The following is a 133041-nucleotide window of genomic DNA, read 5'->3' on the forward strand; positions in this document are numbered from 1 at the left end:
CTCCAGCTCGCACTGGAACGGTTCGCAGCCGAGTGTGAAGCAGCGGGAATGAGGATCAGCACCTCCAAATCTGAGGCCATGGTTCTCAGCCGGAAAAGGGTGGAGTGCCCACTCCGGGTCGGGGATGAGTTCCTGCCCCAAGTGGAGGAGTTCAAGTATCTCGGGGTCTTGTTCGCGAGTGATGGGAGAAGGGAGCCGGAGATCGACAGACGGATTGGGGCTGCAGCTGCAGTAATGCGGACGCTGCACCGGTCCGTCGTGGTGAAGAGGGAGCTGAGTGTAAAAGCGAAGCTCTCAATTTACCGGCCGATCTACGTCCCTACCCTCACCTATGGCCACGAGCTGTGGGTAGTGACCGAAAGAACGAGATCGCGGATACAAGCGGCAGAAATGAGCTTCCTCCGAAGGGTGGCTGGCCTCTCCCTTAGAGATAGGGTGAGAAGTTCGGCCATCCGGGAGGGGCTCAGAGTAGAGCAGCTGCTGCTCCACATCGAAAGGAGCCAGCTGAGGTGGTTCGGGCATCTGACAAGGATGCCCCCTGGGCGCCTCCTGGGTGAGGTGTTCCAGGCATGTCCCACCGGGAGGAGGCCCCGGGGCAGACCCAGGACACGCTGGAGAGATTATATCTCTCGGCTGGCCTGGGAACACCTTGGTATTCCCCCGGATAAGCTGGAGGAGGTGGCTGGGGAGAGGGAGGTCTGGGCCTCTTTGCTTAGGCTGCTGCCCCCGCGACCCGGCCCCGGACAAAGCGGATGAGGATGGATGGATGGATGGACGAGTGTATCATTTCTTCTGTGTTCAAGGAAGTCACACCATTAAAAATGGAATAAATTAAAACAACTGATTACAGTGTCACTATGACAAAAATCATTTTATTACTAAACATTTAACATCAGTTATTATGAGCAAATGCTTAGATGAAACTTAAATAAAGAATCTGCTGAAATAAAGTGTTTAAAAAATGTTCATACCGAACTTCTGATGTGCAAAAAAACAAACAAAGATGAAAACCTGCTAATTCATTTCCTTCATTTAATGCAGCTGCCACTCCTTTTGCTACCAACTTTTCACTTGATTTTTTTTTAAACCAGATCATAGAAGCTTTAAAATGAATGGGTGATGCAAAATCCTGCAAAAAACAACCCACCAGTGTGCAAAAGCTAAAAAACAAAACAAAAAATATTTTATGTCGTTCAGTGACTGAACACTTTTGAACTTGACTTAAATTTTCATCTTAGATGCATAAAAACATCTGGCTGGTAGTTTTCAGGAGGATTAGCCTCACAGAGTAGCTCTAACCTGCTAATTTAATTCACATGCTAGTTCATCCTTATTTTCACATACGAGAACCATTTTTCAGATTAATTTCATGCACAGTGATGCATGCAAACTGACTTATTATAGTAGGCCTGGTGGTCTATAATTACCCCAGATTACAGACATTAGTGACCATAAGCGGCACCTGAATAACAGTTTGGTTAGGGGAAAATGATCTGTGTGATGTCCCATGTAAGCATTAAAACTTAAAACAAATGCCACAATCCAGGCAAGGCCACAGACTATATAAACATACATAATGTGCATATTATCTTACTTAAAAAGAGTCCTTCATTTCACCGTAGCAAATTAAAAAAGAAACATAGAAAAAGAAAAGAGAAATAGCTTTCTTCGATCAAACAGATACAAAACTGAGTTGAGCTTATGAGAACTAAATGTTAACATGATTTCTACAGCACTTCATCAAAGACTAGAAAACATGAAAAAACATACAGACACGTTTTTACTACATCACCGTAGCTCTAAAAGCTGAATACTGAAACACTATAAATAATTTTAAATGACAAGATTTCATTAAGTTACATTAAAATATTGAAATCATTTACTACAAAACAAATGAATACTTGTTGCAGACACGTCCACATCAGGGTCAGTAGGTGTTGGTCTAAACAGAGCTTCACTCCATCCAATGCACTCAGCATGAGTAAAATTCAACCTCGATCTGTTTGGGAATCTGTGCTCATCATCTGAGAGCGAACATCTCATATTTAATCATCCTGACTCACTGTTCTTCCATTTGTTCTGCCGGGTTTGTGAAAGACAGCAGCCCCTGTTGCTCACGCAGCCGAACAGGCTGAGAGAAAAGTGTCATGTGTGCTAAACTGGTCACAGACAGAAGCCGCACAGCAAGTTAATTTTGGGTCATGACACAGGACTGCTTTGTAAGACCAGCTGATCCTGATATTTGTTATCTCCTGCGGTGAAAGCTGAAGAGTTCTTCGTGGCACCAATCCTTGGTGAGATTGCACTTTTTGTTACTCAGGTTATTCTCTGCATTCAGTCTTATGTATATCTGAACATTTCCTTCAAACTTTTTCAAGGAGCACAGGATCGCTTTTGTTCCAGTGCTGCTCCTGATGAATATTAAGCTTCGATGAGAACTTCTCCGGGTTATGTTTCAGTCGAAGTCTGGGAATCTCTGCTCTCGTCTGCTGCTACATAGTAACAATCTCATCTTGATAAGTAGATGCAAACAGCCACAGATGTGTCTTGAAGTGGTTGGTGCAGATAAACAGCTCCACTCTCGCTCTAAAATAAGTGTCCTTCGATCCTTTCATTCAGACCAAATACTTTTCACCTTCCACGGCGGCACCTGGGCAGAGCTCCAGGGCTGGTTGAAGAGCCAAAATTTCTCCCGTGGCTCCTCCAGCGCTGGCGCAGGACAAAGTCATAGTTGGCAGTGGGGCACATTGCATAAAACACGTTGGCTTTGTCAGGTATCTGGAGCTCTGTGGCAAGAAGAGAAGTAAAGTACCATTTAGTTTTCTCCATTTGCAAGACTAATGCAGAAACAAATTTCCAATAATGTCTGCCCTTCAAGTCTATTTAAGAAATTAAAAGCTATTAAAATATTACAAGAGCAGGAGTTAGAATATATATATGTCATCTTGTGCTGAGGCTGATTTGCATTTTAATTTATGGAAAGCTGCAGACTGATGGTGAAACATATCATTGCACAAGTGAAAATGTTTCCTGCTTTCAGAGATTAAATATTGGTATATCGTTTATCTAGTTAATGCAGTGCACAGTTTAAGGTCACATTTCATGATTTATTTACTTTTTAGAACATACTCTTGTGTTTTTGCAAACAGCTAAAAGCAGAGGAGACACACAGTTTGAAAGTCCTCACTGATAAAGGTTCATTCTGTTCTGAGCAGGTTACACCAGCACTCAAATGTTTAGACTGTTTGAATTGAAGTGTGAAGCAGAGATATTCACCTTTTCCATTTTTGAGCACCTGGTAGAGGCCGAAGTCACTGCAACTGAAGTCCTCCATGTTGTGCTTTTCAAGAGCTCTCTGAATCACCTGAGGTGTGTGCTCCTGACTGGTCAGCTGGAGAGGAAATAACAGAGTCAACACTTCACATCCGCATTGATGCATTTGAAATTTGAACGTTACGCTGAACTGTCACCTTAAAAGGAAGCTAAAAACACACCTAACTTTTTCCGTCAACACAAAGGGGGACAAGAAAGTTCATCATGTAATCCCGACACTACTCTTCTAATTTCTTATTTTAGAACAAAGTTTGCCAAAAACATTCTGGCTGACCTTTAAAGAGCAGATATACCAGATCACCAGACGTACCACTATGCTCTTATAGACGTTTCCATTGCTGACACACTCCACACTGACTCTGATGATACACGAGTCAGAAACCTGTTTGTTGTAAACAGGCAGCGCCCGAGGAGAGCAGCTGGATGATGATGAGGACGATGGGTCTGGGTTTAGCACCAAGGAGGGGGATGTGAGGTCTGGATGTGAGGAGCTGCAGGAGGATCTAGACAGGGATGGGGAGGAGGACCCGGAGGAGGTGCCTTCTGTGACGTTGTGAAGGGAGCCCGAGAACGACTGAGGGGAGAGAGACGAGGAAAGAATATGAATACAACATTTGTCCCCGGTAACCGTTATACTGTCTGACTATATACAGGAGTGTGGAGGTTTCATACCTTTAGTTTCAGTCTGAGGGGGGAGAGCTGAGGCACAGACAGGTCCTCCATGTCTGAACCGCTCGAGCCAGAAGACGACACACTGATCTGGTCAGCGTGGGTCTTCCTGACAGGAGTGTCGACAGATGTTCTCAACCTGCAAATGCAATTTGAGTTGAGCACTTCTGAGCACTTTAACACTTACAGCTTTCATTCAACTGACTCAAAAAGCTATAAACAGAATTTAAAGAGTGGCTATTATGATTTTCCTAATTTTGTGTCATATTTATAGTGTAGCAAAAGTAGATACTCATGTTAAACATGACCAACACTTCAAATCATGAGGCCAAAGTATATACAAGTGATCTCTGTGAGCCAAAATCTCAGACTGCAGACTGATCTACATGCTCAGATCTCTTGTTCTGCTCTTGGCTTCCATGAAGCCTCCTCCACCTGCTTTTTTAAAAAACCTTCTATTTAAGAGGAACAGCCAATCGGAAGAAAGCTGTTTTACAGAGAGAGGCATTAAAGCGACTGACTGGTCGTGTGTAAGATAAATAAGGATGACATTCTAAAGTTATGGAGTCAGAAATGAACACCCACCTTAACTAAATAATGTTCAATTAACTAAAATTGTAACCTCTAAAGCACCTAAAAATAAACCGACAGACTTTAAACTTACGCGGCGAGCTTCCTTGTGAGCAGATAACTGCTCCATGTGTTGGGAGAGCTGGGGCAGAGGTCAGCTGGAGGCTCCAGTCCACGAGACAGTTCATAGCTACAACAGACAAAAACAAATAAAATAAGGCATGATGGACTTCACCAAAACCTACTTCATAATGTATATGAAGGGGTTTTATGTGATTCTCACCTCTCCTGGTCTGTGAGCAGCGTGTGCGTCTGCAGCCAGGCGGCGATACGAGGGTTGACTGGAAAACGGTAGTGGGAACAAGAAGCTTGAAGCTGCCTAATCTGAGAAAGAATCTCAAATTCCTATAAAGGAAACAATAAAATACAGCAGAGGTTAAAATATAGAACAGAAAGAACAAGGCGGCATATAGAAATCTGTCAGTAATTTATGCAAGACACCACTAGGAGGCGACACCTACCCGTCTGCGTTTCTCAAAGTTTATGAGGCCACCCTGTGAACAAAAGAGGGAAAAATAAACAACCTGAGTTATATTGGATAATAGATCCACTGAAGTGCCATAAAGGCAAACAAATAAAGAACTCACGTCCACTGTGTCGTTCAACGCTGTGTCCAGCATGGTGAGGACTGTCAGGTAAGTGCCCAGGTATGGTACCACACCACTGCTGTAGTTCTAAGCACAAAAAAGCCAAATCCATTATTTAAGACTGAGAACATCCCCGCAAAATGAGCAGAAAAAAAAACTAGTGAGATTTTAAGACGGTGGTGAGCAGAGCAGAAGGAAACCAGGGAAAATGATATTTAATACGTAAGCAGGCACAGAAACAAAACAGCAGAGAGAAGAGCATCTCAGTATATAGACATCATGACTATGGGGGTATAAAACATTTTACACACAGCCACACCCAGACTGAGTAAACAAATGGACGTGGGAAATGCTACACACACCTCTTGGGTGTATGCATCTTTCCATACATGCAAACATTTGTGTGAGCTGTCAGTGCATTTAAAATTTCCATTAAATATATTTCTATTAAACAAGAAGTGGAACTTAGCAACATATCTAGAAACTGAGCAGGGAACTAAAATTGAGAACAAGTGATATTTAAGGAAGCTAAATTGATGATGGGGGGAAAAAATGACCTCTTTCTTTTAGTTTTACCAGCCTGCTTAGTTGACAGATTCACTTTTTTTTTTTAGGTGAAATCTAAAATTGAGGAACCAGAAATGATGATGAGTATCCTCTTACCATCTGCCTGGACTCCGAGCAGAGCCGGGGTGATTTATCAGCCGACATGCCACTGCTGTGTGGGTGAGTCCCATCCTACAGGAAAATGGAAATTCAGGTTTGTAATGTGAGATGAAAACAAAGTAGGCATGTTATATAATTCTTCCTGTCAGGGTTGAGGGCCTCCTAACAGGGTGCTGTGGGAGGGTACTTCTGAAGAACAAATGTGTTTAAAACTTGCAAACGAGTGTTAGACATGTGCACTCAACATATTAATAACCACTGAGTAGGACAAATGCCCAGGGAGTAACTTTTATTTGCAGTTTTATTAGTGTCAGCTAAGAACAATGGGCTTCTCTTTGTCACTGATAAAAGCAGTATCATTGAATACACACTCGTATCAGTTTCTTTCCACAGGGAAAGGCTCTCAGAACAAAAAGCAAAGTGGTAAGTGAACTGGACACACCTTTAGACTTGTGAATTAAATTCAGAAGAATATGTGACTCAACCATCAAAAAGGAGAAAGTAATTAATGAACAATAACAGGCCACTTGACAGGACTTCTCTATGAAGCTTCTCTATGAAATGATTAAGGACCTCCTTTGAAACATTTTAGTTTGAAAATGTGATCACGGAGCTGTGTGAGAATTCATGTGACTGTATTGGTATTCGTGGCTGGAATTTTAAGTAGCAGTACACTCTCTAGGCTAGTTTTTAAAAGGTGTTTCTCTGTCCATGTTTGTTTGTCAGGTTTTAATTTACCACAGTTTACATTTATCATCATCCAGCTGTAATTACAGACCCAAGAGGCACATATACAAGTAAAGCAGGTTTCATGAGAAGTCAAACAAGGCTCTTGTTGTACATTCCAGGAAGAATCCTGGTAATGTCTTCCTGCAGTGCATTCATTATTGTATTCCTTGATTCTCTGAGGACTGAGCTAAAGATACAGATACCCCGAAGGCAGTACAGTTCTGCCTATTTCAAGAACACTTGGTACTAATAACAGCTTTCTTCTCTCATCTTCGGTCCACGTTCTCCCACATGTGTATGTGTAGAAAATACATGTAGTTACCTCCACCAGGATCTCCCTGTTGGTCAGCACACAGTTCTCATCAGGAAAAGTCTCACAAAGGTGGTCAAAGGTGGCCATGCTTTCCCTGAAAACCCAAAATATTTATTACATAAAGATTGTTTCTTTTTCCTGCAGTAGTATATTCTTCTTTTGAGTGAAACAACCCTGTAATATAAATGAAATATTTGCTGACCTGCTGACAGCAGCCCATGTCTTTTTGAGGCGATACACAGCGTTGGATTGCAGGGCTGAAAGGATGGCCCTTAAAGAAGAGAAGTTCTTCAGCTCTCTGCACTCCTGCACAGATACAATAAGATTGTTAGTGTCTTTCTTGTGTCCTCATTTTGTTTTTGGATGGAAACTTTTTGTTAATCTCTAAATATTTTGTGATGCAAACCTGTGCAACAGCGATCCACCGCTCGATGACGCGTGCTCTGTGACAGGGGCTGGTGCGCAAGATGCAAGGTGAGCTCGGAGCAGAGGAGGGGTACAGGAAGTTAGAGGACAAAGAAGGTGACAAGCCAGGGGAGGAAGTGGAAGGGAGGTGCGGGGATGTGCAGAGGAGTGAGGTGATGACACTGTTGGTGACAGCGTTAAACTGGGAGATGGTGGCGCGGACCGTTGGTGCCAGGTTTCGGTTTTCTTTTTTGTCACGTTGGGACCAGACGCAGCCCAGGCAGTGGAAGGGCTCCACTTTGACAAACAGGTCCTGGGGGAAAAAATTGTCATAAGACAGGAAAAAATTAATGAGAAAAAAAAAAACCCTCCCACAATCACCCGAGAAACACAGAACTTCAATTTTTTATAAAAACGAAACCTACAGCATCCAGTCTGGTCAGCTGCTCAGCCACTTCCCTCACGGGCAAGTCCATAAAGTTGTATTTGTCTTCATTCTTAGTGGACATCTCGGCTTCATCTACCTGCTGCAGTGATTCACTGCTGTGCTCTGACGCAGGCTGGCCGCAATCTGTCAAATACGCCAAATCATAAATGACATTAAAACGTGCAGCTCAATGCACACGTGAAGGAAAACACTCGTGAACCCACGGCGGTATTTGTAAATAAGGAGAACTGTTTCAGATGCTGCAAAAATGACCTTGTAAAAATCAACAGACCAATGAGGTCATTGAAACAAGTATCTCACAGGTAGCTTCCTTCTTTTAGATAAATAGCCAAGATTAGATTATTAGAAGTAATTAGCTTAATCTGGACCTGTAAATTAAATGATTTATTGTTGATATAAGGTCTTGAACATCAGGTTATACTAAATTCTTCTGATAAAAACTGATTCACACATTATGTATCTGTTTTTTGTTTTTTTTACCTTGTTCCTGGAACCTCTTGAGCAGGCCCTCTGCATGATGAACCAAACATCTGAAGCAGAGCCGATGTTGCATGTGGACACACAAAGTCCGGAGAGCCTGGTACTGAGGGGGCTCATTGAAGTCTTCGCTGTATTCCTCTAACCAAAGCCGGATCACTGGGACCAAGGTACTAAAGGAGATTCATGGGAGATGACGATTACTGATTGATTGTTAATTTTACTCCACAAGGTTAGTTTACATGAGACTTGATGATATCTGAGGAACACATGCATAATTTACAACAGATTAACTAAAAAACAAACAAACTTGTAACTGTTTTTTGTACTCACCTGTTCGCGTTCACTGAGTTATCCAGGTTTGTGACCGAGTCATTTCTGTAATCGGCAAGGGAGACAGGATTATGTATTATCACCACAGAAAAGGACAACATAGTGAGCGAATGATGACAGAATAAACCCTGTAAACAAGGAAAGTCCCAGGGTTGCAGCTTAACAACTGTTCATCCTGTGGAAATGTCCTGCAACACTCTAACTCCCTGCAGACACACCGTGTCCTTGTTACAGAGTGTAAACAGATAAATGCCCCCCATGGTGTTTAATAATGATATGCGTGCAGTAAAACTGGAGAATGGTGCCACGTTGTCGCATGTGCAGGAAGTTTTATAACAGGATCCTGTGCCTTTATTGCATGAAAGCAGGGAACAAAACAGAACTTTAAGAACCTTAGTGGTCACAGCACAGGAGCAAGTCAAAGACTGTGTAAGCTGGGTAAATTAATTCAACCCAACTTATGCAGTTAAAATATAGTTCTTTAAGAAGTTTTACAACAGCAGCAAAAGGCCACATCCTGTACAAAATCCTGTAAGGCAAAAGACGGAAAACACAATTCAGAGTTTGTTCTGATGGTGATCGCTTCTAAGAAATTTCCCAGGAAATCTTTTGCCACCAGCACTGCAGTCATGAGGGCGACTGTTTGACAAATAATATATGAACTCCACACTAGTGGTCACAGATCCATACATGATGTAATTAGCAAAGTTGAGTTAGAAAGAAAAGAGACATCAAAGTTTCTTTGAGCTGTGTTTGTTTTATAACTTTAGAACATCCTATTCTCCTCCTAATAGAAATTAGGAGGAGAATAGAATAATTTCTATTATCATCCTAACACATTGGTGTATACACAACTCCGAAATATGTACTTTGCAAAAGATTCCTGAAGGTATTTCCTGAGGCAAAATCAATAAGTTAACTGTAAATAGTTGCTGGGTGTGGAGGGTGTAGCCATGATCGTTTCACAATGGAATAAAGCTCGAGACTGCTTTGTTTAGTTCATGACGATAATACCTGTCATAGAAACCTGCTGAGGCGATGTAAACAGGCTGTTAAACTGCTCTGTCCTTTGGAAATTGATTTGTGCACTGGGCATGTTGTAAACCTGGTTATTACGCATGCGCTCCACTTTCATTTGTAAGCAGTGATGACCTTTTTAAAAGCAGCACAAAGTGGAATAATAAATAAATGTCAATAAGTTAGAAGGCAATTATTAAAGCCTTCTTATCTGTGGCTTCTGATAAGGAGCGATGATTAGGGCTTAACTGATTTCGTCTTTCAAATGGTCCATTTCACAAAAAATTAAGGCCTTCATCTGACTCCAGCTGTGTACATTTATACATGTTAAATCAAGCAGCAAAATTATCTCATATACGGGCTTACACACCAGCTGACAGCACCCTCATGCTTTCTGTTAACACAAGTCTATAAAATCTCACCTCTGAAACAGCAGCTCAATGAGGGTGCTGGTGGAGGTGAAGGCCCTGTAGGTGGAGAGGAACACTTGGATGAAGTCGGACTCCCTTTTCTCAGGGTCCAGTAGATGGGTAACCAGACGCTCCAGGGTAGCTGCCTTCAGCCTGCGCACCTTCACCGTGTGGTACTGGACGAAGCTCATTGGAAGCTCTCCCATGGTCGAGGTCGGCACAGGCTCCCTGCGTAGCGTGATCCCAAACACTGCCCCGTCCTCCTCCTCTTCGCCCCACTCCTGAACCGGGTCCTACAGGAGAAAATTCAGGTAATGATCTGACAAATCTGGACCTAGCACATGAAATTTCTTCCTGTGTTCTGCTCTGGTCTTTGTGATTCTGCAGAGCCCCCAGAATTCATTCAGTGTATAAGAGAGAATAAAAAAATGTGATCTAAATTTGTTTAAAGCCTTGGAATACGCAGATGATTGTTTCAAAATTAACTTAACAAATTCCATGATTTTATTTAAAAAGATCGAACTCTGCTTCGTTAAACTCACTGATGACATACGCACATACACACACACCTAGTGACCAATGACAGAAAATTTTGTTTTACTGACGTATTTGTTTATGCCAAAAAACATGGGGATGATTCATTGCACCTGACACAGTTGACTACAATTTGATGAGGAATTTGAAAGTCTTAGTTAGATACAACCTCATATTTCCTCCTCCAAAACTTTAGAGAAATAGTCAGATGTAATAGGGAAAAAAAACGGGCCATTGGTTTATTTTTACGTGTGACACAAAATTATGACATTTTGTAATGGAAAGATTAACTTAAAACTTATTTTAACATCAGATCTGAGAAAACTCCAGATGTCTCTAGATTGGAATTTTGTAATTTAGTCATATTAATGACAAACAACAACATTATAACATCTTTGACAGTCAAACAACAATGATGATTTTTAAGAGCATAAAAATTTACCACTCTTACTTTAAAAGGAATTTAAACAGACCACTGATCAGCTGAATTATTAATTATATAAGCTATGGAAGACATGTGAGATCAGGCAGTGAAACTGCAGAGCAACTCTTAAAGCACAAATAATTATAAATGCAGAAAAGACAACAATACTTATTTGATCTAGCTTAAACTGATCCAGCAGCCCTTCAAACTAATAACTATAACTCCAAATAGATGGTGTTTTACAAAGCCACAGACATTAGACAGTAACTGGGTTCCAAACCCCACAGGCAAACAATCTCAAACTTGCCATGAGATCTGGGTGTCACCTCATCTTCTAATACTCACAGACCTGAAATGAGGCTCGCTGATCCTGCTGGTAAACAAGCGTTATTTTGTGCATGCATGACAATAGGAGCAGAGCACTCTTTAAAATACCTGACACCACATGACAGAAACCAGTGTGCAAAGCATTGTGACACCAGCGCATACTCAACAGTGAATGAAACTTTTGTATTTTCCCTGCACACCATAGAATCACGATTAAGTTCACATGAAGCTGACAACAAATGAAAACAACCAAGAATGAAAAAGCTGCAGTCAGATTCATGTGTTAACTTATAACTAATGCATGCCAGAAAGAAGATCGTTCATTTGACCTACCATGGATAAGTGCCATTTTCCCATCTTTATCCTGCTCTTGGGGTAAATAAGTCCTTCTGTGTGTAAACTCTCGTGGCAGTGGATTTTTAAGGATTCAATCACGGTCTTCGACACTTGGCTTGAGTCTGAAGTAAACCTGACACTTTCATCCTTCATAAATAATATAGCGAAAATGTCTCTTTAAAAAAATAATAAATAAATACAAAGATACGCGAGCACAACTTTCCAAACTGTCGCTTAACTAGAATGACGCCTGGTCGGGTAAAACGAATAGAAGTTATTTCGGTGGGCGGAGCTAATAAACAGGTGTGGGCCGGCTCAACACAAACAACCAATAAGATTAGCCAAATAAATAGCATCAGACGCTATCGTGCATATGTTAAGCCTGAGGTTGTGACTGGAAATTTGTTACTGATACTGGCAATACTGTAAAGGTTTCCAGCGCTGTTATCACAGCAGCATCAGCAGAGTAATATGATCACTGCTGTTTACGTGTGACATCAGGAAGTAAGGACCCCATCTATCCGTCTGTCTGGCTACTTTTTAAAAGCCGGATCCTCAAACTGAAAGCCACTCAAGTAAAATAAACCACGGAGAGTCACAAAGACATAATTACCCGAATGGTATTAAATTGTTCTATATTTATTTCTCCAACCATATAGAGTTTGCTGTCTGAGTTTCCAAGTCTCCAAAGCACACATGTCGGATAAAAATATTATTTTATTTATATTTTCATGAGAAATAAAGTGGAGTAAGAATGGTCTTAAAAACCAACTTGTTTTTGCATGAAACCTCTGTAACGATTTTATATTCTATCACTGATGTGAGTTTGACTCTTTAAAAGAGTTTAGACGAACCCAGCACAGCCATTACAGGTGAAGTCTGTGACTTCTAGTGTCAGAGATATCACATTTTGTCATGGGTTTGGCATGTTTGCTGGTCATAAATTTAGCCTCACCTCCCTCACTGAAGCCACCATGATGTTGTTATGGTCCAGCACCCTTCCTAGAATGGGAAGCTTGACTCCACAGTGCCATTTGAGTGTTAGTACCAGACACATAATGCAATGTGACGGCTTACAATATGTGTGGTAATAGTGAGTCATAGCTATATGTTTTTAAATAACTAATAAGTATAAGTAAGTATTTAGAAATGTTCAAATTTATATCACATAAAACTCATAAAACAATGATAATCGGCAACTACTGTGACATCTGCTGGCCATGGTATAAATAGTAAAAGATGGACTTGATGAAACCTTAATTTCCTTAACTATCATCTTTTTCAGTATGTCTTGACATATATTGGATTCTGATGCACGGTTACAAGAAATATTTTGAGATGGACGCACATGATCTATTACGACAGCCCCTAAAGGGAACAGCCTAATGAAAAGGAGGAAACTTTTTATCATCATTTAATGATGGATAAAAAATTGTGCTATGTGGGAAGTTAACAGTTTTGGGGGCATGTCAGAAGAAGTTTGTGAACCTCTGTCTCAAAGTCTGGGTGGCCTTAATTGTAGAGCAAATAAAACTGTAGAGGACCATCCAATCAGGGCGAGACTAAGAAACAGCATTTAACACTTCCTAATCATGTGAAAGAACTTCTCCTCATCCTATACTGTTTTACTGAAATACTACTACTACAATTTACTCTGGGGATTTTACTTTCTGTTGTTTATACATGAATATATCTGTGTGTACATGTAGATTTGTGTTTATGTCTGGCCAAAACCTCACACTCTATTTAATTGGGGACCTTTTAGATTTCAGTGTTTTGAAAAGCATTACAAAATGCCACAACATTTATTATTTTCTAGACGTGCATTAAGTGTTTTGCCAAGATCTTGTACTGATGATGCAGGAGTCAGACCACTGTCTAAAGTCTTCTCCAGCATGTCCCAAAGACACTATATTCAGGCAGGGTTGATTTAATATTAAAGACCTGACTAACCGAAGCAAACACATCATAATACTGCCCCCACAGGCTTGTACAGCAGATGCTATTCATAAGGGGGAAAACCTCATTCAGCTCAGTTCTTATCCTAATGGGCCAGTCACACTGGAACAGGATAAATGTGGAGTCATCTGACCGTTTGACCTTTCTGTTGCTCCAGAGTCCAGTCCCTAGCAAAGTGAAAGTCTTTCCTTGCCAAACAGCCTCACTGATAAGCGGTTTTCTTAAAGCTAAACAGCTGTTTACCCCCAATCCATTTAGTTTGCTATGAGCTCTACAGTTTATTTTATGGTCTGTTTGGTTTTCTGATTGATGCAGGCTTAAAATCGGACACTTCTGAAACAGACGATCATCTCTTCCACGACAACAGGAGGCAGCTTCTGAAATTGTGGTTTTAAAATATTTTTAAAAAATGTTTAAAAAGTTAGTCACTGCATCAGTCAGGGTTAACTAACCAGTTCCCACCCGAAGAATGTTAATCGCTGCAGTAATTATTTAATGGAAGCCTCCCACCAAATGAGGACTTCTTGTTGGCCACCTACGTATATGTAGGTGTGTATGCATATGTGTTCATATATAAGAATGTGTATATATTTTTATTTTCCTTTTCTTATTTTTTTGTTTTCTTGACAATAAAGGCATCCAATTCGAGATAAACAGGGATTGTTTTGAACTGTGAATCATATAGACTCCAGTAGATACAGAGCTGTAAATAGACATAAACGCTCCTTTTAAACAGGCCCAAGTGCTTTCCACTTGCTTCATCTTCTTTGAGGAAATATTATTTTTTTGTTTTTGGAAAATGTTAAGGGAAGATTGATCTTGCAAATGCAAAGCTAATTCTAGGCCAGTGTGAAAAAACTAGAAACAATGCAGTCACACCATAAAAGAATCCAGTCAGGACAGTTTTTCCCCAAGAGCTTAATGTCGTGTTAAAGGCGCGGTGACATACCACAAAGACAGGTCGTAGTTCTAAAAATATGTGTGCGATTTAAAAAGAAAAGGTACAAAACAGCGATAGGCATCTACGTATTAAAACCAAAGAAATTCTTTCATATGAATTTGGAGACAAACTGACAAATGAGCAAAACACAAGCTGAGCGGATGGAGCATCTTCAGTCAGGCTTCTGTCATTGATCATTAAGCCCAAAAGGAAGAATGAGCTTTTTGTTTGCCTAATGAGTTTCACTCTCATTCACTCTCACAAAGCCACCCTCTATTTCGAAAGAGGCTAAACAAAAATGTGGAGAAACAGAGGGGAGACCTCAATTACTTCTAATTAGACACAATAAATGGTGATGTGATGGCAGGCAGGCAACAAGTAAAACCCAGCCTACAAACAGTTAACGATGACTGCTTTGAAAAACACGCATGATCAAAAGGCTTTTTCTTTGGTCTGAAATGTGATATATTTTCTGGAGAGTCTAATGCACTGTAGTTCTTCCTTAGTTTTACTAAAAGGCTATTGTTAGTGATGACGTCATGACTGTAAAAACAACGGGACAATAGCTGAACTCACCCCACCCATGAACACACACACACACGCACACACACAGGACACAGGATTTTTAAGTAATCAGTTTAAAACTATTATATTTGACTTCTTTCTTAGATATCAGTAAGTTCTTGTTTTCCAGTTTTATCCCAGTCATCCATGATAGTTAGAAAGAATATTAGGTTTGGTTGTTGGCAACATTAACCTGAGATATAGGAACCTGTAACAGGCAACTTCTATTAATGTTTCACAATGATTCAAAGAAAAATGAACCTTTAATGAAAAATAATTAATTCCAGTTTGAAACTGATGGATCAGTCTTTGCATAAATAACTTCCTTTCTTCTCTAGAAATTGAATATATTTTGCTGGTTACACAAAACAAAGAATATGGAGAAACTTAAGTCTCCTGAGAGTGAACGGTGCTTTTCTAAAACATATTTTGCTAAATGGTGTGAACTATCTTAACAGTTAATCATTAATGAAAAGTCTTGCAGATCATTGTTTTTATCAGCTGTGGGTTATTACATAAACTGGCAGGGCTGGCAGGGCCTTGCCACTACACAGGACTCTTTAGCAATAATGGACTGTAAGTGCTTTTACAGCTCAGTGCAACTTTGTGATTGCAGAATCTAACAAATGTTATAGGTAATTCATTTATTTATGTTGTGTACTGGTTTTGTTTACTATTGCTTACAATCCAAATCTCAGTCAAATAAAAGTTGAATAAAGGCATATAAATCTCAAAATGTAATAATATTATAGATTATATTTCATGTAATGTTCTAGTGAGTCATATTATATAGAAATCATACCTTGTGTTTTCTATTCAAAAAATAAACGGCATTTTTGAACTGGGGTTACTGATGTTTTGGGTTAGTTTCACTGTTGACTTTCAGGAGGTTCACCTGAACTATTTAGATGAAATTGTAAAACACAGTTGTTGACAGTGCACCAAGAATAGCACCCCACTATTGCATAAAGCTGAGCGTGACACCAGCCTTTTCTCAACATTGCTACAAAACTCCAAACTCACCTCACACTGTCCATCGGTGTCCAAAAACTGGAAACTCCTTAGCCACACTCCAGGCTCCGTGTTCATGTGAACGCCCATGCACTGACTCTGCCTCAGCCAAAGCAGCCTCTTCATCCTGCCAACCCTGCTGCGGAGGCTGCGGGGTTCCCCGGCATCACTGCCTCCACACACAGGCAGGATGGTCCTCATGTTTTGGCTCTGTGCCGGTCACGCTACAGGCCCACGCACACCTCGTCAGACCTCTCCCACACCTGATGCCTCATCTGTGTCATGGAGGAGAGCGTGAAAACAACCACCACACATTTACAGTCATTTAAAGTTTATTCTAGAGCGGCTAACACTGTAGTACTGCTTGATACCTCTGATATCCAGCCATTTTAAAATCTATTAAACAGACCAGTGCTAAAAACTGGAATAACGGTAGCTGAATAAAATCATATTCAACAGAAAACAGCACTGCACTATGACATAAAACATTTTAATTTGATTAATTCACTTCTTAATGAAATACATCTATCTGTTCTTCTATAGCATAAAAAAACAGAAAGAACTATAAGAAAGCATTAAGATATGGGGCATTTATCTTGAATTAATTTAAGTTTAATAAAATAAAACTGACCCAATACTGAGTGTATACATGAAATGCGCCAGTGTTTGCTTTGTTAAAATGACACTGCTTACATTTTTGGAATCATACTGATTTTTTAAAAGCTGCCTATCTTCTATTAAAAAGGCTTTTAATGGGCACATAAGACAATAAACAAAAACATGAACACTGAGTGACATATTACTTTCATTTTGACCATTCAATATTTCTCTAATAAGGTACAAAATTAACATATTGAAACACCTGCAAGATGCAGAAAATGCGTTGGCCACAGAATCTCCAAGAAAAATCTTCATCAGTCTGATATTAAATACGATCACATCTACACAAAGCAAAGAAAACGACAGTCACTTACTGCTTCTCAGTAATCCTTGTTCAGAGCTGCACTTGTCCAACCAGAATACTCATTTAGAGCAGTGTGAAACTTGCAAGGAAGAGACTCTGGTATTTATCACCGAGGGCTGATTGTTCTTTGTGTTTGTGGGTGGATGATGCCCTGCGCATGTACGTACGTGTGTGTACGTGTGTGTATGTGTGAGTATGTGTGTGTGTGTTGGAATGGCCTCCTCCTTGTTTGGCTGTACTCTCTGTGATATGTAATTATGTCCCATTTTAATCGTTTCTCACAAAAATTCACTGCCTTCTTTTCCCCCCCCTCAGCCATGGATAGAAATAAGCACCTCTGCTGCAGAAATGTAAAAAAAACCCAAAAAACGTGCCCTTTTTTTGTTAAACAGTGCAAATTGCCATGAATTCATTTTGACTGATGAGAGTTTGGTGGTAAAATGCCAAGCCCTTAAATAATTCTTACCTAGGAATGTATTATTTCGCATTTGAAAGGCAAGGCAAGCATGCAGTCACACCTAAAGCCTCCACTAACAGCTGAGGCATGTTCAACAGAAAGCATTTTTGGCATAAGATGCTGAAGAATCGAGCCTACACTTGTGGCAGTGATTCAAATTCTGCAGCAGAAGGAGCATGCCTGTCTCCTCTCACGAACTGGTTGGTAAAGGCAAAAAGGCAGCGATAAAGCAGACATACATGTGTAGATTTCAGGAAGCTGAGGAGACAAGCCCCCGTCAGAAATTTAGATTCTTAATAAAATTAAGGAAGCAGAGGAATTATTGAGAAGAAATGGGCAGTGCAGGAATGGGCATCTCTTTTACTAGAAAATATGAATTCTGTGTTTATAATGCAGCGCTTTTTGGTAATAAACATCCTTAAACACACGCAATGTTGTGATGTCAGTCAGCAGCTGTATAGCCTTTCCGCTGCAACCATGCACAGACGACCAGAAGAGCTGATAGCCATGAAAGAGCCAGAAAGAAAAACAAGGAAGTCTAATATTAGGACATCTTTTCTCTAGAAAGTCTAAAAAACAAGTGAGCCACTTTGTCAAAGTACTGCTGCTACTTCCCTGGCTAAACCTTAAAAACAACAAAGCAGAGATATGCATGATTCCTAATAAATAAATACATAAAGTGCAATTAACATTGACATGAATAGATGCCAACTTTAAGAGGTTACCTTCTCAAATTGTCTAAAAGTAGCCTGGTGCAGTATTGTCTCCTTATGCTCTGACTTCCTCAAATGGAACCAAGCAAACATAAATGAGGACTGAAGAGCAAATTGTGCGTCTGCCTTGATGTATCAAAGCCAATTTACAGAAAGAAACCTGGAGCATAATTAAGCAAAACCAACTGCAGTCTTTGTTGAACTGTTACCTGGTGCCTGATTATATGGGTCATTGGCATTAATAAGAACATTCCTACCACATATTGATGCATAAAATAGATACATTTGTGCAGATTCACTTGAATGTGGCAAAGGAAGTGTCTGATGCTTAAAATATCACTATAGTAGAAATATTTTGTGTAATATTTTTTGACGGTGGGAGAAAGCACAGTTCCTAAAGACTTAATCAGGGTGGCATGAGTGCCCAGCATTCTCTAGTGGGCCCTGCGATCACTGTAGAGCCTGTGGCCAACAGAATAGCAGAATTGATGGGTTCAGACCTGTGCTTTTCACAGAGACCAGGGTCACCACACCAAGAGCACATGTAGTAGATGTGAAAGGGTCTGGAGAAGCTGTGGAGAATGTTATGCTGTCTGAACCATCGTTCAGCATGACCACTTTGGTGGTGCGTCAATGATGGTTTGGGGAGGCATAACCATAGATGGACACACAGACCTCGACAGGCAACAGGTTGAACTTCAGACTATCCGGAAACTCAGTGATGCCCTGGAGGAGAGGTCCAAAAAACCATCCATCATGTCATTAGGAGCATGCCCTGACATTGTCACAAAGGCTTACAGGCACATAAGAGCCTGAGTTGTTGCAATGAAATTTCGGTAAAAAGGACAAGCCTACTGCATCGTGTTTTCTCTTAGAATTTCAGGGTCTCTTTGAATTTAGCCATCTGTAAGTTGCTATTTTTAATTTCCACCAAATGACGTGGCATCATTTCATTTGAACATTACCCAGTCCATATCAGTACAGATATCCATTGTGATTTTTCCCCCACTGAGATCTGGTGTATTTCTCTGTTACTGCTTATCCTGGTGAACTAAACCAACGGCCTTCTCCGTGTTCCTTTAATGTTTTTGAGCAGTGAATATAGAATAAATCACTGTGGGAATGTATGGTTAAAATGTGATTAGTAGCTAAAGTGCTTTTTGTGTTCGGTAAGACCAGAGAAGTGCTATAGAAATTCCAGTACATAACAATAACTTTAGGTATAGGCTAATGTAATGTTTCAGATGAACTCAAAGTGCATAAGTCTGTGAAAAAACTCTCTAAATAAATGTTCTCAGGAGCTTTTATTAGTCCATCCATAACAACAAACAGAGGCTTAGTACTAATTGCATAATTGTGCTGGGATCAAATACGCATTCAGATAGTTAAGCTACGCTCGAAGTCAGATTTATTTTGTTTCCAGTATCACAAAATCCCCTTTATATTATCTTCCAAACATCATATAAGTTCTAACAGCTTCTATTCCCGCATAAAATATACTGAAATGTAGATAAACTTAGTTTTAGAGAGCAATGGATAAAAAAGACATGAACAAGCAGTCAAAAAACTTCAGCAAAACTTATAAAATGAACACAACCTGAGCCATGTTAGGCACAATGTTTTATCACAGTTGTCCTTATTCTAACCTTTTTTGGAGCACACACACATATATACACAAAAACCTAATAACTGTGCTCAGAGAGCTTTTGTTCACAGCACAGAGTTGTCTTTCTGGTTGCTTTTGGTACGTCATTCAATCACTGCTGCTGACCTAGCCCTGTGCGAGACACTGAGACATTCACTGTGGTTATTATCTGACATGTTGGTATGGAGATGTATTATTCAGTCTACTCAACCAGTGGTTAAGAAGAGAAGCAACAAACACTGTCTGAGATGCCAATCGTTGCAGAGATAGTTCAGGTGTACGCACTTTAGGGAGGGTTCATATTCACATCTGTAACTTATAGCAGGACAAAGCAAGTTTGATGTAATTCAAGCATGAATAAAGGCTGGATTCGTCACAAGTATTGGCTTTCAGAAGGCTACTATACTTTGGGTTTGTTAGATAAAACCGACAACATTCATTGTTTCTAACAACAGGAAAATAACAACATTAACAACTAAGGAGTTGCTAGTTACTGGGTTCTATTCCACACACTATACAGGGAGTTATGGTAAAAAGAATAAAAACTAAAAACAGTATTTTTTCATTGGCTTCCAGGAAGGCTCAGGGTGAAATGTGAGCTCAAAAAACAGAGGTGGGGTAGAGTGTGTTGGTGCAACAGTGACACCTGACTATTGCCAAAACAAACCCAGTTACACAATAAGTATAGACACGAAGCATCAATTTATGAAAATCATTTAATACTGTTATACTGTTAAAATACATGTTTTCATTTACAGTACACTAAATATCTTTATAGCACCGGCTAAGACACAAAATAACAATTACAGAGGTGAAACAATTGTGGTGGAAAGTCTTGGACACAATCATCCCATTTTATATTTCATGTTTTTGGGAGACATTGAGGATTGTGTTGTCGCTTTATAACTTGCCCTTCTTCTTCATCATCTTCATCTTGGTCTTTCTCTTGGAGTGGGAGTCAATGATTAGCTGAGACTGAAGCTTCAGCGCTTCACGCGTGATGACCTTAGCTTTGCCCTCGTCAGTCTCATTCTCTGCAACAGAAGCGGTGAAGTAAGTAGGGACAGTATGCAGTCATTACTGTTGGTGTGTAAAAGGATACCAACTTACTGTCATGGAGGGGGTCATGTGCTTGATCCACAGGTGGTTTGGCTCTGGTGATGTATGCTGACAGTTTTTCTTCACTTCTTATGTACAACTAATAAAGAAACATCAAGTCAGAAATTAAGATGTTTTTTTAAACACTAAAAATCTCAAATTCCATTAAAAATCTGTGAGTCATAAGCCCTGCCCACATTTAAAGCAATTCACTTACTGGCTTGTGCCTTCTTCAGGGTGTAGAGATACAAAGATAGCAACATAAGATTATAGTTTCATTCTCTACAGGTGTGCAACACTAAACACATGCATCCTTTTCTGTTTTTTATGTCACCAGGGGGAACAATGAGTACAACATTTCTGTAACCTTGCAAGTCACCTCCCAAAATTATTCAATTGATAAATAAAGGGACACTGCCCTGTAAGATCGCAGCTATCATAGGGTGAAAGACTGTTAAGGTTGTACCCTGATAAATAAAACATCAAAGTCCACATTCCTAACAGGTGGACATGTAAAAAAAAACTCTTTGAAAAAAAGTACATGTTTATAAAAACGAAGTTCAAAAATCTTTTTTTCATGCCTAAAGATGATCAAAAATACTTAAGAAAAAAATCCTGATTGAGGTTGTCATAATTCATACATGAAAGGGTTAAGTGTAGTGAGCATATCAGCATTCTCAGGTTTGGCCTGTGCTTTGATGCAGTGTTTCCTGCTGCAGAAAACAGATGTTATGTTGATGCAGATGATCTTAATTAATGTTAAGAATAATTCAGCTCAGCCTAACAGCACCAGATCTTACATCCTTCAGAAAAAACAAAACAAAAATAACCTTTTTTATATTTAAAAATATTAATACAATTTAACTAATATAATTTGATATTTTATACTTGTTTAAATCTGCAAAATAATATGGAAATAGTAATAACCTTGAAATAAGGTGTCGTAAACCGCCTCTTTTATCACTGTGACAGAAAATGGGATGGCTATCATTAGCTTTCAGCAAGATGCCTAATCTAGACAGATCATCTGCTTACATACATTTGTACTGTAGTCTGCTTGCATTAATGATGATTGCAGTAACAAGTGTTGCTGTTTCAATTTTTCAAAAGTTTTTTGTAATGAAATGATTTGATTTACTCAATGAATCATTGCAGCCCTTTTAAATACAGTGAATAAGTTAGTTAAAAGCTTATTGAAATTTAACCACCTTATCACATAATACCAGCTACTTGTTTTATATTATCCAATATGATTCTTAACATAGCCCATGTGTTAGCAGTGGTTACTAGGCTTATGTATGTCTACAACATTAACCCTCTCAGGACCAAATTAAGTTTTTTGTTGCTAATGCACAACCAAGTCCTGCAGTGGTACTTCTGAGTAAAAAAACCTCATAAAATATGTATGTGGGGTAATCAGGTTGTTAGGTCTTAACTGTTGCAAATCTGCAACGTCTGCCTGGAGAGGGTTAACTTGCAAAAGCTAAGATGAACAGACTGATCTTTGCCACACTTCAAATTCTCCTTTAGTAGAGGTACAAAGGAAAGCCAAGTAAAGTTCAACTGCACCAGCCAGGCAAATAAGGCTGGACTGATTTCCAAATTATCAGCTCAGAGTTGCGTCAGTTACAAAGATCGTACCATTTAAAAACGGACCTGTGACCCATATTATCAATGTCATGTTTGAATGTCAGGCAGACTGTTGCATGTTTCCTGTCCTCATATTCTCAAAGTGAGAAGGTGCTGTTGAGTGTTCAGGCAAGAACAAACACTTCAGGTGCCTCTAATGGTTACCTTTCCATCCTGATAAGTAAAGCAAAGAAAGCACAGCAGCTTTTACACAGCAGCTTTTACACAGCTTTATGTAAGCTGTGAAAAGCTCAAGCTCAGACAGTGTTTAAATTTCAAACTGTGACAGTCTAATTATTACAAGTTGTCTGACAATGTTCCCAAACGTTTTCCTGTTAATAGCTCTGATCAGGTGACTCTCAGCTCTTCAAAGGCACCTGTTCATAAGTGTTATACTATATACGTATAATGTTCTAACATTCTCTGTTAATAGAGACACCATGTGCAATGCAATCAATGTTGTGCCCATGCCTTTCCCACTCTGACTACTACATCTTTGCTAGAACTACCTCTGCAAATGTCAACCATGTTTTCTATATCCCATCCAGACTCAGGACCAATGTTCCCTCTAAGCTGCGCATGTGCGCAATTGCACACTGCTGGCACAGTCTCTGCACACAAAAAATCTGCCTTGTGCACAAAAAAAAAATCTAACCTGAATTGCATTGAATCATGCGATTTACATTTGTATATACCGAACTAAACAACGTGGTTGACAGGCTATGACAGCGTCCTTATGTGCCGACACCGGTGTTTTAGCTAGCAAAGTGGCGTGGCTGATAAGGAGTGAAGCCGTTAATGACAACGTGTACAACCACTGGAGATGTGAGCAGGACAGACGGAACAATTGACGGGAAAAGTGTGGACTTTATACCAGTTTTTAAATTGTGTTGATAGGCCACGTTATACCAGAGGGATTCAGTGCTGGCGTGACCACACGTCTGCTGTTGCTCACAGTGGTCCAAGGGACCGCTCAGGGAGTTTGTGTGTTCGCTCAGACACATGAAAAATTAGAGGAAACATTGCTCAGGACCTGTCTTTAAAATAGCCGTGTTGCTACAGAGGGCCTTTGTCTCACCTTGTTTTTTTCCAGCTCCTTCATTATACCAGCCACATCCTTCCCCTGAAGTTCTTTGTGCAGTGACAATAATTTCTTCTCACACTGGGCCATCAGCTCCAGAACAAAGTGATCAGAATCTGGATCCACTTCAGGAACTGTGTCCTCACTCTTGAAGAAGATGAGTGAACAAACATAAAAAGGAATTACACTTAAAAAGCTTTGTGTTTGAGGGCAGAAAAATATTTTAATATTAGGAATAAGTGATAAACTGGCTATTTCAATATTATGACTGGTTGAAATTGTTAGTACCAGTGAGATGTGTTGAAGTTTGTTGGCCAGGTGCTCAACTCCAGCTTGGGCAGTGTGAAGAGTCTTCAAGAGCCAATCCAGTTGCTCTTTGGCTGCATCACACTTCTGCTGCTGAGTCTGCAGTTGCTGCTCAGACTCCTGCAGGGCCTGCTGGTCACTAATGAAACAGAGAAAGAGCAGAGGCTATCAGACAATGTGATAGCTGTTGCATTAAAGTTTTAAATACATGGCTTACCAAATGTATTTTTATTTGCCTCAGTTGCCCTAAATTAACAGCATTTGTAATAACCAAAATCATATTTATGCTTGAGTTTTTGTTGTTATCCATGAATATTCAATTTCATGGACAACAATTCGAAAAAATTAGTAAAGCACATTATTATTTGTGATTAAGATGTCAAATTACTGTTATTTACTTGCATTTCTGGACATAAAAAACATTTTTATGCCCAGTGTGCCGGCTCAAACCTTTGTATAAGTTACACAGAATAAGTTATAAATTATATTTATCTGACTAAATATAATTTTTAGTTCTTGTAGTTCTGTAGTTCTTGACAGATTTCTAAAATATTTGTGTTTTCTTGTTTTTATCACAAGCGTAATAATAGATTTCAACCATTGTCAAGCAGATGTCTATACTTCACCTGGGGTGTTTAGCCTGTCTAAAATATTTCATCTCCTCAAACTGTTGGCTCAGAAGCTCCTTCTCTTCCTTCAGCTGCAGCAGGACTTTCTCATTCTCTTCCTTCAGTTTCAGCAGATGCTGGTGTGTCTCCTCCTGAGAGTTAAAGCACTCCAGTATCTCCTACACAAACACAAAATGGATGAAAAAAAGAATAACAGCAACTACACGGTGTGTACTAGAATCAGTGGGAACATTTATACCTGTGTGTCTGTGACACCTGTGGTCTCGCTGATGCGCCTGAAGGCCTCCTCAAAAGTAGAAATTTTTTTCAAATCTTCTTCTTCCATCCTGGTGATGATGTGCTGGGCCTCACCGCTTAGTTTTTCTGGCAGAGTTATCTGATCCTGCAGGTATTAATCATTCCAAATGTAAATGACTCTTCTTCCCTTATTATTATTTTACCAAAGAATAGGGAGGCCTTCACTGTGGATTAGGTTTAGGCTGCTCTGCTTTAGCTTTCTTTCCTTGTGAAAATCTCCAGTTATTCGCATCCATACATTTAATACCCCACTGATATAATTACGGCTATACATTTCTTGGTAAGTAAAATTCAATACATACATAATGTGTCACCTTATGTCTCTCACCCTTATATCGACTTTTTCAGCCTGGGCCTTGCATTCCTTAACCTTTTTCCTGTAACTTGCTATTATACACGCCCTCTCCTTACTGTCCTTGTAAAGCAGCTCCTCCCGCTTCTGCAACTCATCCTGCAAAGAACAAGAAGAATGGCTGAAAAACTTGTTTCAGTTCACTTAAACTAAATGGAGACAGTGAAACAAACAGATTGTTAGTATGACAGAATCGTATTATTACCTATAATATAGACCAGAAGGAGGTGTCTGAGATAAGTGTGGACAGACATGTTATCCTCAATCATTTCATTTTACCTTCACAAGATAAGATAAGGTAAGGCAAGGCTAGTGTATTAGTGTTTCCAAGTTATAACTCCTAATTTATAATTCCAGCACATCGTCTAACTTATGATAGCAATAGGGAGTGGATTCTAATTCTTACACTGTATCTTGAAACATTTATGCTTTTAACTCATCACACAGGATATATCTTATAGGTCACCTTAGTAGCTTCTTTGGAGAGCTGTTGGTCATTATTCATGATCTGCAGCCTATTCATCTCCTCTCGTTGCTTCAGGATTTCTGCTTCCAGACAGTCCAACTGGCCCTTGTAAGTGAGACTCTCCTCCTGAGGCGGTGAAGGTGGAAAAGTGAGTGAACATGAAATAAACAGAATCAGAAATAAGGTTGTCCATGTGAGAGAAATAAAGTATTTAGATTACCTGACTGTGATCAAGGAATTAAAACCAAATCAAGACAAAATGTGCACTAACACAAAATTTAATTTAAATAATATTTTAATCATATAATCCTTACGATTTTCAACAGTCAGGTCCTATTGATGCTGTTATTTATTGCTAACATTGTATTTAAATTAGGAACTTATCGATTGACATCCTGTAATTACCTTTCTATTTTGTAGTTTTTGATGGGTTATTTTTTTTCAGCAGGTTTAAAAATTCCTGACCTGGATTTAAAATCTCCACCTGTGTATGTAACAGTGTGTTTGTTTGCACTATAAACAGACAGATCACTTGCTCTATTTCTGTCAAAGGGGCTTTTGATGGTGTGGCAGCAGTTATATATACCGTACTTGCTCTTACAGTAGCAATTAAACCACACATTAAAAAAAATGGGAAAAAAACCTTAAATGTAAATAAATTTGACTGGTTTCCTTGGAAAACAGGAATCAAGAACTAGTATGTCAATTGAAGAATAAACAGGGACAAAAAGTACAGTATCAAACAGAGTCCCATATAACAGTCAACCAACCGCAGAGTACAGCGAAAATCTACTATTTTCTGCAAAACTGCCAAACAGCAATGAATAATAGACTCTGTACAAAACACTGCTCATGTTCGAGTGCTTCCACTTGCATGCAGGCATCTGCTAATGCATAATGGAGAGTTAACAGCTAGCGTGAATAGCAAAATAATCACTACAAATTTACTGATATTTCAAAAATATCTGAGACAAACCATTATAGGACAATTAACAAATTCTCTAACAAAAATCACATCAAATGAAGATAAGTTTAAGCGTAACAAAACATTTTCTCACATGCTGGACTTACATGTAAGTGATTTTTGAATTTCAGATAGTTAACCATGATGTTCTTAGCTTCCATGCATTTAAACTGGGTTTTCTCCAGATCATTCTCCAGAGTCCGCAGTTTCTAAACATAAACACAAATCATTGGTCATCGTCATCTATGATCTGTCATTTTGCTCAAGTCTGCAAATGAGCACAACAAACAACAAAAAGTAATCCCAAGAAAATTTGATTTTTTTGGGGGGTCAGAGAGGTAATTACCATGGCATCGTCCTTTTTTTTCCGAGTGCGAGCATCAGAGGATACTTTACTGCTGCTGCTCTCTGATTTCAGCCTCTGGTACTCCATCTTCAACTGATTGAGGCGACGCTGGTAGACCTCATTTGTGTGTTTTACAGCATTGATACACTTCCTCTTGAACAGCACTCCTTCATTTAGCATTTCATTTACCTCCTGAAAAACATGCAGGCGTTTGTGAGGAATGCAGTACAGTCAATAAAACATACAATAAAACTATATTTACTGACACTGTATACAGTAATGAAAAAGAAAGTTTTCACGGGGTTGTGAAAAACTATGTACACCGCTTTCTAGTGGAATTAAGTGGATGAGTAATTACACACTTGATTAACTGATCATCAACAAGTGTGATCACCTGTATATAAACACATTTTGCCAGTTTGCTGGTCCAGCAATCATCCTAGGAGTAGATGCAAATTAATTCTGAGGTCAGGCTGTGCATTGGTCAGAAAATAGCAAAAAGACATTAACCTAATTCTGCTAAAGGATTCAAGGCTTCTTTATTGTCATTCGCATCACATGTTTACATAAGGTGGAACGAAATTACGTGCACACGGTCCCGGAGCGAATGAAACAGAATAAGAAGAAACAATAAGAAGTAATAGGTAGTACAAATAAATGGAGTGCAACAACCTGAGTAATATAAATGCAAGTATTAAAGTAATACAAATAAAATAAATAGAGTACAACAACCTGAGTACCAGTATGGAGTATAGATATAGCAGCAAACGGGCATTATGTAAAGGTGTACTTAGTTTATAGAAATCAGTAGACTGCTGTGAAAACGTTCTTCTATTTAATATAAAATAGGAAATCCCATCTTATTACACTTTGTTTTTTCATGATGTGTATACTGACTTCCTCTCACCTTCACTGTGCTGTTGCAGAAGGCCTTCCCCTCCATATCTCTGTTTTTAAAGGCCACTTTGATTATATGTTCATCAGGCTAAGAGGAAAGACAAGACAATGACTGAGACACATTTGATCTGGATGACTCCTTGTGGGGAGTGCAAAGCATTTTTTAAAATCTCTTGTCTCTGTGTCTTTTATTTTGATGAGTTTTAGTTTATTAAAACACTGCACTTCAGGACACTTTTTTCTAATGTTTGACTTTTACCCAGTAGAAATGATTTTTTACAAGTGCAGATTAACCTGTATTTTGCTGCCAAAGCCGTGCCCAGGTGCAAGTCACTACTAGCTATACAGACTGACATAAATTAAAAGCAATAAAGCATAAAGAAAAGCAAATGAAGCAAAAAATAAACACTGAGAAACCACTTCTAATTAGTTGTGGTATGTGTGAGATTCCTAATTTTCCTAATGTCAGGTGTTGCTCAAAAGAGATGTACCAATCTATGGATCTAGGGTTAAAACTTTCCTTCTTGATAAAGTTTATAGTTAAGACCCTGGACCCTCCCTCAGTTACCCTGCAATAGGCTTAGAGTGTTTCTTCTTCACTTACCTCCCCTCACAATCAAGTGGCAGTGGCAGAACCACAATCCCTCCTTTAGCCTGGCTCTGCTGGAGGTTTCTTCCTGTTAAAAGGAGGTTTTTCCTTGCTATTGTCACCAAGCACTTGCTCGTAGGGAGTCGTTTGCTTGTTAGAGTTTTATCTGTATTATTTTAGGGTCGTTAGTTTGCAATATAAAGTGCCTTAAGGCAACTGTTTTCGTGATGTGGTGCAATATAAATAAAACTAAATTGAAATAAAATGTGCCCAACCTTGATCTGTAACCTTTATTATTTCAGTAAGTTGGATTTATCCAAATTTCAGACCACTTCCCCACAATTAAAAACATGTTTCATGTTTAGTTTGTTGTGATCTGATCGCCTTACTTACAGCCTTAGTTTCTGCCAGCTGTTTACGCAGATTCTCGTTCTCCTGCCTCAGCTGACGGATGAACTCTTTTTGCTTCCTGGTGGTGGCCTCAGTCCTCTCATAACGTAATGTTTTTTCGCCCTCTAGTGGACAAATATAATACTGCATGGAAATAGGCGATCCATAACTTTATACTTAATAGCTCGCTTATTTTATTCGACTTAATTATATGAATTATAAAGCATTAAGAATTCATGTATATTCATTCACGCTAAATATGGCAGTTAGCTGGCTGATTCCAGCTAACCCATGCCTACTAGCATGAAATTAAATCAAGGCACCCACTGCATTTCAAACAAACATACCAAGAAATTTGATTTTACGCTGAAGCTCCAGTTTCTGATCAGATATGCTGCCACTGACCGCCATTTTTGTGAGTTAGCACAGAGTGCGCAAAGGAGAAATTATCCCGTATTTCGTTTTAGCTTGAGCTAACCGCAAAATTCCGGTATGTTTTACGTGCACACGTTGCCTAGCAACATGTACATTTATAACGGGACTGAAAGTTAGGGATCTTTCGAGCATTCCTTTTTTTAAAAGCTGTATTTTCTGTCTCAAAAGCCCACAAGTCTAGTAGAATTATTACACTTTCACAATTATTCTAATTATAATAATGTACGTTGTATGGGCTGCTGTACCTCAGAATGAATGCTGAGATTTAACGGCTTGACGGCCGTCGTAGAGACGGTTCTCAACTTGTTCCCTGTAGAACCCTGTTATAGTGTAGTAGTTTTTACCAAGATAAAGATATTTACAAAAATAAAATTATTTTGTATGTGCTATTTCATTTTATGTAAATATTACTGTTATTTGCCAACATTATCAAGCAGCACCATATAGTAATGGACAGCTGGACTGAGTAAATCAGTCATAATGATAATCCAATGATAAAGAAAAGCTTAAAGAAACCAACAAAACACTAAAAACAAAAAAGGATGTCAAAACCAACATTTATTAGTTGAATACAAAAGAAAAGACAATGTAAACATTTTACAAAGTCAAAATTCACACAGTATGAACATGTTTCATTTTCAGTGGCATGTATGACACAAAAAAGAATAAAGACAAAGCTATTAAAATATTGAGTCTATATCCAGGTTAAACCACTTGGGTCATTTGTAATCTCTTAAGGCTTTGGTTATCATACTAAGATTTAATCACTTGCAGTTAAGGAATTTTGCTTTGGTGAGTTAATTTTTAAACAGTGCAATATGCTTAGTTAAACTAATAAAGCACAGCTTTATTCAATCTGCCTTAAACTGTACCCACTGAAACTTCCATATAGACATAAAATCCAAATATACAATGAAACAGAAAGCAATAGCTCTTAAGGCAACAGGGCTTATCATCTGTAACTCCAGCTCACATTTTCCTTCTGTAATAAATCTCAACCTGTGCATGCAGGTAAAGAGAGATAATTAAGAGTTTGTCACAAAATACAAAACAAAGAGTAATATTATAAAACCAATATAAATGAATCCGATTTGACAGTTAGATACAAATACACTGTTTATGTACAAATGAAATGGCACTGTAATTCCTCCTTTTGTTCTTTTAACTTGAGACACACACACACACACACACACAGAAAAATACACCCATGAATACAAACTGAGGCTTAGTCCATTGATTTGTAATCTTCATTAGACTTCTTGAGGAGTGTGAGCAGGTCCTGTGACATGAAATACGGCCTCTCCTGTGATCCATCATTGCGCTCCAGGTCCTCCACTGCAACATGGACAAGAGAGAGTTGAAGAACAATTTTCTCACACACACCAACACAGATCTGTAATCTATCTTTCTTTTATTTATGCATCGTCTATCTGCCGCCAGTTTTATCTTACAGCCCCCTAAGGTGTACTTAAGTAAATTGCTTTGAGTATTATCTAAATAGGTGGGGGGGGGGGGGGGGGGGGGATCCTTTAAATACTCCTAAAAAACCCTGAATGACATGACTAAAAGGAAAAAAGGGGAAAAGGCACATTTAGGTTACAATGTATCGTTTATTTTAATGACTTTTCTCATTCCTTTCTTCATGTACCTCATCATGTATCTCTTAGTTCAAACTGTTCACAAGTAACTTCCACACAAAATTCAATAGCATGTGATTAAGGGTCACAATGTATACACGATGCCACTTCTTTTAAGGGCTCACAAGCTATAAATGGGAAACAATTGTGAAGAAAATGCTCTTAATAACAAAGAGAGAGATATTCTGATTTAAGTATCTAAAGCCCAACTGTAGATTTATTCAAGTGATAATTATTTTAAGAAGGAAGAAGAAGAGAAATTTATACAGACTGATTTTGGCATGTAAAATTTGTTGTTGTGTGCTTTAAAGGTGCTTTAAATCATTGCCAGGGATTTATTTCACATGAAAACTCACCTGCTTCAAAACACCAACCAAACTTGAAATTCTGAACTACTACGATTAAAATACAATCACCTTTAATCAAGATTGACACGCAGTGATGACGGAATGTCATCAGAAAATTTAGTGGAAAAACGACTTAGATTTTTCACAAAGTGACAAGAAAAAGGTACAAAAGCATCCAGAGACTTAAGATGTTAGTTAGCATTCAGAAGGTCATGTCAGTACCATGCAGTGCTTAAAGAGAGAGAGATTTAAGGGGAGGGACAGAGCAAGGCAGGAGGCATCAGTAAACAAACTGGGGGGTTCGTAGAGTCCGAGAGGTCACGATGGCTTCATCATGGCGACACAATCACAGCACTTACGTCAGTCCAAAATACCAAGGCAAGTAGGTGGAAAGACAATATATGGAACCCCTCTCTGCAAGGATCTCCACTTGACTGAAGCCAAAAAATACATAACAGATGTACACTACTGTATATGTACAAGTTCCATAGGGGAAAAAATCCAATATTCATACAGTATATCAAATATGTCTGTTAACATTTTGGCGTCAGCTGGTATTATTGTAAACAGTGAAAGAGATTTGATTGAGATGTGTTTGTTCTGACTGTAAACACGGTACTTAAGTGTATCTGTAGTGCATTTGTTAACAGCATTAAGACAACAAATATTAGTGACAGTAATCAGGCACAGGTTCAGCACTCACGATGTTCAACAGATCTTCACGATATAAAAACCAACACTGTTCTAAAACCAACACAAAGAGCGTTTTGTTTTTTTTCAAGCTACAGAGATGCACTGGGCTTTTGACCTGCTTCAAACCTTCAACCCTCTCCAGGTGGACATCCCTCCTATACTCACATAGCAAAGCAATCTGAAACTTTAGCTTGTTGTATGGCATACATTTAACAGGTCCATATCACAAAGGTATAGTTGCACATCTTTCATTCTTTATGCTCTATGAGATTTTCTGAGCCTCAGGTGCTTTGCAACATCTACTCCTGTGGTCCAGATGAAGGTTTTTCTTCCTTAGTCTCCTCTTTTTTCTCATTCTTTTCACCAGTCTCCTCTTTCTCTGCCTCCACAGGTGCAGCGGACACCTCCTCCACCTTTTCCTCCGTTTTCAACTCCTGCTTTTCTGACATCTCTTTCACTTCTGGTTCTTCTTTCCTTTCAGTCTCATCTTCCAGACTGATCTTTTGTTCCTCCGTCTTCTCCTCTTTTGACTCGTCAGCATCTATCTTTGATTGCAAAGCCTGCTCCTCCTCATTTTCCCCCTTCAGCTTTGTCTGTTCTTTCAGCTGTATTTCTCCATCCTGCTGCTGAAGAGGTGTTTCCTCCTCCACTTTAACTTCGTCCACTTGTTTCGCAGCATCCGCCTGCTCAACACCATTGCGATCTTCCTCCACCGGCTTTGATTTGGAAAGGATATCATGCAGCTCAGGGGACATGAAGTAAGGCCTTTCAGAAGAGCCGTCATTTCTTTCCAAGTCCTCACCTTATAAGTGCATGGGTATATTGTGTTTTTGAATGGGTTAATGGAAAATTAAGGGAAAATGAAAAGGTGAAAGAAAGGAATGTGTAGGGTTTAAAGTAAAGTGAAATTAATAGGAAAAATGAGACAAAGAGAAGAAAGGTCAGAAAACTGTTAGGAAGAAGACGAAACCAGCAGCTCACATTTAGACAGCTGTTTGTAAAAAAGGAAGAGAGGAAATGTGGATATTTGGCAAAAATTACTCACAGAAGCAGAGGAAAAGTGTGTCCACACACATAGCATACACACTGAAGAAGCCATGGGCGATGAGGTAGGATCCCACTACCACTGTCTAACAGGAGAAAGTCACACATGTCATTAAATGGCCACAGACAAACTGAAGACTAACACCAAACCTTATTAATATAATTGTGCCTACCAGTATTGGGACCCAATAGTAGTTGAGAGATGGAGCAGCCTGCTCTACAGCTTTGATTCTTCCGGAGAAGAAGAAGAAAGAGAAAATCCCTATGCAGGAAAAAGGTGAATTAGTAGATCTACACTAGAAAGGCAGATTTTTCTCTCTGCAGTTGGATCTAAAAATAAAATTTAAAAAAACTCTCTTACCAACAATGCCAACAATAAGGAGCTTCCCAAGGAACAGCAGGAAGTCGGTCACTTTATCTAAAACAGCCACCCTGTGCAGAATATGAGAGAGTGTTGAATTAAAACACGCTAAGAATAGCAAATAGTGAATAAAATATGAATATGAATGAAATCTCACCGAATAATGTTTCTCATGAGAAGGAAAAAGGCATCTCGAGCTGCGGTGCAGAAGTTTTTTCCATAGATTGCAATCTAGAGGAAAAAAATTTTAAAAGACGATCGTGAAGCGCTTTAACGGTTGAGACGGTCTGTCAGGCCGCTGTGTCCAGTTACAGGAACTCACCATGATGTACGCATTTCTGTTCAGGAACTTGATACATTTCTCCAGACACCAGAAGCAGCACTTCAAGCAGCTTAGCAGAAACTTAGCAAATTTGTTTTGAGCACCTTAGAAGCAGGAACAGTTTATGATAACATAAGAATCAAGTACTTTACATGCAAAACTTGCAGTTTGCATGTATATTTAACAGTCTGTATCAACAACGTAAATGCATATAAACACAGAGTTTAATTATAAGACAATAAACAGAGACCAAAAGGCAAATGTAACATGTTATAGCTCACCTTTTAACTTGTGATCCAGATACTCCAGAAGGACCCTGATAACTTGGACTAAAGACAGGATGAGAGAGCCAAAAGCCAGAGAGCCTGTGTGGTATCTAATCAGCACAAGGAAACAGAGGCTAGTTGTGAGCATCAGTCATTCTATCTTAGGGTAACAAAAGTTTAAACATTTTGGAGAAAACTTCCTGTCAGCGTTGTAGATATCTTACCATGTAAGCCTTTCAAGCTGCGCTAAAACAATTCTACAAATAAAAAAACTGTTATTATTAAAAATGTATTTTCTAACCTTAGGGCCCTTCCAAGAGAGGAGAAGATGGGGTAGGCAGGGATATCCTCAGGCTTCTTGAAGGCCCAGTAATATGATGCAAATGCACCCGACAGAGTGACTTGGCCCAAGGCCGTCACAAAGTTTGCACACCAAAAGAAAAGGAAGACGTTGTAGAACTGAAAGAGGATGAGGTATTTATGGTAGAGAGTCTCACCACCATAAAAAGCAAACAGGCACTCTGCATCTGGACACACAAGTGATGCATTGGAGGAGTTGAATGTCTTTGAACAAGAGAAAGAGAGAGAAGGGGCATATTGTAAGACATCTTTCGTTCTGTGATCTATGCTGCTGTGCAGGTAAACAGGTGCTTGTTTACAACCAATAACTTTGCCACCTTGCCACCTACAATATCTTTAGCAGGCTAATTTAACAGAACAGTGACATTTAGAAGCATACCTTGGGGTTACAGGTCTCTCGTGAGAATGGGCAGACAGAGGTGTTGAAAACTTTGTACACCTGCTCATTAGAGGTGGATAAGAAGCTGTTCAGACATGTCAAGGAGAAGAATGCAAAGTACATCCTTGCTTAAAAGTCATGCTATACCTGCTACCGTGATGAAAGGAGACAATTAGGTTCGGATTATCTTTGATTATCATAGACAACTGAAAGGATACACTGCAGTAATGGCCCAGTAAGCGATCACCACAGCCAGAAGGGCAAAGGTCAGCAGTGGGTAGAACAGCGATGACATAACGTGGCCAACAGCTCTGACAAAGAAAATGGTATACATTTTTTTTTAAAAACGTCATGTCAAAATTCACACAAAATTTGTTAAATGTGTCCAACACATTTTTTTTAATACATTTGTTCTAAGAGTGCAATACTGTATAGCAGGAGAGGTAAAGCTGATTTACAATGATGTTTTATTGCTAAGGAAACAAATGCAATTAATCTTTTAGCACCAGCAATGATTACAGCATTAACATATTATTGCCTAACACTTGCTGGGACAGAAATAGTTCATGCACATCTTATGAATGCATGTGCAATAGTCCACTGAGCTACATTTGGTCTTCGGGTTTGTCATACAGGAAATATCTGATTCTTAAGAAGTGACGTACTCTGCTACTTTTACCCACTGGTGGTTAATTTTGTCTGTTTTATCTCAGCTGTTTAACACTAGACAGGCGTACTCTAACATAACAGCTGGCAATTAAATTAATAAAACTCCATCTGATTTCTAGTCATGCCAGGCTAGAGACGAGATGTGCAACATTAAAGCTGCATACCATAAGATCAAAACAGCGAGGGATAATTCTCATCTGATCTACTGCTAACTTTTTAAATATGTGAGCACATCTGGTTACTTTTTAATTTTAACCAGGAGAACAGACCAGGGAGATCCTGGTGTAAATCACATTTCACACTGACCTGCTGGCCTCTTTGATGAGGGCAATGGCAATCATTATTCTCTTCCTGAGGAAGATGAGTAGCAGGATGATAATGAACTCCACAATAGCCAGGATAATCACTGCGAACAGAACACAACAGATTAATGGGATTTGTCAACTCTTCATCCACAGACATGCTAAACAATGAAAGTGTGTCTGTGCTTACTGAAAGCCAGCCAGGTCTGCCTGATCTGCAGGTAGACAGAGAAGTCCGTTTGCAGGCCCAGGTCACGGATGGTGACATCAGCACCAGGCTCACCCTTCAAGCTGGCAAACTCCATGTAACAGTGGAAAATGCCTAAAAATGGACAAGTTAATTGGCTGACCTTTTTTTCAGTCAGAACAATCTTTAACTTTGTCAGAAGCTAAGGACTTACCATAACCAATGACTAGGATAACCAAAATAATCATGATCCAGACCATGATGCCAGCCAAGAATCGCAGCAGGACGATGAAAATCAAGCTGACGACCATGGCTATCACCAGACCGCTGGACACATATTATGGTTAATGACTTGGTGATGAAGGTGTTCTGTCTATATATTCTGGTTTTATATCCTAATTTATAAGTTATGTAGTTCTGTGATTGAACATTTAGTCTATTACTGTGATAGCAGAGAGTAGGGAGACTTACAGTAATATCCAATGCCAAGAATGAGTGTAGTCCTCAAAGATTCTCATGGCAACCTGACGAGCTTCCACAGCTATATTTGACTTCCTGTAACAAAATGAAATGAGTCTAAAAACATGACCAATTATATCCTTAAACATTTAACTGTCATATTAGAAATATTATGTTTATTAGAGAACGGATGCTTAAAAAGAACCCCATGTTGTATAGAGCCCTAAAAGTCACAAAAGATAAGAAAAGGTTACTCAAAAAGTCAGAAATGGTCATGTAAACAAACTGATCTTCTTCTTCTTCAGCTTTTTCTTTCAGCTGCTCCCTTTACAGGTCACCACAGTGGATCTGCCCCCTATCTCTTCTGTCACACTAACCCTCTTCATATCATCCTTCATTACCTCCATTAACCTTGTTTGAGGCCTCTTCCTCTTTTCCTTCAACCTAGCAGCTCTATATTTGTCATCCTTTGCCCAATGAATCCACTGTCTCCTCTGCACATGTCCACATGAACCAATCAATTACTGAAATATATCATAAGCTCTCTGCTATTTTAACACATTTTCAGAAACATTTTGTCTTTTCAGTTTACCACCATTCTGCAGCTGTCTGTAAAAACTTACTAAAACAATGAAGAGGACTGTTTTGCCTGCTACACACGGCTAAACACTAACTTCATTTAGTAGTGTTGCCCTGACATGATATGACTTCAGAGTGACTACCCATAGGTTAAAAAGGTTTAAGAGACACAAGGCTTCCTCCAAAGGTTGACTGACCTTCATCAGAGGCTACAAGGATGTTTTGGGGTTTTGTTCAGTTATTTCTTGTTATATTTCACAGGACTTTGCTTTATTTTGTTCAAGGGAATTCCTTGTGTTGCTTTTGTGCACGGACTCAGTAGTTTTGGACCTTTCTCCTAACTATTGTCTGTACTGTTTGCTATGCTGATGAATCACTACCCTATGATCTCATGCTAGGTCATTTATGATCTGAATTTTGGATTTTACACCACTTCCAGTGTTCCAGTGATGTTAGTGCTACAGTTTTAACCTTTGAATATTTAACATTTAACATTAGCTGTCCAATAACCTTTTGTTAGCTTTGGACATCTATACCGAGGAACTAATAGACTAAGATTAAGAAAACAAGCATAGCTGTCACCAGACAAAATAATTAAGTTATAAATTTATATGAAATTTATATGAAAACATATCTGACATAATATGCCACATACAATTTAGTATTGGAGCATGAAGCTATCCAGCTCTAGGAAGCTGTCAGCTGCAAGAAAACAACAGGAAGTATTACTCATCATCTTCTTGAATAACATACAGGGAGCAATGAAAACCTCTCTGCAGTGAGAGCAGGAAGGAAAACAGTAACACAAGGACCTTCTGAGGTAAACACAAATAGAGCAGAACTGAAGCACACAGAGGCTTCAGCCAGGGTCACTGCAGTGAGATGTAAAGGGAGACTGATAAGCTGATATGCCTCATGTCTAGCATGATAAGTGCCAAGGTCATTGAAAACAAGCAATCATTCACTAAACAGCAGTTGGACAGGGCTGAAAGAGTCTTACGCTTACAGCTTAAGGCTGATATTGAATTAATAAATTAATCATCAAACTAGCTAATCAAACATTAAATTTAATGAACAAAGAAGAACAAATATGAAGGAAAAGTTTCACTTGGTCAAACTCATTTCACACACTTTGTTGTTTATGTTTTATGGGTTTAAGACAACATAAAATAGCAACATGCTGCACATACATGTTGCTATACAATGAAAAACACTCACTTTGATGCCTCCAGCACATCACTGGCATTGACAGTGCCACTATTTCCGTCATCGAAAGTCGTCTCGTTGCCCACCACCACAACACCACCTTTTAATGTTGCCAAAGCAGGAAGGCACCGGCGTGTGACTGTGGAGGGAGGGGTTTTATTAGTTTCACTTTCCTGCAGAAACAAAAGTCCTTTAAAACAGTTTAACACAGAGAATCTCACTTACAGGCTTTACTGGGCATCAGCATAGCTGGGCACAAGCCATCTTTAAGGATCTCTGGCGGACTCTGATAGAAAACAGTCAATTTACTTCACATTTAGCAGAACCCCTTGAAATGTGTACAATATGAATAATCTAATTTTTCAATGCTTACCAGTCCAGTGAAGTCCACTCCTTCCTTGCAGTATTTTTTGTAGTATTCCTGGTCATCTTTATTTCCTACCTTGGCTTTTATCAATGTAAGATGCCTATTAGGACAGCTTTCCACGCATAACTGCACACATGTAACAACAAAGACATTAACATTTAACCGCGTAACTTCAACACTTTACAGTAGACTGAGAACAACTTAAAATAAAGTGAGTAATGCTTCTGACCTGTGTGGTGGGACACTGAAACTCCAGCAGCACAAGAGGGCTGGCACATTTCAGGATGTTGAAGTAGAACAGAAGTGGTTTCTTCCTGTTGTGTCACAGTGAAATGACAATGTTATTAGGTCTTCATAGACGATAAGGATGCAGTCATTGTAATATAACTCTATGGTTTCTGAAGTCTTGATTTGAAGTCCTATTTTATCCATTGTCTTTTAGGGAACTTTATTTCTTCTACAACTGTGATCACCATCTTTTGTGGTTTGGTTTTGTTTCCTGGTCACCTGTTGGATTTCGCTATCGATTAGTGTATCTACAAAAGAATACCTATTTTTTTCCTCTGTACCAGAGGAAAAACCTCATCACAATGTTGCTAAGAATAATGTTTTTTTTCTGGCCTTTTTCAACTTTTATTTGATAGACACAGTGAAGAGAGGACAGGAAAGCAGGGGCAGAGAGAGTGGGGAAGACATGCGGGTTGGACTCGAACCCGGGCTGCCCGCCCGCTCAACACTTGTCAGAAGATTCAATAAACTCTCCAGTTAGAATTAGAATAGAAAATTTGATTTGATTTCTTGTAATTATTTCATAGTTCAGGCTGAGTAACATGCAATTAAAGTACCAGTATTTCCTCCAAACAAATCCTTTGGTGTGTGTTAGTAAAACAGGCCATATCACTTGTAAAATAACTGCATTTGCTGACTGCTACAGTGGCCTGTGTTGATCAAAGTGGCCACACAAGTAACTCTGAACATTTCTTAAACTGTTGTGACCACCTGCATTCATCATAAATAAATGTAAGCACTAAATAAAGAGTATGAGATTAAAGCAATTATTTTTATTGTTGTTATTATAGTATTATCATACTTAAGATCCTCCAATTATAGAAGGTTTCCAAGAACACAAATGCTCTTTTACACTGTAACTTACTCCAGAGGTGTTCCAGCTTGTCCGCAGAACTGACCTCTGCTGTCTGTGGGATAAATGACTTTCCTGGGGTCCCCTTGAGACCAGGCTGCAAAGAGAACATCAGGAAGTAAAGAAATAAAATACCATCTTAAATTCCTCATGAGCACGCTCCTTTTATTTAATGCTTAAATAAAATAAACATCTTCTAATACATTTAGAAATTCAGATATATGAACATTTCTGAATTAAAGTCTGAGTTTAAAAAAGCTCCTGGTCTTAAATTAGACAACAGCCTCATGAAGGAGTTAAAAAGAAAGACTGAGAAAGTAGACCCACACAGTATTGTGACTTTAATGTGTAAACACCTTCCAGCTTTGACAGCATACACAGAGTGTGGGACAGACTGGCGTGATCCTCAGTGTAACTCATAACATAAAAATAAAACATGTTGCGTAACGCTTATCTATTTCAGCTAACTTTGGCTTCAGCTATATTTCCTTCCCACTGGGTGGTGTCTGAGACATTTCCTGGTTTTTCTAAGCTGCAATCTATTTATAAAGTCACTAATAAATTGCTAGATAAGTCCTGTGAGGTTGGGAATATGTGTTATAATTTAACAGTAAATGTACATTGTATGTTTTGCTTGAAAACCGATGGCCACTTATGTTGCTTTTCAAAGGTATTGGTTGTAGTGGGGGCTTGTGGTTGGGTGGAGGGAATGTAGCCGATGTGCAAGACTTCAAGTCGCAGATAATGCAAATAATTACTTTGTAAACAGATGTTGTAGTACGTACAGTAATCAGTGTGCATGATGCACAATAAACAGGCAGGTGTTTTGACCTAAATAACTTTGCCAATGGTTGAATTTTCACAAATGTTTCCAAAATGCAAGTAGCTGGGAGCTGTTATTGGTAGTGTTACCTCTGTGGTGCCTAATGATGAGAAAACCTTTGGAAAAATCACTCTCACTTGTTTATTCTGGCTTCGAGCTCATAAGTAGCTTTCTGTCTCATCAAACCTCACAATGGAGGAGAGCTGCACAGAGATGTTGAACAGGATGTTTTACTTCCTTCTTTGAGGCAGTAGAATTACAACCAGTCAGAAACTATTTTATTTATAACTTGGCTTATGTAGACTGGCTACTGTAAAAACAGGCATTTTCACACGACTTGGACTACATGTTAATAAAGTTCATCTCACTCCACCCAAGGTAGTGCCTCACTTCCCACTTCTGATTAATAATATTAGACACCACCCATGCACAAATTTTGTATGGTAAAAAAACATAACAACCTAAATATAAATAATGCTCAGAACACACTATAGTGATGAGAGATCAGTCTTACCAATGATACCCACAGCAAAGTACCCCAGCAAGGCTAAGATGAAGAGTATACAGCAGAGGATATCTGTGCAGCCCCTGAGGAAAGAAAAGAGGAAGGGAAAGCAGGTGCAACATGTTGCCATTAAAGTCTGCTATATACAGCCGACAGCAAAAGATCACCAGTAATCAAAGCAGACGTCTCACCTGTTGTGGATCGGCCCTTTGAAGTTTGGATCAAACTTTCTGGACTCCCCTGTGGACGAAAACAGAACAACAGGTTTAGTAATGCCTGTTATTAGAAATTAGACTTCAAACAATGGCTTTCAGTCTGTTGATACTTGACAAAGGCTGCGGTGAATTGATCCCAAAATTAAACCTGGGGAAATGAAACCCGAGGTTTCCTTAATTTGTTCTCATTTCAGAGATATTTTTTGATTAATGGTCGTCTTTTAAAATGTAAACCACAACCACAGCTGAGAGCGGCCAGAGACAGAGGTGATATTGCCATCCTGAAATATGACAAATTAATTGTTAAACCGAGGTCACAGAACGCCGGAATTAATATTTAGACTTCAGCAATGTTGCCATTTGTAGCTGTTGAGATCGATCGGTCTGCAAATGTTGGATCCTATACTTATTCCCGGATTCTCCGGTAAAGATTTTTCAGTGGCTCATGTCAATATTTGTAGCCTTAAATATAAGGTTCAGGAAATTCAGTCACTGTTGTCAACAAATACGATAAGTGTGCTGGCTATTTCCGAGACACATTTAGATGCTGCCTTTGAGAATAATAAATTTGAAATAAACGGTTATAAGTTGTATAGGAAGGACAGAAACAGATTTGGAGGGGGCGTAGCCCTATACATTAATGATAATATGGCAAGCAAACTACGTATGGACTTAATGTTTAACGACCTGGAAATTGTGTGGGTTCAGTTACACCCGCTCTATGGCAGGCCTGTATTAGCAGGTTGCTGCTATAGACCCCCAAGTAGTAATATGTTGTATGTAAAACGAATTTGTAAAATGCTGGAAAGAGTAACTGAGGAAAACAAAGACATGTTCTTATTAGGAGACTTTAATATAAATTGGTCAGCTCCTTCTTGTCCTTTAAGGAAAAAGATAAGTTCATCAGCGTCGGCCTGTTGCCTGTCTCAGATGATCACCATTCCCACCCGGGTCACGGTCAACGCAGGAGGTCATAGGTCATCATATATATACTGATCATATTGATCATATATATACAAATGTTCCTGAGCATTGCTCTAATATTGTTTCTATTCCAGTTGGTTATAGTGACCATAATCTTGTAGGTTTGACCAAGAAAATGAAACCACTGAAAACTGCACAAAAGATTATTTTTCATAGATCATACAAAAATTTTAATGCAGATAAGTATATTAATGACGTAAAAGAAATTCACTGGACTGACATCTGCCTCGAGAGTGACCCTGATATGGCATTATCTATGTTTATTGAAAACTTTTGCTACCTGGCTGACAAACATGCCCCCTTAAAAAGATTTACTGTTAAAAAGAACTACGCACCTTGGTTAGATAATGAACTTAAGGTTGCAATGTCAGAAAGGGATATAGCAAAAGCAAAAGCACATAAGTCTGTCAGTCCACAAGAGTGGGCAAGATATCGCGAGTTAAGAAATCAAGTAACTAAATTGAATAGGCGCAAGAAGAAAGAATATTATCAACTTAAGCTCAAGGAGGCCAATAAGGACAGCAAAAAGGTGTGGAAAGTTTTAAATAATATAATGGGTAGAGATCTTGCTCCGGTGATGTCTCACATCTACACGGGTGGTACATTTATAAGTAAAGCTAAGGACATAGCCAATTATTTTGTGAATTATTACAGCAATAAAATAACAAATTTAAAATCTAATATGAGCAGAGGTGATCCCACCTTATCACGTCGTCTTATACAGGATGTTATCATGAATAATAAGCAATGCCAATTTAAGTTTGAGGCAGTGAATGTAGAGATGGTAGAGCGCTTATTGATATCACTTCCTGACGATACATCCTCCGGCTCTGATAACATAGACAGTAAACTGCTCAAAGTTGCAGCCAAGTTTGTGTCCCTTCCTATATGTCACATATTTAATAGATCTTTGGCATGCAGCTTATTTCCATTGCAGTGGAAAGAATCGAAAATAATTCCCATTCCTAAAAACAAGAATGACGTTTTTAATGGTGTCAATAGCAGACCTATTAGTCTACTCCCCGTTCTAAGTAAAATTATGGAGAGGATTGTCTATGAACAAATTCAACATTACCTAACAGAAAATCAGTTACTCACTCAGTTTCAACATGCCTACAAACCTGGTTATTCCACCAGTTCAGCTCTCATTCACATGACAGATAACTGGTACAAATATCTAGATAATGGGAATTTGGCCGGGGTGGTATTTTTGGATTTTAGTGCTGCATTTGATTTGATAAATCATGATCTTTTGATAGATAAACTAAAATGTTATGGATTTTCACCAGCTGCTTTGTGCTGGATGGAAAGTTATTTGTCTGGAAGAAGGCAAAAGGTTTATTATAATGGTTATTTCTCGGAGGGCTGTTATATGAACTGTGGTCTACCCCAAGGCAGCTGCCTCGGTCCACTTCTCTACTCAGTCTTTACAAATGATTTGCCGTATGTCCTGGATAAATCTCATCTTGTAATGTATGCTGATGATTGCACCATGTTTTATTCAGCCAGTAGCCACTCTGAATTGACAAGCGTATTACAACTAGATTTGCTGAACGTGTTTGATTGGATAAGTAAAAACAACATGATTTTAAACGTGTCGAAATCCAAAGCCATGTTAACAGGAAGTAGAGTGCGCTTAGTCAACAGCCCACAACTAAATCTTTCAACTAACCACAATTTAGTAACTCCTCGAGTTAAAAGTAACTTTTTGAAAAACTGTTATATTTAGAGCATCTTTTCAGTGGAATAAGTTGCCTTATGCAATTAGAGAATTGGCTTCTATTCATAATTTTAAAAATCACCTAAAAGCCTATTTAGGCAGTTTTTAATTTATTTGTAAAAATTGTAGAGGGTAATGTCACTTGTAATGGAAATTGCGTATTTTGTTTGAGTGTTTTGTTTTTTGTTTTTTGTTTGTTTTTTTTTATATAATTTTTAATATTCACATGTTTACATTTTCAGAATTGTAAAACCTTATTGTGGATGTAAAAGCCAAATTATGTGGACAATTTGCATCCAACTCATTGTGTAACATTTTATTTGGTGGTATTTGATGGTTTGGGCCCCAGGAAGACTAGCAACCACTGTTGTGGAAGCTAATGGGGTTCCTTATAAATAAACAAATAAACATATGCTGAAAGAAGTGGAGCACAGTGGGGCAGTGGTTAACTCTGTTCCCTCACAGCAAAAAAAAAAAAAAAGATCCTGCTTTCAAAGCTGGCGGCCTGGGGCTTTTCTGTGTGGAGTTCATGTTCTCCCTGTGTTTGAACTGATTTTCTCGGGGTACCTTGGCTTTCTCCCACAGTCCAAATCACATGTTTGTGGTTCGGTTAACTGGTGATTCTAAAGTTGGTGTAGGTGTAAATGTGAGTGTGAATGGCTGTTTGTCTTTCTGTGTTATCTCTGCACTGGACTGGTGACCCGATGGATGAATGGACAACAGTCAGGTCGGCTCTGACACTGACCGGTCAGCTATCTGAGACAGACACATGTCGAAAGATCTGGGAGATACAGCTCAATATAAATTCACAGTATAACAGTGTACTTGTACAACATTACGTTTATGGGATACACTGTCTATATTAATCATACAATTTTAACAACTTTTAAGGGCATGGTTTTTTTTTTTATTTAAATTTTCTTGGAATTTATTTTGATAAGGGGCAGAACAACTACACCAAACATGTATTAAAAGTTAACAACACAGGTATACAATTACATTGTTGGGCTTTGCTTTTGGATTGTGAATAAAGTATATAAGATACATTTTTGTATTACAGAAAAATAATATATAATTTACAGCTATTTTGAGAGTCCATAATGATTTTTCATAAATATTTTATGGTCTTCACCAAGACTCCCGTCTTTCCATTTGCCTCCCATTCCCTGTGTTTCTTGTCCCCTGTGTACGTCTCTGTGTTTGTGAGTTTGCCTCGCCCATGTGGGTGAGGCACCTCAACAACTTGCACATTTGCATCCCATCATTCATCGGCCTCTTCAGCTACCCAGGAGTTTCACTCAGATTTCTATGCCATAATGTTTGGCAGCAGAAAATCTTTGGCCCGCTTAGATGTGTTTAGTTCTGTCAATGTGATTTTTAAATGGGACCTAATATAATTTCCCCTTTTTTTCTGTAAAATAGTACATACTGCATTACTACTACTTTATTAATAGGTAAGGGAGCTTGTTTCTTCGAAAGGAAAAACAAAGGGTATGCCTCAAGACTAAGATAAAAAATTATAAATAAACATTATTTGAAGCAATGAATCATGCAAAGCTACTCTAATAAAGTGCATAACATAGGCAGCTGGGAATATGTCAAGATTTATCCTCCTTTCTTGGCTTATTAGTTTAACAGCTCACATGCCTCCTTCTTCTGCAAAACTCCATCCTAACCTTCAACAGCCAGCCTGAGTCACAGGTCATTATTTTTCACATTTAACAATTGACCCCTTTTAGCCTTCATTGCTGTGTCTTGTCTTCATATTTCATTTTTGCTGAAAGCATAGAATTAAAAACTCCCGGTGAAGCAAAAATGTTGGACAGTGTTGTTTCTCAGTAATTTGTATCTGCTGCATCTAATGTTTAAAATAATACCAGATTGATTATATGGGTCTTGGACTGCTGACTGGAAAATAAGCAACCTGATTGCTCTGACAGCTTTGGCATCAAATATGCAAAAAATCAGGAAAGGGCCTTTTTTTTTAATTTTTTTAAATATAGCACTATCTATGACTGACATAGCATATGTCATAATTGTAATGAAAAAAGTTTCCTCTTTTATGTAACACGTCTGTCTAAGTGTTCAGTAAAGCTGCTCAACACTTTTTTGGGCTTATGGTAAAAACACTTTATGACAGGCCCGCCCTTTCAATAATGGAGTCATGTTGCACATCCTCCCTCTTTGTCTCTCACCACATTTCCTGTCTGTATCTGTGGTGTCTACTATGGAAATGCAAAAGAAGAAAGAAAAGAAAGAACCAAAAACAAAAGAGAGAAAAAGAGAAAGACGTAAGCTGCTTTACATATGCAGCTTTTGGTACATTTTTACACGAAAATAAATAAGTGAAATAAATAAATGAAATTTGGATAATAAGAAAAAATTAGGCATTCAAAATATAGCTGTCACTGCCTCTGTGTTTAAACCAAAGTGAAACTAGCTACGAAATAATAGTCACTACATTTACTACACATTTACAGGTAGGCTGCAGGCCAAAGTGTTGCAGAAAATGCTTTTATCTGGAATGTATATATGTGTACAAGGGAGTATTTCATTAGAGTGACTTCATGTAGTGACTTCTACAGAACAAAAGGATTCTTCTGCCTGACCGTCATGCCTAGCAACCCACAAAATGGCTCCCCGGTGACAGTGGGAGCCCCCTGTGGACATCGCCAGCCGCCATGGAAACACCTCATACTCAACAGGGGAGAGAAGCATAAACCAAACCCACGTTGGTTACAGTGAAACGAAGCCAAAAGTGCAAGCCAACGTTTTTGAGAATCAGTGAGAAAAGACTTCTCACTAATAAACACAAGCTACATCCTGTTAAAATATGAACTGATGTCAGACTCTGTGATGTGTCACACATGACCTATTACTGTCAGCGTCAACCTGGCCTACTACTTTCTCCTAAAATCTATAGTTGAGCAGTTTTTAACATTTTTTTAAAAACAGATACTTTTATTAAAGGATCTATAGCACAAACAATGGGCCGAGCACTAGAGCCAGCCCCAGCTGTTTCTTCTAACTGCATTACACTTACCGAGGAAACAATACACTCTCCCTTGCACATACGCACACATATAGAACATACGTGCTCTCCTCACACAATGGAGGAACGACCAAAAAGCGTCACGTTGTCTGAGACAAACTATGCTTATTAGCAGTGAAGCAGCACATTAGCCATCACAATTAGAGGACTGTGAGCCATTACTCAACTATCTCACAAGTCTATCAAAAAGACGTTCAGTCACAGTTATGTAAGAAATGCAGGCTTGCGAATTACCTTTTCCATCATATTTTGTCATTCCGGTGCTGTTTTGCTCTCAGTTTGTGTCACGGATGGTTTTACAGATACGTCTCAGTGTTCTGTGTTCTGTTGTTGTTTCTTTAAAGGTCCTTCCTGTATAACAGTGCTTGCGTGTCCTCTAGCTTCTTACTCTTCACTTCCTTATTTTAGATTTCAAAGCTCTGCCTTCACCTCCAATTCCCTCTTTTACTCTGTGGGTTTCCTCCTTGCAAAAGCTGCGTCAGCCCAATTGCAGCAAAGAAGTATCGATGGAAAAATTGAGACAGGATATCGAAATAAACAGAGACTTGTGGCACCTGATAACTGCCAAAGCTGCCAAAAACATGAACTAAAAACTAAAATGTGCCAGTTTTATACATCTTGCTGCAGAGAGTGTTTGCTTCAGTTGTGGGTGCTTGTTCTCACATCAAAACAGTCTTTAACCCCAACACATAATGGTTATTTCAGACTTCAGCTCAGTTCACTGAATCAACAAGATAAGCTGTGTTTTACAGAGTGTGCCTGCATGTGCTGCAGCTGCACTGCCACCTGTAAAAAAAAATTTCTCAACCCTGAGCTACTGTGTCGTTTGTTCTTAAAATTTTAGCCGACTTGCCCTCTTTCTGTTTCCTCGGCGTCCTGTTTTGTTTTATCAGCTTGTTACCTCATTCTGAGTGCACCCACCTCTCAGTGGTTTCAAACGGAACAATGAACAAAGCCATCATAACCACAGTCATCCAATGGCAAATGTTGATGCATTGCGCATGTCTGACATATACACAGCAATGAGCTGATAAGCACATCAGAGATAACGCCATCCCACTCTGGTGGCACATGACCACCTCTGCTGGCATGTGACAGATTACAGTGGAAAAACATTCTCAGTGCAACATTATGAAAACAGTTTCAGAATCACATAATGAAACAATGTTTCATCTCAGACCTCAAATACACACTCAGTGTTGGATTGTAACAGTGTGGGAACATTTTATGAACTGAAACGTGACAACATTCTTTAAACACTCTCAGAATGGTGCAGTTAGAACATAAAGTCTTAGCTAAACTATTAATTTCACAGGAAGTTTATCTGAAATTTAAAAAAACCCTAAAACATTCTCAGTACATTTGATTACATTTTTTTCTTCATAAATAGCTATATAATGGTAAAATACACTAATAAAATAAAATAATAAAATAAAATAATGGTAAAACTTAAAAAAAAAAAACAACAAAAAAAAAACAACCACTAGTTGAGTTCCTGGGGTTACAGGTTAATGAATCAACCTAACCACCGGTGGTGCAACGTGTGCAACGTGTGAACACTTGTGGTTGTTCCAAAGCAAAGAGGTTCTCAGTTCAAAGCCGATGGCCGGATGGAGTTTTAGTGCATTGAATTTACACATTCTGAGACTCGGGCACAGCTTCCCATGTGATCATGTGCTGGGTCACTTTAAACATGTTTGCTGTTTTGTTTTGTGTCTAACTTACTTTTAGTCTAGTCTTAACTTGAGACTTGAAATATCTCAGTCTTTTAAAAATGAGAGGAAACTTGACAAAAAGAGGATGAAAAGAAACAGACAAACAAAGTGGCAGGCTTAAAAAGCATCTACAGCAGATGCACACTATCTGAAGGTCATGTCTTTAAGAATTAGCCAAAAATCGAGTAAAGACCTGACACAAAACCCGAGAGATGTATCTGCCCCTGAGCTATTTTAAGTAATTACAAGAATGCAGGTATAAGAGAGTTCAGAGTGCGCTGAAGAATAAAGGCCATCATGTCAAATATTAACTTTCAAACCCATGAGAATAGTGCAAGTTCTGTTTTTGCCTTACATACTGTATCCCTATGAATGTTTGCAGATGTTTTGATAATTTGCTACACCCATTTCTCATTTTTCTAGCAAAATATAAACAAATGAAGGGTGACTTTAGCCTTGGGCACAATATTGTATCTTGGCCTCTTCTGCAAATAGACATGACCACAAAATTCAGCCTTGTTCTTATGAATCAAGCATTTTAACCTGTATTAGCACTGACGTACATCGATTTTTTTTTAAGAACAGTAGTAGTAGATTCGCTTTTTCTCTTCAAACAAAATGAGTAGGGGCCACTGGGGACATAATTTTGAATGATCTACACATACGTAGCACCTTTTGAACCTTTATTAGGATCTACAACCCACTTTACAGTGTGTTTCTCATTCATAAATTTACCAATGATAGCAGAGCCGCTAAGCCATAGCACCTGAATGGAACAGAGCTCAAACTACCAAACTGTTATAAAGCTATTGGTGTAAGAATATTTATTCTGGGCAAGAATACTGTAAAAGAAGAGTTGCAATAAATAAATAAATAACAGAGTGCTTAGATATTTCTTCTCCAGCATTTATTATTGTTGCTTTTTAGTTTTACCCCACACAGTCTGCCATCACTACTAAGTTTCCTCTGTCTCTCTTCTGAAGATAAACATTAAGAGATTCTCCCTTCAGCCTTTCATTTGTAGGGCCATCTGTGAATGTGAGACACAGCTCCATTAGAGCTGGAGGAACAGGCGGCTCTTTGCCTGTTTTGTCCATAAAACAATCTCTGATTGTGCTGAAAAGCATGCGAGCAGATTTGTTCTTCTTGTTGTTGTGTTCAGGCTGCCAAATATCGTGTAAGTCGTCTTGTTCGTTTATGTAATTGGCAAAATGTTCACTGATGTCAGTCTGCCACCTTAAACACATTTTTTAAAAGGTTAAAAATACATACATATATTTTTTTCACTTTGGTAACCGGATGTCCTCAGGTACTTCATTACACAGAACCTAGGCTGTGAAAATGTATAAGGCCCTTCAGATCTCAGGTTCAGGTCAGTAACGGGTTAAAAGTATCTGCCAATGATCCAGCCTTTAGTTGTATAGTACTGTGTGTGACTCTGCGTGTATTTGTTTGTGTGCGTGTATGTGTGCGTGTTTAAGGGAGAGATGATGTCATGACTGATGATGTGCTAATGGGCCCAAAGGGGTTATCAGATGAACCTTTCCCTGCCTACCTTAATGGGATAGTGGCTACTGTGGTTGTGCATGATTGTATGTACACTCACAGACTGCATACACAAGGAGACATTCTGAATATATCTCGTCACAAGAGTGCTTATCCCTGAATTTTTTATCTTTATATTCCAGGCACGCAGATTCATTGAACATCATTACAATACAGGACAGAAGCCACTCTGTGTAAAACTGTTCCTGTACTGTGCCAAGCAGCTGTAACTGCTTCAAATACTCCTCCTGAAGCCACTAATGAGGTCAGTGGAACAAGGAAACATACTAAAGTCTTTTTAAAGGAGATACATAAATCTGTCATCCACTGGCTTTGATCACTGTCTCTTGTTACTCCTCAGAGTCGCTACTTTTCACATCAAGAAAAAGCAGATTTTCTAAAACCAACTAAATCAATGATCATCAAAAATGACGAATATCGTCAGCGGCATCTCTGTCTGTGTACAGAGCTGTATGTGTGTGTGTGTGTGTTTGTGTTTATTTCCCAGCTTGATATTGACTGAAAATCACTTTCCTAAATCTGTTGAGTGGGTAGTACAGACAAGGCTGAACACAGGCGAGGCAGAGCGGGTTGTGGCCTGCCTGCAAGCACGCACACTTTCGTAGACATGGAGGAAATGTGGCAATAGTAGTAAGAAGCCAGTGACTGCTTACAGTTTAAACTGAAACTCCAAATAAAAACTCATGTTTAAGGAGCTGAAATGTGTATTGTACATTGGTGTCGTATAAACCTTTATCTTGAGTTTAAAGGGCTTATGGTCTTTGACCCTTGAGTCATGGGAGAGGGCAGTTGAGGAAAACAGATCACTGTATAGCAACAGGAAAACCACAAGGAAATGGCCCACTATGGGAGTTGACTGGAGAAGATGTGGATTTAACATTTCAATTTGCATTGTGAAATAAGGAATAGCTCAATAGTAAGGCAGTATTAGGGCAGTTTTCCCAATGCATGAGGATTGTGGTTTGGTTTTTAGCCTTCTAAGAACAACCTTTCATGTAATAATGTAGACATGGAGTATTAAAGAAAGAATAACAGTGGTTACAAAAACTTCATGACTCAACAGTCCATATGAATAACAACCCTGCCCAGACCACGCCAGGCTGCTGTGGGCTGCTAACTTGGTGGTGGTGGAAAAAATGCATGTGTGGCACATAATAATCTGCAATGAGTCATACGTTTGACTGACATAGAAGATTATTTTTCCACACTAAGTGTACGAAAATGTAATAAATAGACAAAAGCTGTGAACATCTGTGAAATGTATGTGTTTGCAAAAGGCTGTGTGCATCTGTGGATGAAGCAGCCATATGTCAATCTACAAAATACCAAATGGTTATGGAGCCCAAGAGACAGCATATGTGCTCTCCTTCTCCACTCTGCTCTGTTTCTGTGTGTTCCTGCAGTACAGAATCGCCTCCATATAAAGCCTAATAGGGAAAAACCCGGCAACCTAGTTCTGTTTATTACCCCTAATTAACCGAAAGAGCAATAATTAACTACCTTTAGTTTTTGTTCGATTTTTTTTTTTTAAGCTATATTTAGTTTGTTATACAGGCTGTAATTTAATGACAAATAAACGACTCGTTTAGAGTACGCATTCTACACCCGCTGTGCAATGCAAACTGAATAATTAAATGCAACTTAAAGGGCGTTTTCTCAGAGTTTAAAGATAAATCGGGAAAAAAAAATAGTCCGGTTGCTGAAGATGTGGATATCTCCAGATCTGCATGACACTCATGAGGTCCACACCCATCCATCCATTGCAGTCATTGTTTCCATTTCTTCCCCCGTTTAAAGAAAAAAGAAAGAAAGATCGAAGAGAAAGCCGTAAAACAAACTGTTCTTACCGTATTTGGGGTCCGGGTTTTTCTCCTCCATCTCCATTCTCACGCACTGCTGCTTGCTGCTGATCAGACCTAACCCAGGACAGTTTCCATGGAAATGTCGAGGCAAAAAAACATCAATAACAGTGACCGACTGCAACAGCCACACAGCAGACTAAAGACGGAGACCACCCCAAGCCAAATTGGAGCAAAGCGCATTCCAGTCTAACGGAAAGGAGAGCCAGCCAATGAGAGACCGGGGCCTGCTGACCGACAGCTGCTGCAGCCACTCAGGATTACCCTGACGAGGACAAAGGCTGTGCAATGGAATGTGTAGAATTTAAAGACCAAATGTGCTTTTAAAGAACATAACGCATTCAGAAAGATTATTGCATAATACGGTAATTATTTTAAGTTATTTATTTTGTCTAAACATCATTACGTCGTTTGCTGAGAATCGAAGAGAACTACTTCCCAAAGAAGACGCATACAAAGAGCAGGGTGATGATATATACATTTTTGTCAAATTTACCTCAAATTAATGAAACTTTCCGCCCCATAAAAATGAAATTTTGTTGGCAATCTTCTCTTCAAAAGAAAAAGTATCAACTGGGATTCTGCCACCGAGAGAAAATCCAAATTTGTCAATACAGTCCCCTCAGTCTCTGTGTTTACAAGTAAACGTGGCTTAAATGTGCAAATCTCTGAGGCTCTATGAAGAGAAAATTCTCTTTAACCTATGTATTTTGTATCATTGCTAGTAAGTGATTCTTCTTCCACCAGCACAGTCGTGTAGTCTGAGAAATGATGTTTTACTAAGAAATAAGTAAGATAATTATTACCATTTACTGACTCATAACATGGGAGACTCAAGCTTATAGAAAAGTGGAGTAGGAAACTCATGCATACCAAGAAGATACTATGACCTGGAGACATATTTTCATCAGAAGGGTAAAGGGAGAAGGGCATCACTGGCAAAACTGCTGGCCTGCTGTTTCTTTGCTCCACGCGGGAGGTATTGACATTACAGATATGCTGTGTTACACAAAACCAATTTTCACATTCTTGGAAAGATTAATTAATGATTGACAGACGAACAGTTTGGAAAGACTGTAATGCATCTTCACATTGCATAATAGGCTCCAGCCTTTGGTTCCAAAAGTGTCATGTAAAGGTTTGCCAGGAAAACAATAAATAATTAAAGCGTTTGGCACGTTATCAGGTTACTTATGAAAAGCGTGAGGATGTTTTTTATTGCTTTTTAGTACAATATGCCAAACAAATAAACTGTGACATACAACATTTTACAAAGCTCACTGGTATTTCTTTCTTTTTAAAATTTGTAAATATATAGGTTGAGATTTCATTCAATTGGCTTTTTTCTGTGAGCAGGAAAAACATCAAAAACATTTATATATGCACATTTACATTTTACAGATTCATTTCTTTGCCTTTCTTCTTTATATTACCCAAACTTAAAAGTTACAGTGTAACCTACATATGTGCTTCTTGTCACTTGTAAAACTTCAGTGCAGGGTCAACATTCTGCACATGGCTCATTTTACCGGCCAATGAGCTCGAAGGCTGGGCCAACACCTTCCACACCCCTAACTCATCCATCCATCCACACACGCCATTTTGAGTGCGTAAATATGTGCCAAATTCAGTCCGCAGACCTGCTGAAACTTCGCACACTTGTGTAAAAATAGCGCAGGAGCAGCCTCGAACACCTCCAATATTCAAACTTCCCGCACTTATCTTATACAAATCTGTTACAAGCGCAAAAGGCTCTTCAAAGTCCGTTGCGTGACGTTCACGAGTTGCACTACTTTTACTGTCATGCGCTGGCTCAGTGTTTTGCCTCATCTATCATGGCGGAAAAGTCTTCCCGTCTTACACTTTACGTAAACCTGTGACGTTTCTATTACTTAAGCAACTTTTCACAGCTCATATCGCCATCGAAAAGTCATCTTATAATCTGATCACCCACCTGAGAGGGGAAAAAAGGTAGGCTACTATAAAGTATTTTGTTTGGATATGTTGATCTTGATGTATTTGGCATGCTTTAAGGAGAAATGTGTGAAGCATTTTACACAGGTTATAAGGAAATGTCTGATTAAACATTTTTAACATATTTGTTTAACCCAAATAAAAACTACACACCAAAGTTTGCCCCTTATATAATAAGATGATATAACAATACCCAAACACAAAAGTAACTTTGCTACAACTTGCACTCAGGTATTATTGCGTAATAACGCCTCAAACACTGTGAGGTGTACACTCTAATATGCATTTACTTTTATTTTGTGCCCTTTAGTAAAATGGCTCTCAGAAGTGCCTTCACACGTCTACTCTCCAACAGCCGTATGTCCGTGGCTGTCACTGCATCCAGAGCTCAGGGCACAGCGGTTGCAGCACAAAAAGGTACGACTGATATTTTAGATACACAGGAAGGTAGTGTAAAGTTTGGAATCACAGTCTATGGGTGTCTTGAGGTAGGAAATGCAATTTTTAGTTGTGATAAAAAAGAAAGCACACATAAGAGCTGGAAAAACATGAATATGTTTTCTATATTTGTCTCAGATGATCAACAACACTTTAAATTTACATCTTTAGGTGCTGAAGAAGCCAAAAAGCCAGCAAAGCCAGGTAAAGATTTGAAGTGAATCTTATGTTCTATTATAGTGATGTGATCATAGTGAATGTGTGTGTGTTAATGTTCTGGCGCTCAGCCAAGGTGGCATTCAACTGGCGGGATGCACTCGACCTGGAGGGTCAGCTGACGGAGGAAGAGATCATGATCCGGGACTCGTTTCGGGACTACTGCCAGGAAAAACTCATGCCGCGCGTCCTTATGGCCAACAGACATGAACGTGAGTTAAGCAGGATTAATATGTGTGGTTCAGGCTGTGCACACTGTGAATAATTCAGAAAAAAAATCTGTTTCTGTCTTTAATCCGCCTTTACATTAAGGTGTGTAAAATGAATCTCATCTAAATATTTGTCATTTTCTTATTTTCTAACATGCGCCATGCTACAGATTTTCACCGTGAGATTGTCTCAGAGATGGGAGAGTTGGGAGTCCTAGGCCCGACTATTAAAGGTAAAACAAACAAAAAAACTAATGCTCCCCCCTCCCTCCTTTTTTCCTGCTTTTTGTTATATTTCACTGATTACACTTAGTAGTTTTTTTAAGTTGTTTTTTTTCCCTTTACACTGCAGGGTATGGTTGTGCAGGTACGAGTTATGTGGCATATGGTTTGATTGCCAGAGAGGTTGAGAGGGTGGACAGTGGATATCGGTCTGTAATGAGCGTCCAGTCTTCACTGGTCATGCACCCGATTAATGCGTACGGCACAGCAGCCCAGAAGGAGAAGTACCTGCCCCGGCTTGGTAAGTGCGACATTCTCTCCTCTTGTACTTGACATTTAAAATTTGCAAAGGGCTAAAATCCATCTGATTTCTGGTGTGTGTTTATTTGTTCTGCAGCTCGGGGAGAAATTGTAGGTTGCTTTGGTTTGACAGAACCAAATCATGGCAGTGATCCCAGCAGTATGGAGACTAAGGCCAAGTACAACCCATCGAGTGGTACCTTCACCATCAGCGGAGCTAAGACCTGGTAGATAGACACATATAGAACAAGATGTATTGGTTTGAAACTTGCATGGAGTAAAAATAAGACAATGGAGCAGAGACCTGTATAAGTTTATATAACTTGGAACTGTGTGGATCCCCATACTGCCCATATGGAAAAGAAATAGTAAAAACTTATATGTGATTACTCATGAAAGTGGCCACTTTCTCATTACTTTCATACATTGTTTTAGTAAGTATCCAAAACATACAAGTTTCATTATATAATTTTTCAAGGGATCTTATATCTGTTTTCACTCTTATATGCTTTTCATACAAGTTTCACACAAGACAGATACAAACTTTATAAGATTTATATATATCTTTTCCATATGGGTGAGGACACAATAGTTCTGCCATTTGATGACTAATCATATAGAAGTAAACATGTGTAATAATTTAGACATGCTGACAAAGCCTGTTGCTCTCTGTGAAACTAAATTACTTAAATATCTAAATAATCAAATACACTGATTTCCCCACATCTTTTCCTAGGATCACAAACTCTCCTGTGGCAGACATTGCAGTAGTCTGGGCGAAGTGTGAAGATGGGAGAGTGCGGGGTTTCATCTTGGAGCGTGGCATGAAGGGCTTTTCTACCCCCAAGATTGAGGGAAAATTTTCTCTTAGGGCGTCTGCCACTGGCATGATCCTGATGGATGAAGTAGAAGTTCCTGAGGAGAACCTGCTGCCCAATGTCTCTGGCCTCGGTGTAAGTTAATGTTTTATCTAATGAAGTTTGGCAAACTTAATTTTTACAGCTTGTATGAATATTAGTAGCTTAAATTTTTTGTTGTTTGTCTTTGTATACAGGGTCCTTTTGGTTGTCTGAACAATGCCCGGTATGGTATTGCCTGGGGAGCTCTGGGAGCAGCTGAATTCTGCTTTCACGCTGCTCGACAGTACACTCTGGACAGGTACACAACTGTGTTTGCAGACATTGCCCAAAAACGTGGCAAAACATAAAAATCCAGAGAAAAGAGATCCATGTTACCATTTCCCCCGCACATGGCTCATACCTTTGTATCCTCCAAACAGAATCCAATTTGGTGTGCCACTGGCCAGAAACCAGCTGATGCAGAAGAAAATGGCTGACATGCTAACAGAGATCACCATTGGGCTGCAGTCATGCCTGTACCTGGGAAGGCTTGTTGATGAGAAGAAGTGAGGGCTATCTTTCACGTGTCACTGCCTGCTTTATTGTTTGCTGTTCTACTGCCCCTCCCCTGCAAAAACCCCCCCCCCCAAAAAAACAACTAAAGAAGGGTTTCTTTTGTTTTTTCTTCCTCATCTTAATAGGGCGGCACCGGAGATGATCTCCATGCTGAAGAGAAATAGCTGTGGCAAGGCACTGGATATTGCTAGACAGGCCAGAGACATGCTAGGAGGAAACGGCATCTCGGATGAGTACCACATCATCCGTCATGTTATGAACTTGGAGGCTGTCAATACATATGAGGGTAGGGAAAATTAAAAGTAATGAAAAGGCTTTTAAACTCAGCAGCAGTTACATATGTCCACCACTAGATGTCAGCAATGTACAGATTATTGACGGAACGTTTTTGGTTTACTTATTAAACTGTATTTGAGATATTTTTTGTATTTGAAAACAACTTATGACCTTTTTTCCATTTCACTACTTTCTTTATAGGAACCCATGATATTCATGCCTTGATCCTGGGCAGAGCGATTACTGGACTTCAGTCTTTCACTGTGGAAAACTAAATGATGTCAACTATCTTCTTCAAACTGACTTGAAGTGATGAAATTTGAAACTAATTTACCTCATATTAAGAGCAATTCATGGTGGGATACATCACAAACACCTCATCATATTCACATTTATAGCATACTGGGGGAGGCAATATATTATTGCCTTGTTAAAGTGAATATTAAAGGTCAACCTAACATAGCTTACGGTCCAACTGAGATATGATATTTATGATGACAATGCATGTAAATAAATGGCTTGAAATAAACAGGAAGATGTTTTAATTGAAGACCCTAAATAACGCGTCTTGAATTCTCAAATGTTTTCATGTCACATTGGTTGATTTCAATCTAAAGAATCGCACACTGGGATCACTGTAAAGACAACAGTTTATAACAATACATAAATGGTAAATCACAAGTAATTTAGAATATTTTGCTTGTTTGTTGTCATTTTATTTACTAAATCAACTTATGTTAAAACAAAAGAGAGAGAAAACAGTATTCAACTTTTCTTATCTTGGACTGAAGCCATCAATGTTAAGTAGAACTATTGTCCTATAAGCAACCAAAAGAAAGAGGAAGCAAAACACTGAACATTACACTGAATATATTTACTAATACTGAATAACTTAATGAGTTCACAATACGATTAACTTCAGATAGAAATTATAATCTCATGGCATGTCTCCTTCACGGAGACATGCCAGGGCTCTGTTGGCTTCCAGCAGCTCATGACTGAACTTTGTGCAGCTGTCCAGCACCTCCTGCAGCTCCTGCAAATTCACCTGCATCCTGTCACTGTTCTCTTCAAAGACCCTGTACACGTGCTCCTTCATCTGCATGCACAAATCTGTCACCTGATAGATGGAAAGGATCAGAACAGATCAGAGATGGTCAGAAGCTTTGTAGACATGACAGCCGAGCATCTGCTACTAGCTCCAGCTAGATGCATAAAATTAATTTTGTACCTTTTCTACCAACGTCTCCTGAAAGCTGTCTATCATTTTCTGGTTACTGATGCGGCTTTGGTTAATCTTTTCCACCAATTCCTGTGCCTTTCTGCTGATATCATCTGTCCTTGAGCTACAACAAATGTAGATTAGATTAGAATCCAATTCCTTATTGAAGTTAAGATTCCTATTTAATTAACATTTTCCCCACTTCCTTTACCTAACGATCTGTCCTCTATCCCCCATCACAGATTGGTTCTTTTAGCACATAAGTGAAATCCTGTCTTCCTGATAATTTAAGGGCTGCACTCTCTTTCACTCACTCTTTTTCATCACATTGGGCAGGAATTATTTTAGTTTAGTAACTTAATGTAACCAATAAATTCACAACTAGTGTAAATTGGAAACTTTGCTTATTTGCCAGACATAGCAGTCCATGGTTCTTCCACCCATTTAATTCACAATTGGATTAAATATACAGTAACTTAAACCTTTAAGTACAGAAGCACTTATTATTTGAGGAAAGATACAAGTGATCTTAAAGTAACGTTCCCAACATTACACAGCTGGGTGAGTAAAGATGACTGATCTACCTGCTATGGTGCTCTTGAATCTCAGTCACGCTCACACTTGAAGATTCCCCCCTTGATGAATCACAGTCTGTGTCTTCTGTCTGCCTCATCAAACATAATGAAACAAAGAAATTATTCTACTTTAATCAGCTGTATAAGAAACATTAATCATGGAGATCTAATGCTGCAGATGCTCTGAATTTCAGGAAGAACTGAAATTATAGTTTAACCTGTATAATCATCAATCACCCAAAGTAAAATCTCAGATAATTAAGGCACTAGGCTACAGTACCTTCCTCCTTAGAGCTCAATTTGAGGGATGGACTACTACCGTTCAAAAGATATTCCAATGTTAAAGGAAAGAGCCGCCTGTAAAGTGCTAGTCTTAGGTGTTTATTAAGCAGTGGTGTGGTGATACTGGCCCCTCCTGGAATACACTGTATCCACAGAAACACTGGGGCACCTACACATTACACCTGCAGGAGCTGTTCATCCATGGAAACCCACACAAGAAGCTCCCAGTGAACAGTTTTTGTGCTGATATTAAAACCAGAGGAGGTTTGAACCTCTTACTGGGTCAAAACCATTACAAATTATGCCCTAAACCCTATTCTGCAACTTTACCTTGTAAATGGCTGATCCTAGATGCATCCACTTTGCAATAATAACACTTAACAGCTGATCACTGAATGTCTAGTAGGGAGGAAATTTTACAAACTGACTTGTTGCAACAGTAGCAAAGACCCATCCTTTCACAAATGAAGAAAGATTTCACGGCTAGGTGCTTGATATGACACACCTGTGGACCATTATTTATTTTCATATAGTGTTTTTAATCATAACTGCACATAATCTTTGTCACCTTATCTAAATATGCCAGTGTTGTTTTTATTCTTGTATTAAGAGAATACACATTACCATCCGTGAGACTTCACACCCTTTCTTGGGAGTGTACTGAAAATTTGATGGTAGGTCCTCAAAACCAAAATCCATTTGGGTCTTTTGACTCTGCAAAGCTAAATCTGAGCTGAACGGGGGAAAAACAATCACACCATTACAAAAAAGTTTAAAATACAGTCATTAGCAAAAGTATATAGCTAGTTAGGCTAGTCTGTAAAGCTAGCTTAGTTACAGGCATATTTGCGTCAAAAAGAACCCCTCTATATAACATACATATTACATTATTCAGTTGGTCATATACAGTAATAAACAAGGGCTATAACCTAGCTTTGGCCCAAAACTGCTACACAAATAATGCTTTACACTAGCTAACGGCTAACTACTACCTATTTAGGATTAAAGCTAGAGTCATAATCCGGCGGTTTTTCTACTAAAACCTATTCAGCCATACTTACTTGAACATTATTGTGTTAAAACCACAGAATGTATATATCATGTGTGTCTGCAATTAATGGTTAAACGGGGAGATGTTCCCAGATACCTCGAAAAGTTGGGAATAGTAAAGCAACAGTAAACCACACTCGACTCCAAACCCACCGACGTATGATTATAATTTTGTAGATATAAAAGCAAGGTTATCATAGTTAAACTAAATGAAACTACTGGTTAAGTTTTAGTTAACTGTAATAAATTAATAAAACAACAACCATCTGAATGATCCTAAAAACAAAAAATAGTCCAAGCGGCTTAATTTATGTATATACTTTATTTTTAGAATATCCTAATACAAGAAAAAGCAGCTTAGATACACATATTTATTGAAACTGAGACGTCTGGATACCTGAGAGTTAACCGACTTTAAAAATGGACGTATTTGTCATATTTCTTACATACCTTAATACCAGTAAATGTCTAAGCAGAAAACGCGATTCATCAGGTCAGGCAATATTTTTCTAGTCTTCTTTTGCCCAGATTTCAAGGTTTTATGTTTATGTGCATTCAGAGATGATGTGTTTTCACTTTTCTTCTGATATCAACAAGGTAGAGAAGAAGAGAGCCAGAGAACTGCCACTCACTGGATACTTACTTTTGGACCATCTATAAACTCTGTAGATGGGGAAATGTGAGGAAATTCAAATAGATCAGCAGTTTCTAACATTTTCAAACTTCTGCCTGGTGTTAGAGCCGTTTGATGTTTTTGGTGCTATTACAACTTGTCACCACAAGAGGGAGTAGTAACGCTACTTGCCACTGTCTCCACTCCCATTTAATCCAGGTTCAATGCTGCTCAGGTGTGATGTGTTAGGACAGAGGCAAACAGTTTTTTAACCATGTATCATGTAAATGAGCGTGTATCATCAAGTATGGTTATGTTAGATCCTTTTTGCATCATCTTAAAAAAATCAGAGCACCCAACTTCGGACGGGCAGATGACCTGCTCCACCTCCTGAGGCACAGCCATCCCACTGAACTTTAGCAGGTCACCTTGATCAGGTCCACATACCTAAGTGCACTGAGAATTCAATAGTCTGAACTGATGTTATGTATATTTCTCATGTATGTAAATTGACTTTTATTTGGCTTAGAAGAAAAAGTTTGAACTAAAATTCACGTTATTTCTATCAGCTTCCAGAAATGGTGGTCTTCTTGCAGTAAGTGAGTGAGTTAAGCTTTTTTCCTACAAGTGATATTTGGATGTGTTTTGCACTTTAACTGCAAAGCTTTTGCAGCTGCACTTGAAAACAACAGTTCTTTGCATATTACATTAGATTGACTGGTTGATGTTCCAATAATATGGCACCAACATGACCAAGACGAGCAACGCAGCTCATGAGCTCAAAAGAAGGCAAACATTAGGTAATGTTTAAGAAGACCCAGCTTTTTAAATTTAGACCTTTCCAGGTGATGACCCCATTAAGCTGGTTTAGATATTGCCAATAGTGTCTGAAGCTATCATGCAGACAACTTCCTGTTAAAAGGCTGTAGAAAGAAAACTCTTTTTTTATGTACTTTTTCACAAGACATAGGTTCATTTTTTTATATGTTGTATCTTTTTTTTTTTTTTTCAAAAGAAAGGATGCAAGCTAGTAGTAATAGTGAAACACCTTTAGGAAGCTGGTTTGTCTGAGCTTTTCACTGGGATGCTCTTCATATGTGTGGATTTATGGGAATGGGTTTAATAGTAAGTGAGTATTATAGCTGAGTAAGCACTTACAAGATAGTTGTGGATTAGGTGCTCTGTCATTCTGTGGGCTGGGATTGGGATGGGATGAGGAGTTGCTTGATCACTGCTGGGATTTGGAGCTTAATCCCTCCCTTCATCTCTCTCTGTCTCTCTCTCTTGCTCTGCTGCTGATCATAGTCTGGATTATTTCAGAACAGAGATTGCAGCACGCAGGAGGCAGCACAGAGGCTGATATCCTGATTTTTTTTTTTTTTTGCTTTACTGGAGGATGAACTGATGATAACAACATGCATCATAATGCAAATTAAAGAATAAGCTGGGTAGAAATATGAGCTGGAGGGATCCACATGTGTTAAATCTGCAAGCAGCAAACACATGGTCTTGGCAGGTGGGTAAATTTACTCCTTGACTGGATTTGAAATGATAACAGATGTAGATTTTGACACTTTTCCTGTAAACTGTTGGGAGTGACGTCTCAGCAAGAAGGTAAATTATACATGCAATGGAATAACTGCTTCTCTGTGCTGGACGTGGAGGCTGCTAATCTGGGAATATGGACAGTTTTAACTACACAGAAGAAGGATTGCCATCATTTCAGTATTTGGTTTACAATGAGGAGCCTCTCTATAAGGAGTACAAGCCTCCTCCCAGAGATCTCATCCAGCTGCCCAAATCGGTCCTCTACCTTCTGATGGCCGCCCTGGTCGTGGTTGCTGTAGCTTACGCTATTGTGGGTCATCTCATCAAAGACCTCATGCTGGATATAACAGGTAATCTATTCTATCAGAGGTAGCTGCTCACTCCAATGATCTGAGAATTTTTTTATATACAAGACCATATTTTATTTTATTTTTTAAAATTGGAATAAAGTGATGTGCTGTGGTGTTTGCTAATGTGATGTAGTAGTTGGAGTAGTTTGTATTAATAGTCCAAACCTTAAATCCTTTCACCTTGGAGATCCCTGTACTGGGACCAGGCTGTATCCTTTTTAAAACACACCCGCTATTTTTAAAGGACTGCTAAACACAAGTGAAGAGACTGCAAACTACTATCACTAGAACAGAAACATTATGATTATGGTCATTACCAAAGTTTCAGGTTTGGTGGAGTTGCAGCTGAGGTTTTCTGACATCATTGTCAATGTGCAATGCAACCATGAACATGCTCTTTACTAGTTCGCCGTTTTATTTATTAGTTTATTTCTTAAAGAACCCGAGGTTACTCGATTTGCCTTTTACTGCTGTGCAGACTGAATTTTGGGTGTTTCAGAAGTAAATTATAGGACAGTAAAGGTCAATAATTTTGATCTTATCCCTGCTTTTTTATCCATCTACAGACTGTTTGCTGGGACCAATTGAAGAGGAGCTAACGAAAGATGGAGAGGTGGAGGGAGTCAGCCCTCACCACATGCCACCTGCCCTCACTCACTCCCACCCAAATGCCTTCCACGTGTGGGATCAAGACGACATCATCATCCCTATGACGCCCGAGCATGAGAGCCCGCTGCCCAGCCCTTTGATGACTGTCTCCCACTACATACCGTCCTTTTTCCCCAACTCCATCAGTCTGGGCAGCCCTTCTCACAGTCGACCAATCCCAAAGGAGAGCGATGCATGAAGAACACAAAGGATCTGAGACAGGATCTCAACCTTCTTCTGCTGAGCTTCTTTAGCTCCTTTTTGTCATGTCTGAAACACCTTTCCAAACCTGCCCTAGAGTCACCCTATCTGTCTGGAAATACACAAGTTGTATGACTCACAAGGCCAGTTTGCATGCATGGATTTCCTTCTCTTGGAGCAGCTGATGTGTATTCGACCAAGACGGGAACAGACTACTGCACATTTCCTGCAGTCCTGAGCTCACGTAGAGCCTGTGATACTTTGTTTAACAGCCCTCACTTGTTGTGGATTTGTGCCAAGTTAGCGTCATGATTATACCTTTTTCTCCTGCCAGTTGTCATGTCATCCTAAACTGTCACTAAAGTCTGTAGCTAAGATATAAAGAACTTAATTTTGATCATTTAACCACATTTATAATTGTGAACAAAGGCAAAGGTTCAAACTTCAGTTAATATCATGTATTAAAGCTTTTATTAACAACTGTTAATAATATCACAAAGTTTATTCACAAAATTTAAATACCTAAAGAGAAATAATAATGAAAGCAGTGCACCTTGAAGGTGTTTGTGCTGAATTCATGTGGTGAATATTGGTGCTTAGTCTATTTGCTAACACAGACTTATTCCTATACTAAATATATTCTGAGCCTTAGGAGGATAGGCTGAACTCGCTAATTAATAGGGTGAAGTTGATTCGATTAGTGTGACCTCTTTAAGGTGACTGTGTGATGCTTTCTAAAGATGTGAAGGTTACTTCAAAAAATGGAAAATACAAAAACAGAACAAGAATCTCCACTTTGATATTGAGGTTAAGAAAAGCAACATCAACAAATAAAACAAGTTTTTATTTCTAAGAATTTATAATTGATTGTTATTTAAATTCTAAAAAAAATGTGTATATGTAATGAACATCTGTAGAAGGGATACTTTTTTTTTTGGCTTGTTGGGATTAAAAAAACATGGTTATACAACACCAAATGACAGATTTCAGGGGCCATTTTAAGCAGCATATTGGCCGGCAAAATCCGTGGAGATTAAAAGCACATGGAGGCTGTGACAACACACACACATATTTGCACGCTGTCAGCACTTTCACTCATAAAAACAGACCATGTTAATACGACGTTTGCCAGCAAAGGTGGAGTAATCTCCTTTTTAGGTACAGGCCTGGAGCTTAAAAGGAGAAAAATGACCAGAGTAACATATTTCAGGGGGAACGCTCATTGAGTTCACATTGCTCATTCCATCTGTGAAACCCGGAGGTCAGCATTCAGTGAGGGGTGGAGATTACGGAGAGAAGATTAGATGAGCGGCTTAGCCTTTAATACAGTGTCCCTTTATTACTTTTGAGCTGTGGAATTAGATAATCGGACAGCATCGGGCCATTCTCAGTGTATGAACTTCCAAATCTTGTGTGAGACGAATGACTGAAGATCTTCAATGGCTTCCGGGGAAGAGAGGGGTCAAGAGCAGAAGCAGGAAGTAAAGAGCCAGAGATTAATGGGGAGAGGAAATGATCGGATTTAAGTGACCCAGGATTGAGCTCTCTGAAAGGGTTTTGTGTGACAGAGGCACAGAGGGTTAAAATTTCTATGACTGCATTTTTAAACACTGCCTCTGATGTTTGCTTTTGCTTGAAAGGAAAACAAATGCACAAATGTGGAGCTGAGCATTGCAGATGTGCAGGTGCACAAACGCTTCTCAAGACAACTCAAACAGCTAATTGATGACACAACTTTTTTATTTCACTAAATACATAGATTAAAAAAAACTTTTTAAAACCTTTTTTTCCTTTTGTTTTAAATCAAATCAATGTTTTCCTTTTTCTTGTTATTAATCCCACATTTTGTGCTCTCTTCTATTTCAGTGGTGTCAGTGGCAACAAACCTAACTAACTAACTGAGCTAACTTTGTAGCAGCAGAGGGCGGATCAAGGACTTCATCTGTATGTTATTTTAATAGTTTTCTTAAAATTAGTTTTAAGAAGTCTAAGATGTATATTGGTCTCCTAAAGAAGATATTTGTGACTTAATCTGCTAAATTTTTGCCTTTTTAGTGCTTTTTTCCATTCATGCCAGTTCTGAAAATATGTATGATAGCCACTTAAAACCTGAATTTTAACTGCTGCTGATGTACTGCTAGAACATACAGGCATCCACTAGATGTGAAAGATCAGTAGACTGACTCACTTACAGGAACTTTAGAAACTGCCTAATCTTTAGTGTCTGACCTGACATGTACCTCAGTCAGGTTTTCTTTTGGTCTACAGTGGATTTAAATAAGTCAGGGTTAAGTGATCCTTGGCAGTCCTCTATCTTCAGGTGATGGCTTACCCGCAACTGACTTCTCATCAGCATTGACTCACTTGGTGATTCTTGCTCTCACTCTGACGATGCATGACACTAGTGGACTTTAACTCATCCCAATTGGATCAGGATAACACTCACCGGCCCTGTAATAGCCTCGGTGTAGTTAAGGCAAGGCCAAGCTTAAGGTAAAAATGTTTGTGGCATTACATTATGTAGAATAAATTATAGTTCTTGCCTGTTGTTGTTTCTGAAAGCGATGGGTGAACATATTTTGACAATGGAGAATAAAAATCAACGATTCTCATAATTTTATTTTATATGAAACAGGTTTTAGTTTATGAATTTTTTTTAATATATATCAGCAGACGAAGGTAGAAAGAATAAAAACCAGCCTGTTGTCAGTCTCTGCGTCCTTCCCAGGTTAACTTTGACTGGCTGGCTGAATTTATTCAGATCACAGTCACTGCAAATCTGCTGTCGTCGAGCCTGATCCTCTGCTGGCAGGCCAGGTGGTTCTCTCTCACAGACAAAAGAGCTCTCCCTGTGAAAGTCTTGCCCTCTCCTGTCCTTCAGCAATAGCCAGCCTCATCAGTATTAAATCTCCTGATGTGATGAAGTGCTGTTTCTGGCACACATGTAACACAAGAATAGATCAACTCTAAATTCGTCACAATATGTCTTTTATTTGCAAAAAAAAAGTGCCTTTCTTTTGATGCATACCTCACCAATGCATTGATATTAACAGTCAGTTATATCAGAACTGGTAATAAAACGTGTACATTTCTTAAGTCTTTGGATTGAATAAGACTTGACAGGTTTCAGAAATCAGTGTAAGCCCCCAAATCATTCAATGCTTTCTCTAATTTCTCATTTGTTTTGAAAGACATAAATTCAGATGCACTTGCAGAGTAAGAAATTCAAGCACCACAGCCACATTTTCAAAAGTTCAGGACCGATGACAAAGGCACTATTTATTTTACAGTAGCATAAAGTCACATTTAAAACCAGATGATTCTTTTAAAAATGCTTTGAAATTAATGCCAAAGATTTTTAAAAAAATAAGAGATCAAGACTCATTACTTGATTTCACACTTACGCTGCAGATTACACCGTATATAACTGTTCCTGCTCATCAGTCTATTCAAGATCTCTTTGCGAGAGAACTGTGCGATAGAGAGAAGTGCCTTTCGCCTGGTAGAAAGTCACGGTCATCTTGTTCTTTGTCACTTCTGCATGGATGAATCCTCCCAGTGTTGAAGCCTTGCCGGTGAAAAACTTAAGAGAATCTTTGGGAACATGGTGCCAGTGACGGGTGTCAGGATCCAGGAAGTTTCCAGCACCGCTCACCACATAGCCTATGTTAGACTCTTCGAGGTACTGTGGGAAAAAGAAGAGGAAAATTCATTGTAGCTCTAAGAGTAGCTATGCAGATTTATATCAAATGTTAAACATACTCTTCCCGAACCAACCTGCAGGTTGTGGTCATGGCCGCAGAGGTAAGCAGTGGCCTTGTATTTGATGAGCAGTGGACGGAGGCTTTGCACCAGACACTTTGTGGGGCCGTGCTCGGACACAGACCAAACAGGGTAGTGGCCTGCCACCAACAGGAAGTCTGCCTTGGACAGAGCCAGTCTCTCTTGCAGCCAAGCCAGCTGGCGATTGGCATCCAATTCATTCAGGGGTCCACTTGGCTTCTTGTCCGAATTGTCGTCAGAGTTACCGCAAAGCATCACAGTGTCAAGCATGATGATGGTCAGAGTCTTCCCCGTGTTGGGAATGCGGAAGTTCAGCTCATAGTAGTACGAGGGGAATTTCCTATCAAAGGTAATGAAGAGGCATCAAAATTTAACTGAGTATTTCCTAAAAGCTTAAAACTTTAAGATGTCCGAACTTTATATTCTGCCCCTTACCATCTGTTAGATCTGCTGCTGTAGTCGATCTGGGCTTTGACATTCCCTGCGTGGTCGTGATTGCCAGCGATCACATACCAAGGGACTTGGAGGGACTTTGCAGTGTACACAGATTCAAAAGTTTCCTGATAAGAAGAAGGAAAACATAGTTACTGCTTTCAACACACAGTTTTAAAATACAGTGTTGTTTTTTCACGCCACATTTATTCTACTCACCTTAAACCGAGGAGAATCCACAGTGTTCACACCTTTGTAGTAGAAGTTATCGCCCAGAGCAAGAACAAAATCAGCTCCCATCTGGTCTGCTATTTTGCTCATTTCTTGAGCTGTGGCCTTCTGCACAGCAGTGATGTAGGGGGGATAAGGCACACCACCCCAGTCGCCCACTGCCAGAAACTTAATGGAGGTTCTGTTGCCTGTAAGAGGAAAAGAATATTAGTACTTCTGATTGGAAAGTAAGCTTATGAAAGTCAGTGTGGCGTAATACTCACTGCGACTTTCCTCCAGGTTTTGGAAGGCAGTTGGATAGCAGTAGGCCACGGGGATGGCAGCAATCAAGATGGATAAAATAGTGACTGCCATCTTCAAAGACAATCAAAGCATTGGAATTTAAGTTAACGGCAAATTTAAACTCGGCTCAGTCACAAGATGTGACACCACAGAAATGAAAGTCAGCACCTGCAAAAGCAACAAAGCAGAAGCAAAATGAAACAACCAAAACCACAGCCTACCATGTGACGCTAAGCTTCGCGCTCTCTCTCTCTCTGCCTCCCACTACGCTAAAGAACAAGTCCCTCAGTTATGCTTTTTTTTTTTGTCCTAAAGGTGACTTGTGATTGGCTGCAGCCTAAAGCTGACATGCCTCAGCTGGAGTAAATAGAAACCAATCAAAGAAACCGTGTGTGTGTGAGGCAAAGGTCAAACGTCTACATAATTAAACAGATAAAAAGACCCTCAACAGAGACGCCACAACAACAGTGTGAAGTGCTGCCTGATTGATGAGGGGGGGAAACAGCTTTTCATGTGTAAAGAATAGGTGTCAATATGCAGAGATAATGTCGTCAAAGACAAAACACTCACGGCTGATGGGATCTGTTGGGACACTCTCCACCCTCAGAGTGATCGTCGTTCCCCCCTCGCCTTTTATCAGCAGTCCTGGAGGAGAGGATGTAGGAGGACCAGCCCCGGGACACGCTGGAGAGGCATGATCATTGCTCAGACACTGACTAGAAGGTCATAAGGGCACACATGTGATCTATTGTGGTTAATATAGCTGGTGTCCAGACATGTTTTCCACTTCAATATTATTCAGATTTTCCTGTTTAGCTTGTTTTCTTTCCATCTTTTGCTTCCTGCTTTTTGAATAACTTCAAAATAACACGTAAAACACTAAGTTCAGTAAAATAATGGGTCAAATTGCTGAATATAGTCTTGCAGCATTAAACATGAACCAAAGAAAGTTGATTCTTTTCGTCTGGACGTTGCATTTTCACTGGTTGAAATCTTTGATCACCCATTCAAATGACTTCAGTTTCAGCTGACTGCAGCTTTCCCAACCTTACAAACACTACATTTGCATAACGACTGAAAACACTGACTCACAATGCTTTCCAAAAAACGTGGTTAATCCCAGTTAGTTCATTTTGGTTTGGGCCTTTTTCCCCTTAATAAATGACGATCATCACCTGAAAACCGGCCTTATCTTTATCTCATATTAGAACTTGCTTGATCTGAAACACGCAAGTCTTACAAATATCCAACAAAAAAAAGAGGTTGAAGACTTTTTCACAGTGTTTCACACAAGTTTTGGTAAAAGGTTGAAGTATGTGAAGCCTCTATCAAGAAAAACTGCTGTAAGACATTACTGGAATTGTCTCTCACACCTAGAGGTGTCACATACTAATGCAAAAACAAAGTATGCAGTTCTCCTTTTAGTGTGGTTACAGAGCTCAATTCCCTAAAGTTGTTTTCGAGCGATATTCATTTGCTAAAACAAAAACACAAGATGAGTTTTACTGTTAATAATTTGCTGTCCTTAAGTTTTTTGTTTTTGCCGACAGTCAGCAAACCCTCATCTCTGGAGCTTCCACTTGTCCCCTCCTTTAATCTTTATCAAATTTCACTGGGAGTGCTAATATTGGATCAAGCTTGCAAAATGTGCTTTAAATTTTCAAATAACTTTTAACTACACTCCTCTAATTACGGGTCAGTGAGGGTTCCTGTCAGCTTTGATAGGGAGCGCGTGGGTGCCGTATGCTTGTCCTGCATTCACAGCAGTCTGGCTGTGCATGCACAAATCATTTGCAGCTGTCACATGTCAGAGCTTGAATAAGATGAAGCTCTTAAAATGCCAACAATCATACTAACAAGATCTCTGCAATGTCTGTAATTAAGAAACTGATGGTCAGAAGCTCAGCTCCAAAATAAGTCATTTATTTGTACAAGGATTAGAGCGTTTTTATGAGACAGAAAGGACTTCAGTTTAAAACAACAAGCAGCTTTACATAAAAAAAATATACTGATACAGAACCAGTACACTACATTAAAAAGACAAAACAACCCAACGTAACACTCATGTCAACATTGACGTGATGAAGGCTACAGATAAAAGAAACGTAACTTAAAACTGGCTTACTGGTTTGTCAAAAGAACTGACAACTGAGGTTAAGAGTATCAAACAAGATCAGCAGAATTCCAGTTTCAGAGAAAACACCAGCATTTCTTTTTTTATTTCTTTTTAAGAGAGGTACCTTAGGATGATCCCTAATCATCAAGGTGGGAAAGACTACATATTTCATTATGCTGACATGCTTCCTTGCACTCTTTCCCCTCCCCCTCTGCCATCACAGAGGAACTCTGAACTGCTTAAATCCCACCTTGAGGAAATGAGGAGGCATCTGCAGGAGCTCAGAGCTGGGAAACAGGCCTATCCTTCCTTATAGCATTGCTTGAAGCAGTCAAGACATGAGGAAAAAAAGGGAGTCATGTAAGCATAATAAAAAGCACCAGTGATGTTATGATCAGTAATTCATGTCGCCGTATCCAGAGTATGAGCCCTGGGTGTGTCCTCCAAATCCCTGGTACATGCTGTACCCCTGATTCCCCCAGGACGACTGGTTTTCCCAGCCTGTGAAGAAACATTTATAACCCCAGATCATTTATATGTATAAATCAAGATTAAATATAAAGAAATAGGAAAAGCGGGAAGTTACTGTAAGAAATAGAAAAGGAACTTGCCATAATTATTATAACTCTGTCCCCCGGTGACAGAGCTGGGGTAAGCAGTGCTGTACATAGAGTAGTCTCCACCTTGGGTCAGCATCTTTCTCTTCTCATCTCCGTAGCCGTAGCTGTACGGACTCTCCTGATCAGCAGGAGGCGGCATTGACTGGTAGCTTTCTTCTTTCGTGGTGCTGGTGTTGGAGCTGGAGACGGGTGGGGATGAGTACGTGATGGTGGTGCTTTCGGGGTAAAAGGTGCCGTAGGCTGAGGTGGTGGGGGCGGTACCTTTGGCTGTGGCAGTGGCTCCATTATTGCCATATAATTTATCTTTAAGATAAGAGAAACAAGAGGTAAATGAGAGGTAAGTGCCATTTTCTTAAAAGACACGATCCTAGAGCTGCAACTGACGACAACTACAAGTGACTGTTGATCTATTTGCAAATCATAGAACCGAGACAGTTCACGCTTGTTCAAGTTTAAACAAACAAACAAACAAAACCCCACCACACACATAAAGATAAAGATCTTGATGCATGCTCAATCATCCAGGTAAGGGAATCCCAAAAAGTTGATCCTGTTTATCTGGACATAGCGTAGCAGGGAAGCAGAAAAACATCATTTGAAGAAAGCCCTGAGTGAAAGTCGCTATCCCAGCTGGACATTTGTCAAAGGTGGGAGGGCACCTAAAGAAATCTCCAGGCAATCCAGAAGAGAAGAAGGACAACTGTTACCTAAGTGAAAACCTTTAGTTATCCCTTATGTGTCAGGAGTATCGGAACGGCTGAGACCTCATCTCTGTGGCTTTCAACCCCCAAAACGTGCTCTGGCAGAAACTGGTCCACCCTAAGTATCGGGTCCCCCGGCACAACCAGAGTAATTTAGCGTACGCTGTTAAGCCATTGCACACACACACACTTAGGCTGCTGCCCCCGCGACCCGGCCCCGGACAAAGCGGATGAGGATGGATGGATGGATGGATGGATGTTAAGCCATTGCCATGATTTATACACTGGGGAAACCAAACAACCCACAGGTCTATTCACACCTACAGGCCAGTGGACACTCTTTCAATGATGAGGATGTACACATCCTGGGCAGGGAGCAACACTGGTTTGAGCGCAGAGTCAAGGAGACCATTTACATGAAAAGGGAAAGACCTCTGAATCAAGCAGGGGGCCTAAGGGCACCATCTTACAACACTGTGACTGCAGCCAATCCCTAACTCTCTGTGAATGGCCATTGACCAACTATCACTTCTCAATGTTTGTTGATCAATGGTCATGTCAATTTGCATATTAATGATCAAGAAACTGACCTCCAGGCCATTTTTCACCAGTGGTGCTAGTTTCAGTCTTTATGCAAATGTACTGGGTTGGAAACCTGCAGTGAGCTGAGACTGAAGAAGTCATTTGAATGAGTGCTGAAACATTTCTCCAACTGAAAAAGCTACGCCCAGAAGAACAGAATCAACTTTTTGGGACAAAGATAAATAAGTGAAACACATCTTGGAATGTTTACCTAGAAGTTTTAAATTTTGGTAAACATAATTACAAAAAAAAAAAAAAGGTCTTTTAGCCTTGTTATTGCATGCATCATCACATATATCCATCACATATAACTGTAATTAGGCATCTTATGCCTTTCAACGAATCAGCAAAGCTTCTGCATGACATTTAAGCCTTATTTAAAAAAAAGTGTACATCACAAAAAACATGTAAAACCAAATACACACACCCTAACATAAAACCAGAGTGCATAAAGCTAACAGACATTCAGATACTTACGATAGCCTGTGCCAGTGCTGCTCTCATAACTGTAGTTGGCTTTTAAAACAAGAAATCACCATTTAGTGCAAACTCCATTTACAGGTTTAAAGGTTTCCTACGATGATTAAATTGACTCGTAAATAGCATAAAGTTTCTTACTCTTGTTATAGCTGGGTCCTGCTGGAAACTGCTTGCCTCGACCCCTGCCCCGACCCCCTCTGTGGGGACCCCAGCCACGGGACCCTGAGTCTGAAGGGATGCCGCGGATGGTGCCGAATCCTGGGATGTGCTGTCAAAAAGGAAACGTGAGAAAAATGTCATTTTGAAACAGCCTGATAGTTAAATTGCTTGAGTTGTGCATTTTAAAGCTCACCAGTTGGATACATTACCATGTCAGTGTAGGTGACTTTCTTCTTTGAGGGATTTCTGTTATTTAAAAGTCCACTGTCATCTGGGAACAGCTTCTCTAAAGCAGCGAGGGCAGCGTAGGCCTTTGCTTCCTTCTTGTTGGAGCCTCGTCCTTTGAACTTCTGCCCATCAACTTCCACCTGTGAGACAGAAATGAGGAGAAAAGATTTTAGGATTTTATGAAGCATGTCACAGCATTTATACACAGAGAGTGACTCCTGCTGGTAGAGGAGATGGAGAATGTGTGTTGTGCACGCCGTGTCTATTCTTTTGAGCAGCAGTGCAAAAACATAGCTACAGTGTTCTGCTGAACCTCCACATGTGCAGCATAGCATAACATTAGAATTTTAGTGAGTGGAAAGCCACCACCAACAAATCGCCTGTTACACCCGCACAGCCTAACAGCTCATTATAGTAACTCTAATGTATCCTCTGATCTATGGATGTTTATTAGTTTGGGTTTATCCTGCCGAGTTTAAACATCTATTACAGACCATATGCTGTTAATTTTGGGAAGAATCCTGTCCAGAATAATGGCTCACAGGACCAAAGGAAATCGTTTATCTCCCACCTCTGTCCTTCTTTCTGAAATAATCCCACCCACATGGGACTTAACAGATTAAACACAAATACAGAAATCTTTACTTGGCTCTACAGTTGCCTTTACAAAGCCCAAGATATCAAAGCTGCTATACAGTGCAGTGCTCACTTTACACCTGATTTCTGTTTGCTGTATACAATACTGCTGACTCACCTCCATCACAAAGCACTTTTCATGGGAGCCACCCGTCTCTGCCGACAGCTCGTATTTCAGGCTGCGGCGCTTCTCGTTCAGCTCCATCACAGGGTTCTTGCCATTTTTTGTTAAGATTGGACCCTGACCAGTCTGTTCACAGCAAGCACACATAAGAAAAAACTGTGGTGAAATGCACAAGTGTTTCTCTCTGTGGGAACTTTTAGGATGCATTTGTAAATACGGAGTCCAAAGAGAGCTCAACGACATACATCTTCAGATGTAGAAGAAGTCGGTGCAACAGCTTTAACAGAGTCCTGGCTTCCTTCATTTTCACTACTGGGCTCTGATTTAGATTCAGAAGTTGTGGGAAGACCGAGATCTTGCAGTACCTGTGAAAAATGAAAGTAAAAAAACTATAAGACACATAAAACAACATTGATTTCTTTGCCCAGTCTGACTTTACAAATGTTCAAACTTACAAGTTGGGCTGCACTTAAACAAACAATCAATTAGCAAAATGTATGGAACCAATCAATAAACAGTAACTAGTCCATCAGCCAAAAAGTAACCAAGAAGAACACAGTACTGAGTATTTATACTAAAAGTCAGCTTGTGTAGATAACAAACACCATTACCTTTGTGGCTACATTAAGCTTAGCGGCACGTTTGGAAGGCCCCGTTGCCTCGTACGTCTTTCCATTTAGATCGACAGCCATTGTAAAGACCGGCTCGTGAACTGGGCCAGTCTGAGATGTAAGTCTGTAATCCAGACCAGGTCTGTACTGGTTCAGACGCATCACGGCATTCATGGTAAGATCATCGGTGACTACAAGGAAACAACAAAATGAGCAAACAGATTCATTTTGAGAAGCACACACAGAAAAATAAGGCTACAGAAGTCAGCATAAAGAGTAAAAGACAAATGTCACATTAACATAGGAGTCACAAAGTTGTCATTTTCACAGCACTACTCAGCTTATGTGACTTAAATATTCTATCCAAGGACACCAAAAGATTTAAAAAAATAAATCTAACTTTTAATAGCATTTATAATTATTTTGATAAACAGAATGAAATATTATGGCAAAAGGAAATTATGTACACCTTGCCAGAAAAGCATGTTCATGTATGTAAACATACAGAATATTTATTCCACAATACCAAGTCTGTGTTTTGTCATACAGTTAAAGATCAAAGGGATTTTACAGCAGTATTTTTTGTGTTACAGTGAATAATTTGACATTCATTACTCACAGGATTTCTTCTGAAAGCGTTTCTGGAACTTGAGAAACTTTCTCTGTTTGCTGTTGAGGTGTGTGTCTTCTTCTCCTGTGTCCACGTCTGTGAAAGGTCTCTTAGCTGGCAGGTTCAGTTGTCCAACAGGTGGTATCTGGGCTACAGTTATTAAAAAAAAAAAAAAAAGGGAAAAAAAGGAGATTTGATGGAAGTGTTGATTTTTCGAACACAGGAAATAAAGAAAAATAAAAAAAAAATAATAGCCCACCCATGCCATCTCTGTAATTTGCTCCCAGCGATTTTCGTGACCTCAGAGGTTTAGAGTCCATCCCCAACACTTTGTGCATCTGTCCAAATGCACACAGCCTCAAGGCAAACTAAGAAAAACATCAAAGTTATGCACTAATTTGTTGATTTAATTTTAAAGGTGTACATGTGTGTGGGTGCTTCTACAGGCTCACCTTACCTGAGCACTCTGTGTGATGTCTTCACACTGCTGCCTAGTCAAATAGCCAATGGCATCAACAGCTTCCTTTTCACAAGGATCTTTAATTCCAGGGCCATCTGTGCACAAATACCATTCAACTGGTGCATGAATGTCAGCTCAGTGTATAAATTTACATGCAAGTTGCACAACTCAAATAAAATCTCACCTTCCATAAGTATTCCTGAGGCTACGCACTCTAAAACCCTGCGGAGGGCCTCGCCCGCTCCCAGTGATCTCTCAGATGTACCAATAGCTTTCTCCACTAGCAGTTCAAGTGGCTATGTGGAGACAAGAAGACAAAACCGACACTTCAGGATGAAAGCAGCTGAAATGACTTAAACACAAATCTCCGCTTTGCTGCTGTCGGAGTAGATGCACAAAGAGTTTCCTCACCCATCCTGAGAGTGGCGTCCAGGTAGGAACGCGGTTACACAAGTCCCTCATGAGTCGGATCACAACGACGGCAGAATTCAGGGTGTTAACTTTTGCCTGGAGGCAGAAACAAAGCCCATTAGGTTAGCAGAGCTTCTGTCTGTGATGGAATCCTTTCTGAGATTTCAAACAAACAAAAACAAAACAACCCAAGCACAGAAGAGTAATAAGTACTGAGCCTTCTTCAAATCAACAGTAAGTAAAACTTATTCAAGCTATGTTAGCCTTTTATGACCTTTGACGTTGAAATCGAGAGAGCTCAGTCTCTCGACATGTACTCATGTCGATACCAATGATTTATCCACTTCTGTCATTGGTATAGATGAGCATTAATTTAGACATTTTATAAAGATCATTAACAATATGAACAAAAACTGAGAGCAAAAACTGTTACGGTCCTCTAAATGGACAGGAAATAAAAGATCACTCAAGGAAAACAGTTCAACCTGATGTACAAGTAAGGACGTGAATGCAAACCTGGAACCACTTGGCGTGGCGGAGAGACGCCAAGGCAGTTAGGCATTTCTGCCTGTCCAGAACGTCCGGCGGATCGTTGACTGTTCGCGTTTCTATTGACGAGGTGGGGTAAGAAGAAAAGGTACAGTTTGACCAAGGGGGTTGTCTCTGTCTTGCAGCTCAGGGAGTAGCAAACAAAAACCAGCAAACAACCAGCAGCAGGGAAAGGGGGTTTACATAAAGACACGTTTTGTCCCAGCAACCATAAAGGTCTGCTAAAAGAGATCCCAATTATATTTTCCACAGTGTATGCGGAAGTAAGACGACTGTCAGAAACAGCTGTAGTATTTATTTATAACATTGCACAGCATTAAAATATATGCACTGCACTACATCAAATACCCCCTCCCCTGAGCCACTGGGATTAGGTTTGTTGCTTCTCCCCCCTCCTGAGACAGTGTGTCCAGTTGGTCAAAGGTCCAGCGTTCCTAAAAAACTTGACAAACTAAAAGGTAATCAGTTGTAAATCACAAGCATTTAAGAAGCTTTACGTCTGCCCTACGCTGCAGCAAAACTGATGAATCCCTCAGAAAAAAAGTGGCCTAAAAAAGGCTTTATGACAGACTGACTATATTAAAAAACAAAAACAAAAAACAACAACAAAACAAACAAAGAAAAAATACCAGCTTTGGGCAAGTTTTAGCTCATTTGTTCTACATTATACAGCTAGGGATACACCGGCTGATAATCTATGCCAATGCTGATGACAAATAATTTGTGCAGTAACCTATGCCATGATTTTTTGTTAGTATTTATTACCCCTAGAATTGATGTGAAAGATCAACAAGATCAATCTCTGCCACTGTAAATATGCAACAGTAAATATGTTTTGGGAAAAAAATATCTGCTCACTTAACAAGGCTGATCCATGTTTGGACAGTATACTATGCACAACTCTGCTTGGACTCTGTTGAGTTGAGTGGAGTTGACTGAATTTAAATTGATAATATGCATTTTCATCAGGGGTGCATGATATTAGCAAGGATTTTAATCACTGTGGCATTTAACAAACACAACTTAAAGTTTTAAAATATCAACTTGCACATTTAACTTGTCCAAACCTTGACCTTAAATTAGACCTTTGCCTAAAATGATTGTTTTATTGAAACAGAGTAAATATGGTTTGATCCAACAATGATTAAGCATTAATAATCCTACCCCAGGACGTAACAGCTCCAATAATTATCCAGTCTAATAATTTTATTACTAATATTGCAGGATTTTTAATGTGCAGTCCCAGTGTATAGTGTATTAAAATGGACTAAAACTGCACTGAGACTGATATGGTTCTCAGTCTGAGGCTCCCCCTGAAATTCAAATAAACTTTAGACTACCAGATAAATGCAGCTAACGCTAATCAACACAGGAGCTTTCAAACACTACACCAACCAAAATATTCACCTGAACAATGATTTTTTTGCCTTATACTGTAAATCCTCCTAAGGTAGGCAACAGCTGATCAGTTTTGCTGCAGCTAGTTCCAAACACATGTTCAGCATCAAGGATCATGCATGCGCGCTTGAACTTGTTATTCTTTAAAAAAGCCTTCACTTGAAACATGAAAACAACAAGAATATACAAGTTTTTTTTTGTTGTTGTTTTAAATGACTGAGGCACTGTCACTAACAACATGAGCAGGATGCATCAGTGACTACAGAGGAAATATCCTGCATACGTCAGTTTGCAACAAAAACGACGAAAGGACTCTCGTGCGAGCAAAGAGTCAATGTTCACTGGCATCAGTCTGACACGGTCACTGTACAAGCTCCACTGAGGTTTAATGAGATGGGACAACTGGTTTGATTTCAAACAGTCAGTGCAGATTAATAAATCAGTGGAGCAGTACAGCGCCTGCATACCGACAACACAGATCAGGGCTGGGCCGACATACGCACCTTCTTCTTCTTCTGCTTCTTCTTCAGCAGTTTCACTCTCTTGCACTGTCCTGACAAGAGGTGATGTCAGGTGGATAATAAGAGTCAGAACTGACTCCTTGGTGCTCGTAACAACAATGGCTGCATCTCCTGGACACTGGCTGACTGCATATGTCTCAGGTGAATTAGTCTATTAAAAAAAGAGAACAAATAATTAAGACGGTTAAACCTGGATTAAAATAATCCAAGTCAAAATATGTGACATGTGTTTTTAAAGTATGCTGCAGGCACTCATTTCTACCTCTAACTGTGCAGAGAGTTTTTCGGCCACTTGTTTCAGCAGAGTAACTGTAGGCTTGTTGGAACAAAGCAGCACCAGCTCCACGTTCTTGTCCCCCTTCAGAAGGAGTCCCTTAGCCACCAAACCAACTCGCATAACCCCACGCAGCACACGCTCTTGTGAGCCATCACTTTAAGTTGAGGGGTGCAAAAAAATAAAAAATAAAAATTGCCAATTAAATCATTTATATTAAAACAAAAGCAGTTTTATTTATTTATTTATTTTAAAAGCTTGCAGATATCCTTTTAAAAGCATCGCAGGTTATTCTCTCTTACCTCTGTGCTTCTGTATTTGCTTCGTCATCTTTTGGAGCATCCATCTGGTCAGATACAGTCTTGAGAGCGCACTCCACATGGGAGACGATTGTCTGTACTGCCTCCAACTCCTCTGTTGGGGGGTACACTTCAGAATGTTTGGCCAACACGTAGCGATCATATGGGCCCGCCTGTACGTGAGTTGTTGTAGATTCCTTAAATAGAAAAAAAAATAAATAAATAAAATAAAGACAAAGTTCATACTGGAGGAAACTCACTGCAGATAACAGTAAATGTATAATTACTTCATATTGCAATATTATTTCATGACAGGTAAGTGTTAGGATTCATTAAAGCCATTTTTTAAACTACGTTTTACTGCTGCTGATATATTCCAGTGAAGACATATGAAGAAGTATAATAATAGAGTAATAGCGGTAATAGGAAGTCTGTGATTTAAAAAAAAAAAAAAAAAAAAAAAAGGAAAAATAAACAGGCGACAGCTTTCAAGAGGAACAATGTTTTTGCAGAACGAGGGGAAACAAAATGGGGATGGAAAAATACGACATGTTCTGTGAATTCAGGGTTTCCACCAGGGAAGTTGTTGGACCTGGCGGCTACTGTGACCAAAATGGGGGTTTATTACAGTAACTTAACGTCACAAGATATTCATGAGACAATATTCTCCTGTTATATTGTCACGACTAAAAAAGACTTAAAAAAAGGTTGTGTGTTTAAAATCATAGAAATACCAGAAGGACAACACTTAATAATATTTAATCGTTAACCTCTGCTAAACTTAGACATGGAAAGCTGCAGGGTTTGTAATACAATGGAGTAGAAACCCTGTGATTATCTAGTGTATCTATTTATCAGGCAAAACAAAACCAACCTCACGATAACGTTTATCCTCCATATGCTCGATAGCAGCAATGTAGTCATGGTACTGTCTAAGCTCCTCTTCATAGCACAGACAGTCATACCAGTAACGCAACTCCTCATATCTGGAAGACAAAAGAATTTGAGAACATATGAAGAAAAGTTTCAGAGCTCAAGTTAGAAGAGATGTGTCAAGTGACATAATTTATGTCACTTAATTTCAGTGTTGGTCAAGTTACTTGAAAAAAGTAATCAGTAACTAATAACCAATTACTCCCCCAAAAAAGTAATCCCGTTACTTTACTGATTACTTATTTTCAAAAGTAATTAATTACTTAGTTACCTTTTAAAAAACACGATTTACAACCTGAATAGGTGATAAAGCGATAGATCTTTCAGCCCAATTCTACTTTTTCTGCATAATCCATCATACAAAATGTAATCAAATGGAAAAGTCTCTTTTTAAAACTTGTTTTATCAGTTTTAACCTTTTAACTTTATGCATCAAGCAAAAATTAAATTATATGCAACATTCTCTGACTGGAAGAAATTTGTTTTAAACTTATTTAAACCTATTTTCTGCACATTCCAGCACATAAAATATATATTTTTTGTGTGTTTACACTCACTCTTTCAAATAGATGCAAGTAAAACACAGCAGAAAATAAATAACATCAAAGACTAGCGGCGCTTTTGCTCTATTTTCACCTGTACAGCAGGAGTGGCATAGGCGGAGGTTTACCCTGGTGCAGGTGTGCCGCAGCAGTCAGTGGAAGAATCCGCGAGTTTCTCTGTGAATTTCCCATTACGTCATAGCGCACTCCGTGCTTGCTTGGAAGTTTAGGGGGTTTTTTTCACTTTAAAAAGAAGTTTTCTTCCCACGCACAACGGACACTAATGTTTTTGTCACTTTTTATGGAATCAAACTCAAAATAAGGTCAGTACTTCCACGCTTTAAACGCTGCACGCTCATACTCTCTCCCGCACTCGATATATGATGCACTGTTGATCTGCACACAGTTGTTGTCACGAACGTCGCACTCGCTTACGTCACTGTCATGAGACATTCTCGCTAAAAATCACGGTTTTAGTAACGCAGCGTTACTACGGGAAAGTAACGGTAATCTAATTACGTTTTTGCAATAGTAATCCCTTACTTTACTCGTTACCTGAAAAAAGTAATCAGATTACAGTAACGCGCCCATCTCTGCTTAATTTCACAGGACAGGGAAACATACTCTTGTTAATGTATCGGCTCTTAAATTTGCACTGAAACGGCTGATCTACTCAGTATGCTTCAATGATAATAACAACAATTTCTTCTATAGAGTAATAAAGGTTGTTTTCAGCACAATAATAACAAGCATTTAGCTTACTGGAAAACAAATCTATTCCTCATTATCTGACAGAGCTGTTCAAAGGCTGCAGACTTGTTCCAGCAGACAAGTCGAACTGTGCCGCATCATAGACACATAATGTGCCTTATTCTACTTGCGGGACATCCCAAACACTCAATCAATACCTACGTGCAAGGGAGGGATGTTTACTCGCCTCTCACAATTTTATAGGAAGCATATTTGGAAGGACTGAGCCTAGAATTTAAAGTCTAAAACTCTGTGTCCCAGACACAAACTAACCTTAGATTAAAAATGAATTTTAAAAAAGCGGTATTCTTTTTTAATTTTTCACACTTTAGAACTAGGTATAATGCAGGTCTGTAAACTGGCTGTGCAAGTATAATCACACTAGGCACACTCCGTACAGTGCTCAAGTATGTTTGACCCCCCCAAAGTCCACATTATTTGACTAGTGCCAGTATGTGATGAATGTAAACTGTGCCCAAACATGAAACTCAGATATTTTGTCAACAACAGCAGCCTTGATTGCTTTGTTATTTGACAGATCTAAAAGCCATTTAAGAGAAGACTTACCTAAAAAAAACAAAAAAACAACAAAATACATGAAGTCATGAAGCTCCCTATATTTTGCAAGTGTGCCTTTAAAAAGTGTGTGTGTTCAAGAAAGCGAGAGAGGCAATGAGATGCACAAACAAACCTGAAGCATACTCCAGCCAGATGTTTAAGCATGGTGTGAACACAGGCCAATGTGGCAACATGTGAGTGAACCTTTATTCTGTGCTTGCAATGAACCAATTCCTTGAACATGAGCTGCCTGACTGAAAGAGACTTTTCAGTCTTCAAGAGATTATTCTTCATAGTTTGTGTTTTGTTTATTTCATTTAGGGCTGTTCGATATAACGATATATATCGGATGGTTCATTTTACACTATCGTTTGTTTTGTGGTGTCATAAAATAAACTGTTTACAGCAATATTTTTTTCATCGTTTTGATGGTCACTGTAGTGGCTATATTAATTTCTTAAAGTTCTCTCTTTCTCTTATATTTTATATAACCACACTACAATGGACAAGCGCCTGTTTTTATGCATTGTGGTTAGCAACAAAGATGGTAACTGCATCGCGTGTCCGCTTGTTTATTTTCCACACAAACCTTTCACAATAAAGCTCAAGATCCTGTTGAGACTTTTCAAAATAAACTGAATCACGTGAAAGAGCAGATTATTTACGGATGAGAATTAAAAAAAGAGCCGCCAGGTGCTAAAAAATAAACCTTAGACTCAAACGTTAGAACAGGCTTTTCCCCGCAGCACGCTGTGTAATAAATACTCACAAAGAAAACTGTTACAGTTATGCTGTTACAACTTATGTCTAAAAATGTATCGTTTCATGCATCGGTTAAAACACTCGACTCCAGCTACATGACGCGCAGCTGGAAACACTTCCCGCAAGACGAGCTTCCCGAGAGTCACAGAATTTACAGAAAATGTTACATTTTTGTGATTTATGTCGTTATCGGGAAGATAGAATTCTTATATCGGGATATGAGATTTTGGTCATATCGCACAGCCCTAATTTCATTAGTTTTTTTTTTCCTTTATACAGAACCTGTTGCTGTATTTTAATGAAAAGTACAGAGTGTACTATGCAAATGCTAGCTTTCGGGCATCTTTTATTCAGGACCATGCATCATGTGCGTGTACCTGTCGAAATCATGCGGATGGAGGCGGTGTCCCTGTTGTATCAGGCTGTCCCAGTACAGCAGCTCCTCGTATGCCTGGTGCTCGTCCCACACTGGCGCTGCAGCGGCCGCCATGCTGTCGCGATCGCAGGACCCAAGCTACCACCTGTGCGCCCCCAAGTATACACCACTGTTAAAAACAGTTAGCAGGCAATTGGCTGTGTAATAACAACCACAATAAAGCAGCAGATGATTTGACATTATCCATGTATATGCTAACGTTAACTAAGCGGTACACTTGTTACGCTGCAGGCTGAGACATGTGGTTAGGATGCAGTAACTACGCTCACAGCAAACTAAATATATTTATAATAATAATAATAATAATGATGATGATAATAATAAAAAAACTGGTCCCTTACACCCATAATTATTCCATCCACATAAGTCAAGGCAGCCAATTAGCCTATGTTTACAGCGACTGGATGCTAGCAAGCTAGGTGAAGTTACCCAGAATGTCAGTGCTGTTAACGTTGCATTACATTTCGATTATGTCTTTAGAGCTCACCTCTGTCAACGGGCCAGTAAACAGGTGTAGGTCCCTTAACGTTGTTAGCTTCAGGATGTTAGGTTAGTTTGAGATGAGCCAGGCCTGCGCAGGATCGGTCACTCCGGTGAAGTTTCGCTTCTTCTTCTCCTAGTTTAATTGCGGGTCGCACATTACCGTGTTTAGGTGTATACCGCCACCTGGTGAACCGGAGTGTGCGTTATGTCATAACTAACTAACTAACTAACTAACTAACTAACTAAATAAATAAATAAATAAATAAATAAATAAATAAATGCAAAGTAAAAGCAAGAGTAAAAAGGATGACTTGTTTGAACATGTTCCATGTTGGACATTCCACAAATGCACTACAAACTAGACCTTGGAACAATATGCTTATTTGCACACCTCAGTCACATAGTTATTGAACACGTCTACAATATATTTGCACATTTTGCATCTTGCACATGTCTTCGTCCTGTCTTGTCTACAATATTGTGAGCATAACATGAACCTGGTATTCAATACCCACTGCACAATAGTCTCACTTTACTGTAATTGCACATGACCACTTTGTATTGTCTCTTATTCTGTCTTTGTTTATTGTACATATATTTGGTTAGTAGTAGTACATTTTTATCTTTTTAATTTGACTTAAATTTAGCAAGGGGTGAAATGGCATTTTGATATGCTGTATACTGTGTATATTGTTATACTGACAATAAAAACCTTGAATCTTTAATCTTGAATATTCAGAGGAGGGACAGAGGATAGACTGGGCAAAGGTTGTTGAAGAAGGAGCTCTGAAGCAGGAGGAAAGGAGGAGAACAGACTAGTGCAACAGGAGGAGAATGCAGACGGGAAGGAGATAATCCTCAATGGAAAAGCTGCATACCACTTCTTCTGTCACAAATCCTTCACTGTCTCCCAGTTTTCCATTATGGTATCGCTCGACTGTCATCCATTAGTTCATCAATATTTCTTCTCTTGAAGTTCATTATGCATTTCTGTTTATATTTGGATCTTGACCCACCCATTTGCTGAGACCTAACTATTCGAGGAAAAACATTCTAAGTGGAATATGATGATCTCAGTGTCTACTTATGGCTCTGGGATCTAAGCCTCTTGGGCCTCTTCTATCTGTTACAAACCAAAAATTATTGGAACTAACTGCTCTACGTCAATTTTTTTTTCCAATATAGCCATCAGACTCAGTTGTATATGTTCAGATATCCACTCCCCTGATCATCCCAAGTAAATATTTGTATAGTATTAAAGTAATTCCTCTTTACATAAACTCAGACCATCTTTCTTTTTTGAATCCATTTTCTCTTCTGTTCTGTGTGATGTAAGTCCACATCTAACACTGAAAATATCCACGGAGGAACATTACATCACACAGTTACTACTCTTACCTTTTCACATCATATTCTTCTGCTATCGTTATTTCCCTTTTTGTAATATGTCAGCTTTCACCAGTTTGCATTATGCAATCTGGTTAGACTTTGGTCCTGCTTCATACTAACAAAGATATAATGCAATGTTGTTAGCTGCTAATATTTTGGAGAACAAATAGGAATAAATATGTTAATTTAATCAATTTTTTCTATTCATGATGCAGATTATTTTTTAGTTTTAAATGATCTGATACAATTGCGATCAGTCCAGGTTGTTCTGTGCCTCTTGCTCTATGACAGCTGCATAGGCTCCAGCCACTCCCTGCAACCCTAAGCTTGGAAAGTGATTTAGAAAATGGATGGAAAGATGATCCAGTCCACTTAAAAACAGTTATTTGGTCCAATATTTCTGTTTGAACTTAACCTAAATGGTTCTTGTAAAGGATTCTGTTGTTTGAGATCCATTTTAATACAGGTCAGTATTTTATTTTATTTCAGACACACATAAAGTTAACTGTATTTAATTTAGAAACGCATACACAAAAAACAAAAATGTAGAATTTGTATCAGTGTCCTCCATTGCATACAGTGCTTAACAAAATTATAAGATCACCACCCAATGTAAGGCTCAACTGCCCTAAATTAATAATTTAAAATTTGGTAATTGCGAAAATCATTATTTATGTTTCTGTAATGTTAATCCATCTTCACAAGCTATTTTATCAAAATGATATTTTTTTTATGCAAAAATTTTTGTTATCCACAAATTTTAAAACTTACTGTTCCATAAAAAAGCAAAAAATTAGTACATAAAAATCTTTTTTTGAAATTGAAATTACAGTTATTTACTTGGAGTCCTGAACAAAAAAAAAATATTATTTTGTTGTTGTTGTTGTCGTTGTTGAATGTTATGCTGGATTGGTTTCGGACTTCTCAGAGAAGTCCAGTTTGCCAGTTCAAATGTAGGTATTACAACATGAATTCAGTTTATTTTTTCCCCTAATAAACATCAACATGACTTTTAGTTACTGACAGATTTCTAAAATATTTGTGTTTTCTTGTTTTTATGTGGTCTAATAATTTTGTTAATCACTGTATGGATAAATGAAAAAACAAACTTGCAAGAAACATGATCATGATTGAATTATTTTACCTGCTCTGTACCCCACAATATAACCAGTCCAGATCCTGTGATCAGCTGAAATAAGAAAGGGTCAATAGGGCATATGTCCACTCACCAATATTGGATGGCAAAACCTATTATGATTGGACTGAAAGCTTTATGGGAGGTTAAATAAATATCAGATTTCATTTATTTAACATTTTGCAGTAATATTTAACATTATCCAGAATAATGAAGGAGCAATTGGAAATAGCAAGTCTAGATCTTCTAGGAATTTAGAGACATTTCTAGGACAAAATAAAAAGGCTTTTATGTGGTTGTAGGTGAACTACTACTACTACTAATAATAATAATAATAATAATAATAATAAACACTGATGTCACAGACATCTGTATGATAGTAGAGTACAACATTTTTTAAAAGCTAAAAGATTCTGTTTCTAGCTTAGGGAAAAAATAAATACAACGTTCTGGAATAAAATCACATTGAATCGTTTTTTATTTACATTCAGTCTTTACACACACTCAGAAAAATGAGTGTATAATTCAAGTATTACGTTATAACCTCTTACTTTATTTCACAAAAAGAAATATATAAGCACACATAGAGCATATAAACATACATAAACTCCACAGTATTTGAATATTAACATTCCTTAATGAAACACATTCAGCAGAATACGCTCTAAATACTTCTGGGTTTAGTACGGTGCTCCCTCCAAATGTTAAAACCAGTACAACCGATTTCTTTTGCAACCATACAATGAAGGCATGCCAACTGTGCAATTCATGTCTTTAAAAGCAGATAGAACTGAGTACAAATAAATCAATGCAATACTGTATGTAGTCCCTGTATAAGTGGCACTTCTGCAAAACTTTGAGCTTCTCCAGACAAAGCGTGGTTAGTACTGCAGCCATATGCGGCCTAAATCGTTCCCTTGTCCTCTTCAGAGTTTCCTTATGAGGGTATAATAACAAGGAATGTTCACTCAATGCAGGTAAACAGTAGAAAAGTGTATATTTTGTGCAAAATCATAGCATTAGCTAGCTTTCATTTATAAGGTCCAGACCATGAACTCAGGGTAAACTTTGATGATGTGAGAAAGAGAAATGATGATTAAATCCAAGAAGCACTTTTTTAGAGAAGGTTTAAAAGCCACGGAGGTGTTTTCAAACATCCTGCTCTTCTGTTGGCTTTTCTTTATAAAGATCTTTGCTGAGTTCTTCATATGCTCACTGACCTGGTAACAAAATATATCCGCAAATTACTATGTCAGCCTTTCTCTCAGATCAGACTTGATCTACATCATTCTTCTCTGAGCTAGGAAAAGAGGACGGCTCCCAACGGCCCAAAATAGTACCCCTCAGGCCTGCCTGGCACTTAGCGATGAGGTAGATTTTGCGGAGCACGGTGCGGCGCAACAGGATGTAAACCCAGGGGTCGAGGATCTGGTTCCACGTGGCCAGCCTCACTCCCATCACCATCAGGGTTTCATAGTATGACAAGCTGTGTCCAATGGTTCCCGTGTAGGAGTGAATCACGGACATCAGGCCAAAGATCTGCAGACATGAAACATAAAACTGCAGTTAGTAAAATGAAAAGTAAAAACAATATATTAAAAGAATAGCAAAATAAATGTTTATAAAAATAGAATGCCACTCTGCCCTCCTTAGTGTCATAGATACAGTGACATTGCTTTATAAGGTCTGGCTATAGTTGTACTAACCTCTTATTGATATTTTAAAGTAGAGACTGCAGGAGTAAAAGTTTAGCTGGACTGCATTGCGCCTAATACCTGGTATTAAAATCTTCAGCTTTGATACCAATACTTTTAATTAGTGAAATCTATAATATGCAATCATCTTAGGGAGAGCAATGTAATGAGATCACTTGTATTTACCATTTATTTAATAATGATAGTGCAAATTCTCTGATCACATGCAGGTATCATAAGACAAAAAACCTTCTGCTTCATATATGTTTGTGCACAGAAGTAACACCTGAGCCTTCTTACATTACATTACATTAAATTTGCATGCTACTGATATGTAACTATCAGCAATGTGCTGATGTTTGACCAAAAAATAACAAAGTCACCATGCCTGTCATGCCCAGTTTGAAACTGTAATGGACTGGTCACCTGTCCGAGGTGCGCCCTGACTTTTGTCAGGTGGCATTGGCTCGAGCCCCACACAAACCCTGAATTTGGATAAACAGTTAAGAAAATGGAAGGATGGAAGCAACCGATGGAAATAATTTCACTTTAGTAAAACAGAATTTGGCTGAATCTTTACGTGAGTCAGTCAAGCAAATGACAATCTGAGTAAACTGAAATCACCAAATTAAAAAACACATTGTAAGCTTCTTAATATGATACAAACCAGATACCAGCTGTGTACGGTATGTTGTTTTGTCCTTGAGGACTGCTGCACAGTTCACTTGAGTGGCTGCATGAAAGCTTGAGCAAGAATTTTTGGACTGCTGTTGTTCCTTGAGATGTAAGCTAGAGTTTGTTGGCAGGTCTAACTTGAGAGATACTTTCCCATTCTCATTTTCTGCTAATCCTATATAAACCCTTGATAGCGTGCAAAATCCCTCTGTTATTATGCATGTGACGCACTTTTTAAATATGCGGTCTTTCTTTCTGACCACATTTCTGCTTCAGTCTCTGTTTGCACATTGTTTTTTTTGTTTTCTTAACTGAGCTTGATATTTAAACAAAGTGATTGACTTACACAAAGTAAGAGCACTTACTCTTTAATTTAGCAGTTGTTGTTCCCTGTCTGACATTTGATCCCATAATGATCCAGCTGTGTAATGTGATCCAGTTCTCTTCAGAAATGTGTTAAATAAGAATTTCATGTTTTGTTTTGTTTTTACAGAAACAAGGCCATTTGGACAGAAGATTCTTTCTTTCTTTTTTTGTCTTTGTCAGCACTGATCCTGTTGCTAATGCAGTGTGACTTTAAATATTACTTCTAACTTCACAGTTTTTAACCAAAATTCTCAGTTTGCCCCTAATCTCACAGTTGCACTATGTGACATAACTTGAAAACCTCCAAAAATTTGAGGAGTAAAAATACTGCTTAACCACCACATAGGTGCTTTCAAACATACTGGCTAAAAATCCACTTGTAGTGAGCTGCCAGAATGAGTAAGAGAGCTGTAAAGCTGTTGTGATCTAACAGCTGCAATAAAACTGACGAGAGTTAATAAAGCACAGTATGGGCATGAAGGCAAGCATGCTCAGAGTGTCGCTAATCATCCAACCTAAGTAGAAACATCTGTGTGAGAGAACATTTGATGCGTAAGAGCTCTTTCTTTTTTTATTTTTAGACAACAGGTGAAGTCTACCATCTTACTGACTTTTCTTTCTTAACCTTGTACTTCCTGACACTCACCAGCAGAGGGCTCCAACAGATACACGAAGTGACCATTATTCCAACGAGCTGCACCACCATCTCTATGTCGTGGGACTTGGCTGAGTGATGGGAGCCGGGCTGCCTCCTGAGCCGGGCGAAGACCAGTGTCAGTCCACTGATGGTGTTACAAACCAGCGCCACAGCTAGCGAGGCCAGCCCAAGTCCAGAGAACAATACTACAAATGCCACATCCACCTCCTTAGTGTCACTGAGCACTTTGATGAAACACCAGGTCCCTGGCTCTTGATAGGTGTAGGAACCCAGCTGAAAGCAGGGTAGCAAGGCCACACTTAAGGCTGCCAGCCAGATGATGGAAAGACAAATTTTTGCACGTCTTTTTGTGACCAAAGATGAGTGCAGCAGTGGTTTAGTAACACCCAGGCATCGCTCGGCAGCCATGGCACAGCCCATGAAGAGAGGGCATAGTCCGAAGAACACCATGCTGCCACCGAGGAACTGGCACATCCCATCAGAGGAGTTGACATACTGAGGCCTTGCAGCTCCAGAGAGGTAGAGTCGGAGAACCAGGGCACCAGGAATCACATGGCCAATCGAGTCTGTAATCACTAGTGACGTGGCAAACAGAAGGAATGTAGCTTTGGAGCGCCGGCGCTGAAGGGAGTAAGCATTAACCAGGATGAAGAGGGCCACAATGTTGGAGATGATGCCCAGTGTCATGGACAATATGACAATGAACGCTCCACCAGCGGTAGGCTCCTCAAAGGTGAGGTTTTCATGGTGTGACAGCCCTTCAACAGCAGCCCTGACCTCCACCTTCCCTCCACTGTCATTAGCCACATGAGGGAGAAGCAGGGGGGCTGAGGAGTTGTAGTGGCTCAAAGCTAACATCTCTGAACTCTGAAGGTCGTGAGATCCATAGTTAGGTGAGGCTGCAGGAGATAGAAAAGGCATATTTAGTTATAAAGCACTCTTAAGCTGCTGTTGATCCGTGTAAAATGATATTGATGAGTTGATTTAACAAAAGCTGTAATAACTATTCACACAAATACAAATAAAAGTTCAGGAAATACCCTGGAAAAAATGAATGCAGAAAATCCCAACCCAACCAAACATCTACAATAGTGTTCCCAGATTTGTTTATTTAAATGTGATGACACAGGAGGACACAAAAACCAACCAGGTGGGGGAAAACATGAGACTAACGGTTTTATTTGTGAACAGAATTCCTGCCTCGAAGCATAAACAGGGAGACGTGGCTGCCTTGCAATGAGGCATGGTGGCTGCACTGAAGCACACGATTGAACTCTGGGGCACAAAATGCAGTACGGTTACAACCGTAAATATGTTTTATCTTCCTGAGTGGGGGACAGTGCCAGGTCAGGTGGTCCTTTAGCCACAGCCCTTAGAGGGTAGGCTATTAGATATTGGCAGATTGTTAAAACGCCAAAAGAGACAATAGCTTTCAGAAGAAATGCGTTCATCTCTTTCTCTGGCCAAAGAATCACTGACAAGAGGCAGTAAAGCCGCTTCTGAAACCAAAGGCACCACCTTTACGTGACATCCTATAATGGTCATCTTTTAAGATTTCAGGGCTGCTGACATTTAAAAGATTCAAAAACACTACAAGAAAGAAAAGAAGGAAATTATTGTTTTCACATCTATTGCGTTCCCCACGAATATGGCTCTTGTTCTTTTATAACTGAGTTTGATTCAGGTGGAAGTATGTGAAAGAAGTGCAAAGGAGAGAACTTTAATAGTCGTATGACACACAAATGTCTTATAAATGTACTTATAATTATTCATCATAGGCAGGAACATTTTTTCAATCTTTTATACATATATTTAATATATATATATTTAATAGATGACAAATGTTTAAGTTCTTCTTCTTCTTCTTCTTTTTGATTTGTAAATATTCCTTTTGAACCCAACCTGACACACTTGAGCGATGAAAGGACACAGGATGACAGACAGCAAGTAGAGGCTACTGAGGCAGCTGTCAGGACTGCAGTGCTTTGTTAATCAAAGTGGAGCGTCACTGTTAGGTTTAGTTTGGAGGTCAAACATAGTTAAACAGAACAGAACTCCCAGCAACACAAAAAAAAAAGACTAAATATTGGGGGAAATCAGAGCTGAGCATTATTCAGCTCACTGTTCACGATGCTTCATTCCATAATCACATACATTTTTTTAACACAGAGAATCCTTATACCTCGTTTGTGGTGTCTAAACAGTAACAGTAATTGCCTTAATTTAAACTAATTAAAACAATTACTGGATCCAGTTTCTACCAGAAAGAAATATTATTTTTTTAGGGCTGTCTCCTGCCTACTGTTTCAGACTTCCACAGAGCCCAGAGACAGCCAGTAAGCTGCTTTTCTGCACCACAACACACCCTATCACAATTTCTTCTCACCACTTTGTTAAATCTATGAGAATTCCCACACTGATCTGTATATTTTCAGAAAAGTTCACATTTCCACTAAATAAGAAACATATATACAGATGTTAACAAAAAATAATACATATAAAATGAACAAAGACTTATTCTTTTTTATTACTCCTCTTCATCATTATTATTATTTAAATGGAAGAAATTACTTACCACTCGACAGTTGATTAGTTATCTTATAAGTCCAGCTGGTTTATCTTTGTGATTCATAAGGATAGTCCAAAGAAATCCAGAAGAAAAAATCTGTTTTCATTAGAAGTCATGTTTCCTTTCGACAAGCGCCACTGCAGCGATGTCCGTCGCGGAGTTTTTTCCATTGCTTAAGGCTCCTGTCTATTTCACTGTGGCTTTTAAAGGATCCCCACTGACGCTGAAATACCGACTCACATTTTTATAGCGCGGTGTCCTCCAGTCTGTGTGGGCGTCTCTGCTGCTGTTCGCCCCCTGAGTCAAGTCCGTCTCACCCCTGTGCTGCACTTTCCCTGCAGCCTGTTTACATTACCTGCACGACCAGTAAGCGCAACCTAGCGTCACTATTTCTCAAAAAAAGAGTGAAGGGAAAAATAATTTAAAAAGAAAAAGTCATTATTTTTTACCTAAGCAGCTGTTAGAGTTTTAATTTCCCTGTAAACTTCAAAATGTTGGTCTCGAAATAGTTAATAAAGCTTTATTTGCAGTAATCAGCTTGAAGCGAAGACACTTTTCAGCTCCTGGCTCTTCTGTAAATGAATCGATCTGAACAGATTCGGTTCCATAGGCTGCGCTATTAATCTATTTATTTTTGCAGTTGAATGCGTAACTCTGAGCTCAAAATAACCTCTGCTGAGGTATCAGTTGTCCAGTACATGGTGGATATTAGTTCTTCCTATGAAGGGTCTTCTATTTCAGTAATTCCAATAAACGACCTCAGTATTCAGGAGCAAAAGGCTGACGTTTATAGATATAATTTAAAAAACAATTAAATAAAAAAAATGTTTAAAAAAGACGAGGATACATGTGAAGGTGTTTGTTTTGCAGTTGTAGTTTAGATAATTTGGTATGGAAAAGCCATATTCACGCTCTAGAAAATAAAACAGATGTTCCTCAAGGACCCTGGTGTTAGTCTTGAGGGTTTCTGCAGCTGTGTAAAGGAAAAATGTATTCTGCTTGATTGACATTTTTCCTGTAGTACATACTGAAGCCAGGTGGCTTTGTTTGTTTGAATTTTACAAGGTCGTGGAATGCAAGCTGGAGCACACTAGCACACATTTTGGGTTGGAAACTGAGCAAAAGCAACATTAGAGATTGGCTGCTGGTTCACAGGAAAGAGCAGAGATGGGCACTGACATGTAAATTGTTTTCATTTTGTTTTTTTTCCTTTAAAAAAATTAAATCAAGACACCTGGAGGAAGAATTTAGGCCCTGCGAGAGTCTTAAAGGGAGGAGTGCGCAGAAAATATCAAAACATCTATTAGATGGGATTACATCTTGAAAAAGAAGCCCAGTCTCAAAGAGGTTTGTAAAACAGGCGAAAAATTTAGTTGATTTATGATCCAAGACACAAATGTCATACTTTTTTTTTCTTGTTTATGCAGATGAAAAACATTTTCCTCTACGAAAGACTGGTGCAAGTGGATTCTTGGCGTAAGGTGGACCACGCTGCTTGCTGTCTCATTCCAACAGAAAGATAGTCACTGGTGGCACCTATAGTTTACCCTCAGTGTTGGGAAGGTTACTTTTAAAATGTATTCCATTACAGAATACAGAATACATGCCCCAAAATGTATTCTGTAACGTATTCCGTTACGTTACTCAATGACAGTAACGTATTCTGAATACTTTGGATTACTTAATATATTATCATGCTTTTTACAACAACGTGAATGTACTATTGCTGTGTGATTTATTACTATTACTGAAGGTCCGCGACTCCGAACTGTAGTAAAGGGACCTCTGACTAATACGGCGGGGTCCCTGTCGGCTCGTAGCCGAAAAATAGCTTTACTTTGTTGTGTGGGTCAACTTTTCTTGCCAGAGACAGAGAGAGGCGTCGAAAGGCTGCTCCAACGGAACTTATTGTTTTCGGAGGAAAACACGAACACGGTGTACAGTCGAGTCTTAATAGCTTACTTACAACTGGGCTCGTCAGGCACTCTTCTTGGCTGAAGTGGTTATTATTACATTTACATGCTTCCAGCTGCCGTTTTTCCTCGATGACAACACGTACCTTTCCACTCCCCTTTTTCTCCCTCCTCGCGCTCACAGACCAATAACGTGTATGGCAGTCCATTCTCCCTGCAACACGGACTACACTGCCCATGATGCTACATTCTTTAGAGCTATGCTTGTAGCATTCTGCCTGTTAGCTTAGCACAACAACAACAACAACGAAAAGGCGCTCTCTCACCCAGGAAACACACAGTCGCAGAGAGAGAGAGCATCGCCCTGTAACCATGGCAACCGTAACGCTGCCGCCTAGAACAACAGCACGTAGCTGTCAAACAAAACCCAAACAGTCCTGACCCGCGACAAAATGAAACAGGAAAGTACTGCAGTGTAATCCATTTATTTCAACAAAGTAACTGTATTCTGAATACCACCTTTTTAAACGGTAACTGTAACGGAACACAGTTACTCATATTTTGTATTTTAAATACGTAACGGTGGTACATGTATTCCGTTACTCCCCAACACTGTTTACCCTTGACTTGGTTTATTTCACACTGACACACATTGATGCAAACAGCAGAAGTCCAAAAATCCTCCTCCTGGAGTTAATTTCACCTGAGCAGGTGAAATTACTCCATTCATAATACATCCTGATTGAACAGGTTTAATCAAGCGTAGACACTTAGCAAACAATACACACAGACCATTTAATGCAATAGATCATTGCTCCACAATCAATAAACTAGAAACCACAGTTGTCTCGTTAGACATAGACCAGGTAAAGTGGAAATTTTTATTTGCAGTTTTACACAAATTTGGATTTGGTACATTCTTCAAAAAATGGATCAAAACACAGCTATCCAAATGCATGTGTTAGGACAAATAAACTTAATTTGCAAGGCTTTAATCTAATGAGGGGCACCAGACAGGCCTAGCTTTTGTCCTTTTCATTGAACCACTAGCAGCAGCAATCCGACATGCCTATACGCTGATGATGCTATTACTTTTCCTTGGGAACTCACAAAACTCTCTTCTGGAGCGAATTACGCTCATAGATTTAACTGGGGTAAATCAAGACCTCTACCTGTGAACTGTAAATATCAGAACACCTCCACCACTCCATTACAATCAGGTAACATTATTTACATCAGTAAAGATCTCTACTCTGCCTTTCAGAGGTTTCACTATTAAGCATCATTACTTCTTAATACTGAAGCATGCGGGGCCCCGTCCTCGGCTTGTACTGGGGTCAGCTTCTCGCTGCCTGCAGTCCCTTGGCATTCTTGCCCTCGGCTCTGTCCGGGACCTTTCTCTTCCCCCGTCTGATTTGAGTGCTCAATCGTCATCTGCATGTGTGGCCTTGGGTTTTGGGTTTTCTTAGGGCTTCCCATGTATTCACTGTTAACCTCTGGCTTTTGAGGGGGCATAGTTGTTGTTGTTGGAGTCTCTCACCCTCATTCTTAAGTATGTTTCATGACAAACGCTTATACAAAGACACTCACATTCTCTCTCTTGCTTTCTCTCTCTTTCTCAATGACAAACACACATACAAAGAGCAAAATTGTATGTTTGTGTACTCCATTTGTTTGGTCTTACAATATAAAGTGTGTTGAAACAACTGTTGTTGTAAGTTGGTGCTATGTAAATAAAACCGAATTGAATTAAACTGAACTAACGTCATTTGGGTTCATCCTTGTGTACAAAATATGAAGGCCATCCAGCAATTATTATTAATGTTTAAATGCAAAGCGAAACTGTAAGCGCTCTTTTGGATCCCTGTGGTTTGAAGTTTCGTATTCAGAATCACATGTACCCAAACAGATGTTTCAGGGTCGAAAGTGCCCACCAAAATAAACACATAAAAATTAAGGCATCCTTAGTTGCATCTTACCCCTGTCTTCTGTTATAATTTTTTGTCTGCAATGAAAAAAATGTTTTTTAAAGCTTGAGGAGAAGTAATGTGATAAAGGTCAGCAGGAAATATTTTCTCAGGATAATGAACGCCTCCCCACAGGTCCTTAGGGATTTGCCAAAAAAGAGGGCTGCCAAAACAGAAGTGACTGGTATGATTTGAGAAATGGAGAAAGTGGGACAAATTCTCATAGAAGCAGGCAAATTGAGCTTCACGTAGGTGGGTTGGAAGAAACAACACAATGCAAGGCAGCTCCAAGCCAATCAGCAAATCCTCCTGATTTGCTGCCTGGATGATTTGATCTGTGTCTTGCCACTGGATTGTAGATGAAAACCAGAAACTAAACTAACTTTGAATCATAGTGCATCACAGAAAGCGCTCCAAACCTGAGAGATGAAGCTTTGTCATTTGACAGAAATAATGTCTGAGTGAATTCCATCCAACCTGAAAACATGTTAAACTAATTGTTGGTTTGTTATGGTAACTGTGGGAAGTTTAGGCAAGGCTAAGAAATGCATTACTTTTAAGAACCTGTCAATGACAACTGAGCCTGGCCATGAAATAGGAGTAACTGGTCAGCGCATTCAGCTTCTGGAAATGAAGCAAAAGCTCTGGAGGTAGAAGTGAGATGAGTTAGAGGTGCTGCTACCTGGTTATAGTTTGTGATGAATTGGCAATAGAAGCTGGCAAAGCCCATAAAGTGCTGTAATTGTTTCCAAGTGGTTGGAGTGGGCCCTTTGGTCATGGCTTTGACTTTCTCCGGGTCCATTTTCACTGGCCCACTCTTGAGAATATAACTCAAAAATGATACTAAAGAAGTGTGAAATTCACATCTCTTTTCCTTCACACACAGTCTCTTTTCCAGTTACTTTTGCAAAGCCTTAATGAAATGGCATTTTATTTTTTTCTAGAATGTCATCAAGAAACACAAAGTTGTTCAGAAATTCCTTAAGAAAGTAAAGCTTGGAGGGCTGAAGCTGAGTTAGTTAATCCAAAAAGACACCACGCGATACTATAAAGGTGTATTAAATGTGGTCTTCCAAAAACCCAGCACCCACTGGAGAAGATGGATGGATGGATGGATGGATGGAGCCACAATTGGTCATCAAGCAGGATTTGTTCTCCAGTGGAATCAACAAAGACTTGGAAAGCTGACTATCGTTTCTTGTGGTTAGAGATCTTAAGTCTTTCAGAGATGCTGGCTCGTCCTTTAAAGCTAGTTCATGTTTAAGCTGATTATTTAAGAAATGATGGTAACCGATTTTTAGTGCCTTTGTCCCTGACACAATTCAGTTGAGAACTCAGTGACAGTATTTGTCTGGTATAAATTAAAGAACCATCTAGCTGATCAAACACTCTCTTAAACGCCTTACAAACTTATGTGGATGACTCATTTGACCTGCTAATTAAATAAGACTCAGCTCTCCGAAGAGATGAGATGAGAGATGAGATAGCCTTTATTTGTCAGTTGCAGATCTTTTGCCCACAACCGAGATGACAGACCTTGCCGACCGTACATACAATACAAACATCACATTGGGGAGACAGGTCAGGCCAGGTAGCGAGGAAAAAAAACATTGAAATGTGCAACACAAAAGGATAATACAGGAATGCACAGGTATCAACACACCATAACACAATAAACACAGACAAGCAACATGGGAAAGAGTTCCAGTGTGTACATCTGATCTGGGACCGCTACAATTTTTCGACTGCGCCTCCAGCTGACCCGATGTCCACATCATGGGGGAGGTAAGCGTTGGAGGTGGCGTTGGATCCGGGGTAGGGAGGGTGATGCATCAGTGAGTGCTTATCAGTATCAGTATATGTATGTGTGTGCGTGTCCATAGTTCAGCTGAGACAGTGTCCTTCGCCCTGCCAGGCTAAGTAAAGAGTCTTCCAGCCAACCCAGGTGGCCTTGTAGGGAATGGGAAGGAACAGACTCAACACAGTCGTTATCAGCTCGATCATTAAGCAAACCCACAACATGAGAAATCTTTGGGTAGTCGTTAGAGAAGCCACGGGGTGTATTACTGAGCAATAAAGGCCACTTCAACAGAAAACCCCTGCAGTAACCCAGCTCACGTGTATACACAGGGGTTGCACACACAGGGGAACAAAATCAGATTCCATTACATTGGGCTGAACTGATGTTTCAGTGACAGAGGGTTGTGGCAATTTCAAATTCACTGATTGAATAGTGCGATTCAGTGGATCTAGCCTCTGATGAGTTCCCTGTTGTTGTAGTATTGCAGTGTTTTTCTTTGCAGGAGCAGTGACTGGCTGGATGGTCCAGGCAAGTGGAACTGGAAGTGTCTGTGACACTCCTTGAAGCAACAGGAGTCCCAGAAAACAGTGCAATCACTCTGATTTTGGCTGGGCAACTGAAGAACAGTCAAGAAAGCAGGTATACAGACTGAAAAAACACAAAAACTTTTTAGAGGCATTAGAGGCTTAACACCCACTACAATAGGAACAACAACGTGGCAAAGAGTAGCTTCTCTTACTGCCTCCTAAAGGTTTCTCCTTTTCTCCACTTGTCTTCCTTTTAACCAGTTACTTTGTCTCTTCATCCTTTTACCTAAGTGGGATTTATAGTCAAACACAGGGAGCACGTTCGCCGTCCGTTCCACTCCAGGGACTGCCCGTCTGCCTGCATTGAGCTCTGTTGTCAGATGACGGCAGGGTACAAAGCACGCGCTCCAGCCATCCATGGTCCACTCTTGGTTGTGTTGCTGTTGCTCTGTGAACCAGACGGAAAGGAGAGTGAAGTTATAGGACACAATGAAATAATGAAAAGTGTCAACTGCAGCCTCTGTCTGTGCTTTTAATCCTTTTTCTTTTGCATGGACGCACATTTTTCCCAAAAAAGTGTAAGTGAACGGACACACTATAAAAACCCACTTTAGCCAGTCAGAGGGATAGCTCAATATTACTCTTCATGAACCAGAAGAGTCATGTACTTGACCTAATCGCCACAATTTCCTGAACATTTGATTTCTTTATTTGGTGAATTTTCTACATGAAAATAGTTTTTACCTCATGACATTGTTCACAGAGTCCAGATGGAAGGCAGAGAGTAGCAGTGCCAGCCAGTGCTTAAATACCATGAGCTAAAACACAGCAGGTGTGAAAGAGAACCAGATAGATCACTTCAGCTAGTTTTAGTTTTGTTGTTAAATCCAACAGAAAGAAATTCACTATTTGATAGAACAGAGACATAACGATGGCACATAAAGATGTTAATTCTAAACTAGATAGTTTTATATTTTATTGGCTTCATTTATCTTGTTAGGACATTCAATTAGACATGTCTCTATTTATGTTGGTCTTGGACTAAATCATTTAGGTCTGATCCTTCTCCTTTACCAGTGCCCACTTAGAGAGCGCAACAATCGAGCGCTTGGCTGCCATACATGTTTGTTATCCTACCTCTTAAAGGAGACCCTGCTGCCTCCATTTTCTTCACGAATTACTACAAAATATGCCATTTGGCATCTGCAGTCCACTGGCTTGTCCAATACTAAGTCTGAGGTTTATGGGTTTGAGGCTCCTTCTACACCCTTACATTCACCGCAAAGAGAAAAAACTCACTCACTGCATACCTGATTTTTTTTTGTCGCACTGGGAGATGGAAATGCTCTTCAGAGGTTACAAAGGCCTTTATCCTTTAACATGCAACATGGAAGAAAAAGAAATTCTAGTGTTGCATATGCAGAAAAAATCTTCTTGACATGAAGACTCAAAAATCGCCCACCACAACCACCATGTTGTTTAGAGAGCCTGAATATGTGAACTGACAGGAGTTTTACGGGTTTAGAAAAGTGATTTGCAGTTTTGGTTTTAACATCAAGAACATTCCCCTCTATCACACCACTTTGCACAATTATACTGTGCTAGCTTTAATCAAGCATTGTGATATCATGCAAACATATTCAGTGGGGCAAAGGTGTCCATGATATGGGTGCATTCCTCAGTTTTATTATATTTATGGGAATTCTTTGCTATTATGAGTGGAAAGCCACACATTATCTGTCTGGCCAAAAACCGAACAGTGGAATGTTTGCATGAAAATATTCAGCTGGGAGAAGAAAAGACAAACACGCTGTCAAAGAGAGAAACAATTTCAACTACTTTTCTCTGATGTAGCACACACTCCCTGCAGTGCAAATTGTAAAACAAAAAAACAACACACTGTCAGATTGTCAGGCTGGAACCCAGAAGCAATTTCTAATATTTGGTTACTGTTTTGCCTGCTGCATGTCTCGAACTCTGTAAAGACGGGTGCTGATTATGCCAGGAGAAATAGAAAATCCCAGTCTTGTAGGATCCACAGATAATAACAGATGACATCTGCTCTGGGCAGTGTATCATGATCATTATGGTTGATTTTTTGGTTTCCAGCATGGATAAACATTAAGAAGAACTCATGGTAATCTGTGTTCTGAGACAAAATACAATCAGTCATGTGATGCAGATTTCAAGGTCAAGGTCAGAATTTGAGGGAAAAGACACTAATCGTGTGGTTTTATTGTTGAACCGCATACAGTGTAAAGGCAATAGCAAGCTTTCCTAATGGATAGGTTTCCTAATACTTTATGTTTTAAGGGAAAAACAAATTTGTAGACAGATATAGTTGTTAGATCTGTACAAATGCAGTTGCAGTGATTCATTGAAAAGAGCAGATGGCATAAGAACTTCCGTAGTTTGGTCAATTTGAGCCTCGATTTCCTCAGCAATACAAAATAACTCCATTGTGACAATATGTGAAAGGAGAGTGGCATGACAGTCTCAAATGAATGCATGAAGCTCAAGAATCTGGAGTACTCTGCATTCATTATACTAGGTGTTTTGTTTAGACACTGCAGACTGTGACTCAGACCAAATATTTGTAGATTTAAAACAGATGCCATTGTCCACATTTGGCCTTGCTGTTATGTTTTTTCCAAGCTGGATTTAGTAAGACATTCTCAATGCATAAAATAAAAGAAGCATTTATTTGATTAAGGGAGAGTAAACGTTAACTAGTCAACGCATTGTTTTTGTGCTGTAACCAACAACAATACATAATATTTTTGTAAAGCAATCCAGGATTATTTTAATTAAAACCATAACAATCTGCATATTCAAAAACAAATTCTGCTGAAGTATGGGATTTTCATTTAAAAGTTTGACTTGTTTGGAGTTCTTCAAATCAAATTTACATCAGATCTCTTGCCTCAAAATCCACCATGTATATGCTTTCATTAGAGCTTTGTTGGCTCAGCCACTGGAGAGTTGAAACGTCAAAAATACTTCTGCAGATTCAAACCTTTCTCTACCCAACAAGCACTGATGACTTTGTTGAACTGCTCATTAACACAAATATCTAATCAGAAAATTACATGTCAGCAGCTCAGTGCATTTAGGCACAAAAACAGCCTCCTGAACTTCAAACAGGTCTGGGGAAGAAAGATGAAAAGGTAGTAGGGGATCCTCTGAAATTTTCCTGACCTACTGGGATTTTCTCACATAACCATCTCCAGGTTTTACAGAAAAAAAGAGGTTCAAATTGATAGGGAGGCAACAGCAATTCAAATATCTATGGATCCATCTAGCCTTGTATCAAGGTAAAAACAAAAAGGGAAAGTTATATTTCTAAGCCCATTAAACTCCTGTCAGTTTACATATACAGTCTGTCTGGCCAACAAGTTCGGCAAACTGGGAAATCAGATGAACTTGGTGGTTGTGAGGGCGATTTATAGGTCTTCATGCCAAGAATGAGGGTCCAAACACCTAACAGTGGCAGGTGAGTATATATTACATTCACTGTATACTGACAAAGCCAAAATATGAGCCTATAAAAATTTGATTCATTCAGGAAAGAAAGATATGGCACAGATTTGTATAAATTAAAAGAAAGAACAGAGTTAACGGAACCTTAGCTACTATAGGGTAAGAGGTGGGATACGTCCTGCACAGGTCGCCAACCTGACGCAGGGCTAACACAGAAAGACACGAGTGCTAACCACTGTTCCAGCATGCTACCCAATACTGGAACATTATAACTTCAAAGCTATCCAACCACACACACATGCTGTTTTAGCAATACAGCTTTTTACAACCAAGATTTGCCAAGTACAAGCACAGTCTTTACTGGTTGGCTTGCTTGAGACACCTGTTCTTTAAATATCTGATTTTTTCCCTTATTCACTTTGTCGTTGCTAAGTTTTCTGAATAGAGCTCATTCCCATTTTGTCAAAAAACGTGCTTTAGTTATAAATGTGATCATCTGCTGTTTTCAGAGCTTTTGTGATAAAATAAATAAATAAATAAATAAATAAAAATCATATTTGGTGATGTACAGAGCACTCTGAGCTCCCTAAATTGTTCTGTGAATGTTCATGCAGTAAATTCTCAGTGAACACAAGAAGAACACAGTGACCTTTTTATAAAGAAAAAAGACTGAATCTTAATCCAAGAAGAGAAATTCTAATAGCTTCCTTCCTGTTATCCTTGAAAAGACTGTAACATTTTTGTGGGCTTTTCTCTCTTAAATCTTTTTCATAGAGGAAAAAAAAAATGACAGTTTTCCCAGTCAACATCTAATGGCCTACATCAGATCTCTGTCCCTGCCAAATAAACCCATACTCTGAATGAATCTTAAAGAGGACTCTGTCTACCTCCAGCTGTGTCGACGTGGTTGGTTGGATGGTTATGTTCCTGGGACAGAAATTTTAAATGCATGACTGACATTGAAAAACATAAATTCTAACGTGAAGCGCAATACGCTCCAAGTTTCTATTTCAGGACCACTTCAATTACTGAATTTAAAAAACAATGTAGCACCAAGCTGGGTGAAGATGTAGAAACTTTGCAAGGAGACTCGACATATCTGAATGATCTAATCCCAGACAGCGGCACCCACCATCGCACTATGTGGGCTGAGAGTTAAGAGGTCTTGCTGATGTCTGGGGTAATAAAAATGAAGCGCTTGCTTTTGTGTAGTGATTAATGAGAGCTCTTGTCAGTGTGAAGAAAAGCGAGGATGAGGTAATTAAAGTGCATCTGCATTGGTGCGAGGTTTAAGAGCCGCAGCCTGCTAATTAGCAGAGATGCTATTAAAAGGAAACTGTGATGCAAGTGCTCATCACCTACCATCTCACACACAAAAACAGACATTAACCTTTTACCTGGAAAGCCAGCTAGTCTTTAAATCGTCTTTATTCAAAAACAACGTCACTGTTAATTCTTAGCAGATGATGGCATTATTCACCATAGTTTTGAAATACTGGTGAGATTTCTTTAATATTATTTAGATTAAATCAAGATATTTGCTTATAGAATACTTTTTTTTAAAACTTATTCACTGCCATGCAGTAGTACATGTTGAGGTCATGATAAAACTTTCTAAATAACCCTGAACTGATTAAAATCTTGTTGGCTCAATCTATTATTTCCAATGAAGCTCAGAAGACAAGTATTATTATTATTATGAGTGGTTGGGAATTCATACTGGCCTTTGTTGGACAGAGAAGTGATTCTTTTGAAAAGATCTAATGGTAGCAGCTGGGTGTAAGTTCAATTTTATGAGTGTATGCGTAATCTCCTGCTTAGTCACTGCTGATTAGGTAGGTAGCAGGATTCCTGATGCTGTAATGGCCAACATCTGTGTATTTTGAAGGTAGAGTCCAGAGATCGTTAGCCAACCCTAACATAAGAAGTTAAAGCAGGGCAGAAACAACTTTTGTTGTTCTCAGTACTGACAAAATCCACCTAATAGCTTCCTATTTAAAGTGTTATATCTTGTTAAATCTATACATAACCTCTTGATTCCAATTATTTTCTGGATGTAGCTCTGTATTTTAAATTAAAAAGAGGCCCTGCTTGATAACAGGTAAGCCAGGCAACTGTTTAGGGTTACAGGCCAGTGGGGGAGGGGGGCTCTGAGGTTGGACAAACTTTCAACTACAGCAGTGGCAATGTAGAAAGTTTGCAATGACAGTAGCTGACTCTCTTCCATTGCAAGTATCATATATGATCAGGGATGGGCACTGTGATTACTTTTTTCAAGTAACGAGGAACGTAAGGGATTACTGTTGCAAAAAAAGTAATGTTGTTTGTGAGAGTGTCTCCTGACAATGACGTACGAGCATTTGGCGTCCGTGGTAGCATCACACATGTGTAGCTCAACAAAGCATAATATGGAGTGTGGGAGAGAGTACGACCATGCAGCATTTAAAGCTTGTAAGTAACACCATTACTTTAATTTTGGTTCCATTAAAAAGTGACACAAACATTAGCGTCCACTGAAGATCCTGCTGCTGAATCTTTACTTTTAGTTATTTTTTGCTGGAATATGCAGAAAAAATAGAATTGGGCTGAAAGGGCTAAAGTAATCAGGTTGTGTATCATGTTTTTTAAAAGTAACTAAGTAATAAAGTAACTAAATACTTTTTTTAAGTAACTTGACCAACACTGCATATGATTATGCGTGACAAAAGTAATGCCAGCTTGGAAAACATCACAATGAAAACAAAGAGAGAAAACAAGGGAGACAGATGTGAGTGTATCAAATAATAAATATAATGCTAAATAATCAACTGCTGCTAGTCTAGCCCTAAATATGAGGAAGATTTGAATAACTTCCACTAGCATTACGTACTTCTTTTGCTTATTTTGATGTTGCAGCCTTGTGTGGTAATGTAACAGAGTGGAGTTCATCAGGACACAGACAGTAATCTTTTTAGCATAGCTAGCAGACCAAAAAAACGTAGGAGCTAGCTGGAGTATTAACGCCTAATAACCAGTCAGTGTGCTCTTTGGCTGCCGTTTCCTTGTTATTTTATAGCACTGTTGTTGGTGGCGTCAGATTATTTGTAACATAAGTGATAAATACTGATTAGAGCCCCCCTGCCCCCGAGAATTTTTGCTAAGAACCCCAACAGTCTCCGCTAAAGATGTCTTAATTTGAAAAATACCAGGCTATCACTCTTGTGATAGCTTGTTCAGTAATGTTTGTCACTATTTACTGTTTGCTCGGTTCTCAGAACCATTTTATCAGCACAAAATATTCAACAATTGAAGCTGAGAGGACAGAAATGCCATTTAACGCAGACAAATGGAGTCAGCCCCAAGGCTTTAACATTTACAAAGTTAAATGACAGAAACAAAACGAGCAGAAGTAGTTTCTGTTTTGTCATTTTTTTAATATTCTGACTTCTAAAACAGACTCACAAAGACACATTAAGCTCCTATTTACCTTATAATAAATGCTGGATGGTCTCCATTTTTGGACTCTGCCCTGTCTTGCCAATTGGCAGTTCATGTTCTCGTGCATTCTTTCATCTTTCTTTCAACTTTCATCTGCCACAAATGAACTGTGTAAGATATGTGACTAGACTGATGAAGAAAATTTTTGACCACCCGGATTTAATGTGGAAAAAAACTTGATCATTTACATAAACTAATTTTTTATTTTTTCATCCATCAATTTATTGTCTTAACAATTTATCCAATTCAGAGTCACAGGATTGCTCTTGTTTGCAGATATCAATGAAGTCGCTTCATTGCTTTGAACTTTGTTGGCTACTGTGATGGACATCAGATATCTCTCTATGCATATACACAGAGACCTTAATTATACATTATTAATTTTTTTAATGTTTTTCATGCTGAAGATTTACATTGCTAGCACTAATATGAAACCTTACCACTGTGGGTGGGTTGAAATGTTAAAGCCATCCATCTTTCTTCGCTCCAGTCCCCTCCACCTATTTAATTTCCATTTTGCCATCAGTGTCACAGCCATGATGAAATGTCTGTGGGTGGCAGTGCTCTGAAGATTAAAGCTTTATATCAATAGAATACATATTAACTCAAGTGTCATTGCAGAGCTGTTGATAAAAACATGCTTTCTCAGATCAAAGTATTGAACTCACGGACCAGCAGTAATACCTTTAAATGGGCCAATATTGTTGCACACTGTTGTGGTGGATTGGGAAGCTGTTTGCATAAGAAGCTCCTCCTTCACTTTTCCTTCATTTGTCTTCTACTTGAGTGGTTACGCAGGGATGAGAGTACTGAAGTGTGTGGCAGATTTAGTGCAGGCCGCCCACAGCTGTGTGACGCTGCAGGACATCGTGTTGGCTGAAGGACAGATAACTGCTTTCACGACATTGATCTTGCTCAGCATAGTTTGGTACAGGCTGTACCTGGTGACACAGCAAAAGTAACCTGCCAGCTCACACATAATCGTAACACTGCTGACAGTTATTGTGCTGTCTGACCTTTTTCTACTGTCAGGTAATTTGTCTTATGACTCTAATAAAGGTCAAACCTCATCTCTAGGATTAAAGGACATTTATCCTTAATAGCAGGAATAAATTCTTTAACACCCCATATAACATTTACAGAAAACCAAGAGATGATGAATACGACATGGCATAATACAATTTCAAGCACTTGTTTTTATAAGCTTTTAAAGCATCTGTAACTCATCTAAAAGCAAGTTGATGTGAGGATTTATATAAAAAACAAAACAGTATTTGTTTGAGAGACTGGTGATCTGCTCATGATGTATCCTACCTGATGGATAGATGTATGCATATATGTAGGTAAGTGTGGCAGCCCCTGGCATCAGCAATGACAGAAGAGTCTCATTCACTGGGCATCGTTGAGCAAACTACAAAAATAAGAAAAAATTTCTACTCACACAGTCCCTTTGAATTATGCTTTACCGATAAACAATAACAAAAAATTAGTTTAAATTAAGTCAGGTAAATTCAAAAATAAGTACTTCTGAGATTTACTTTCAGTCACTGATTAAATAAAACAAAAAAGGGTGCTTCACAGGTTAATCAAATAAAATATAACATTACATCACATACCTTGTTCCGCTTGCCAAGGGGGAAAACTCCCGTGAACATTTAAACATTTGATCCCTTCCTCGTGGAGCGCTGCTAGCTTAAGTGACACACATGCATCCATTTGCTAAAAATAGCAATTCTTTTTTCTTTTTTTTCTTTTTTTTTTTTTTGGAAGTGACATCAGAAACAGCAGCATGTGACATCACGTGATGGCGGAGCTTCAGTTCATCCTTTGTCATCCTTTTTTTTTTTTTTTAATAGGACAGGGGGAAAGAATGAAAGAAAGAGGGGGAGAGGAAGAAAGAAAACCAAAGGGGAGAAGAGACGGTGAGAAGGGGGGGAAGAGAGAAAAAAAAAAAAAAAAACAACTCCTGGGTCACCTGTATGGAGAGAAAGAAAAACAAAAAAAAACAGGGGAGACAGCAAACAACAAAGAGCAACATAATAATAAAAAAAAAAAGCACCATCACAATAAACTAGCTAGTCATAGATATCAATAGTTACTAAATAATAAACGATATTGTGCAGCACGCAAGATAGACAGCGCACAGTGTGCTTTGAGGCAGCAGCCAAGAAAGCTGTAGTCCGCATCTGTGAATACCCATGTGTACACCTGTGTGCATACCTGTGTGGATCAGCATGCTTGCATTCCAAAGGTTTCTCCATGTAATGATCTGCTAGAGAGTGTGGGGAGCCACAGCCCTGTCCTCTATGGTATCAAGCAGGTATGGAGGAGATCAAAACTCCAGACATCCAGAGGCCCCCAGAACACAAGAGACCAAGGAAGACCCACAGAGGGGCAGCCGCGCCACTGTCCCAGTAAGAGCTAAGGAGAGTCCCAGATGAGAGCTCATTCAGCAGCCGCGGAGCAGAAGCCAGGGGGAGTTGCAGTGACGCGCCCGTGAGCTCCGCCGGCAGCCAGCTGTGCCTGAGTGACTGAGCCCCAGGCCGAGAGGCCGGGGGCACCCCACCTCCAAAGTGGCCCGAGCGAGCCCCAATAAGCGGCCGCCAAGGAGTGAGCCGGTGTGTACCCGGACGCCCACCCCCAGATACAAAGAACCACCAACGCACCGATACCTGAGGGAGTCCGCCACTGGCAGGGGAAGTGGTGGTGGGTGGAGATAGGCCTCCAAACCTTGGAGGGCCCGAGATGTCCCCAGAGAGGTGGCGTCTGATACCCAACCTGACATATAGACACAGACATACAGGCACACACAGACACAAACATCCATTCCCACCCTCATGCTCTCATATGTACTTCACACTCAACCGACGTGGAGACAGACATAAAGGGACGCTGTATACACGATCACACTCCCCAAGCGTACTCTACTAACCGGGTCTAGGTACCCTTGCCCCTGGAGGGGGGAACTGCACCCAGACCCAGGTGGTGTTACCCTTTTCCCTGCGGTGGGGAGAGGCAGACCGCCCCGACTCCGCAGCAGCAGGGAGGCCCCAGACCGCAGTCGGACGGCCCACTCCTCCTAGCCCCCCCGCTCCAGTAGGCCGCAGAGAATGGGGGTGAGAGAAGACTCCAAGCCTCCCTCCACCCGCTCATTGTAGTGTTGATGCATGTGTGTTCTAAGGTGCAATTAAAACCCAGGAGGGCATAGAGCTACCTGCCAGAGAGCAGCAGGTAAGCGCATAGTCCCTCCTGCTAGCCCTCAATGTCTACATGTATTTAAAATTGAGAGGTGGGCAACGACGCCAGGGGTGAGGCGTACACCCTGATGGTAACTTGGACTCCGTGTATCGTGCCCACCCCCAAGATCCTATATGTATGTGTAATGAGGGTGTGAGTAATGTGAATGTCTAAGTTGTGGGATAAAATTGAGGCAGAGGCAGCCAGAAGGGGACAGAGGGGGGGGGGGGGGGGGTAGCCTCCTCTGCATCCTGGTGACATACCCCTACTCCAAGGCCCTGCATGTGTGGGTGGTTGTGGTGGAGCAGGAGGAGGGAGGCAGCTGGAGATGGGGAGGGAAGGAAGGGAGGGGCAGGTGACCCCTCCCTGGGGCCAGCTCCCCCGCTGGCCCCAGGGAGCAATTCAACGTAAGTATAGAACGAGAGAGTTTACAGATATATCACGATGCAAACACAGTAGCAAACCTTATGTCAGAAACAGACTTAACAGTGTATTTTATCCCATCCTATGATGCTCCATCTAAGCACATTTCTTTGAGCAAAAGGCTGATTTTCTCAGCCTGCAATTATTTCTAGATGAAGCAGTGCTGATGGGCAATCGTAGCCAATCAAAAATCCCACTTAACAGTCTTAAAGTGGCTGTAGCTTTTTTGCCAGTTGCCCTAGGTGTGGCCACTAAAGTGCAGTATCCTTTGCAGGAATGTGAGACTTATTAGCTGGGATGAAATCCCTTGTGTACACCTGGCGTAGTTGAACATGCAACTCACTGTTGAACCCATGAACTTGCAATCCACAAGCAACTTCACTATGACTGTCTATGTCAGCGTATTGAACTGCACTGACTGAGGCTTCACATTTAGTCCAGAGACCAGATGAAAGTTGAGTCACTCTGTGTGCTAAGAAGAGCATATGTGAAAATCTATCTGTGGGGGTCTGATGCCAAAGACACAAAAACTGGAACAATACTAGATGTAGCAGAGGAGTATCTTGTCAATGTGGGTGACATGACATTGTGAACTTCCTTTGTCTCATTTCCTTCAGATGGTGAATCACTTTGACATTTCACTGGCACCCTCATTTCTCTCTATGTCCAATCAGGTTGGATGGCTTCGACCACATACAGTGCATGTGTGCCTTCTCTTGCATTCTTTACTAGTGTGACCCGTCACCTGGAAGATAACTTTTCGAGTACAACATTTTTCTCCTGCAGGGAAGGATTTTTTGGCCAATCAATGCCATAAAAGATATCTTCCAGTCTTTAAACTTTAAAGGGTCACCAGTGAACACTGTGGGTTCAGGTGCAGGCAGACGGTTGGAGACAAGCTTGCAAGCTCCTGTGTCAGGCTGACCTCCTCCTGCTTTCACAAAATCTCAGGTGGTGCACATTGAGGTTGAAATGGTTTTTGGCCTGTGGGATCAATGAATTTAGAGATTCAATAATTTGGCTGTAAGGCTGTGATTTGTCATCTGCCTCATCCTTAAAGCCTTCCAATCTATTGCAATTGTTGTAAGCTCTCACTCTTGCTGCTGCTACTTTTACCTTATTTTCTGCTTGTAGCTGTTGTAGTTTATTTCTCTCGTCCTCTAGTTTTACTGTAAATTCTGCAATTGTTTGTGCTTCTTTGATTTTCCATTCATGCTAAGCTACTCAACTTTGCTTGCTGTTCATGTATTTGTTGCATTGCTTTCATCTGTTCTAGTTTAGCTGCAAGGTCAGCTTCTGCGTCCACAAGTTTGCTAGAAGACATAGAGGCGGCTCTGGAGTATGAATCTGAGCCTGAGAATCTGAATGCTCTGAAATAACTGTTTCTGTTTCAGTTTCCCCCCCAAAACAGATCCATACTCCTCTTTACTTATTATCATCCTTACAAGCTCCTTCTTGAGCCTGTCATTAAAGGTCTTATCTATATCTTCTAGTCGTTTACCAATAAGATCACAAATTTCTGTTGTTAGGGCAACACACTCATCCATTCTCTCGACAACATCTGGAGTAGACGTATGATTATGGCAGATAGGCTCATACAGTTGATGCACTAATGCTTCTTTAGCCTGTCAATTTGTGTTCTAATAAGGTCTTCTGTTGAGCAAAAACCTTTTAGTTTCGGTCAAATCCCTGTTGCTAACTCCTTCCAGGACTCATAAGCCTTGCTAAATGACCCTTTGTTTTTCTTGGCTTCCTGTTAATGCATCTCCTGCCCATTTTTTGTTAGTCTTCACTCTCTGGAGCAGGACCTGGCCTGTCTTGTCTCTGTAGATTTGTCCGTTTTTTTCAATGGAGGAAAAAGGTTTTTTTGTTTTGTTTTGTTTTTTGGCTTGGTGCACCTGCCCTTTATGTGTATATATCTGAACTCAAATGGGTGAACCAGTTTAACCAAGGTGTACAGACCATCATCGAGCAGTTGTCACTTGGAATGTTACATCATTTCTGTCAGTTCATCTCAGAAATTAACATGTTGATTATTTTTCCCTTTCAACAAGAATCACCAATTTTTGGATAGGTCGATCGATAACGAGGGGCTTTTAAAGCACGATCCTGTTCCTTAGTCCGACTAAGTATGTATGTACGGATGTATAGGTAGTCTTTCAACACGTGAGCCTTTCTTTCTAGCAAAAGGTTTAACATTATAGGTTATTGCCTCTTAATAGAGGTTCCCTAATGTTTGTTCATTTTTATCATAGCGAAGGTTACAATGTCATATGAAATTTGCAAATTTAGGAAAATCCAGCACTAAACTGAAATACTGATAATTTTAAAATAACTATTTAAAGCAGTGTAAGTCATTTATTTTAAAATCAGTCCTAGCTTTTCCAGGCCATCTGTTGCTCCATGACTCCATCTGACTATTTATTAATCCTGTCAGGGTAGAATCCCAAAAACAAACACTTTTTCTTTTTATAAACACAAGATCTCAGCAATAAAAGCCTCATAAAGAGGTTAAAACAAAAGATAGTTCTTTTAAAAAGATAAATAAATCAGGAATTAAAGTCAATACCATTAGAAATTATCCCCTATCTTGGGGATAATTGCTAGCAGCTTGCCACATTAACCTTTAAACCCTTTTATTTTAGCTACTTAAGATGCATGGCAGCAGTCACACTCCGCCTTGGGCCTAGATGTACAGCTGTTTGTCAACACACCACTTAAAGACAACCCCAATATCCTTGCAGCTTTAGCAGATGCTATATCACAAACCTGGGTTTGACATTAGTTCAGTTGGAGACCTACTAATAATATGTTTACTAGCTTCAGACAGCTATCCGAATTCTATGGTCTACACAGACATAATCTTTTTAAATGCCTACAGATTAAACATTGGGTCAGGAGCCAAACATTAGCATACCATACCAAACGCAACTCCACAAAAGGCCTTATTTCTTCTGTTTATGAAATTGTCACTGACAATTTACCAGCCTGTGATAATTGTTCAAAAAAAATCAAATAAGGAATTAGACTTAAATTGAACATATGAAGACAGTAATTTGTCTGGTTGCTAAATTCATCTCAGACATGATTGTTATCTACTCAACACAGTTAATATTATCCACTGAATATTACACTTCATATAGACTGAGTAAACTGAGAGACTGTATCTCTGACCAGTTCAAAAGGTGTAAAATCTCTGTTGGGGATCTTGTTCATATGCTTTGGAGTTGTGTGCAGTTACAGTCCTACTGGAACGCTGTGATCACAATAACCTCAGAGGTGTGTGAATTTCATTTGGACTCTGCTCCTAAGATCTGGATACTTGGAGATACTTTGCGTTGCTTCCAACTACTGTAGCAAAATGCGTATACTTAAAAAACTGGAAATCAACAGCACTTCCGAGCCAGAAACACTGGATTAACGAGCTGTCATCAAACTACACTCCTGAAAAAATCCTCCATTCAGTATAGGGGGAAATGAACAGTTTGAGCAAACATGGACTCGCTTTTTGAATTTTCTAACATGACTAGGCTTGATGGACTATTCTTTTCTGGTTTGGCTACAGCTTTTACTTATTTTACTTATTTATCTTTATTCTATACTTTATTTACTTTATTTTCACTCCTAAATGTTTGTGTTTGATGGAACTGTTAAAATTAATTTTAATATATACATTGTGATTTTGTTTGTCCCTTATTTATTTACTTTTTCTTAAATAGAATGTACTGCTGTGAAGCACACTAGATGTCAACTTTTGTTAATGATCATATGTTCTTAATAAAAAAAAAATAAAGATAAATAAATCTCTTATAGATTTAAAGGTTCATACAAACTTACCCAGTCCTGATATTTATAAAGTAATTTAAAAGTGTGGATATGAAGTCACTTTAATAGAAAAAAATACATTTAGATTTGCAAGGCTTAACAGTCATGCTGCTGGGTAGTGCAGTTTGTCTTCTGTCTTGCTTATATGTAGATAATTTAATTTGCACCATAATAAAACAATTAAAATAAAAATCACAAAAGTAAAAAAGACATATTTTGGAAATTCATCAATAACACGATAAAATTAGAATTTCCGAGCTTTTCACTGTGTCCAACAAACGGATTGCAAATGCAGGCAACTAAATCAACACTTTACGGTTTGCACAGAAAGACAAACAGCGTTTCTGATTACAGAGGCTGTCCTGAGGAGGCTGTTTATTTTCTCTTCTCTAACAGCTGGGGTGAGAGCCAGGGGAGGTCAGTCATTGTTCTACCCTTTCACGAGGCTTTATGGAGGATCAAAGGCTCATCACCGAGCCTCGTTTCCACAGCATCTTTACAGCATGGGCTCAAACTGATTTGATGGTATCACACATTTTCTTCCAGTTGGTTCCTCTTAGACAAAAATAAAACTGTGGAGTGGCATTTGAGAAACACAGAACCGGGACACATCTTTCAGAAGCTCCTGCATTTCTAAAGAATAAGTATTAGAAAAATAACTGGACCAAAGGGGTTTTAAAAGCTCCTGTAAGATACTGTAGCTGATTATGGTATGCGGATCATTAGGAGAAATGACATGGATCACTAATACTTTCATTGCCAGCTTAAAAATGGAAGTTCACAGCTGTTAATGGTTTTAATGTTTTGGTGTGATTGGTGCATGGCTCACTGTTTGTATATATTCACGGTTCATAGTCCTGTGTTGTTAATGAAACACTGAGAGACCAAATATCACACAAGGCTTTTAGTCACAAGCAACTAAACATGATTATAAACATGCTTTGGGTGAGCTGGCTTTATAGATACATGTGCACACTGCACAAATAAATACACAAACATATTCATTGACATATGCAGTCAAAAATGCACATAAATCCCAGCACTCTGATTTTGGCTGTGCTTGAACAACATTTTTCTGATGGACGTGTTGATGTGCAAGTTTCCACTTAGTAACGTGGAGCTTATTCTGTGTAGGTGGACGTCTGCTACAATCTCTGCAGTAAATATGTGAGGATGAAACTTGATGGAAAAATATGGATGGTAATGATAGCACTACTTTTAGATAGACGGGCATTAAAAGAAGCACATTACATCACTCCTTACAGTGCAATTTCACAAACATGGGAGAGTTGGGTAGAGACAGAGCTGCTGGCCAAGCAATGCAGTTGGCATAAAAGAGCGACTTGACTTTGTGACCTATACTGTAATTTCCTCTTATCGCATTGGAAACACTCCAGCTTGAATTCTGTAAGTGTTTCTTATTTACACAATAAACTCAGTGAAAGGCAGTAAAATAGCAAGGTCTCCACAACTCCTGCTTGTATGTATGGTGTGTTAACAGCACGAGTGCATGTTTGAATGACCCCGTGTCCTCATACACTGAACCAAAACCACATGTTTGGGACAAACAGCTGCTTTTCATAACCACACACTGTCGCAGTGTTATCCATGTTAGGGCACTACAGCCCACATTTTACGGGGTTAAAAAGCAGTTTGAGCTTAATTTGCATCTGTTAGACATCAGAAGGAATTACTGTAAAAGCAATAAATGAAAAAAGTTAACTAAAATTCAATTTCAGACATAGCTCAATATAAATATAGTACTCAAACAGAAATGTGAGTTTTTCTTAATATATTATAGCCTTTTGATTAAAGAATGAATGAGAATCCAGACTTTGAATCATCTGGAATCAATAACATGTAAGCTAAGTATTTTTTACAAGATCTGGGCAAGAGAGTGAATTTTTCACATTTTGCACATACTGAGAGCAGATGTCAGTCATAAATATTATAATGGATAATAGTTTAGACACTGTTAAATATGAAATTTGACATTTCTTGATCATCCTGATTCACTAATGAGAATATATAACGCATCTGAAGTCTTTGAGAGTCAACAGCACCTGAGGCTGGCCTCTGTTTGACCTTTCACCCTGTATGTCAAGTCAAAGTGTACTTCAAGACCTTATTTCAAAACTACAGCAGTGCCGCATAACTCTCAGGAAAAAAAGGCTATCTAAAACACAAACACACACGTAGAAAAACACACTGACTATCTCAAACAATGGGCACAAATAATACATAATAAGTAAGTTATTGCTTACTCATAGCAGGATAAAAAAATATTAATAAGTCTCAACTCAAGCTGGACCAAACGTCTGCTGGAAACAGCAGGTGTAAAGGATTGATTTAAAAGTAGATAATATTTTGGCTTATCTGATAAAAAGCAGTAAATTGCTTCACGCTTCAAGCTTTATGGCGGCAACCTGAAAAGCATGATCCTCCTGTTAGGTAACCACAAGAAGCATCTGGTTAGAGGCTAAAATTATTAAAAGACAGGCTGCTGCATTTTGTACCATCTGCAGATGTGCAAGACAGGAAATATTAAAAATAACATACCAAACTTTCACGAGTCAAGTCTACATGAAGTGAAAAGCATGCATGACTACCTGCAGGTCTATAAAATATTCCACCTTAAAAAACAACAGAGCTTTTAAAGTTGTCTAAAATCACAGCCATTTTTTTTTTTTTTACTGTAAATGTAGGGTCTACAGGGGTACAAATCAGGAGTACTAGCAGTGTCTGATTTAACCTCATTTTAGCTACTTAGACATTAAGGAAGTTAATGGATGTTTTTAATGAGTACTTTGTATCATTTGGCAGCATTTCAAAGGATGCTTTAGTTGCACATTTTTAACCCAGCATGAGACGACCTTCCCTTTTTCTGGCTGTTTTGACAGGTAAGAGTATTTGTTTAGCTACAGTACAACCACACAAGTCCCTCAGCCCATGATGTGCTTTTTGGTTATTAAAATATATAAAACCTTTGATAATTCCTAATAGTGTCACTTATAATCTAATTTAAATGTAAATTAGATTATAATTTAAATAAAAAATACATTCTAGTATTCTCAGCTCACAGTAGTCTGCAATTCTTTGCTGAAGTATATAGTTATTGTGTAAAAGTGTGGCTATTGCTTCCTAATATTAAAGATTAAACTATTGGATATGCAGTGTTGGGGAGTAACGGAATACATGTACCGCCGTTACGTATTTAAAATACAAAATATGAGTAACTGTATTCCGTTACAGTTACCGTTTAAAAAGGTGGTATTTAGAATACAGTTACTTTGTTGAAATAAATGGATTACACTGCAGTACTTTCCTGTTTCATTTTGTCGCGGGTCAGGACTGTTTGGGTTTTGTTTGACAGCTACGTGCTGTTGTTCCAGGCGGCAGCGTTACGGTTGCCATGGTTACAGGGCGACGCTCTCTCTCTCTGCGACTGTGTGTTTCCTGGGTGAGAGAGAGCGCCTTTTCGTTGTTGTTGTTGTTGTTGTGCTAAGCTAACAGGCAGAATGCTACAAGCATAGCTCTAAAGAATGTAGCATCATGGGCAGTGTAGTCCGTGTTGCAGGGAGAATGGACTGCCATACACGTTATGGGTCTGTGAGCGCGAGGAGGGAGAAAAAGGGGAGTGGAAAGGTACGAGTTGTCATCGAGCAAAAACGGGAGCTGGAAGCATGTAAATATAATAATAACCACTGCAGCCAAGAAGAGTGCCTGACGAGCCCAGTTGTAAGTAAGCTGTTAAGACTCGACTGTACACCGTGTTCATGTTTTCCTCCGAAACAATAAGTTCCGTTGGAGCAGCCTTTCAACGCCTCTCTCTATCTCTCGCAAGAAAAGTTGACCCACACAACAAAGTAAAGCTATTTTTCGGCTACGAGCCGACAGGGACCCCGCCGTATTAGTCAGAGGTCCCTTTACTACAGTTCGGAGTCGCGGACCTTCAGTAATAGTAATAAATCACACAGCAATAGTACATTCACGTTGTTGTAAAAAGCATGATAATATATTAAGTAATCCAAAGTATTCAGAATACGTTACTGTCATTGAGTAACGTAACGGAATACGTTACAGAATACATTTTAGGGCATGTATTCTGTATTCTGTAATGGAATACATTTTAAAAGTAACCTTCCCAACACTGTGGATATGTAATGGCTGTTTTTTCCTCCCAACATATTTACATATTGCAGATCAAATTTAGAGAAAAAATAAATTGAATCTTGGATTTTTTGTCTCTAAAAACAGAAGCAAAACAAATGAGCCGAGTGTGTGTAAATAAAATTGTCATTTGGTAATGAATGGAAGAAGAAGAAAGGAAATTTTAAAAGAAAAGTGCAAAAAGAAAAGAACTAAGCCTTAATACTGAGAACAAAGGAAAGCCAAAGTTTTATGAAGAGTGACTTGACTGGTGCCAACTTTCTGTCATTTAACGATTTCTCTGTTAGAATTTCTCATACTGAATCCTCATGCAGTCAATGTTACCATGTTAAATGCGTCCATGTTGTAAGAAAGGAAATCATTTCAAACACCACAAATACCATGAAGAAGCAGCCTAAATCATTCATTTTTAAATGCAGAGTTCTGGTTTAGATTTCATAGTTATGAAAGAAAGAAAGTTTATTTTATTCAGTCTATGGCTGTGATGGACTTGACAGACTAATGGTCTGTCCATGGTGCACACTAGCCTACCCTGGATAAGTGATTAAACAGACAGATGGATGGTGAACATAAGATTGGTATGATGATGACAGTTCTATTTCAAGCTTAATTTAAAACTCTAGTTTGTCCAACAGTGTTATTACATGTAATAACAAATATTTAGTAATAAGATATTTATGTATGCGTGACAACAGTAATAGTTCCTGTCAGACATCTGTTGGCAATTTTCAGATATGTTCATGTCAGTTCAAAGTAGGTCAAGTGCTGATTTATACTGCTTTTGAAACAAAAATGAACTAAACCAGGAGAATTCATGTTAAGTGAACACGTCACTGGCGCTGGCAATTATAAACTCCTCGTGACCGGAGGCTCGTGCTGCAGAGACAGTCAGCATACAGCGGTGACTTATTTCTTTCAACTCTGTCTGTCAAGTTTAAAATAAAATGTGTCTTAATGTTTTCTATTGCTCTATTACATCTAGCAGGCAAAACAAAGTTGTTTTAGTTGTGAATGTGAGGCTAATGCTGTGGGCCGTCCTTCATTGGTTTTCTTGAGACTTAGCTAGAATAAATTTGATATATACTTGCTGTAATTTTCATAAGCATTAACATAATTCATGTCATACTATAAATATAACTAAACAGTGGGCTCACGCATCCAATCTAATTTATTATTGCAAATGCTTGAAGGTTCTTGCCATCCTCAAAGTCCAGACTATCAATCAGGAAGTGGCGTTGTCCAAACATTTTTGAAATAAAGGGGATTTGGAGCTTACTAACTGGCTAACACAGAGCGAAGTTTATAATTTTATTGTTAATATTTTCAAATAGTCTTTTAAACATCACAAACACACTTGTGTATTTGTAAGAAGAGACTTGTGGTAAGTAGAATTTCTTTGTTATGCTTTTGTGTTTTTGTATACCTGAGCTGCCTTGTTATCAGCATTTTTAAATAAAGAGAATTCCTGTCTCCAAGTGCGTTTCCTCCACCACATCAGCAGCCCTCTTACAGTTGTCATTAGGGAAAGGTTGAAATAAATGCCAAATAGTTCCAAAGTATAGTTCCAAAGAACTAGTGCTGGAAAACCTTGGCTATGACATTCAGCAGACTGTTGAACAATTGACTAATCTGCATCTGCGTATCATTAGCAAGTATGGCTGGGGTAAATCTCTTTTCCTTTGAACTTAGGCCCATCTCAGAGCACTGGTTTTCAGTGTTTGAGTCTTCATGTTGTACATATCCATTAACTTGAAATACAGGCTATGCCTCACCCTTAAAATGATCAGCTAGAAGAGGAAATGAGCTGTGCAGCCAATTGTGAGCTACCTGTGTTTTTACTTGCCTTGGTTGATTTTATTGAAACATCTGGAATCTAAATGAGGTTTTTTTTTTTATTGAAACAGTTGAATAAACGTTTAGACTTTGCCGGTAAAACCAGTAAGGAAATATAGTTTATTTCCTGGCCTACACTTGCTGGATATCCAAGTTATTACTTGGAAACCCATTAGATGTCCCACAGATCCCTCTTGAGAAACAGTATTGCCACTTGCTTTAAAACTTAAATGGAAGTGCTGACAACCTAAAAGGCTGTGCTAGCAATTCACAACAGATGTATCAATCCATATCTGTTGCACTAAGTGGTCCAATCCTGTCTTAGACACTTTAGCATAAAAGTGCAGATGCTTTCAGTTGCTCCTTATGTTGACACTGTATGGCTGAGGTTGTCAAGGCAGCAAACTCTACATGCAAATAGTTTTGCCTTTGGAAGGAAAAGTGCATATTTTTATATGATACATGTTCATCTTCTCTCATGTAAGCAACCATTAACTTCAGTAGTATATCCATAGTTAATATCATTAACTAGTTTCAACCTATCATAAGTAGTTTCACAGGAGCCAGTTATGAGGCAGCATCATGATGTGATGATATGAGATTGCTACATATGTATTACTTACAAGAACAATGCTGTTTGATCTTCAGCTGGCAAGGCTACCAAATTATCATTGTGGGATATTTTGTTTTAGTCACAGACCTTTAGCACAATGCTGTATTTAAATCTTTTTTAAAAAGTCTACTTGACACATGTCAGCTGCACCTGTGAAGTTAAAATAATCAGCTATATCTGTTTCTGTCTGTCTGTCTCTGAGTCAGACACTATTTCCATCGTAAATTACGGTTCTTTTCTTTTATTTCCCAACACCGCCCCACTCCTCTGGTTTCAGTTTTTGTCCTCTTGTGTTTACCACCAGGAAGATTGCTTTCTCCTGTTCTAATGTGTTGCACATGTGCCTAATTGGTATCCCTCTGTGTGTTTATAGTCTGCGGCCCAATTCCAGTCCATACCATACACCCTCCCACTCTGTGACAAGTGTAACTCAGTGTAGAGTCAACACTGTAGCTGATGCGGTGTTGGATTATTTTACTACTTAATTAACATGTAGGGGAGGAAAAAAGAACAGCAAGCTTTAGGATACCTTTGTCTTTCCCAAACAGACGAAGGATTCTGAAAGAAACACATGGGACTTGTATCTTTTACTGTGTGGACTTTCCTTTATATTGGACACAGAACAGGTACTGCACCAACACATCCACTTAACACTTTTTAATGTAGAACAGCATCCAGTGTAGGGAACTGTTTAACACCAATACACTAATGAAGCAAACATGGTTACAGGCTGCATTGTGATAAGACCTTTTTCATTCCTTCTTAGAGCGTCTTTATGTCAGATGTTAAGCAGCTAAACTGAACTGGAACTGAATGTTCCAGCTTGCTGCTTGACTCTGGATTTTGAACCTGCCTGTTTCCTTTGGTGATGAGCTCTTCCTGAGCTCTTTTGTCACCTTCTTGAACTTTTACCTTTTTGTTTTTGGTATCCTCCACTTGACTCATCCGATTTTTAAGCATCTGTCCTTTGTAGTTTTGAGTTCTTTTTGAATTTTGTGTTATTATTATGTTACAGATTGTCTGGTTGGTTATTTTCTCGGTTTAGATTTTCTTATTTTCATTTTTGTTGTGTTTTACAGTGACGTTTCTATTTTATTGTTACAGTTTATATTTAAAGGCTTGAGTTTCATGATGCATGCTCAATCATCATGGTAAGGAAATCATAAAAAGTTGTTGTTGTGCATCTGGACAGAATCAACTGTCCAGATGAGTCAAGGAGGCCATTTACGTGAAAAGGGAAAGACCATCTCTGAATCAAGGAGGGAGCCTAAGGGTACATCGCCATCTTACAATGCTGTGATTGCAGCCATTCCCTAACTCTCTGTAAATGGTACTCATAGCCATTGATCAATGGTCATTGATTATGGATTAATGGGCTTTGATCAGTGGTTGTTGATCAATGGTCATGACAATTTGCACATTAATAATCAAGAAACTGACGTCACAGCCCATTGTTCCTCAGTAATGTAAATGCAAATGCAATGTTTATGTTTAAGGTTGGGGAAAGCTGCAGTCACCTGAGACTGAAGAAGTCACTTGGATGAGTGACGAAATGTTTCTCCCACTGAAAACCTCCAGATGAACAGAATTAACCTTTTGGGGGGTCCTTGAGCTTCAGTTTAACCTGTGTTCCATTGCATCCTGTTAAGTCTGTGTCACTTCTTGTTCTGTTTTGGAAGCTGTTATCTTCCATGTCTCGTTCCTAGCTTTACCTTCCTTGTCTTGTCATCCTTGGTTAGTTTCAGCTATGTTTAGTTCTCCACTTGTTTCTGCTTCTTTCATTACCTCTCATGTCTTTAAGCCCTCAGTTTATTTCTGTTTTTTGTTGTATTGCCGTCTGTTTGTTTCCTGCTTTATCCTGTGTCCTGTAACCAGCCTTAATAAATGGTTCTGTTTGTATTCTGAACACTGACTCCCTGGGTCTCTGCATTTTGGTCTGTGTTTTCAAATAGCCTTATTAAACTGTGAAATAAATTTTTGAATCCACTTTGGCAACTTGGCACCAAACGGTTATGAAATATGGAACAGGTGCAGCAAGAGTGGAATGTACAATTTTTCCTCTTTGCTCCTTCTTACAGTGAGCAGTCCCTAATTTTCACCAAAGGTAGCAGCACTGCTATCCATGTATGACCTCAGATCTCCACGGCATTCTGGAATGTTTCAACTCATGAAACACTAATCCCAACAGAAAAGAGGAGAATGGGAAAAGAAGCACAATTATAAGAAGTGATGAAAAATGAAACTACATAGAGGCTTAATCCAATGGGTGTGAAGCTGGAAATCCTGTAATTTCACAGATTTTAGTACAGTACATTCTTTTTGGCAGTTTGTGCAGCCGACTGGCTGAACTTTTTATTCTGTTTTTGTTCGCATGAGATTTGTACTATGCAGATCTCATGTTTGCCTATTTCTCTGTGGAGTCTGGGTGGATTGCTTTTTGTAAGTCATTGCACAATAATATTTTAAAACTTTGCAGTTTAACATGCATCAGGACCTGAAGTGGTCTTTGTGTGAATTTATGGGAAATTTAAAATTTATAGCTCCAGAGTATGATGTAAAAATCCCTTGGTGAAAAACTGTTGACTGGCTTCTGTGTACTGTGGGTGGAGAGGACATTGGGTTACTGGACTGCTATCCTCTATCCACAAAGGGACCAGGTGGAGCCTGCTGGCCAACTTCCACAAACATCTAAAAACAGCTCTCGAGAGAATAAAAAGGGCAACAGCTAAATATGCAGAGAGACAGAGGTGTTTGTGTGGAAGCAGAAACACTAAGAGGCAGAGACTGATAAACCTATTATTAGTCACCTTGTTTGGTTTGACTATAGTCACCATTTCGTTTACACACTTGGTACAAAGTCCTGCTTTGAATCCAACCAGGCAGATGTATGTCTTACTTATTGCCACAGAAACACACCATTAAACTCCATCAACAGGTCTGCCAATATTATATCAGCAAGATTCATCATGAAAAGGTCATTAGTGTTTGTTTGCAACCCCAGTGGGACTAAAAATGATTTAACTTGCAGTTGCTTGTAGACAGTGCCTTATCACCTTAATGAATTATTGTGCCTCTGTGTGTTGGTCCCTAGCAAGCAGGAACCTCCAAGGCCTCCGGGTGCCAAAAAAATGCAGTTCCTTTACTAGAGGTTGATAGCACTTTTTTCCAGTCTGTTTCAAAAGACTGATGTCACCCACAGTCTTTTGAAACTGTGGGTGGCATCACAGCAACTATTTCCATTTTTTATATACAATCTTTGTACTCTGTCTCTCTAAGTGTGGATTTAACAATGGTACACAATGAGTTTGTTTGCCTCTTATAAGAAAGTGAGCTTTGAAATTGGAAAAAAACTAACATACGTTTTGTTTTATTTAGTTCTTTTTTTTTTTACTATCACTAAAGTGTGTGTTTCGAGGGTTAATTTAGATGGTGTTTTCATGTTTGAAAAGAACTGCTGCTGACTTGAACCTTCACAGAGAGTGAAAGAGGAACATGATGAGTCCAAGGGGAGAGAGTGAACAATCGGTTATGAAACTACATGAGTCAACGTTTGTTCATCAGCCAAACTCTGCGTTTTTCCCCCTCAGCGGGATTAAGATGGGGCGAGCGGCTATATTAGCCTGTACTTGCTGCTGAATGAGGCATCATTATAAACAGCCCCCTGTAATAAAATAAAACAGTAAGCTTTGAAAGAATTTGGTCACTTCCCAATAATTTTGGTTCCATATTTGGAGTTTGTGCAGCCCTGCAGAGCATCACTGCACTATGTAGGAGGCTTCTGTTTATGTGACACAATGAAGAGTCACTTGGAGCTTGTACATAACATCCAATCAAAGGAGCTTGCAAAGAATAGCGTCTGGACTTATTTAGGTTGCTTGAAGACGTTTCACCTCTCCACCTTAATAACCTGATGATCCTCTAATCGCCTGAGCCAAGGTGTGAAAATGGGTGTGTGTCCCAATCAGCCAGGGTTTTGGGTGAGCTCATTGTGAAACCTGGCCCCACCTTATCATGCGAATTCCTGAGGTCAGATGGCCCAGGCTGTGAGTGGGCGTTAAGGCGTCTGGGGAGGGAACTCAAAACTGGATTATAGATGGCAGAGAGTTGGTGTCGTAAACCACCGCCTCTGTTCAAAGATGGTCGCTCACAGTGGACATAGATTCTCTTTCACTCCTCTTTCAAACCATCTGTCCTCTCTGTCCAGACGCAACAACATTGTCATCCCCTATGTATCAGAAAAACTCAGGAGAGTTTTCTCCAAGCATGACATCCCGGTGCATTTCAGACCCAGCAACACACTCAGACAAAAACTGGTTCACCTGAAAGACAAAACTCCAAAACACAAACTTAACAATGTGGTGTATGCTGTACAGTGCAGCGAGGAATGCCCAGACCTCTACATCGGAGAGACCAAACAGCCACTTCACAAGCGCATGGCGCAACATAGAAGAGCCACCTCCACAGGACAAGACTCAGCAGTCCATCTGCATCTTAAGGACAAAGGTCACTCTTTCGAGGATGCCAATGTTCATATTTTGGACAGAGAGGACTAGGGATGGGTACCGGTGTCCGGTGCCATGATGGCACCGGTTCTGACATAAACGGTAGTAACCAGACCGAAAAGCAGCGCACATTTCGGTGCTTTATTTCGGTGCTTTTTTTCCTGAGCTGTGATACACTTCTAGCCAATCATTTTACGTTTCCGAGGATAGTAGGCGGGGCCAGGTACGTATGTTCTGTTAGAGCAGAGCTACAGATTAAAAATGTCCAAGGCGAAGCGGTCAAAAGTCTGGCTGTACTTCACAGCAAAATATGCAAACTCAGCAGCCTGCAACAAGTGCTTTAAGGTGATACTGTGATACTGTCAAAGGAGGTAACACCAAGAATCCGATTAAACAGCTGGCGACGCATAGCGTTTTTTTTAAAAGCCGAGAAATGTGCCGTATTTGATAGCTTGCTGCGAGACCTCATACCGTGCACGTCGGGTGGGTTGCCAGTTATCGGACCCGGAGCAACATCCCCCAAAAACCCGAAGAATAGAGTCCTGGCCCCTAGCCCTGCCAGTGTAGCAGAAATGATGACGGATGATGATGCAGCAGCAGCCGTTCTTCTCTGCGTGAGTAGCTTCATGTTGTTCGTGTGCAATTTACGTTGAGTAGGCTAAACACGTTATTACATTAATGCATGTAAGGTGAACTAGCAAACATCATCATAGCTACATGCGGCTGTCTTCTTGTTTGATGGCAGATACTCCCTTCACCCTGGCCAAAAAGGCTAAAATGACCAAAGAAAAAGTGGGAAACAGTTAAACATGAGAGGGTTTAAGTTTGTGTTTTTTCCATTGTTTAAGCACTGCTTCCAGCCAAGAGTGATGCCATATATGCCCCATAGCTGCAGAAAAGGCTAACATTGTTATCTTTTTACAAAAAAACCCAGCTGAACATGAGAGGTTTTTGGACCAATTTTGTGTTCTCCATTCTTTAAGCACCGGTTCGAGCACCGTTTAAGCACCGGCACCGTTTCAAAAGTACCGATTTGGCACCGGTATTGGATAAAACCTAAACGATACCCATCCCTAGAGAGGACAGATGGTTTGAAAGAGGAGTGAAAGAAGCCATTTACGTCCACTGTGAGCGACCATCTTTGAACAGAGGCGGTGGTTTACGACACCAACTCTCTGCCATCTATAATCCAGTTTTGAGTTCCCTCCCCAGACGCCTTAACGCCCACTCACATCCTGGTGGGGCCAGGTTTCACAATGAGCTCACCCAAAACCCTGGCTGATTGGGATGAACACCCAGTTTCACACCTTGGCTCAGGCGATTAGAGGATCATCAGGGGTCCTTTTGTCCCTCTTTGGGGGGATACTCCCACTAGGTTTAAATCTGGGACTCCCCACAATTTGACCTGAGAACTGAAGAAGCTTCTCGGATGAGAGGTGAAACGTCTTCAAGCAACTTATAGAAGTCCAGACGCTTTTCGTTGCAAGCTCCTTTGACTACGATGACCTGGATGACTGAGAACCTTCACAGACATAACATCCAATGTATACTTTTTCCACTCTTCCCATCAAATGATGTGAGACCTACAAAAATCTGAAACAAGGATTTTATTCTTCCTTACTAGCACTATTTATTACACATAGTGCTGAACTTATTTTTAGTGTCTGTTAGGTGCATAGTAAGTGAGATTACTCTGGGATTGTGAGTGAAGCCAGTTATATATTTGACCAAAGCAGGTTTTGAACTTTAAATAATCACAGGTAATATATTAAGATGTTTACTTTCCAAATTAAACAGTCAGACACCTGTTACGTGTGGGCAGGGACCTTACCTCAGGTTACCCTCTAATGAGTATGTTCCATGTTTAGTGCCTGGATCGGCTGAGTCTGGACCTTGTTGACTGTCTGAATGTGTCTGTCATCTACAGACTTTCAAATGAACCATAGTAACCAATAACGAGTATAAAAAGAAGACAAACTCTCACTGTATACACTTCCTGGAATATATTTACTTGACTTTGATGAGTCAGTCTGTAGAGTTCCCCGTAGCAAAAGAAGAAAAATTTTTTAAAAAAACATCACAACCAAGATATAAACCAGTGAGATAAAGCCGCTTGACGATGTTATGTTTTTCACTGTGTGACAACAGTGCATGTCAACGTCTGGAATACATTTGAAGGTAAGAGAACATCCAGTTTCTGTTGGATGCAGGGAAAATGACTAAATGTTATAACGTCCAAACAATTTAGTTCATCTTCAAAATGTGTGGTTTATAGAGTGAGTAACAAGGAGAGACAAATCTTGACCCAAGTTGCTGGAACATGTTTGAACCTCTTTGACCTTGCAGGACTTACAAGGATCTGCCACTCATGTCTTTGCATTTGATATCGCAGGGCACATTTAGGGGTCTTTTGGGAGTTAAAATTTGCATATGGAGATATGTTTTGGCTCCGTCATTGCATAGCAAAATGTAATCTATGAAATAATTGAATATTGAGCTATTTGATGTGTTAATGTGTGGTCATTTCAGCATTTTATCATGATTGTAAGGTGAAGAGGAGAAGGAGAAACAAGATAATAGCAGCATTATCCTTCCTACCACTCATACAGGGCAAGAGATCCTGGCTTTTGAGATTAGTTTTGTCCTTAGGTACCAACATCAACAGTGAGGTCGCATTAAGAAGCCCCGAGTTGAGTGTTTTTAAGAGTATGGGGTTGATCTGAATGACAACTTGATTGTGGACTGCATTCTTATTAGGTTGTGACTTGCAAATTACAAGGTAGGCCTGTTGTAAAGCATACTCAGCTTTGTTATTTCTGAATCTAATGGGAACAATAATTTACTAAATAAAGTCTTTATTGAGGTCATAAATTAAAAAGCTGGTCTCCATTTTCCCAATGACTTTTATACAATCAGACTACTTTTTTGCAAGCACAGGATTTCCCCCGATGCTGGTTTTGAGAAATAAATGCAGGTTTAAGGAACCGGCTAATCCTGGTTCACTCTGCATTCACTTCACTGTTCAGAATTGGAAATTGCATTGATTTTTTTAAATACTCTGTGGCGTTAATACATTTTTATTAAACAAATTGATATAACAGTCTGATGAAATATATCTGCATTTAGCAGTTAACACTGGGATTACAATACAGGAAGCGAAAAAACTCCAAAAAAGCTGTACCTTTATCAAACATGCAAACCAAGTTTGTAACAGAACGGGTGAAGGTCACTTCAATAGTTTCAAACGTTTTGAGGGTTAAAAAAAAATGTATATTTAAAAAACAATAGCGACTGATTTATCGCTTTCCCTTGTTTTTGCACATGCAAGTAAGGCGTCTGTCAGGTACCAAAGTATACGGAAGAAAACCCAAGATCAACAAAACGCAAGTGTTAATACTTAGGACGATAATACAAATCCTCTTCTTAAACAGACACGGTAAGTTCGCAGCTCTTGTGACTGGAGGTCTAATATCCATTTTCCATGGTTTACACCTGATAATTCATTGCCTCCTACATTACAGGAACCACAGTGGTTTGGAACAGAGTGCGTTTGGCTAGAAGCTCCTCTGTAATGAGCACAGCTAGTGTCTGCCTGTGTCCTGTCACACTATCCTGGCAAGTTAAAAATGGTTCATGTAAGGTTATACAGTGTTTGCAGAGGAGACATGGATTTTCAGTGAACTATTGCTGGTGGTTGGAAATTCAGCCACTTTGATGATTTGCTTTCACTCAAAGATGTCTCAGCTCATTCATCTGAAATGAGATTTATCCCTGGGTGGATTTACACTATGTGGTTGATATGAAGGGGGACTGTTGGGGAGGAAAATGATGTTTAAATCAGGAGTTCATTAGTTAAAGCTGCAGGGGGAATATATTTATATTTATATATAAATATGTTTATACATAAACATATTTATGTATGTGCATTTTTGCAGTAGGCTGCATTTCATATTTATTTGAAGTGTTACAAATAGAGTATGAAACAGTTAAAGTGGCATACTGGTAGAATCCAGAAACTCTACAGCATAAACATGCCACAGGATTGCCTGTCTCAAATTCCTGTGCAATTTTATTGCTTTTGACAACCTCCTATAGAGAAATAAGGCATTTAACGCTCCACCACATAAGACCCCTTTAATGCTTCGGATCCCCTGTGTGTATGAATATAATTCTGACATAGACATAGACGAGGAGACATTACTGAACTTGAAACGAAAAGCGAGCCTTTATTTGGGATGATTAACGTGGCAAAAAACAGAAAGCACAGAGGCAAAACTAACTAGAAGCTGAACTGGGAAAACTAAGAACTGACACTTAACTCAGACAGCAGGGAAAGCGAAGACAGGGTGACAACGATGCATATGACGGAGACAACTATGAACAGGACTCTGTGCTGGAACAACAAAGAACTGTGAGACGTATACACGTAAGCAATATGGACATGACCAGCACAGAGTCCTGAAACCTGGCGTAACATGGGGGAAGTTGAACAGACGACGCGGCGACGAACAAAGGAAGACTGAGGACTTAAATACACACATGAGGTGATCAGGGGAAGTGGAGACACATGAGAACACAGCTGACTAGAAGGAAACATAATGACAATACAGGGGAGAGTAACACTAACTACAATGAACAAAGAACACCATTCTCTTTCAGAATAAAACAGGAAACACAGAGACATAGTCATGAACTTAACCTAACCAGAGACATGAAACATGACAGGTACACGGACCAGGGAGAGATGACAAAAGGGACTAAGAAACCAAGGACTAAACTGCAAACTAGAAAACTAGATGCGTTAAACTACACATGTGGATACAAAAATATGCATTAGAACTTAAACCCTGGGCCTCATGGCCCAGTACCGTGGCAAACCGCCACATGTTGGTACAAAGTTTATTTAAAAAATATTATTTTGTTAACTCCTCTAGTAATTCAGTATTATCTTATGTGGGGTAAATAACACAACCAGTGCTTTAACTGTGTAAACCTGTCCCCGATAAATAAAACAACTGCAACTGCTTGCCCAGTTGATCGTCTGTGGAATTGGCACTATGAGTGATATTACTCATTTAATTCTTGACCGCAGGTAACAATTATTGGACTACAGTCAATACAAATTAATGCAGCCATGGAGGAAAAATAATAAGGCTGACCAATAATGAATGTGCAACCATCATAACTCTCTGGAGGAAATATGAACCAATTCAAGGGATCCAGTGTTGAAAATAGTTGCACTGTCACATAGCTTTATAAAAATACAGTGTTGTAAACAACAATATTGTGTGATAACAAATAATGACAACACCTGCGCCCGGTGTGCCAGCGCTCTACAAAAGCTTTCAGATCTCAGTTGCTTGCTGGTGCTTTCCCCTGAGACATCTCTTTGGATTTTGGTTGCTGCACCCCGCATTCTTCCACCCGTACACTCATCTGCACCACTGATTATACTGACTACACACGCCATGGTTTGTGTAAGGCTTCTTTTTTGTTTTATTTATTTAAACAAGTTTTTTTGGACAACACTGGCTGAACGCAGGGTTAAAACTGCTTCAGGAGCTGCATGTTTGGCTGATAAATATTTTCTTATTCACAAGACCCAGTGTGAGTATTTCGGGAAGCCTGAGGGATGTAGAGGTGATGGTAAGTTACGTGATTATTGTGAGGTTTCCAGGTAAGGGGTCCAGGGCAGTTCCAAGCAAGAGCAGAGAGTGTGTGTAAATTTTCAGGTGTCAATTCAATGGAAGATGAATTGCCCAGTACTCTGGGCTACAGGGTGCTTTACTGGGGCTAAAAAGGTGAATACTATTGCTTTAGATTTGGACATGGAGTGTGGTGAGCACATTGAATGTGACATGGTTGACAAACCTGGTAAGTTGTTCCTGCTTTTTGTCAGGGATGGGTGTTGTTTTTAATCTACTCGGGAAGGACACAAAACACGTCAGTGCATTATGGGTATCCCCCCAGCAGCCTACACCTACTGCAGCATAGCAGCATAGCCAAAAAAACTTATGGCACAACCACTGCACATGGCTACACATAGTGGCTACACATAGTAGCTACACATCAATCACTAACTTCCTTAACTGCATGAAGGTCCTGCTGGCTGGCTGGAGTCTTTTGTTCTCCCTGTGCCTGTGTGGGCTCTCTGCAGATATTCCAATCTCCTCCCACAACCTAAAGACGTGCTTATTTGGTTAATTAGTGATTCTTAATTTTGGTGTGCAAGTCATTGTGAATGAATTGTGTTGTGTGACCGACTGACTCTTACCAAATGACAACTGAAATAGGCTTCAACCATAAATGCCATCAGTGCACATATTAGCAGCCAATCAGTCATGCTTTTGCCAGATTGTCCTTTAATGCTTCATAGAGCTTTCCAGTCTTTGTATAGCCTGATCTAGCCGTGCCTCAGCTAAACCTGGAACCTGAGTAAGAATCACTTATCTCGAATAAACTTGACTTTTGACTACCTCTTTCTTCACTCTGCATTTGAGTCATTTTTTCTGACACTGATAGAAACCTAGAGCGTAACCAGAGACATTGTGTATGTGCTTTACTCAGGGGTCGTATACAACATGCATGGGTCTCAAGAGAGTAAAAACCAGACAAAACACCTATTAATCTGTAGCTACTTGTGGAAACTTTTTTTGTTGAGTTACCAAAATACGGGAAAAAGCTCCAAATGAGTTTCAAACACAGACGCTACTTTGGATGATTACAACTGATAAATAGGACTTCTTACCTACTTACCTCACTTAATGTGTGCACACCACTCTACATCCAAAGGCTACTACTGCACACAGGAGACCGACACATCTGTGCATACACAAACCAGATGTGTGTTTGACTGTGTATGCACCCAGGCTAAGATGGGGCTCAAATCTTTGGTTGTAGAAACAATGCAGTGTGACCGTTGTCTGTTCTGAATATTTACAGTGGTTAGAGATTTATGGTCCGGTCTGTCTTGGGGTGGAATAATAAATCTAAAACACTCAAGTAATCATTATCACACATCACTCTTCAGAAAATAAATAACAGGGATGAAAATAAAGAAGCTCTATGCTCAATTTGTAACTTGGGGATACGGATTCTTTGACATTTTGGCAAAAACAAAACGTTTCTATAATGAACATAATAATGATGAAAAACTTTCACAGAGGGTGAAAATATACAAAAGTTTGTTTTGTCCCTTTACAAAGGGAGGATTGGGGTAAAGTTGCATTAGGCCTGCTCTGCATCTGTTGCATCTGTTCACTTGATGACCTGGTACTTTGTTTTTGCTCTCTGGTGCTGCACAGCTTTCGCTTGTTAATTTCTTGTGTAGCCAAGTTGTGATACACAAATATGAGTCTGGGCTGCATTTCCAGAAAGCATTTTGGCAGAAAGCCATCCAGTTGTTCCACTGAAAATCACTGTAGTAATTAGTTGTTGGTGGCAAATAGGTTTCAGATTCTCTTTGCCAATCCGTGATCTGAAGTGACCTTAATGCAGGAGTCATCCAAGATCACCTGACAAGCTAGAGGAGCACTGTTATGACACCAGCAGCAAGACAGCCCACCCAAAAAAGCTGTGCGCTCATCTCTGGTTTCCAGTGTCACTACAGCCAAGTACACTCACGACCATCTTAAAATCTTCCTGCACGAAAATAACCTTGCAGTAAACTGACAAATGAGGTCATGTGATTTCCTTTGGAGGGAAAAAAATCATTTACCTTTTTTGTTTCATCACAAATCATTAATTCTAATCAGACATGTTTATATGCAAATATGTATACGTGCTGAAAACCGTCCATCTGTGTGTGTGTATGCGTGTGTGAGTTGTCCTTGAACACAGACCAGTGTTGCAATGTATGTGCTACAAAAACTGGAAACAACTAAATGGAAAAGTACAGATACGGTGCCAGAGTTGCACAGTCTTGGGGGAATCTGTCCTCTTGGAAAGATGTCTGCAAAGCCACAAGTTGTGTGATAAAACTCCATCTTCTGCCAAGCCCCCAAAGCAAACAATAAATCATACTAGAGATGCTGGAAGAATTTACTTCCAGAAACATGACTCACAGACAGACTCGAGAAAGGAAAGAAAACCTTATTCCCTCCCGATACACTCCCTTGCTTCCTAGTTTTAGAACAAAAACATAAAATGATTTACCGTGTAGCTGCTAGTACGCTTTATCTCTGGATATTTGTAAAGTGTGCAAAACACCTTTTACACAGCAAGTGATAAAACCATTAAAAAAATTTTGCAAAAGATGGTTAAATTATGAAAATAGAAACTTAAGAACCACTTAAAGCTTTTTTCTTACCACTGTGTTTCACCAGACTTACTGCTGGTGTGAGGAACACAAGCTATCTGGTGAATGTACAGACACTCTGCAGCTATCTCAAATTTAAGTAGGCAAATTCTGGTCAAAGTGCAGGACTGCATGTTGTCAGTGGTGGTTACGGTGGTGGTGAAGTTTATGACTCTAGTTTCTGTGTATAGCATGCACTCCCTAATGGAATGAAGTCTTCTTCATTAGTATTCAGAAGTGACAGTACAACACTACATAAATAATGTTGCAGTTATAGTGCTTTGATTGACTCTGAAACCCTCACATCTTGACATAACCTTAAAATACTAAACTTGAACAAAAACTTGGAATTCTGTACAAGAAGTTGGGGAGAGTGAGCAGGTGAGGCAAATTTTGAGATCATGGAGCAAAAACAGAAATGGGTAAACACGACATTCTTTAACACTGACTGTATTCAAAATAAAGATGTAGCCATGGAAAAGGGGTTTTTGTTGTTGTTTTGGAGCTACAAATCAACACAACTAGAGAACTTGAAATGCTAACTTATTAGCAAAAGCAAGCTAGTTTGGTTAGCAGGCTTGCATCTTTCTCTTGAAACTTCTAGTGAAGCTTTCCAACCACTCCCCCTTCACATTTGTTCTCTTTTTAAGTTACTTTTGTTCGTTTTTCTGATTCTGGTTAGATTTTCTGGTGTATGGTTTCAGGCATTTTTCTTTTTTATTCCTGTCTTTTACATTGTTTGCTATATTGATTGGTTCCCTTTCTATTTGTGGATGTTATTTCATTTTTATCTTTTGGGTCCTCAAGTGGCCATTGGAATAAAAGAAGTATTTGGCACTTCAGTGTTAGCTTC

At 39.3% G+C, this 133041-nt stretch overlaps 9 protein-coding genes across 23 annotated transcripts; 2 read left to right on the forward strand and 7 right to left on the reverse strand.

Annotated features, from left to right (window-relative positions):
- Positions 1 to 852: 852 nt before the first annotated feature.
- Positions 853 to 17203, reverse strand: rgl3a (ral guanine nucleotide dissociation stimulator-like 3a). 2 transcript variants are annotated; one of them, XM_086296754.1, is made up of 18 exons: positions 17087 to 17203; positions 16125 to 16387; positions 10030 to 10310; positions 8591 to 8635; positions 8261 to 8430; positions 7758 to 7903; positions 7334 to 7645; positions 7130 to 7233; positions 6937 to 7021; positions 5883 to 5957; positions 5220 to 5306; positions 5094 to 5126; positions 4856 to 4977; positions 4667 to 4762; positions 4006 to 4141; positions 3644 to 3907; positions 3277 to 3391; positions 853 to 2786 (listed from the first exon to the last, which is right to left on the reverse strand). In XM_086296754.1, the coding sequence occupies exons 2-18, from the start codon at positions 16311 to 16313 to the stop codon at positions 2632 to 2634; spliced, it is 2415 nt and encodes an 804-aa protein (XP_086152880.1). In that variant the 5' UTR covers positions 16314 to 16387; positions 17087 to 17203; the 3' UTR covers positions 853 to 2631. The 2 variants fall into 2 exon arrangements, with proteins under 2 accessions (XP_086152880.1, XP_086152881.1); XM_086296755.1 differs by lacking the exons at positions 16125 to 16387; positions 17087 to 17203 and adding an exon at positions 11636 to 11865.
- Positions 17204 to 20579: 3376 nt separating this feature from the next.
- Positions 20580 to 29580, reverse strand: LOC147328412 (outer dynein arm-docking complex subunit 3-like). 3 transcript variants are annotated; one of them, XM_086296759.1, is made up of 14 exons: positions 29283 to 29578; positions 28939 to 29079; positions 28561 to 28633; positions 27967 to 28044; positions 27060 to 27251; positions 26821 to 26922; positions 25750 to 25875; positions 25260 to 25382; positions 24873 to 25016; positions 24632 to 24792; positions 23988 to 24144; positions 23697 to 23846; positions 21002 to 21089; positions 20580 to 20925 (listed from the first exon to the last, which is right to left on the reverse strand). In XM_086296759.1, the coding sequence occupies exons 4-14, from the start codon at positions 28000 to 28002 to the stop codon at positions 20792 to 20794; spliced, it is 1413 nt and encodes a 470-aa protein (XP_086152885.1). In that variant the 5' UTR covers positions 28003 to 28044; positions 28561 to 28633; positions 28939 to 29079; positions 29283 to 29578; the 3' UTR covers positions 20580 to 20791. The 3 variants fall into 3 exon arrangements, with proteins under 3 accessions (XP_086152885.1, XP_086152882.1, XP_086152883.1); XM_086296756.1 differs by lacking the exon at positions 28561 to 28633 and having other exon boundaries at positions 28939 to 29060; positions 29283 to 29580; XM_086296757.1 differs by lacking the exon at positions 28561 to 28633 and having other exon boundaries at positions 20582 to 20925; positions 29283 to 29577.
- Positions 29581 to 29910: 330 nt separating this feature from the next.
- slc44a2 (solute carrier family 44 member 2 (CTL2 blood group)) lies at positions 29911 to 52299 on the reverse strand. Of its 3 annotated transcripts, none has more exons than XM_086296762.1 (22): positions 52117 to 52297; positions 41209 to 41257; positions 41027 to 41100; positions 39702 to 39786; positions 38778 to 38862; positions 38555 to 38674; positions 38407 to 38467; positions 38194 to 38320; positions 36409 to 36492; positions 36152 to 36264; positions 35941 to 36072; positions 35755 to 35854; positions 34998 to 35090; positions 34780 to 34864; positions 34342 to 34604; positions 34056 to 34150; positions 33775 to 33878; positions 33610 to 33683; positions 33453 to 33523; positions 33265 to 33353; positions 33093 to 33177; positions 29911 to 30705 (listed from the first exon to the last, which is right to left on the reverse strand). In XM_086296762.1, the coding sequence occupies exons 1-22, from the start codon at positions 52151 to 52153 to the stop codon at positions 30596 to 30598; spliced, it is 2136 nt and encodes a 711-aa protein (XP_086152888.1). In that variant the 5' UTR covers positions 52154 to 52297; the 3' UTR covers positions 29911 to 30595. The 3 variants fall into 3 exon arrangements, with proteins under 3 accessions (XP_086152888.1, XP_086152886.1, XP_086152887.1); XM_086296760.1 differs by lacking the exon at positions 29911 to 30705 and adding an exon at positions 31404 to 32849 and having other exon boundaries at positions 52117 to 52299; XM_086296761.1 differs by lacking the exons at positions 29911 to 30705; positions 52117 to 52297 and adding exons at positions 31404 to 32849; positions 47223 to 47453.
- Positions 52300 to 53817: 1518 nt separating this feature from the next.
- Positions 53818 to 57758, forward strand: LOC147328414 (glutaryl-CoA dehydrogenase, mitochondrial-like). The gene is made up of 12 exons (XM_086296763.1): positions 53818 to 54099; positions 54413 to 54519; positions 54712 to 54744; positions 54828 to 54968; positions 55136 to 55198; positions 55318 to 55488; positions 55585 to 55714; positions 56224 to 56440; positions 56542 to 56645; positions 56767 to 56892; positions 57028 to 57188; positions 57380 to 57758. The coding sequence occupies exons 2-12, from the start codon at positions 54417 to 54419 to the stop codon at positions 57451 to 57453; spliced, it is 1323 nt and encodes a 440-aa protein (XP_086152889.1). The 5' UTR covers positions 53818 to 54099; positions 54413 to 54416; the 3' UTR covers positions 57454 to 57758.
- A 52-nt stretch (positions 57759 to 57810) lies between these two features.
- On the reverse strand, positions 57811 to 61087 carry LOC147328415 (synaptonemal complex central element protein 2-like). 6 transcript variants are annotated; one of them, XM_086296767.1, is made up of 5 exons: positions 60951 to 61087; positions 59882 to 59990; positions 58985 to 59064; positions 58410 to 58524; positions 57811 to 58298 (listed from the first exon to the last, which is right to left on the reverse strand). In XM_086296767.1, the coding sequence occupies exons 1-5, from the start codon at positions 60959 to 60961 to the stop codon at positions 58116 to 58118; spliced, it is 498 nt and encodes a 165-aa protein (XP_086152893.1). In that variant the 5' UTR covers positions 60962 to 61087; the 3' UTR covers positions 57811 to 58115. The 6 variants fall into 6 exon arrangements, with proteins under 6 accessions (XP_086152893.1, XP_086152894.1, XP_086152890.1 ...); XM_086296768.1 differs by lacking the exon at positions 60951 to 61087 and adding an exon at positions 60758 to 60910; XM_086296764.1 differs by lacking the exon at positions 60951 to 61087 and adding an exon at positions 60405 to 60554.
- A 140-nt stretch (positions 61088 to 61227) lies between these two features.
- LOC147328416 (uncharacterized) lies at positions 61228 to 66274 on the forward strand. Its single transcript, XM_086296770.1, has 4 exons — positions 61228 to 61357; positions 61490 to 61523; positions 62226 to 62818; positions 63385 to 66274. Exons 3-4 carry the CDS (start codon positions 62602 to 62604, stop codon positions 63663 to 63665), a joined length of 498 nt encoding a protein of 165 aa, XP_086152896.1. The 5' UTR covers positions 61228 to 61357; positions 61490 to 61523; positions 62226 to 62601; the 3' UTR covers positions 63666 to 66274.
- Positions 66275 to 66622: 348 nt separating this feature from the next.
- Positions 66623 to 68488, reverse strand: acp5a (acid phosphatase 5a, tartrate resistant). Its single transcript, XM_086296774.1, has 5 exons — positions 68377 to 68488; positions 68102 to 68301; positions 67886 to 68010; positions 67445 to 67790; positions 66623 to 67352 (listed from the first exon to the last, which is right to left on the reverse strand). The coding sequence occupies exons 1-5, from the start codon at positions 68465 to 68467 to the stop codon at positions 67113 to 67115; spliced, it is 1002 nt and encodes a 333-aa protein (XP_086152900.1). The 5' UTR covers positions 68468 to 68488; the 3' UTR covers positions 66623 to 67112.
- Positions 68489 to 70302: 1814 nt separating this feature from the next.
- LOC147328418 (interleukin enhancer-binding factor 3-like) lies at positions 70303 to 83794 on the reverse strand. Of its 2 annotated transcripts, none has more exons than XM_086296771.1 (20): positions 83643 to 83794; positions 83097 to 83240; positions 80049 to 80160; positions 79178 to 79371; positions 78864 to 79032; positions 78584 to 78752; positions 76650 to 76741; positions 76134 to 76229; positions 75907 to 76018; positions 75720 to 75817; positions 75522 to 75630; positions 75272 to 75412; positions 74653 to 74843; positions 74287 to 74406; positions 74036 to 74167; positions 73263 to 73421; positions 73033 to 73162; positions 72892 to 72930; positions 71123 to 71434; positions 70303 to 71012 (listed from the first exon to the last, which is right to left on the reverse strand). In XM_086296771.1, exons 2-20 carry the CDS (start codon positions 83207 to 83209, stop codon positions 70906 to 70908), a joined length of 2595 nt encoding a protein of 864 aa, XP_086152897.1. In that variant the 5' UTR covers positions 83210 to 83240; positions 83643 to 83794; the 3' UTR covers positions 70303 to 70905. The 2 variants fall into 2 exon arrangements, with proteins under 2 accessions (XP_086152897.1, XP_086152899.1); XM_086296773.1 differs by having other exon boundaries at positions 83097 to 83264; positions 83643 to 83790.
- Positions 83795 to 86686: 2892 nt separating this feature from the next.
- Positions 86687 to 94418, reverse strand: LOC147328419 (prostaglandin E2 receptor EP1 subtype-like). 4 transcript variants are annotated; one of them, XM_086296777.1, is made up of 3 exons: positions 94091 to 94418; positions 89544 to 90454; positions 86687 to 87701 (listed from the first exon to the last, which is right to left on the reverse strand). In XM_086296777.1, exons 2-3 carry the CDS (start codon positions 90411 to 90413, stop codon positions 87432 to 87434), a joined length of 1140 nt encoding a protein of 379 aa, XP_086152903.1. In that variant the 5' UTR covers positions 90414 to 90454; positions 94091 to 94418; the 3' UTR covers positions 86687 to 87431. The 4 variants fall into 4 exon arrangements, with proteins under 4 accessions (XP_086152903.1, XP_086152902.1, XP_086152904.1 ...); XM_086296776.1 differs by lacking the exon at positions 94091 to 94418 and adding an exon at positions 92131 to 93650; XM_086296778.1 differs by lacking the exon at positions 94091 to 94418 and having other exon boundaries at positions 86687 to 87382; positions 87503 to 87701; positions 89544 to 92122.
- Between the last annotated feature and the right edge of the window lie 38623 nt (positions 94419 to 133041).

The sequence above is a fragment of the Aulonocara sp. 'chitande type north' Nkhata Bay genome, linkage group LG6 (assembly GCF_057382095.1).
Source record: "Aulonocara sp. 'chitande type north' Nkhata Bay isolate Kocher_YH1m ecotype deep benthic linkage group LG6, A_spYH_male_GT1.1, whole genome shotgun sequence".
In the NCBI taxonomy this organism is placed as follows: Eukaryota; Metazoa; Chordata; class Actinopteri; order Cichliformes; family Cichlidae; genus Aulonocara; species Aulonocara sp. 'chitande type north' Nkhata Bay.

Bases quoted from the DNA above. Each gene is read 5' to 3' on its own strand.
- rgl3a (XM_086296754.1), bottom strand. From the start codon at position 16,313: ATGAGGACCATCCTGCCTGTGTGTGGAGGCAGTGATGCCGGGGAACCC. The intron at 7,904-8,260 runs GTAAAAAAAACA...CGTATTTGACAG, and splicing joins CAAGAGGTTCCAGGAACAAG to ATTGCGGCCAGCCTGCGTCA. The intron at 3,908-4,005 runs GTATGAAACCTC...CTCTCCCCTCAG, and splicing joins CCCTCAGACTGAAACTAAAG to TCGTTCTCGGGCTCCCTTCA.
- LOC147328412 (XM_086296756.1), bottom strand. From the start codon at position 29,346: ATGGCGGTCAGTGGCAGCATATCTGATCAGAAACTGGAGCTTCAGCGT. The intron at 28,045-28,938 runs GTAAGTAAGGCG...CTTTCCTCTTAG, and splicing joins AGCTGGCAGAAACTAAGGCT to CCTGATGAACATATAATCAA. The intron at 24,145-24,631 runs GTGAAGTATAGA...CTGTTTCATTAG, and splicing joins AGACAGGCTAAACACCCCAG to TGACCAGCAGGCCCTGCAGG.
- slc44a2 (XM_086296760.1), bottom strand. From the start codon at position 52,153: ATGGAGATGGAGGAGAAAAACCCGGACCCCAAATACG. The intron at 38,321-38,406 runs GTAAGTGAGATT...CTCCCTCCACAG, and splicing joins GCTGATGCCCAGTAAAGCCT to TCACACGCCGGTGCCTTCCT. The intron at 36,073-36,151 runs GTAAGTCCTTAG...GTCCATTTTTAG, and splicing joins TATCCTAGTCATTGGTTATG to GCATTTTCCACTGTTACATG.
- LOC147328414 (XM_086296763.1), top strand. From the start codon at position 54,417: ATGGCTCTCAGAAGTGCCTTCACACGTCTACTCTCCAACAGCCGTATG. The intron at 54,520-54,711 runs GTACGACTGATA...TTACATCTTTAG, and splicing joins AGCGGTTGCAGCACAAAAAG to GTGCTGAAGAAGCCAAAAAG. The intron at 56,646-56,766 runs GTACACAACTGT...TCCTCCAAACAG, and splicing joins CGACAGTACACTCTGGACAG to AATCCAATTTGGTGTGCCAC.
- LOC147328415 (XM_086296764.1), bottom strand. From the start codon at position 60,505: ATGATAACCTTGCTTTTATATCTACAAAATTATAATCATACGTCGGTG. The intron at 59,065-59,881 runs GTAATGTGTATT...TTGATGAGGCAG, and splicing joins GGTGTGAAGTCTCACGGATG to ACAGAAGACACAGACTGTGA. The intron at 58,299-58,409 runs GTACAAAATTAA...TCCATCTATCAG, and splicing joins AGGAGACGTTGGTAGAAAAG to GTGACAGATTTGTGCATGCA.
- LOC147328416 (XM_086296770.1), top strand. From the start codon at position 62,602: ATGGACAGTTTTAACTACACAGAAGAAGGATTGCCATCATTTCAGTAT. The intron at 62,819-63,384 runs GTAATCTATTCT...ATCCATCTACAG, and splicing joins CCTCATGCTGGATATAACAG to ACTGTTTGCTGGGACCAATT.
- acp5a (XM_086296774.1), bottom strand. From the start codon at position 68,467: ATGGCAGTCACTATTTTATCCATCTTGATTGCTGCCATCCCCGTGGCC. The intron at 68,302-68,376 runs GTGAGTATTACG...TTCCTCTTACAG, and splicing joins AAACCTGGAGGAAAGTCGCA to GCAACAGAACCTCCATTAAG. The intron at 67,791-67,885 runs GTAAGGGGCAGA...TACCTTTGATAG, and splicing joins AGCAGCAGATCTAACAGATG to GAAATTCCCCTCGTACTACT.
- LOC147328418 (XM_086296771.1), bottom strand. From the start codon at position 83,209: ATGGCGGCCGCTGCAGCGCCAGTGTGGGACGAGCACCAGGCATACGAG. The intron at 76,019-76,133 runs GTGAGGAAACTC...GTCTCCACATAG, and splicing joins GGACGCCACTCTCAGGATGG to CCACTTGAACTGCTAGTGGA. The intron at 75,631-75,719 runs GTAAGGTGAGCC...TGTTTTTCTTAG, and splicing joins ACATCACACAGAGTGCTCAG to TTTGCCTTGAGGCTGTGTGC.
- LOC147328419 (XM_086296775.1), bottom strand. From the start codon at position 90,476: ATGCCTTTTCTATCTCCTGCAGCCTCACCTAACTATGGATCTCACGAC. The intron at 87,702-89,543 runs GTGAGTGTCAGG...TCATGTCTGCAG, and splicing joins TCTGTTGGAGCCCTCTGCTG to ATCTTTGGCCTGATGTCCGT.